This window comes from Phyllobates terribilis, unplaced genomic scaffold, assembly GCF_046119375.1.
Source record: "Phyllobates terribilis strain yellow unplaced genomic scaffold, ASM4611937v1 Scaffold_11__3_contigs__length_659146591, whole genome shotgun sequence".
Lineage (NCBI taxonomy): Eukaryota > Metazoa > Chordata > Amphibia > Anura > Dendrobatidae > Phyllobates > Phyllobates terribilis.
In genome coordinates, this window is record NW_027362771.1 from 130,400,181 (window position 1) to 130,513,693 (window position 113,513).

General features: G+C 42.8%; 1 protein-coding gene across 2 annotated transcripts; it reads right to left on the reverse strand.

The window, feature by feature from the left end:
* Window positions 1-825: 825 nt before the first annotated feature.
* On the reverse strand, window positions 826-85,699 carry LIN7A (lin-7 homolog A, crumbs cell polarity complex component). Of its 2 annotated transcripts, none has more exons than XM_073651600.1 (6): window positions 85,545-85,699; window positions 28,488-28,606; window positions 25,554-25,625; window positions 17,202-17,411; window positions 13,730-13,941; window positions 826-1,596 (listed from the first exon to the last, which is right to left on the reverse strand). In XM_073651600.1, the coding sequence occupies exons 1-6, from the start codon at window positions 85,579-85,581 to the stop codon at window positions 1,569-1,571; spliced, it is 678 nt and encodes a 225-aa protein (XP_073507701.1). In that variant the 5' UTR covers window positions 85,582-85,699; the 3' UTR covers window positions 826-1,568. The 2 variants fall into 2 exon arrangements, with proteins under 2 accessions (XP_073507701.1, XP_073507702.1); XM_073651601.1 differs by having other exon boundaries at window positions 828-1,596; window positions 13,726-13,941.
* Between the last annotated feature and the right edge of the window lie 27,814 nt (window positions 85,700-113,513).

Sequence of the window (113,513 nt, forward strand, 5' to 3'; positions counted from 1 at the left end):
TATGCCGTTCCTCATGCCGTATAAGTGATTAGGCAACTTTATTCTTTGGGTCGGCACGATTACAGCAATGCCAGATTTATATTGCTTTTTTCTGTTTGGCTGCTGTCACACACTAAAAAATGCCTGTTTTGCAAAACGAAATTTTTGCATCGGTATATTTTGAGAGCTATAATTTTTCTATAATTCTGTCGACAGAGTCATATTAGGACTTGTTTTTTGCAGGATGAGTTCACATTTTTATTGCTTTTATTCCGATTTTTGGGAGGCAGAATGGAAAAAAAACAGCAATTCAGGAAATGTTTTTGTGTTTTTTCTTAAGCCATTCACCATGAGTGATAAGGCAGCTTTATTCTTCGGGTCAGTACAATTACAGCGATACCACATTTACATAATTTTTTTTATGTTTTGGCGCATACAGGGAGGAGATGTGTCAGCTTCTGCTTTGAGCAGGAGCTTACAGGCCACCGTACCTGGGTGACCCCGTGGCCATCTGTCAGCCCGGGGTCACCATGGAGACTATTGCGAATGCATTATGCCAATCGGAGCAGAGCTCAAGCTTTCTCCCTCTGCTATGCTGATCGATGTCGCTGTCACTATTGACAGTGGCATCAGAGGGGTTAAATGACTGGGAGTTAGTCCACACAATCGCCATGTATGGCGGTTTGAGGGAACGCACCTCACGCAGCGCCGTACATGTACAGCAGATGTCGTGAAGGGGTTAAGTAAAGTCTTTCGCTGTGCCTACTTACCTGACTTTTATTAGATATTAGTCGCCCTTTCCTTTTTAAAAATGAACTTTCAAGACAAATTTCATTAAAAAATATTTAATTCTGACAATAGATGATTAATATAAACACTAGGCAGACATAAGTGTAACAAAGTATATAAAACAGGAAATTAAAAAAAACAACAACAAAACTTCTACAACACAGAGACAAATAATATCTGCCTCATGTACAATATGTTCATAAATGCTGCATACAATAATTATATGTAAAATACATGTTTCTTTTCTAAATTTGCAGCAGCTACAGTATCTAACATTGCTTAAACATACAAAACACAAAAGGAAATGCTGCTCTGCCTAATAACGCAAATCCGTATAAATGTGATACCTATTGTAAGGAAAAAATATTGAATTTTCTTACAAACAACAAGTCTTAAATTATACAATATACAGTACAGGATATTATTCTTGAGTGTATACAAGTGCTGATTCGTTAGTGCACTAAACTGATGCAGTTTGGTGTCCAGTGAACAATGAGGATTTCTAGACACAATCCCAGGCACTCAGGCCCAACTATACAAGTAAACTCATCAATACAGACTGATTCATCCTCCTTACACAATACTACTGTAAATTATATGGTTACAATAAATATTGGAGGGTAAGTCCAAAACAAAGAGGTTCTCCTAACTATCGAACACATCACCTTTATAGTAAAAGCTTTTAGATAGCTTAGCCAAAGGAATATATCGACCCATCGTGATGCTGGATGATGGGAACAAATTCTCTTCTGTTCCTTTAGAAAATGGACTCCTTGTGGAATTGCTTTATTGCCACTGATCTATCTGTGTTTCTTTCTGGAGAAAAACCTGCAGTGAAAGCAAAGAGCAAAACAACTGAGAGCAAATGAATACATTGTCGAGGTGGAGGACTATGCAGTGGACAAAATAGAGTTAGAATGTACAGGCTTATTGAGAAGATATGTTTTATTTATTTGAAAAGAAAATACTTTAATACAAAAAAAGAAACCTTTTTTTAAATAGATAGATAATTAAATAGATAGATAGATAGATAGATAGATAGATATGGGATGGATAGATAGATATGTAGATAGATACATAGATAGATGATAGATACTAGTGTTGAGCGAGCATGCTCAACACTGCTAAGTACTCACCCGAGCATCTCACTACTCGGGATGTTCGGCGAGCACCGAGCATTTCCGGGTTACTCGGGCGGGAGCTCGGGTCTCTGCCCTGCATGTTTGGCGCTCTTTACAGAGCCAATGAACATGCAGGGATTGCCAGCCAGTCACTTGAATGCCGCAGCCATGTTGGTTGTGGGCATTACAGTGATTGGCTGGCCGCACAGCGTCACCTCGAGTACTTAAAATCGGGCGCCGCCATCTTGGACACAGTCGCTCCGGATCAGACAGTGTAGGGAGAGTGCTGCTGAGCTAGGGAGAGATTTATACAGCGAAATAGGTAGTGTAGGGTCTCTAAAGCCTGCAAAATCAAACAAACAGTCCTTCTCAGGACTAATATCCATTCCAGATATCAAGCAGGCAGGCAGGCAGGCTGTATAGGAGACGCAGTGGTTATACCAGGGGTCTCAAACACGTGGCCCCTCCGGCTGCTTCTTGCGGCCCGCAGGCACAGACCCCGTAACTATTGTGGATCTCTCCAGCAGCTGCCGACATCAGCGCTGTAATGCAGTGTATTGCCACGCAGAGACCTGCTCTCAGCACAGCAATACCAGTGTCAGCCGCCGGCCTATCAGAGGCAAGCAGCTGACCTCTGCGTCCCAGCGCAGCGGCGTATGACGTCACTGCCATGCGCTGATGTCAGCTGCTGGCCTCTGATAGGCTGGCGGCTGACACTGGTATTGCTGTGCAGAGAGCCGGTCTCTGGGCGGCAATACTCTGCATTACAGCGCTGATGTCCGCGGCTGCTGGAGAGAGCCGCGATCGTTACGGGGTCTGTGCCTGCGGGCCACAGGTGCAGAAAGGACGCTGAGGGAACGGAGGACAGGTGAGAATCTTTTTTTTTTCTCTGTCATGTGAAATACAGCACAGGGGACCTGTTCTCAATATAGGGGGGGCACTGTGCACAGTATGGGGGGGACGGGGACCCTGAGCGCTGTATGGGGGGGACGGGGACCCTGAGTGCTGTATGGGGGGGACGGGGACCCTGAGCGCTGTATGGGGGACGGGGACCCTGAGCGCAGTATGGGGGAGGACGGGGACCCTGAGCGCAGTATGGGGGGGGGGACCCTGAGCGCAGTATAGGGGGGGCGGGAACCCTGAGCGCAGTATGGGGGGATGGGAATGGGGACCCTGAGCACAGTATGGTGGGATGGGGACCCTGAGTGCAGTATGGGGGGATGGGGATGGGGACCCTGAGCACAGTATGGGGGGACGGAGACACTGAGCGCAGTATGGGGGGACGGGGATGGGGACCCTGAGCGCAGTATGGGGGGGCGGGGACCCTGAGCGCAGTATGGGGGGACGGGGACCTTGAGCGCAGTATGGGGGGAAGGGGACCCTGAGCGTAGTATAGGGGGGATGGGGACCCTGTGCTCAGTATGGGGGGGACGGGGACACTGAGCACAGTATGGGGGGGACAGGGTCCCTGTGCGCAGTATGGGGGGGCGGGGACCCTGAGCGCAGTATGGGGGGACGGGGTCCCTGAGCGCAGTATGGGGGGACGGGGTCCCTGAGCGCAGTATGGGGGGGACGGGGACCCAGGGTCCACGACCAGGGTCAGCGGGTGTCACCACTGCTTCTTCCGCTGTTGTGTGTGTAAGAGAACCCCCTGTTGTGCATGCAAGGCAATCCCCTGTCCATACTGCATGCAAAGATGCCCCCTCCTCTCAGTCTTCACTTGTTATGGCAGTTTCTCAACAAACAGCATCAATGTCCACTTCCACGTCCTACAGCAGCGTTCAATTGTCCATATCCCAGACCTTTGAACGAAAGCGCAAATTCGCAGCCAATGCCCCACAGGCCACAGTCCTAAATACGCACATTTCACGACTGCTTGCGTTGGAAATGCTGCCTTTTAGGCTGGTGGAGACTAAATCCTTCCACAACCTTATGGCGGTGGCCGTCCCTCGATACTCGGCCCCCAGCCGGCACTATTTTGCCCGGTGTGCCATCCCCGCACTACACAAGCACGTGTCCCAAAACATCTGCCGTGCCCTCAACAACGCAGTTACTGGGAGAGTACACCTGGCAAAGGACACATGGACAAGTGCTTGTGGCCAGGGACGGTACATCTCCCCGACGGCACAAGGGGTAAACATAGTGGAAGCCGGGACCCAGTCGGACCTTGGGATGGAACACATCCTCCCTACACCGAGGATTGTGGGCCCTATGTCAGTCAGAGTTGCCCCCACAGTGTACAGCTCCTGCGCATCATCCTCATCCTCATGTTCAGCCTCCATCTCAGATATCACCACATCAGTTACAAGCTGGAAGCACTGCAGTACTGCCTCAGCCAAGCGGCAATAGGCTGTGCTGAAACTCATAAGCTTAGGTGATAAGCCTCACACTGCTTGTGAGTTGTGGAGAGCTGTGAAAGAGCAGGCAGATCTGTGGCTGAGACCGCTGAACCTACATCCAGGCATGGTCGTGTGTGACAATGGCCGTAACCTGGTGGCGGCTCTGAGGCGAGGCGAGATCACACACGTACCATGCCTGGCTCATGTGCTTAACCTCGTGGTTCAGCGATTTCTTAAATCGGACACCGAGTTTCCAGATCTGCTCGTCAAAGTACGCCGCCTGTCAGCTCATTTTCAGAAGTCGGCTACAGCTTCCGCCGCCCTTGCTGTGATGCAGCAGCGTTTGCAGCTTAAGGCACACCGACTGGTGTGTGATGTCCCCACACATTAGAACTCTACCCTCCACATGTTGCAAAGGATTTGTGAGCAGAAGAGAGCAGTTGTGGAGTACCAGCTGCAACAAGGCTGTCGATATTCAGGTCAGACTCCACACATAAGACCTCAGGAGTGGACCTGGATGTCTGACATATGTACCATCCTGACAAACTCTGAGGAGTCCACCAAGATGGTGAGTGGCGATGACGCCATCATTAGCGTCAGCATCCCACTTGTCTGTCTTTTGCAACCCTCTCTGCAGAGAATTAAACAGGAGGCATTGCAGCCAGAGTATTATGAGATGGATCAAGAAGCCGTAGCGGGAGATTACACACAGCCCAGCCTCATCTCATCCCAACATGCATTGGGGGACAATGAGGGAGAGGAGGAGGAGGAAGAACAGGAGCTGGTATCATGTGCTGTAGACGGTAGTACCTGTACAACTGTCATACCGTCGGTTCAGCGTGGGTGGCCTGAGGACAGGAGGGAGGAGGAGGAGGAGGAGAGCATGGTTAGTCGTCATCTTGGTGAGGACACGAAAGTCTTGCCCGTTACCAGTCTGGCACGCATGGCTGACTTTATGTTACACTGCCTTAATCGTGATGTTGGGTGATAGTCATTACTGGTTGTTGACACTTTTAGACCCCCACTACAAGGAGAACTTTCACTCTCTTATTCCTGAGGTGGAGAGGTCTACAAAATGGGGCAGTACCAGAACGCCCTTGCTGTAGAACTGTTAAAAAAATTCCCATCTGAACACGATAGCGGAAGAGGTCACAGTTCGTTGCCCAACCAAGGAGTACAGGCGAGAGAGACGCAACTCCAATCCAGCAGAGGCAGGGGAACACTGTCAACATTCTGGGACAGTTTTCTAAGACCCGCCCAGCTTACAGGCCCTGAGGCGCGGGGTACTCTCAGAAGGAGTGGAAAGTTTCAAAAGATGGTGAGGGAGTACCTTGCCAACTGTACCAGCGTCCTCCGTGATTCCTCTGTGCCTTTTAATTACTGGGTATCCAAGCTGGACACTTGGAATGAACTCGCTCTGTACGCCTTGGAGGTCCTGGCCTGCCCTGCCGCTAGTGTGTTATCGGAGCGTGTTTTTAGTGCCGTTGGGGGAATTATAACTGATAAGTGCACTCGCCTGGCAACTGACAATGCTGACAAGCTGACCCTTATCAAAATGAACAAGGGCTGGATTGCGCCAGACTTCTCATCACCACCAAATGACAGCAGAGTAACATAAACTCAAATCCACTATGTTATTTCGGGAGGTGTATTTCCATGCATCGCTTCACACCCACACATGGGTATACGCTTCCTAATTTTGGCTGTTTTTTGCTCTTCTCCTTATCCTCAGCCTCCACCACCACTATACCACCAGGGTGACCGTGTTCCATGTTGCCAGCATTGCAAGCTCCTCCGTCCTAATTTTTGGCAGCTTTTTCTTGGAAAGCTTTTGCAAAGGCAAAGACTATGGGAGACCCACTCCCCAATAATGGGAATAATGTTTTAATATGCTGTACTGCATGGCTCTTGTAAGGGGCATTGCAAGTTCCTCCGTCCTAATTTTTGGCAGCTTTTGCTTCAAAGGCATAGGCAAAGACTATGGGAGACCCACTCCCCAATAATGGGAATAATGTTTTTAATATGCTGTACTGCATGGCTCTTGTAAGGGGCATTGCAAGTTCCTCCGTCCTAATTTTTGGCAGCTTTTGCTTCGAAGGCATAGGCAAAGACTATGGGAGACCCAATCCCCAATAATGGGAATAATGTTTTTAATATGTTGTACTGCATGGCTCTTGTAAGGGGCATTAAAATCGTCTTGTTAAGCTACTGTGACCTCCACTTCTCTTCCAAGGGTCATTGATATTGTCTTTTTATTCCACTGTAACCTCCACCACTCTTCCAAGGGGCATTGATATTGTCTTTTTATTCCACTGGGACCTCCACGTCTCTTCCAAGGGGCATTAAAACCGTCTTGTTAAGCTACTGTGACCTCCACGTCTCTTCCAAGGGGCATTAAAACCGTCTTGTTAAACCTCTCTGAACTCCACAGCTCTTCCAAGGGGCATTGAAATGTTGTTTTTAATTACCTCTAACCTCCACGACTCTTCCAACGGGCATTGCATTTCCTCCTAATTTTAGTCAGCTTTTGCTTTTCAATGCATAGGCGAACACTAAGGGAGACCCACTCCCCAATAATGGGTAGAAGGTTTTTAGTACGCTGTAATCCACGTCTGTTTCAAGGGGCATTTCAGTTCCTCATAATTTTTAGAAAAACTTCCATTCACTGCTTAGGCCAACAGTGTACAGGAGACCCAGTTGCTATAAATGGAAAAAACGGTTTAGTTAAGGCCCTCTGACCTCCATGTCACTTCCAAGGGGCATTGGAGTGCCTTGAAATTTTTGGTAGGCATTGCACTCACTGTATGCCCTATAACTGTTTAGCTGAACCGCTCCTTTTGGTACAGAAACATATCCTACAAGACATGTGTGATTAACTGGCCTGATATTGATGTGAATGGTCCGTGTTCCTCCTGCTTTTTCTCCTTTGCCACCACCTCATCCATCATTCATCACCTGAAGCTTTGTTTTAACGGGAGTCATAGAACTGGGATAGTAGCAGGAAAACATCCAGCAATCCTTGGAGGAGGTAGGATATGCGCCAAAACGCAGACCACCTCAGGCCTAGCCGCTACTACATACATGCGCTTGCATTCCAAGGAACAGAAAGCTAAGGAGATGGATGGCCTCATGATCATGAATAATTTACTCATTGTGTAGGAGGCTGACCACTGCTGCTGTCTACCTTCTGAACTTTGTGTTGAAGCCTGATTGACCCAGGACCCGCAATCCTCTATGTCTGGAGGACGTGTTGCATCCCAGTGTCCAACTGTGTCCCGGCTTCCACAATATTAACCCAGTGTGAAGGTGTCAGTCAGATGGACCATCCCTGGCCACATTCACTTGTCCACGTGGTTGTGGTTAGGCTGTCCTTCCCACTAAATGCACTGGGGAGGGCACAGGTAATGTTTTGGTATGCGCGCTTGTGTATAAGGCGCACCGGGACAAATAGGGGCGGCTGGGGACCGTTTATGGACACCCGGCCGCCCCCAGGCGGCTGGGGACCGTGTGTGGGCACCCGGCCGCGGGGCGGTTGGGGACCGAGTATGGACACCCAGCCGCCCCCTGGCGGCTGGGGACCAAGCGTGAACACCCAGCCGCCGGGCGGCTGGGGACTGAGTATGGATACCAGGCCGCCGATGCAGCCATGACGTGGTGGCCAGATTCCGCCTCCACATGCCTAAAAGGCCCAATTTCAAGTGCAAGCAAGCAGTATGGTATTGCAGCCTGGGGGTGGGTGGGTGGCAGGCTGCATAGTTGCGCTTGCATTGCAAGGAATGGGGGAGGTACACCTGAACACTGCCCTGGGACAAGGACTTGAACGGGGATAGTTGCAAGTCTGCAATGACAGGTGCAGGGCGGGAGGCATCTTCGCATGTGCCATGAACAGGGGGTTGGCGTGCACACACTACAGCAGAATAGACTGTCCTTCCCACTAAATGCACTGGGGAGGGCACAGGTAATGTTTTGGTATGCGCGCTTGTGTATAAGGTGCACCGACACAAATGGGGGCTGCTGGGGACCGAGTGCGGACACCCGGCTGCCGGGCGGCTGGGGACTGAGTATGGATACCAGGCCGCCGACGCAGCCATGACATTGTGGCCAGCATCTGCCTCCACAAGCCTAAAAGGCCTCATTTCAAGTGAAAGCAAGCTAGCAGTATGGTATTGCAGCCTTGGGGTGTGTGGGTGTCAGGCTGCACACTTATGCTTGCATTCCAAGAAAACAAAGCAGATGCTAACTTCTATCATCATCATCATGCTCCTCACCTTGGCACTCTCAACTCCCCTGATGGAGAAGCCAGGGCCCACCGGAGGAGTCTGGTTGTCTGGTCGGCTCGTCCAATGCTGCCCTAAAGCAGGCCAGGCTAAGAAAAGTGAGGAGAAGGTTACCGGGACAAATAGTGGCGGCTGGGGACTGAGTATGGAGACCTCGCTGCCGAAGCAGCCATGAGGTAGTGGCCAGCTTCGGCCTCCTCCAAACTAAAAGGCCCCATTTCAAGTGCAAGCTAGCAGTATGGTAATGCAGCCTGGGGGTTGGTGGGTGGCAGGCTGCACACTTACTCTTGCATTCCAAGAAAACAAAGCAGATGCTAACTTCTATCATCATCATCATGCTCCTCACCTTGGCACTCTCAACTCCCCTGATGGAGAAGCCAGGACCCACCGGAGGAGTCTCTGGTTGTCTGGTGGGCTCGTCCAATGCTGCCCTAAAGTAGGCCAGGCTAAGAAAAGTGTGGGGAAGGTTCCCGGGACAAATAGTGGCGGCTAGGGACTGAGTATGGAGACCTCGCCGCCGACGCAGCCATGAGGTAGTGGCCAGCTTCGGCCTCCTCCAAACTAAAAGGCCCCATTTCAAGTGTAAGCTAGCAGTATAGTATTGCAGCCTGCAGGTGGGTGGGTGGTTGGCTGCATATTTGCGCTTGCATTGCAAGGAATGGGGGAGGTACAATTGAACACTGCCCTGGGACAAGGACTTGCACGGGGATAGTTGCAAGTCTGCATCTTCTGATGCAGCAAGGATCACTTCTGATGGGCACACTTTTAGGCAGTGACCTGGGTGTCAGAGATGCTTCCAGGGGTCTTCCCCATGCTGTTCCCATGTCTTTTCAGCACTGTATGCATGTGTCACACAGCACATGGCCAGATAAGGTTGTAAAATGTTAAAATGACATTTCTCGGTGAATGCATTTGTCACGGTGGAAAGCAAAAGTGCAAAAACGCATATAAAATGCTACGTGTGAACATAGCCCAAGGTGTGGAGGAGTATTTTTGTTTTTGGTTATTTAGGCTATGTGCCTACGATGCAGAAATGCTCCGGATGTTTCCTGAGCGTTTCTGCATCTCCCCTGGCAGAAAAAACACATGCGGATTGTACATGCGGATTGTACATGCGTTTTTCCTGCCAGGGACATGCGGATGTGAAGCGTTCTTCACATGCATTTCCCCATGCGGGTTGACAAGCGCTTTCCAAGCGATTTTAGCATCACTTGGAAAGTGGTTGCAGGTCCTTCAGTCCATCGCTAGCTGCCAGCATGGGAGGACGAGCGTATCGGGGGCCATCAGAAGGTAAGTATAACATTTATTTTTTATTTTATTCTTTTTTTCACAGGTTCTATGGTACCCGGGTCTGGAGGAGAGTCTCCTGTCCTCCACACCCGGGTACCATCCGCACATTGGAACGCATGGAATGCGCATCTACATATACAGTGATGTGGAATCCATGCGTTCCAATGCAAGTCAATGGCGGCGGAAACGCAGCGCTTCCGCAAAATAATTGGTAGTGCTGCGTTTTTTCCTGCAATGATAATCCGCAGCGGAAATTTCTGCAGCATGTGCACAGCACATGCGGATTATCATTGAGGAACATGGCAGGCCTTCTACCATGCGTTTTTTAAGCGTTTCTGCAGCGTTTTTGCCGCTGCGGAAACGCTTAAAAAATGCATTGTGGGCGCACAGCCTTATTTTACCTTATACACAAGTCTTTACCCTGGAAAGGATGTTCCTTAACATATTTCACAGGAAAACAGTTTCGTTTTTTGAAGGTTTTTTGTGAGACCGTAAAAGTGGCTTAATACCTCTGACTACATTGTTGACAGCAGTGACCTGGGGGTCAGAAATGCTTCCTGGGGCGATCCCCATGCTGTCCCCATGTCATTTGAGCACTGTCACTATCGTTTTGTGCACTTTTTAGGCTTTCTACAGACGGCCGGGGATGCCGCTGCAAAAATGCTCTGGTCTCCCATAGGCTAATATTCGGCTCGTTGCTCGGGTCAAGCACCCGAGTATCACGGTGAGCTCGGCCCGAGCTTCGAGCACCCGAGCATTTTAGTGCTCGCTCAACACTAATAGATACATAGATGGCAAAAAAGTGGACAGCACTCAATAGCAAATTCCATGCAAAAAACCCAGTATGTTTATTGGCCTATGTGATTAGGTGGTAAAGTTTCTGTTCAAGAGCAAATGAGTCTTTCTCAAGCTTGACAAATGCTCACTTGCTCTTGAGCCTAAACATTGCCACCTGTTCACATGGGCAAATAATTACACCAGTCTTTTTACATGGGATTTGCTATTGAGTGCCACCCACTTTTTTTGTTTTTTAATTTAACATAGGTTGGTGGATTGTAACCTGCAGGCAGGCACCTATAGTGGGGAAAATAAGTATTTGATACACTGCTAATTTTGCAAGTTTTCCCACTTACAAAGATTGGAGAGGTCTGTAATTTTTATCATAGGTACACTTCAGCTGTGAGAGACAGAATCTAAAAAAAATCCATAAAATCATATTGTATCATTTTTACATAATTAGATTGCATTTTCTTGCATGAAATAAATATTTGATCACCTATCAACTAGCAACAATTCTTGCTCTCACAGACCTGTTAGTTTTTCTTTAACAAGCCCTCCTACTCTGCACTCATTACCTGTATTAATTGCACCTGTTTGAACTCGTTACCTATATAATAGACACCTGTCCACACAGTCAATCAATCATACTGCAACCTTTCCACCATAAGCTGTCTAAGGACAGCTGGGACAAAATTGTAGACGTGCAAAAGGTTGGGATGGGCTACAGGACAATAGGCAAACAGCTTGTTGAGAAGGCAACAACTGTTGGCACAATTATTAGAAAATGGAAGAAATATAAGACGATAGTCAATCTTCCTTGGCCTGGGGCTCCATGCAAGATCTTGTCTCATAGCGTAAGGATGAATCTGAGAAAGGTCAGGAATCAGCCCAGAATTACACGGGAGGACCTAGTTAATGACCTGAAGAAAGCTGGGACCACAGTCTCAAACATTACCATTAGTAACACACTACACCATCATGGATTAAAATTCTGCAGGGCATGCAAGGTCCTCCTGCTCACGCCAGCACATGTCCAGGCCCGTTTGAAGTTCACCAATGACCATCTGGATGATCCAGTGGAGGCATGGGAGAAGGTCATGTGGTCAGATGAGACCAAAATAGAACTTTTTGGTATCAAGTCCACTCACTGTGTTTGGAGGAAGATGAAGGATGATTACAACTCCAAGAACACCATTCCAACCGTGAAGCATGGTGGGGGAAATATCATATTTTGGAGGTGCATTTCTGCAAAGTGGAAAGGATGACTGCACCGTATTGAAGGGAGGATGTAGTCATGTATTGCGAGATTTTGGCCAACAACCTCCTTACCTCAGTAAGAGCATTGAAGATGGGTTGTGACTGGGTTTTCCAGTTTGACAATTACCTGCAGCACATACCCAGGGCAATGAAAGAGTGGCTTCGTTAGAAACATTTCAAGGTTCTGGAGTGGCCTGGCCAGTCTCCAGACCTGAACCTAATAGAAAATCTTTGGAGGGAGCTGAAACTCAATGTTGCCCAGCAAAAACTCCGAAACCTGAAAGATCTGGAGAAGTGGGCCAAAATCCCTGTTGCAGTGTGTGCAAATTTGGTCAAGAACTAGAGGAAACATCTGACCTCTATAATTGCAAATAAAGGTTTCTGTACCAAATATTAAGTTTTGTTTTTCTATTGTATCAAATTAATTATGTAAACATCATACAATGTGATTTTCTTTTTTTTATTTTTAGACTCTGTCTCTCACAGTTGAAGTGTACCTATGATAAAAATGACAGACTTCTCCATTCTTTGTAGGTGGGAAAACTTTTGCACTGTTTATATAGGATAGATTAGATAGATAGTTTGATAGATATGGGATAGATAGAAAGATAGATAACAGATAGATACTGTAAGATAGATAGATATGAGATAGATGGATATGGGATACATAGAAAGATAGATAGATACATAGATAGATATGAGATGAATAGATAGATAGGTAGATAGATAGATAGATAGATAGATAGATAGATAGACAGATAGGTAGGATGGGGGACGTACAGTATATACTAGGAAGTGTTCCAGGATGGGAGACATATATACCAGGATGGGGGACATATATACCAGGATGGGAGACATATATACCAGGATGGGGGACATATATACCAGGATGGAAGACATATATACCAGAATGGGCTCAGGATCGGAGACATATAGTATATACCAGGATGTGGGACACGTATACCAGGATGTGCCCAGTACAGTGGACATATATACCAGGATGGGAGACATATATACCAGGAGGGGGCCTAGGATGGGGGACATATATACCGGATGGGCCCAGGATGGAGGACATGTATACCAGGATGGGCCAAGGATGGGGGACATACATATACATATACAGTATATATTATATGTACTTGAAAGGGGCCCAGTATGGGGGACACATACCCAAAAGGGGATCAGGATGGGGGGGCAACACATGTTTCCCTATAGGATTTAGAATGCTACATACATCTGACCAAAATGAAGGATGTGGGGCAGGTTGAAATTTTGCACTGGGGCTCATCGGTCTCTAGTTACCCCATTGTTTAAAGTGAACCTGACATGCTGTCCAAACCAAAAAAAGTTGTGTATTATTATGTTATGCAGTTGAGAAACACATAATAATGTAACAGTTAGGTCTGTAATCGTGAAGACTAATGCACTTGCAAGATAGTGAAGACCCTTGACGTGGGTTGTAGGCTTGCATAGTTTGGCCAAGATATCGACCAATACCTTATATTTATACTCTATTTTTCTGCATATTTTATATTTTTTACAGGATGCAGCCAGGCCCATCAATGGTGACCTTGTAAGCTAGGGTCCTGTCCCTGTGATGCTCTTATAGAGTGCCGGGCAGCCTGCATGATCTAATAGTATGGGCGTTTAATAGGCTGTTAGCTGGGCCCTGTGCTTTACATGTGTGTGACTTGCATCCTATTGCAAGCCTCATCTGTGTGCAATTCTTAATGGGCAATAATCCCCACTATTGCCTTTTTGATATGTTTTATACTTGAATTTTTGGGAATTTTTTGGGGAAGTTCCTTTTATTTTTTCTACCTATGCTTTTGATTTTATTTCAACGCACTACAATGTTCACAGATAAGAAGTGAAAGCAATGAAAACTCTCACCTACGACATATGGTTCTGTTGTGCCTGTTGTTGCTGTTGCTGCTGCTGCTGAATTAGTAACTGTTGTTGCTGCCTGCGTCTTGCGGTCCTCAGCTTCTCAAAACGAGCCTCCATTTCATCCAGCACCTTGGGCGTGTATCGCACTACAAGTTTAACAGTATCTTTTGCAGCTTTCAACAGCTCAACTGCTTTCTCATGATGTTCCCCTTCCACACTCTGCATTTATAGAAAAACAAGATGTAGCATCATTACTATATAATCTAATAATGGGAGGAAATAAGCTCTTCGGCCCAATAAGATATAAACAGGTGATATTATTCGTAACAGGGACATATACAGAACACTGAACCCCTTGTTGCAGCATTAGCCACTTACTGCACAGTTTGTCATAAAAGTTGGCAAAGGAAAGCGGTGAATATGGGACCTAACAAGTTCACTTAACTTCTAGTAACCCTCTAGAATGGTGAATACTTTAAAATAATGTTTTATTTCTCCAATTTAAAGGGAATTTGTCGCCAGGTTTTTGCCACCTAATCTGAGAGCAGCATAATGTAGAGGCAGTCCCTCATTACAGTGCAGTGTCACTTACCTGGCTGTTTGCTGTTGTTTCAATAAAAACACAATTTTATCATCAGGAGATTATGACTAGTTGACAAGCAAACTTTCTGCCATGTAATTCTCCATATTCATAAACAATGTGCAACCAACTCCCACCACTGATTGGCAGCTTTCTGCCTATGCACAGTGTACACAGAAAGCTGCCAATCAGTGGTGTGGGCGGGGTTATACAGAGCTCAGCATTCAGAGAACTGATAGATCTGCAGTAGATGAAACAGTGATTTTATCAAAACTGCAGCAAGCAGCCCAGTAAGCGATATATCAGGATCTCTGCCCCTATATCATGCTGCTTTCAGATGAGGTAGCAAAAACCTGCTGACAGTTTCCTTTTAATGTTTAATAAAAAATAATGTCACAACTCTGTGGTTATGGACTGCAATGTGATCTGATCCCTTAGTCATGTGTTACTTCTCTCCCTCTGCCCCCTTATCTTACTAACCCATACTGTAGGTACTAAAAGATGAGTCAGATGGAGTTTAATAGGATAATACTGTTGGGTTAGACTACATTGGGTGTATTTTTAGTCTTTAATCATGGCGATCGATAGGTCTTTATAGAAGCTGTAGCATATTTTTAATCAAAGGAAGTTTCCATCTCCACTTGACTTAAAACTTTAATTTCTATCACTTCGTATTAAACAGAGTCAGCATTTTAAATGATGCTGAGCTTTTCAAGCCTCATGAGTAATGAACAAAACTGTCATTCCGACTATAAGGCTTAAAATGCGTTAGCATCATTCAACATGCTGACTGTAGTGAATCTGTCAACTCCAATAGGCTACCAATGAAAGACTTAATGCAAGCCACTGGGCTTAACAGATCCCAAGGGCACAGTGGTATTCACTTCAGAGGCCCCCGTTTGTGTCCACGGAGTAGCAACTGGCCGGTGGAGTGGGTTGGGGGAAGCAGCGTCAGCTAGATGTGTCAGGACCAGACAATTGGGAACAATGGCAAAATTAGATACCAAACACATAATAATGGAAATAGCTGAGTTCAAGTCCAGGAGATCAGGTAGAAGAGTTGTCATACAACTCAGGGGTCAAATCCAAAGGGGCATCTAATGAGTTAAACAGCAGATAATACTTAAAATAGGAGTCTGGTCACAGCACAAAGGATCAATCCAGTATATGCAAACCTTGAGCTTCAAGTCAAAACAAAAACTGGCAAGAGATGGGTGGATCATTGGGATTTAAGTAGGGCACTGTGTGCCCAAACTAGTCACCGAACCTGTCCTGCCATTGGGCTGTAACACCAACTTTAATTTATTTAAAGCAATAAAAATAAAGTTTTAATTCAAATAATTGTGGAAAATTCCAGAAATATCTTGGTGTTCATACAGTATGTCTACTACTTCAACAAGTAGACATACTCTCCCTCTAGTATCCTGATGGCAATGCACAGGAGAAAGGGTTATTGCCATCTTACAAAGTTATCACATATCCACAGAATAGGGGCTAGCTTACTGATTGCTAGAGTTCTTACTGATGGAATCTCTTCTGAACCTAACCACCAATCTCTGAAATACCCAATTGACCCCAGTGGTAGCAGTGATCACAGGAACAATGTATGTGATGTCATAGCTGCAGGACCAGCAGGGATAACCAAAGAGGCACTGCTGGAGTACCAGGCGATTTAACTGGTAAATATATATTTTTTATTATTATTATTATTATTATTATTATATAACTGGAATCTTTTGGAATATTCCAGACAACTCCTATAAATACTACAAAAAAACAGATGGTTCAACAATTTCTGTCTGTGGTCAATTTATGACCAACATAAATTATATGACTGTAAGGAGATCATTATTCATAGGGTTCCTTTACTGACAATGCATGTACTGTAGATGCCAAGTACAACTTACATCATACTACTCTATTCTACATTCTCACAAAAATACACAATTCACAAATATGAGCTTATTCATACAGGGTAGTAATAGTGCAGCCGAGTGATGCACCAATACTACAAAACCACATCTAATTACATATGTTTTTGCTGTTTTTGAAAGTTTGAGATTGAAGTTGACGTTTTCAAAAACTATTATTGCAATTGTGGTAAAATCTTGTAAAATCCCAATGATTCGACTGGTGTTCCTCCATTACATTTGTTCTTAACTCAACCTGTCCTGATATGGGTGGCAAAAAAATAATAAAATAATACCATCGGATTAAAACATGACTTTGTGATACTTAGTCATGAAATGAATATTCTATTTGTGCCTCTGTGTGGCCACCCAGTGGTTGGTACATATGTTGCAGCCTGGAAATGGTTTTGACAGCATGTTGTGATACTCTACTTAATTTGTTTTGGGAGATATTAGAGTCCATCAAATGTGAGTAAAGGTAATGGTGGAGACATACGGTATGTACATCATATCCTGTATGTAGTATATATCTTTGAAGAGGTCTTAGATGATACCACCCGACTTACGACATTAAGACTGCCAATCGGCAATATTTACTAATTGGTGGTCCTTTAATAACCTGTTTACACAGACAAGCCATGCTGCCAGATGTGCACTGAACAATCTGTAATGAATCAGTTTGTACAGGCTGCCATTGTTCTCGGCAGCATGAGTCCTGTTTACACCAGTCAATGAGCTGCCGAGAACAATGATTATTTCACCCGATGACTGGGCGTTCTGCTCATTCATCAGGAGATCGGCAACCTGTTTACACAACAATATTATCGTGAAATGAACACTTGTTCACGATAATTGTGCAGTGTAAATGGACAATTAGATTTGCGCTACTCATCTACCCGATAACCTACTGAAACATAGCTGCTTAGTGTTAACATTGTTCTAGCAGATAAGACTGACTAGGTCAACAGATAGGGACATATTATCCATACCACTCCATTTACTGAAAGCAGCTGGTCTCCCCTTTTAAGTCCTCCTTGTCGCTCCGCCACACCTCCTGGAATAATGCGACTAATGTAAATTGGCGAATTCTGCTCTTTTCCTCCCATGACATTAAAGCCAAGGCCTTCATCAGTTTTAGGCAGCTCCACGACACGAGGGTGAGAATGGCCTTCACTGGCAGCAAATGCAGCAACCGTTGCCTATAATAAAAGTACATACGTTTCACATGAAGTCATAAAGAAAATGAATCATAAACATAATATTATTTATTATTATCCTGTCACCTTGACAAAAGATGCTTTCAGTGAACATGAGCACTGTTATAAGAAGTTAATCATGGTCGTGCCAATAGCAAGATGCAAGTAGAGAACAATATATGTTCATAAATAGAACAATACAACAAATTCACATATTGTATCTGAATAGATGTGAAAAACAGATTACAGTAAAAACTCTACGCTTTATCCAATATTCTGTATTTACATAATTATCGACATCTAGGCAAACATCCATTGTCTAATGGGAGAGAAAAGTCTTATCCTAACTTAGCATCTATCTAGAGAAATTAGCTGCTTTTTAGTTTGAAAAGATGGGAGCTTTGAGGGTGGCCACAGCAGGGGGCGCTGCAGGCTATATTAGAATATAATGGAGCAATGATTTAGTGTTGCTAGGGTCCATTATTAGGGTTTAAATAAGGCAACACAAGAGCTAATTAAATTCTCCAGCCTAAGTGCATTAGACCCGAATGTTCAAAATCTAAATATTAATTCTATTAATCCAGATGCAGCTGCAGCTTGGCTTTTAGGGAAATAAAGATACAGAATTAACTGTGCACGAGAAAAAGCTGTTTGCAGGGATCTTTCTTTAAGGTCCACTTACATTATGATTATTGTGAACGAGCGTTCCAAGTCTAAACGGACTGCCAATCACCCAACAAATGAACAGAGCACTCGTTGGTCGGGTGAAAGAACATTTGGTTTGCACTAAAGTTCATGTTTCTTGGCAGCATATTATCCTGTGGAAACTGGACCTGCTCTCCTGAGAACAATGGCAGCCAACGTGCACTGAGCAATGTACTACAGATCATTCAGTGCACATCTGAAGCGGGGTCTGCCTGTGTAACCAGGCTACTGCCGATCAGCGAACATGGCACCGGTCAGTGGTCATTTAATACGTAATGCAAATGGACCTTGAGAACACTTACAGTACAGACCAAAAGTTTGGACACACCTTCTCATTTAAAGAAATTTCTGTATTTTCATGACTATGAAAATTGTACATTCACACTGACGGCATCAAAACTATGAATTAACACATGTGGAATTATATACTTAACAAAAAAATGTGAAACAACTGAAAATATGTCTTATATTCTAGGTTCTTCAAAGTAGCCACCTTTTGCTTTGATGACTGCTTTGCACACTCTTGGCATTCTCTTGATGAGCTTCAAGAGGTAGTCACCGGAAATGGTCTTCCAACAATCTTGATGGAGTTCCCAGAGATGCTTAGCACTTGTTGGCCCTTTTGCCTTCACTCTATGGTCCAGCTCACCCCAAACCATCTCGATTCGGTTCAGGTCTGGTGACTGTGGAGGCCAGATCATCTGGCGTAGCACCCCATCACTCTCCTTCTTGGTCAAATAGTCCTTACACAGCCTGGAGGTGTGTTTGGGGTCATTGTCCTGTTGAAAAATAAATGATGGTCCAACTAAACGCAAACCGGAAGGAATAGCATGCTGCTGCAAGATGCTGTCGTAGCCATGCTCGTTCAGTATGGCTTCAATTTTGAATAAATCCCCAACAGTGTCACCAGCAAAGCACCCCCACACCATCACACCTCCTCCTCCATGCTTCACGGTGGGAACCAGGCATGTAGAGTCCATTCGTTCACCTTTTCTGCGTCGAACAAAGACATGGTGTTTGGAACCAAAGATCTCAAATTTGGACTCATCAGACCAAAGCACAGATTTCCACTGGTCTAATGTCCATTCCTTGTGTTCTTTAGCCCAAACAAGTCTCTTCTGCTTGTTGCCTGTCCTTAGCAGTGGTTTCCTAGCAGCTATTTTACCATGAAGGCCTGCTGCACAAAGTCTCCTCTTAACAGTTGTTGAAGAGATGTGTCTGCTGCTAGAACTCTGTGGCATTGACCTGGTCTCTAATCTGAGCTGCTGTTAACCTGCGATTTCTGAGGCTGGTGACTCGGATAAACTTATCCTCAGAAGCAGAGGTGACTCTTGGTCTTCCTTTCCTGGGGCGGTCCTCATGTGAGCCAGTTTCTTTGTAGCGCTTGATGGTTTTTGCAACTGCACTTGGGGACACTTTCAAAGTTTTCCCAATTTTTCGCACTGACTGACCTTCATTTCTTAAAGTAATGATGGCCACTCGTTTTTCTTTACTTAGAATTTGTATTATGGCAAGAAAAAAGCAGCTAACAGTCTATTGAGTAGGACTATCAGCTGTGTATCCACCAGACTTCTGCACAATACAAATGATGGTCCCAACCCAATTTATAAGGCAAGAAATCCCACTTATTAAACCTGACAGGGCACACCTGTGAAGTGAAAACCATTTCCGGTGACTACCTCTTGAAGCTCATCAAGAGAATGCCAAGAGTGTGCAAAGCAGTCATCAAAGCAAAAGGTGGCTACTTTGAAGAACCTAGAATATAAGACATATTTTCAGTTGTTTCACACTTTTTTGTCTAGTATATAATTCCACATGTGTTAATTCATAGTTTTGATGCCTTCAGTGTGAATGTACAATTTTCATAGTCATGAAAATACAGAAAAATCTTTAAATGAGAAGGTGTGTCCAAACCTTTGGTCTGTACTGTATACTGACTCTGTCCTGGTTGTGTTAGATCAGTACTGGGACACTCCCGTGCTGTGCAATATAAAGGGTTCTGATCAATTATATGAAGGTTTTATTACCTCGTCCTGATATGTATGTTTCATGGCTCATTCAGACGTCCGTGCAAATTGGTCTGAGATCGGACCACAATATATAGACTGGCCGCGGGTCTCCTGACTGGAGCATGAATGTTAGTACTTACTTGATCATTTGCATTGTTAACCCTTTCCTGGTATGACCAATTCTCATTCATTCTCATTAAATGTTTTCCTCCCTTTCTAAGAGTCATATCATTTTAACTTTTTCACTTGCATACCCATATGAGGGCTTACTTTTTTTAAGAGCCGAGTTGTAATTTTGAATTACACCATTCATTTTAATATGTAATGTACTAAAAAAAAAAAGCGAGGGATACAAGTGCAGTCAGAGCGATAAAAGCAAACTTGAATAGTTTTTTTTATATTATTTTAGTGGTTAGAAAGAATACAGTGGGTACGGAAAGTATTCAGACCCCTTTAAATTTTTCACTCTTTGTTTCATTGCAGCCATTTGGTAAATTCTAAAAAGTTCATTTTTTTTCTCTGTAAAGTACACTCTGCACCCCATCTTGACTGAAAAAAAACAAAAATGTAGAAATTTTTGCAAATTTATTAAAAAAGAAAAACCGAAATATCACATGGTCATAAGTATTGAGACCATTTGCTCAGTATTGAGTAGAAGCACCCTTTTGAGCTAGTACAGCCATGAGTCTTCTTGGGAATGATGCAACAAGATTTTCACACCTGGATTTGGGGATCCTCTGTCATTCTTCCCTGCAGATCCTGTCCAGTTCCGTCAGGTTGGATGGTGAACGTTGGTGGACAGCTATTTTCAGGTCACTCCAGAGATGCTCAATTGGGTTTAGGTCAGGGCTCTGGCTGGGCCAGTCAAGAATGGTCACAGAGTTGTTCTGAAGCCACTCCTTTGTTATTTTAACTGTGTGCTTAGGGTCATTGTCTTGTAGGAAGGTGAACCTTCGGCCAAGTCTGAGGTCCAGAACACTCTGGAAGAGGTTTTCATCCAGGATATCTCTGTACTTGGCCGCATCCATGTTTCCTTCAATTGCAACCAGTCGTCCTGTCCCTGCAGCTGAAAACCACCGCCATAGCATGATGCTGCCATCACCATGTTTCACTGTTGGGATTGTATTGGGCAGGTGATGACCAGTGCCTGGTTTTCTCTACATATACCGCTTGAATTATCACCAAAAAGTTCTATCTTCATCTCATCAGACCAGAGTATCTTATTTCTCATAGTCTTGGAGTCCTTCATGTGTTTTTGAGCAAACTCTATATGCGGGCGTTCAAATGTCTTGCACAGAGGAGAGGCTTCCGTCGGGCCACTCTGCCATAATGGCCCGACTAGTGGAGGGCTGCAGTGATAGTTGACTTTGTGGAACTTTCTCCTATGTCCCTACTGCATCTCTGGAGCTCAGACACAGTGATCTTGGGGTTCTTCTTTACCTCTCTCACCAAGGCTCTTCTCCCATGATTGCTCAGTTTGGCTGGACAGCCAGGTCTGGGAAGACTTCTGGTGGTCCCAAACTTTTTCTATTTAAGGATTATGGAGGCCACTGTGCTCTTAGGAACCTTCAGTAATGCAGAAATTCTTTTGTAACCTTGGCCAGATCTGTGCATTTCCACAACTCTGTCTCTGAGCTCCTTTGGCAGTTCCTTTGAGATCATGATTCTCATTTGGTCTGACATGCACTGTGAGCTGTGAGTTCTTATATAGACAGGTCTGTGCCTTTCCAAATCAAGTCCAATCAGTTTAATTAAACACAGCTGGACTCCAATGAAGGAGTAGAACCATCTCAAGGAGGATCACAGGGAAATGGACAGCATGTAACTTAAAAATGAGTGTCTGAGCAAAGGGTCTGAATACTTACGACCATGTGATATTTCAGTTTTTCTTTTTTAATAAATTTGCAAAAAAATCTACATTTGTTTTTTTTCAGTCATGATGAGGTGCAGAGTGTACTTTAATGAGATAAAAAAATGAACTTTTTAGAATTTACCAAATGGCTGCAATGAAACAAAGAGTGAACAATTTAAAGGGGTCTGAATACTTTCCGTACCAACTGTATCTTTTTTAATACTGAAAATTGTTTAAGTGAGCATTATTGGCAAAAAGAGATACTTTGCTGGATCTTTCATATGTTAAACTGTAAATGTTTTCCTAAGTCATTTATTTCCTGAGACAATATAGCTGAACAAGGTATCTCCATTTCCTAGTGGTGTTAGAAAAGTCACCCTTATTTTACATACATCAATTTAAATGCTGTAGAAAGATATAGTCTACTTTGAATAAGATCCCATGTGGTTATTATACACTGGGAACAAAGAAATGAGATGTAATGTATGTAAAATATTTTCATAACACTATTCCAATAAAAGCAACCAAATGCATATCCCATATCAATTTCCCTGTGAAAGAAAACTCAAGTGATCTTAATAGTATTTCACATAAAAAAACATTAGTGGGTGTGAAAAAAATATGAAAAATATTTATTAGGACAAAAAAATCCTCTTTAACTACACTTTTATACATTTGTATCACTTTGTACATTACTAAGTTTAGTACAAAAATTTTAGCCAATATTCTTGAAGGGGTTTCTAGTATTTTGCCAAAAATCAGTCACCCTTCGAATGCAGACTTCTGAATTATCACAGTGCGCGCACTGCAAGCTGTCAGGATTTTCTTGTGTCAGTAGCGAGAGCGGGCGGTCACATGACTGCAAGTATGCAATTTGCATACTTCCGGCCACATTCCTACTAGACGTGCTTGACCTCGTTCAATACAAAGGAAGTGAGCGAGGCCGCATATGTCTAGTCAGAATGTGGCTGTAAAAATGCAAATCGCATACTTGCGTTAACTTGACTGCCCACTCTCGCTGCCAAAACTGGAGAATCATGACACCGTGTGGCGTGCACACTGTGAGGATTCAGAAGTCTGAAGTAACATTGGGTAGCAAACAAAAGAATTAAATAATTAAATTAAACCTCCTACATAGCATTTGGTGGCAACAGGTTTTTCTATTTTCTAGTCATCACAATTTGTCTAAAATTCACATTAATCCTTCTTTTCTGTCTGACCTGATAATATCTGCACATAAATGTATATAAAGTGTCTACATATAGTACATGGGATATAAGCCCCTTCATAAATATGTATACATACAAAAATTGGACAGAGTAAATATAAAAGAGATGACATTTAAAAAGAGAGAATTGAAAAATGAATCACAAGATGGAATGGCGACATCCAGAAGGAAGGGTAACTAAATTATAAAATTCGTAAATAAAAATGATTCACATAGTAATTCACAATCATAAATGTAACATGATTATGAACAACTGTGATGTAAACTGCTCTTGTTGCAAAGCGCATGTAAAGTGCTCAATGCAAAATCAATATTAACTGTCACAGCAGGCACAGTAAAAATTATCATAAAGTGGCCAGTGCTATAGTTAGTGAACATCACAATGTGGAGATCAAAATAAGTGTCTACAAACCCATGACAGGTACTCAGATGGTCTCTTTGGGATAGCACCAGCTCCGACTTGCTTTTTGTGCTGAGTTTATACTGTCGGTTTGGGCTGGCAGACTCTCTTTAAAGAGAACCTGTCATCAGAATTTTATACCCCAAACTAATGAAATGTATGTAAAGGCACTTTAATGCTAATTAAATCCTTTCCTTGCTTGTAGAAATTAGTTTTTCTGTTTTAGAAATATCCATAATTAAAATTATATGCTAATGAGTTATAAGTGTAGTCTCCACCCACTGCACTTACAGCTCTCATCTTTTCTCCATATTACTCACCTCTGTCTGCCTCCTGTCTCTGATTGATGGGTCACTTATTTTTCAGCGATCTGTCAGTCAGAGAGAGGAGATAAGCAGCAGAGGGGGAAAAGCTGTAAGTGCAGGCGAGTTGTAAGTGCTGAAGAGCTGTAAGTGCAGGAGAGTTATAGGTGCAGGAGAGCTGTAAGTTCAGGAGAGCTATAAGTGCAGGAGAGTTATAGCTGCAGGAGAGCTGTAAGTTCAGGAGAGCTGTAAGTGCAGGGGAGTTATAGGTGCAGGAAAGCTGTAAGTGCAGGAGAGTTATAAGTGCAGGAGAGTTATAAGTGCAGAAGAGCTGTAAGTGCAGGAGAGTTATAGGTGCAGGAGAGTTATAGGTGCAGGAGAGCTGTAAGTGCAGGAGAGCATAAGAGCAGGAGAGCTGTAAGTGCAGGAGAGCTGTCAGCGCAGGAGAGTTATAGGTGCAGGAGAGCTGTAAGTGCAGGAGAGCTGTAAGAGCAGGAGAGCTATAAGTTCAGGAGAGCTGTAAGTGCAGGAGAGTTATAGGTGCAGGAAAGCTGTAAGTGCAGGCGAGTTATAAGTGCAGGAGAGTTATACGTGCAGGAGAGCTGTAAGTGCAGGAGAGTTATAGGTGCAGGAGAGTTATAGGTGCAGGAGAGCTGTAAGTACAGGAGAGCTGTAAGAGCAGGAGAGCTGTAAGTGCAGGAGAGTTATAGGTGCAGGAAAGCTGTAAGTGCAGGCGAGTTATAGGTGCAGGAGAATTATAGGTGCAGGAGAGTTATAGGTGCAGGAGAGCTGTAAGTGCAGGAGAGCTGTAAGTGCAGGAGAGCTGTAAGTGCAGGAGAGCTGTAAGTGCAGGAGAGTTATAGGTGCAGGAAAGCTGTAAGTGCAGGCGAGTTATAAGTGCAGGAGAGTTATAAGTGCAGGAGAGCTGTAAGTGCAGGAGAGTTATAGGTGCAGGAGAATTATAGGTGCAGGAGAGTTATAGGTGCAGGAGAGCTGTAAGTGCAGGAGAGCTGTAAGTGCAGGCGAGTTGTAAGTGCAGCACCCACCCACTGCATTAGCATATAATTTCAACTATGGATTTTTCCAAGACACTAAAACTGATTTCTACAAGAAAGGTAAGGATTTAATTAGCTTTAAAACAAGAAAGGTAAGAATTTAATTAGCTTTAAAGCACATTTACATATATCCAATTAGTTTGAGGTATAAAATCCTGAAGACAGATTCTCTTTGTAGAGTCTGTCAGCCCAAACCGACAGTATAAACTCACCACATAGCCTTCTAGGGAACATAGCCATTATAAAAAATCGCACCTTTAATGTTCTAATTGTTGCCTCATTCTGCAGTTCGACAACAATTAGAACATTAAAGGTGTGATTTTAAGTTTAATCAGAAAACACTAAGTGGGGTGCTTGGTGCACCCCTGGCATGGCCAAGAGGCTCAGTGCACTGTTCCACACCCTGGTTTTACATGTCCTGCCTCTCTTTTTGGGGATTGACACTGACTTGCCTGTGCTTCATCTGCAGTGCTCACTCCAGTCAAGACAGTGCTGTCTCTTATATAACAGTACAGAAAAAAGGATATTTCTTTTTAAGAAATAAATACTTGTCTGCCATGTGAATGGTAACGGAACAAGACATTGGGATCTTACCTTTGCAGTGGCTCGAGCCCGAAACTCGGGGCAGCCATTAATAGGAATGGTTTCATGCATATACTGGTAGACCTGAAAATGTGTATAAGATACAAAAGGAGCAGTATTAATAAAGTGATTGTATATATTAGACTTGCACAGAGCTATATGAATGATTTTCAGAATCTTATTAAAAATGGGTATTCTTTGATATGCCATCCCTTACGTTCAGGTGATGGCATATCACCAGTCTATGTTATCACTTACCAATCGTGGGTGTCTGACTGCCAGAACCACGTGTTCTCAGTAACTGTCAGGAGTCCCATAGGTTGGACTACAACCTATTATAATTTTCGGGCACATTCAATTGATACACCATACCATTATTAGGAAGCAATAGCCCTGTGTTATGTAACCATTTATTATAATCACATTAAATAATATACCGCAATGTTTTGTATTATATATAAAATGGAAGAACAGTGATAATTGTATTGCTAAAATATTGTAAAAAATGATAACTATTAGGATATTTAGAAACAATATAGCACGTCTGGTTCAGCTTGTTGACCAAGGAAACATAAGGCATCTCTGTGATTTAATGAATATCATCTTGCTTGGAAATGAGCTTTAATTTAGGCGATACTAAGGCACATATCCAGTTGGAAAGAATCTGTTTGGCTCCGATGGCAAATGAGCTTAAACTTGCCCAAACAAACCGCTTTGGCTCTTTAATTTCTGTGTCATTAATAATTTCACAGCTATTTGTGTCATAATATTATCCTTAATTAATACTGTAATATTTATATTATATGATAATTTACGATTTGGGCATATAAATTAACAATGTCTAATGTTTTTTCACATATAGCATTTTTTTATCATTCTATAGGATGGAAAAAAACAGCATTTTACAATAACAGAAAAATAAATAAGATTTCTAAAATCTTATTAACACGTTTCATTTTTTTCCTTGCATTTATTGACCTGGAATGTATTATTTTAAATACAGTACATCAATTCTACAGCATTTTTACTGGAGTATATCCACAATGATATCAGTGAGGCAGCGCAGCCTCAATACTTTTTAATGACGGTTTGCCATTGTGTTTTTTGCCAATTTTCAGCATTTTTAATTAAAAAATGAATGCAGCAAAGGAACTGCATGTTAACATACTCTAATTGTTCAGAAAGACACAGGCATTATTACAATAGGGTCACACGACCTTACGTTCTCTCATCTGAGAAAATCGGACCGATTATGCTAATCACACTCTGATCCTGATCAGAGTTTGATCAGAATGTGATCATAGTGTGATCCGATTCTCCGTCTTCTCCATTCTGTCAGTCCATGAAAATCAGACCACACTCGAATACCATCTCTGTGTGGTCCAATTTTTTTGACGGATCAATTGACTTGCATGGCTGAGTGCAATCTGATTTATGAATGTAAATTGTGCATGCTGCAATGTTTTCCTCAGTCAGAGGAAAAAATTAGGCATGTGCACGGCCCCATGGAATAACGTTGGCCCGATGTTTTGTCGAATCGCACTCTCACGGAAAATGCGATCATCTGCACAAGTCTTTAATGTGTTTTTTTTGTCTATGCGCCTTTGGGAAAAGTTCCCATGATGAGTATTGGGGGCATTTTTGATAATTCAGATTTTCTGCAGCATTTCTGCACCAGTTTTCTAAATTAGGTTACTTACGGTTTTTACACGCCTTTTTAACATAATTTTTCAGCTGCGTTTTTTTGTCTTTTTTTTCACGTGTCATGTTTTAAATAAAACTGCTGTGCTTTGAAAACTTCCAGGTACTTCGTTTTGATAAAACTTGATGGATAAAGTCATGTGCTGACTGAATGCACTTTTATTTCATTTACGCTGCGGAACCAAAGTAAACGCATATGCAATTTTTTTTACCTGTGGATTTTCCTCATTTCATTCAAGTCTATGGGGAAAATAACACGCATATTTACAGCAAGCGTAGATTGACATGCTATGGATTTCAAAAGCACAACACAGGTCAGTTTCCGCAGGGTTAAAAAAAAAAGCACAGTGGGCATGAGACTTATATACATCCATTAAAGGGAGCCTCTCTGGTCCCCCATGCCCTCCAACCCAGCAGCATTCACATACATATGACTAAATACGACTCTTCTGAACTTCCAGTCATGTGTAGTGCGCCTCTGAAGATGGGAAGCGTAAACCTGGCTACAGAGGAGCAGTGAGGTTGTCTAAATGAGCTGCGCGCATGTGCAAGATTTGCATGAGCTGGCAATGACGCCGCTCGTGCTACTTATGTTATCACGCTCACAGGCGCGTGATAGCATGGAAGAGGACTGACTCGTCTGGGTCAACTAACACCCCATCGACTAGCCCTCATTAGCATAGGAAAAGCGAGGTTATCAATGTTTGTTTTAAACATTAATTCAACTGAATAACATTATACAGGGCTGGTTAGGCCGGGAATTTAGTCACATGTTTGTGAATGCTGCTGGGTAGGAGGACATGGGGGACCTGACAAGTTCCCTTTAAGTTTTGCTGGTACAGTAAGACACGGCATTTTTTTTTTGCACAGCCAAAATATACAGCCTCAAAAATGCACCAAACACTCATCATGGGAACTTAGCCTTAAATTGCCCCCCACACACATACACACACACTCCTCAAAAAAAACCTGGGTGAATTAGCCGTAGCGCATTTTTACATATGGTAGATTTGTTGCAATTTTTCCATAAATCCGAATAAGGTTTGTAAAAAACGCAGGCACGTTCTGCAGAAAATAACCTGTCCAGAGGTACAGAATGGATTTTCTGTTGCAGACCAGTTATTCAAAATTAATCTTTACTTTTTCAACAGAGAAAAAAAAATCTAAAGTTTCAAAAATAATGAAAGGGAATGAATTTTCCAAAAAACAGCATTGTTTTTTTCACATACATGGCCCTTATCATACCTCCCTTATTGCAGTACAGAATTCACTTTGCAGAACTTTCTTCAGAGACTGTATCTTGTGAGCTGGCACCTCTCCTGAATTCTCTAACTTCTCCAACAATTGTATAGCTCTGGCAACATCTGAATAAGAAAGCCAAAAACAATTATTATGCATAGGCAAGCAAATACAAAGCCTTTCACAGCAGACTGCCTCAGAGGAAAGGCATTTACTACTGACAATGATTCCAGAATTATAAGCAATGAGTTCCAGTCAAGAATTGTACATTCCACTTTGTTTTCAAAATTTAAAGGCATTGTACAGATATGGCTTTTCAGACTTATCACATAAAATATTCATTTATTTGGCATATACTGGATTAAAATTCTACTTCTGAGAATAGCCAGAGATGAATGAGCCAAGTTCAACTCTAAGGTCTCATTCAGACATTTGTGAATCATGTACAGTAAATGTTCGCTCCTTGATTTTCAAACATAAAAAACAAACCCATTCACGTCTGGTGTTATTCACATGTCTGTGTTAGGAATTTAGAAGGGTTAAAAGTTTATTAGCAATTTCTCATTTTTCCAACACCATTTTTTTTAGGGACCACATCACATTTCTAGTGACTTTGAAGGGCCTATATGACAGAAAATACCCAAAAGTGACACCATTCTAAAAACTTCACCCCTCAAGGTGCTGAAAAACACATTCAAGAGGTTTATTAACCCTTCAGGTTCTTCACTGGAAAGAAAGAATGAACATTTTACTTTTCGTCACAAAAATTTTACTTTAGCCGCAATTTTTATATTTTTATAAGGGTGACATGAGAAAATGGACACCAACTTTCGTTGGGCAATTTCTCTGGTACACCGATACCCAATATTTGGGAGAAAACTACTATTTTGGCGCACGGCACGGCTCAGAAGGGAAGGAGTGCCTTTTGACTTTTTGAACGCAAAAATAGCTGGAATCTTGAGCGGATGCCATGTCACATTTTAAGAGCCCCTGATGTGCCTAAACAGTGGAAACCTCCCACAAGTGACCCCATTTTCAAAACTATTCCCCTCAAGGATTTTATCCAGGGGTATAGTGAGCATTTTGAACCCACAGATACGACGCAGAATTTGATAACATTAGGTCGTCATATTGAAAAAGTTAATTTTTTTCACAAAAATCTTGCTTTAGCCCCAAATTTCTCACTTTTGCAAGAGGTAACACCAAAAAGTGGAACTCACAGTTCGATAGCCACTTTCTTATGAGCGCAGTAATAGCCCATATGTAGTCAAAATGTTCTGTTTGGACAAACTGCCGGGCTCAGAATGGAAGGAGCAATATTTGAATTTTGGAACACAAATTGGCAGAAATAGATGGCAGGCGACATGTCACATTTGCAGGGCCCCTAAGGCGCCCAAACAGCAGAAACCCCATTTTGGAAACTACACCCCTCAAGGATTTTATCCATGGTTATAGTGAGGATTTCAAGCCCAAAGGTACTACACAGAATTTGATAACATTAGGTCGTCATATTGAATATGTCGTCATTAGTGTGGAGCGCAAGTGCTTGCTACTTTAGTTTGCATCGGGTGCTCGGATATGTGCCGAGTATCGCGGGTGCTCAAGTGACATACTCAAGTCCTGCATGTTTCGCGGCTGTTTTACACAAAAAAAACATGAGGGGATTGCATGTGTATGGCAGGCAAATCCTGCTTTTTTCTGGTTGTCGAACAGATGAGAAACATGTGGGGCAGAGACTCAAGCATGTCACTCGAGCACCCGCGATACTCGGCGCATACACGAGCACCCGATGCAAACTCGAGTAGCGAGCACTTGCGCTCAGCACTAGTGGTCATATTGTCATCATTTTTTTTTTTTTACTTTTGAAAACCCCTAAGCCTAACTCTATCCTCAACCCTAACCCTTAGCCCAACCCTAACCCTAAGCTCAACCCTAACTCTAAGCCCAACCCTAACCCTAACTGCAAAAAATGAAAGAAATAAAAAGTATAAAAAAAATTAATCTGAGTAAGGGGATGACACGGGGGGTGACATTACTAATTATTGGCTTTCGATCACTATAATAGGGTGTATCACAGTGATCAAAATGAACCAATAGGAAAAATACCTCTGATGTTGCCGGGTGCCGGGAGTCTCCACGGTATTAGAACTCTCAACCTAAAACATTACAGGCAGGAGCTAAAACAATTGAGCCACAGCGTCTGATGATGTCAGTGGAAGAATTTTATGCATTTGATCTGTATTTCAGGTTCTGACTCCACAGCAGATAATACTGATACATCTGTACATAGCAGTATATTTCTATGTCCCCATATTCTAGAGGGAGAATAAAAGAGATTTTTTTCTTCCTATAAAATTACTAAAAAATAATGAAAAACAATTACAATAATGTCAGTTTTAATGCGCTTTTTAAAAAAAATAATAAACATCACAAATCAGCAAATAACATGCGCATATTTGGTGTCCCTGTAATTGTAACAAAGAAAAACACAATAATCAGAGAAGATTGCTATTGCGTCGTGTGGTGCGGACACCTGCAGAAAACATGCTGGAAAAAAGTAGCATTTGCGCTAAGTGTGAACACGGCCTCAGCATTACATCTTTATTACATTTTTTATGGGTTTAATAGAGAAAAAATATCAATCACTCCATTTTTTTATGCCATTTACAGATTCCTGTAAAAAATATGATCACTGTGTTGTGCGGGACATCACGTCAAGTGAGGCGTGACTCAGCGCTGGTTTCCCCGCGCGTCACACCCAGCATCCACCGCGCGCTTTCCCAATGAATGGGGAGAGGCAAAGCGCGCGGTGGATGCTGGGTATGATGCGCGGAGATAACCCTGCCCACAACCCAGCAGCCACTGGGGAACGCAAAAGAGAGAGACCCCCGGCTGCAGCCTGGACTTGTCATGACGTCAGCGGATATCAGAGCCGACTGCAGCTTGGGGTCACGTGATGCCTGTGAGGGGCCAGTGATAGCACAGGCTTTAGGCCTGTCACTCAATACTACATACCTCATTCAGATATCGATGATTCACGCACATGTTCTATCTCTGGATTTCACGGATAGAACCCGCACCCATTATAATCAATGGAGCTGCTCACTTGTCATTGTTTTTTGTGAAACCTGTGTCCTCAAAAACAGGAGACATATGGGATTTTGATCTTATTCACGGATCAAAATTGTATATTCAAGTCTATTTGTCCGCTAAAAACTCAGACAGCACATGGATGACATCTTTGTTTCATCGAGTGCTGTTGGATTTTTCCTGTATAATGGTTAGGAGAAGCTTTGAATTTATTTTTTTGCATACAAGAAAAGCAAACTGATGGATGAAACTCACACACTTCTTGTACAATAAAAGTACAGTACATTTGAATGAGACCTAAAGGACTCTGTGGCTTCTGTTGGCCTTGATCAGGGCTCCAGAAGTGAAGACAACAGGAAAAGACCTGCAGGTTGCAATATTCTTCTGATCAAAAAATATCAGAACACCGGATGGAAATGTGTATGCCCCATTATTTTGCTTATGATAGGGCAACATGGCAGGGCTAGGGTCTTAAGTTCAAATTCCTCCAAGGACAGCATCTAAAAGGCGTTTGCATGTTTTCTCGTTTGCATTGATTTCCTCCCACACTTCAAAGGCATAGTCTGGTAGGGAATTTAGGTTGTGAGCCCCAATGGGGACAGCTATGATGATGTGATGTGCTAATTAATGGTACTATATAAGCAAGTAAAATAAATACATAGGCATATATGTTTACCCTAGAGAAACGTATTCTGAAAAATCTATTAGTCTGGGATAATTGGATCTTCTTATACAGAGCGTACATCTTTTAACATAATGAAGGGAATAACAGGCTACATACATGAACATTTCCACCACTTGTTCAGATCATATAAGGTTGTTGATATATGTTCACATAGAAGAAAATGATCATCCGACTCCTAACTTCATTATTACAGCCGATGGTATAGCCGCCCGTGTGTTCATGCTTTGAATATACAAATAGATTTACATGCTGTCATTTGAGCAAAGTGAAGTGAAGTCCATTATAATGGTTCAAGTTTTGGAAACCAATTTCCATTATTTTACATAAGCACACTGACAAATCCAGGACCACTGCCAGCGTTGTTAATAACTAGAAAATCCTTTTCCTGGGATGGATCCAAAAGCTGTGAATGACATTGGTGTTGGGCAGAGTATCACCAGTGTCATCTTCACACATTCCACATTTTTAGCAATTACGACCAGCTTCTGAAGGAAGGTCTGGAACATCACTGATCTCACCAAGCCTCTGTACTAGAAATAGCTTTACCAGTGCTAAGTGCCTAGAAACCTGTAAGAATTCATTTCCGAGAATATGGATTCCCTTATTAACATGAAGAACACTTCAAAGAGACACTCAAAATATACATTAGTCACTTTAGTGTTAATATAATTCCCTCCAGAAATATACTGTATATAGTGGAATTTAAAAATTTGTGAACCCTTCAGGGTTTTCTGCGTACTGTATATTTGATCTAAAACTACATTATATGCAGCAAATCAAGCCCCAACCATATTACTACTAGCATCGTGTTTCACAAATTGTATGAGGTTTTTATCCAGTGATTCAGTGTTATTCTTTCTCCAAACATAACCATTCTCATTTAAACCAAAATGTCCTGCTAGAAGCTGAACTCCCGAGTCTCAAGTCTTTTGCTGCCTCTAATAGCTTTTCCTGCAGCAATGCCCTGTATTTAGCTCCATCCATCTTCCCATAAACTCTGACCAGCTTCCCTGTCCCTGCTGAAGAAAGGTATGACCACAGCATGATGCTGCCATCACCATGTTTGACAGTGGGTATAGGGTTTTCAGGGTGATGTGCAGTGTTAGTGCAGTATTAGTTTTCAATCACACAATTTCAGCCTCTTGATGTGCAAAGCTGGTCGAGATATACCCCCAAAAACTTGCAGCAATAATTGCAGCGAACACACACACACACAGTGCTCAGCATAAATGAATACAACCCCTTTGAAAAGTAAGATTTTTCCCATAGGTGTTTTTAAAGATATATTGAACTTTAATACCAGCACATTAAGGAGTTATTGACCAAATCCTTGTTGAGCTGACATCTATCTCTCACATGTCCTCTCGAGTCCATAAGTCAATGAGTCTAGAATGCTTTTTTGTATCAAGAAGAGAGAAATAAGCCACAGCCTGACACAGCTAATTCTCAAAGCAACAAAGGATTAGCATGTCAAGATCTAATATCCCTTGAAGGATTGGGACAATGACTTAGATATTGATGGATTCAGCAGCCCGACAGATCAGCTTTTTGCAGGTCCCAAAATGGCTGGAAGTAAAATTTATATAAAGCCAAGACACCACAGCCCTGTACAGTGTGTGGTGGCCATTATCAGGTACTGCAGCTCAGCTACCAATATACCACTCAAGGCTATGTGCGCACGATCAGTATTTGAAGCAGAAATTTCTTGAGCGTTTCTGCATCTCCTTGGCAGGAAAAACGCTGCGGAAATTCCGGGAGGTTTTGACGCGTTTTAGACGCATTTTTTGATGCGTTTTTTGAAGCGTTTTTGTACATCAATAAATGCTTTTTGGAGCTAAATAAAGTTATTTGGTGGGACATTGCTTAAACCCTTGGATTACAGTCAGAACTGGGGAGAGTATATTGGTTAATTTAAATTATTAAAGAATGTGTCTGTTGTATTTCAAATAAAGGGTTTACTCTATGTCAGTGTGTTTATTTAACTCTTTACTTTAATTAGGTTTGGTCATGAAAAGGTCTCATTGACACCTTGTCATGACCAAACAAAAGAGCTAGGTGTCAGCTAATCCCATTCACCCAATCTTCTTTAGCATTTCTATTCATGTAATTCATGCGGCAGCTGTGAGCTGCTATTTTTAGCCTGGGAAGGTGCCATTTTCAAACATGGTCCCTGGCCATTATTAACAGCCCACAGCTGTTTTATTAGCTGCTATGTCCCCCCCGATCAGCACTCAGCAGCAATTGGGATGCAGCATATTTTTTCTGCGTCCAAAACACAGTGTTCTAATGCCGCACTTTTGTTGTTGGTACATGGGAATCCACCACATATAATGCCACTTCAATCAGTCAAAATCTGCAGCGGAGACTAGCGTGTCCGCTACAGAAATTGATATGCTGCGGGTGAGTTTGGGTACGTGGCCACGGTCAGGAACTGCTGCAGGTTTGACGCTGCGTGTTTATACAGCGTCAAACCCACAGCGTCCAGATGTTACAACATAGTGGATGGGATCTCTAGAAATCCAATGTCCACTATGTGTGCATCAGAGGCTGCGAATCATCCGTGGATACTGACATGCAGCGCGTCTTTCAGGACCACAGCATGTCAAATTCTCGTGCTGAGTTGCTAATCTCTGCAACAGAAATTTGACCACTAGAAAGTATTGAATGCGGTAAATCCGCATGGTTCAGTGAACACATGTGGATTTACCTGCACTCAATAGAATGCAATGTTTTGGATGCAGCAAAAATATGCGTCCAAAGCGCTGCTACGTCCGGATCGTGGGCACAGAGCCTAAAATTTAAAAAAAAATGGCGAGGGCTCAAGCGTCATTTGTATAACCAGCAGAGGCAAAGATGACCGTTGGGGGCTGATATTAGTAGCAAGGGAAGGGGCCATTAGCCAACAATGTTCCCTGGCTACTAATATCAGCCAACAGCTGATTGTTTAGCCTTTACTGGCTAGATTACAGGGGGACCCCAGAAAAGAATTGACGTGGGGTCCCCCTATAAAATCTAACCAGAAAAGGCTAAACTACACAGCTGAGGGCTGAAATTGATAGCCAGGGAAGGGGCAATGAATACTAGCCCCCTCCGCAGCTATTAATATCACCCCTCAGCAGTCCCAGAAATGGCACATCTATAAGATGTGCCAAATCTGGCACTTAGCCTCCGCTCTTCCCACTGCCCTGTAGTGGTGGCGAGTGGGGTAATGGGGTTGGGGTTCACGTCAGTCTTGTATTGGCAGCTGACGTGAAGCCCAGGTTAGTAATGGAGGGCGTCTATAAGACGCCCCCTTTACTAACTGCGTAGTAAAATGGTCGCCGCATTTTCAATAAAAACACGTCCAGAATAAAGTATTTTATTGAAATAAAAAGCACACGGTTTTGTACTGGGTCCGTGAAGCCATCCATCTTCTGAAAAAAAAGTTAAAAAAAACACAACCATATCCCTCACCTGTCCGCCATCTCGACGCAGTCCATGTACCGTCAACGATTGTGCTACAGCGATCCGGGTCACTTCTACAGCAGTGACATCAGCAATCACTGATGTCACTGCTGTAGAAAACAGCACTGTATACTGACAGGGGTGTAAAATCACCCCTGTCAGTATAAATGCTGCAGGAGGTCACTGGGGTTCATCAGCTGGAAGATCAGCTGATCAGCTCCGGTGAACTTACCACCATGGGAACGTTCTTCTGAATGTTCCCATGGTGAGGTCATGTGAGTGATTAGCTGATCACTCACGTGACCGCAGGTCCTGGAAGCACAGTATACTGCGGGGAGCGAGCGCGCTCCCTCCAGTATACCACCATCCGCTGAGTAGGCAACATCGCCGGGGACCAGGACGACACCCGGGTACGCCGGACAGGTGAGTATAAAGGAATTTTTTATTTTTACTTTTTTTTTTTCTTTTTTTTTTTTTACCGCGGGCATGCCGGCTCTGCTGAGGAGAACTACTGCCTCCCTCAGCAGCGCTGCTCTTGCTGTTATCAACGGGAGTGGCGGTCGGATGAGAGGAGTTGTAGTTCTCCTCTCCCGACCTGGGTACCACCCGTTTCCGCTGCGGATTCACAGCCATTGGCTTTAATTGAAACGCAACATATCCACAGGTATAAATATTCAATTCAAGTCAATGGGTGCGAATTTGCGCCGGAAACGCCCGCACAATGGTCATACTGCATTTTTTTCCGCAATGCTAATCCTGAGCGGAAATTTCCGCATCATATGCACAGCACATCAGGATTACCATTGTTATAGCTGGCAGACCTAATAAGAAGCGTTTTTGCAGCGTTTCCGCTGCAAAAAATGCATCAAAAACGCTTTGTGTGCACATAGCCTAGCAGTTGTAATCCAACAGCTTGCACAGCTACTCTTCCCAACCTCTCAATACACATGCACGCTCGACTGATACTTATAAGTGGTGCTCTGTAAGCACTGGTTTTTATATCTGCGTGGGTTGTATTGCTAGATGCCCTGAACTTAGACCTACGGCATAGATATAAAGGGGAATGATTAAAGAATCTTCTAAGTTCAACACAGGGATACTTTTTCTTTTAAAATAAATATTATTACAATAATAGGAGACCAGGGAGCTAAAGATGTTGATTGCATCAATGAAACCAGATGACACCTTCAAAATCATGCTCCTTACATGATTTAGTAATAATCTTTTTACACTGTTAAAAAAAATAAAGGGAACACTCAAATAACATATCCTAGATCTGAATGAATGAAATATTCTCATTGAATACTTTGTTCTGTACAAAGTTAAATGTGCTGACAACAAAATCACACAAAATTCATCAATGGAAATAAAATTTATTAACCAATGGAGGCCTGGATTTGGAGTCACCCCCAAAATTAAAGTGGAAAAACACACTACAGGCTGATCCAACTTTGATGTAATGTCCTTAAAACAAGTCAAAATGAGGCTCAGTATTGTGTGTGGCCTCCACGTGCCTGTATGACCTCCCTACAACGCCTGGGCATGCTCCTGATGAGGTTGCAGATGGTCTCCTGTGGGATCTCCTGGACAGTCTTTGATGCAACGTGACGTTGGTGGATGGAGCGAGACATGATGTCCCAGATGTGCTCAATCGGATTCAGGTCTGGGGAACGGGCGGGCCAGTCCATAACCTCAATGCCTTCATCTTGCAGGAACTGCTGACACACTCCAGCCACATGAGGTCTGGCATTGTCCTGCATTAGGAGGAACCAACCGCACCAGCATATGGTCTCAAAAGGGGTCTGAGGATCTCACCTCGGTAGCTATTGGCAGTCAGACTACCTCTGGCGAGCACATGGAGGGCTGCCACCCTACACCATTACTGACCCACTGCCAAACCGGTCATGCTGAAGGATGTTGCAGGCAGCAGATCGCTCTCCATGGCGTCTCCAGACTCTGTCACGTCTGTCACATGTGCTCTGTGTGAACCTGCTTTCATCTCTGAAGAGCACAGGGTGCCAGTGGCAACTTTGCCAATCCTGGTGTTCTGTGGCAAATGCTAAGCGTCCTGCACGGTGTTAGGCTGTGAGCACAACCCTCATCAGTGGATGTCAGGCCCTCATACCACCCTCATGGAGTCGGTTTCTAACCATTTGTGCAGACACATGCACATTTGTGGCCTGCTGGAGGTCATTTTGCAGGACTCTGGCAGTGCTCTTCCTGTTCCTCCTTGCACAAAGGCGGAGGCAGCGGTTCTGCTGCTAGGTTGTGGCCCTCCTACGGCCCCCTCCACGTCTCCTGGTGTACTGGCCTGTCTCCTGGTAGCACCTCTGTAACAGCCCTGGCGGCATGCTTGCATGGTGCACCACCTCCCACCATGCAAGACCGCAATCTTACCTGTCAGTCCATGCTGCACTCTTTGCTCCAGTACCTGCTGTGTCCATGTCTCTTGTTTGATTGCTTAGGGCATCGGCTTGGCTTTCTGCTTGCTTCTTATAGCTACTGTGTGCACAGTCCTAATGCGTCCCCAGCCTATTGCTGTGAGCCACTGGATACTTAAACCCCCTCCACCCAGTAGGAGGTGCCTGAGCAACACTTTCACTCAGTTTGTCTTTTGCAACTGAGTTGCAAGGTCCTGTCCTGTATCTAGTCTGTTCTGTCACCCTGGGGGCTGAGTACCCAGGGCCGCTACCTGTACCTCTGACCTTTAGTCTGTTCCCGCCACCCTGGGGGCTGAGTACCCAGGGCCGTTACCTGTATCTCTGACTTCTAGTCTGTTTCCGCCACCCTGGGGGCTGAGTTCCCAGGCTCGTTCCTGTATCTTGTTTCCGGTTCAGTTCCTGTCTGAACAGTGTCCTAGCCCGTTACTTGTTTCTCTCTATGTCCGTACCTTCCCTTTTCCTGCAGTGTCTGAACCTGCACCTAACTCCAACTCGTTGTCTCTGTACTTCTGTTTGTGAGTTTTATGTCCACTCGCTACTTCAGTGTAAGTACCTTGTGTGTATCTGGTTCTGCTTGTCCCCTTTCCCTGCCTCCGTATCTAATTCCTGTGTTCTAACCACCTTCCTGTATTTCCTGTCTGTTCCATGTGAACAGAGCCCTGTCCTTCACCTTCTGCTCTGTTCTGCTCTGCTTGTTCACCGCTCCGGCGGTTCCGCTCTTCCCGCTTGTTTACCACACCTGCGGTTCTGTTCTGCTCTGCTTGTTCACCGCTCCCGCGATTCTGCTCTGTTCCACTTGTTTTCCGCACCTGCGGTTCTGTTCTGCTCTGCTTGTTCACCGCTCCGGGGGTTCCGCTCTGCTCCGCTTGTTCACCGCACCTGCGGTTTTGCTCCGCTCTGCTTGTTCATCGCTCCTGCGGTATTGCTCCGCTCTGCTTGTTCATCGCTCCTGCGGTTTTGCTCCGCTCTGCTTGTTCCCCGCTCCTGCAGTTTTGCTCCGCTCTGCTTGTTCACCGCACCTGCGGTTTTGCTCCGCTCTGCTTGTTCACCGCTCCGGCGGTTTTGCTCTGCTATTCCACCGCACCTGCGGCTCTGTTCCTGTATCCCAGTCTGTACTGGTCCCTATCCAGCCTGTGTTCATACCTGTCAGTATCTGCCTGTCTGCATTCCAGCCATGCCTGTCAGCACCCGCCTGTCTGCATACCAGCCGTGCCTGCCAGTACCCACCTGCCGTCATACCAGCCGTGCCTGCCAGTACCCACCTGTCTGCATATCAGCTAACCTGCCTGTTCCTGCATTCCCGGGTGTGGGTCAACAGGGGTCTGACCTGGAGTAGCACCTGGTCCCTCTGCTTGGTTCACGGAGTTGACTGAGCCGCCGTGCGACCTTGGTCGGACCGGGCTGATACTTAGTTACGCCCCTCCAGGCACTCCTCGGTTCAAGGTCCAGTGGGATCACTAATCACGGTCATGCCAGTCAGTCCGGGCGCGAGCGTAACAATCTCCAGCCTCTGGACACTACACTGACAGACACAGCAAACCTTCTTGCCACAGCTCGCATTGATGTGCCATCCTGGATGAGCTGCACTACCTGAGCAACTTCTGTGGGTTGTAGAGTTTGTCTCATGCTACCACGAGTGTGAAAGCACAACCAACATTCAAAAGTGACCAAAACAGCCAGAAAGCATTGGTACAGAGATGTGGTCTGTGGTCCCCACCTGCAGAACCATTCCTTTATTGAGGGTGTCTTAATAATTGACAATAATTTCCATCTGTTGTCCATTCCATTTGCACAACAGCATGTGAAATTGATAGTCAATCAATGTTGCTTCCTAAGTGGACAGCTTGATTTCACATAAGTTTGATTCACTATGGAGTTATATTCTGTTGTTTAAGTGTTCCCTTTATTTTTTGAGCAGTGTATTTATATAGCGCCCACATATTCTGCAGCGCTTTACAATTCAGACAATTTAAAGACATTATCGGCACTATCCCCACTGGGGCTCACAGTCTACATTCCCTATCAGTATGTCTTTGGAGTCTGGGAGGAAACCGGAGAACCTGGAGGAAACCCACGCAAACACGGGGAGAACATACAAACTCCTTGCCGATATTGTGGTTGGTGGGATTTGAACCCAGGCCCCCAGCGCTGCAAGGCTGCAGTGTTGACCACTGAGCCACCGTGATTTTCAGTGTCCCTCTCAAATCTGTAGTATGCCATTACAGAAAATTTGTAGTCTAAGGGGTAGCATTTCTCCTAGAGGAGGGTGACATGCCAGCCCTGGTATGCCATTGTTAGGAGGCTTATAAGCCATGAAATGCTCCTCTGGGAAATTAAATATGCAAATTGCCTCTTCAGAGAGGAAGAGGACTTGAACTCTAGTGCTAACTATTGGAAGTAGCAAATCTAAAAGTCAATATTGACCCTTTAGCAAGCTTTGCCACATGACTTAGGATAAAAGTCAAACCAGAATCTCAATTGACAGACACTGTGTTTCAGGGTGTTGCCCTATATCAGTGCAAATTATGAGATCTGATTTGGCAGTATGAGAGGCTTCTGACTGGGGTCTAAGCACCTTATGGAGAGTGACATGCCAGGCCTGGCATGCCAGTATGATCAGGCTTATAAGCCATGCAATGCACCCTGAAACACTATGTCTTCAAATTGAGATTCTGGCTTGGCTTTTATCCTAAGTCATATGGTAATGCTTGTTAAAGCACACCGGTCAGCAGGATTGTGCTCAGTAAACTACATACACTGTCAGGTGGGCGACATTACATTGATTAATATGAGACCCTGGTTGATGAAATCTGTCCTGTGGTTCTTGTGTAATATTTACTTTCAGTTTGGAGATAATGATATGCCCGTGCTTCGGGGCGGCCTGTGTGTTGGGCTCTATCTGGTGCTCTGCTTACATATTCATCTGTATGCTCTTATGACAGCTCACTGATAGTTCACTGACCTGCCTCCTATTTTACATAATGCATCTAGTAGTGCAGGGCTAGGTAAAATAGGAGGCAAGTTAGTGAAGGATAAGTGAGCTGTCATAAGAGCATACAGATGGATAATTAAGCAGAGCACCAGAAAGAGTCTCTCCCCCCCACAGGCTGCCCCAGAACACAGGCATATCATTATCTCCAAACTGAAAGTAAAGATTACACAACAACCACAGGATAGATTTCATCAACCAAGGTATCATTTTAATCAGTGTAATGTCGCCCATCTGAGAGTGTATGTAGTTTACTGAGCACAATCCTGCTGACAGGTGTGCTTTAATGGGTCAATATTGACTTTTAGGATTGCTAATATTTCCTAGAGGAGCATTGCATGGTTTATAAGTCTACTGAGTCTGGCATGCCAGGCCTGGCATGTCATTCTCCATAAGGTGAAATGTTACTCCTTGGACCCCAGTCAGTAGCCTCTCATACAGCCAAATCAGATCTCATACTTTTCATTGACAAGGGGCAGCACCATGAAACACGTGTCTGAGATTCTGGTTTGACTTTTATCCTAAGTCATATAGCAAGGCTTGTTAAAGAGTCGATATTAACTTTTAGGATTGTTACTTGATTTTTTTAAAGACTTTACTGATCTCACAGCATGAGATCTGATCCCTTCCTTGCACTAAATACATGTTTCTTGAACAGAGCCATAATATGGCAAAATAAGTGCATAGGCACTATGAACTCCATTGTCACGCCACTCTGTTTTTGTCTCAAGTAGTTGTATGAAACGTTTTGCTAAAAATAATGACAATCACAAACTAGCTATAATACAAGTCATCTATAGTTCTATTGGAGCTTTATATTGGATGTCCACGACTTTTAGAACACTTATCTACCTTTTATTATTGTGATAATATGTTGCAGTAAACATATATACCCTCTAAAAACAATACTTTAATTTTATACTATTTAAAACACACCTATGCCCGTGTATATTAAGAAACAGAATATTTCTATAATTGTCAGAGATTTAATAATGGCACATCTCCCTAGGGAGGATAATTGCTCAAAGATTAGCAAGGACTTATATAGCCCTAATATACCTCTAATCTGATCCTGCCTGACGCGGAGGTTGGCACCCTAATAACGCTTTTGGCGCCCCCGATCATCGGCGGCTGTCCCTACCTGTCCCTGTTACACCCTACGGGGTGAACTAAACATGATATATAAAGGTGACTGCCTAGTCTAATACATAGATATTCCTAGTATACAAATGCTAAAAAAAAATTATTCATTTCCGGGAATGACAAAAGACAAACCGGATACTACATAGATGCCTTCCGGTTTAAATGCTGCCCAGACGCTTATGACGCGCATGCGCTCCCCTGTGCGCTCCACGGTGGACTTCTTAGGCATGATTGTCAGACATGCACGGTAACGCCAGTGGGACAGGGAAGCCTATGATAGAGCATAGAACTCCTTTCTATGGGGGTGTATGTCTCTCTATCCACATATCAATCAGGGGGATATTTAAACCTGGTCTCTGACACTCCATCTGTGTCAGCCATCAGCCTTCCTGCAATACACATCATGCAGCTTCATCATTCCTTGACATAGAATCCCGGTATCGACCTCCTGATGAACCTAATGATGGGGAAACGCGTCGAGGCATACTTTGAATGAAAGATAAGTCTATCTATTTACCTTTATCTATCTATGTATTTTTTATCATTTGTATATTAGGAATATCTATGTATTAGACTAGGCAGTCACCTAGTCGGCAGGTAGGGACAGCCGCCGATGATCGGGGGTGCCAAAAGCATTATTAGGGTGCCAACCTCCGCATCAGACAGGATCAGATTAGAGGTATATTAGGGCTATATAAGTCCTTGCTAATCGTTGAGCAATTATCCTCCTTAGGGAGATGTGCCATTATTAAATCTCTGACAATTATAGAAATATTCTGTTTCTTAATATACACAGGCATAGGTGTGTTTTAAATAGTATAAAATTTAAGTATTGTTTTTAGAGGGTATATATGTTTACTTCACCACAAACCTTCTCGGTATAAATTACATGTCAAATTTAATAATATGCTGCACCCTTTTTACATTGTGTAGTACTTGCTTGTCTATTTTTGTATGAAGTACATATGGTACTGTAGATAGACATTATATCCGTCATGAAGGCTTATAAAATATATGTGAGAAAGCTGAGATGTATTATGATAACAGGTTTGCATCAGTAATGGAAATCTACTGCTTAGGTATCTGATATGTGAGGACAAAGTCAGAAAAACTGAAGTCTAATAAAGTAGCTGCACAGCCAAATGATCCAAATGGGAATATGGGAATATATTTGTTGTATTCTGCTTTACAAAAATTAAAGTATTATTCAGAGCCTTGTCTTGAATGGAGCAAGGGTAGGTGCACATGCTTTACCTCCACTACATTCACTGTCTAGATAACCGATAGCTGTGCTAGGGTTCCAAAACTTAGCTCTTTGGGTTCCTGATGGTCCCAGCTGTTGGATTTCTGGCAATCAGTAAATTACACTCTATCCTGCTAAAAGGGGATAACTTTCTAATTTCATAATTACCCATTAAGTACAATTAACAGATTAAAATTGGTTTAATTGAATTGGCTATGTTTTAAATATTATGAAGTATACTCATGACATAGTGTTTTATTGATAAACATAAACAATGGAGAATTAAGAAGTAACAGTCTTTTTAAATTGTATTTCATAAATTTCATAAATAATTTATTGCATAAATAAATAGTGCACATGAAAATAAGAAACGTTTTAGTATATATTATAAAATAAATCTGCTTCTTTCTCCTCCTTCATTCATTCTCAAAATTCTCAATTCACAAGTAAAGCCCGTCTTCAGTTACAGATGTACCTTTCCTGAGATATGTGATGACAGTTGGCGTCCACAAAGTTCTATAGAGAACTGTAAGGGTATGTGCACACGATGCAGAAATGAAGCAGAAAATTTCTGCATCATTTCTGCATCTCCCTGGCAGAAAAAACGCATGCAGATTGTGCATGCGTTTTTCCTGCAGAATACATGCGGATCCACATGCAGATTCACATGCGTTTCCGCATGCAGATTGACAAGCGCTTTCCAGGCGATGTTAGCATCACCTGGAAAGTGCTTGATAACTAGGTCACACTGTATAAATCCATGCAAACAGCATGGATTTATACAGTGTGAACCGAGAGAGTGTATATACTTACCTCCGATGGCCCGCGCTGTCCTGCTCACTCCGTTCTCCCGGCTGCCGGCAACTTTGAATTGAAAGACCTGCCGACGTCAGCGTCACGTGACCCGTCACATGACTCTGACGTCACCGCAGGTCCTACAACTCACTGCAAGTGCCGGGAACCAAGCGGGAGCGCTGTGCGGGCCGACAGATGGTAAGAATACATTTATTTTTTATTTTATTCTTCTTTTTACAGCTTTTTCAATGGTACCTGGGTGTGGAGGAGACTCTCCTCTCCTCCACACCCGGGTACCATCCGCACATTAGAACGCACCAATTACGCAAGTACAAATGCTGTCTTGCGGAATTGGCGCGTTCTAATGCAAGTCAATGGCGGCGAAATCGCCGCGTTTCCGCAAAATTAATTGACATGCTGCGGATTTTTGACCGCAGCGTTAACGCTGCGGAAAAATCCGCATCATGGGCACAGCACATGCGGATTTCCATTGGGGAACATTGCTGCCCTTCTACCATGCGTTTTTCATGCGTTTCCGCGGCGTTTACGCAACTGCAAAAACGCCGCGGAAACGCATGAAATACGCATCGTGTGAACACAGCCTAACTGTTGTTTCAGGAGAACTTGTAGCAGAATGTCTGTGTCTGCCTCCAGCTCCTCCCTTCTCTTCCTCTTCCTTCCCCTCTATATAGAATTTTAAAAGCACCAACCACAATTCCCAGCTGACAGCTACTTTATCACTTCTGACTACCCCAGGTAGTCTTTTCTCCCTTGAAAACAAAAGGATCAGTCCTTTAAATTCTAACTATGAGAATCAGGAGTCAGCCAGTTCTGCTAAAAGCGGCAAGTTCAAACAACTTTCATTTAATGTGTTTGTCCTTTAAGAATAACTTAATAACTTGATTGGTGGGCACTCTTATCTAACAAAACATAGCTTTCAAGGGAACATGTCATGTTAAAAAAAAGCTATTAACCTGCAAATATGGGGTTAATCTGCAGGTTTATAGCATTCTGAAGCTGCCCGGCACGCGCACTGTGAGCCCCGCTGCCAGGAGGAAATTAACTTTATTCCTGTTGGCAGGCTCAGGCTTTCAGTCATAGGAGTGGGCCGCTGTGGCTTCAGTCACTGCTCAGTGCATAGTGAGCGGCGGCTGGAACAACATCCTGGCACTGTCAGTCAGTGGCGTGGCTTAGTTACAGCGGCCGCTCACTATGCGATGACTGAAGCTGCACCTCTACAACTGAAAGCTGAAGGCTGCCGGGAAGAATAAAGTTAATTTCCCCTCCCAGCAGCGAGGCTCTCAATACGGGTGCCGGGAAGCTTCAAAACGCTATTAAAGTGGTTGTCCAGTCTAAAACCATAAGTCTGCAGTCACTCTGTGTGACTGCAGACTTGTGAATCCTCACATCGCGCGCACTGTGTGCTGTCAGGCTTCTCCGATGCCAGTGCTGACTAGACTGTATCAGGCCTTGCTCTATACACTTGCAATGAGCGATGCCAGATATAGTCTAGTCGGCACATGACTGCATGGATGCAGTTTGCGTACTTGCGGTCATGCCCACTCCTCTCCGAGCACCGGAGAATCCTCACAGCGAATGGTGCGCGCGATGTGAGGATTCACAAGTCTTCAGTCACATAGAGTGACTGCAGACTTGCAGTTTTAGACTGGACAACCCCATTAACTTGTACAGGAATCCCATATTTGCAGGTTAATATTGTTTTTTACATGACAGGTTCCCTTTAAATAATGTATTTCTCATATTACTGTTATATACATGGCAACAGCTGTTTTAGCACAATGATATGAGAACTCATCGTTTCGCTCTCCCTGAGGCTTTGAGTGAAATCACACAGAAATATAACCAAGGTCAAATCAATAACAGACTCTTCAGAAAATAAACCCAGACTTCTGTACTTAGTACATCATAGTAGCAGTCAAGACACAACTCTTACACATTATACCGGTTAAATAAAAACCATGAAAAACTGAACCCTGTTTCTTGCTGAAATTAACAATACTAATGCTTTTGATCAGTTACCTGTGTATAAAAATGCTGGAAGATGTCTATGAATATTGGCATCAGCTATGGAATCTGTGTTATGCCATTGCTTCAACTGCCCTGGTGAAATCAAAACGGACTGTTATTTCTGTGGTTCTAATCAGTGTGTGGACCTAATCAGACGCCTGTGGCTGGGCTTCATAAAAGACTGTTAACTTTGTTATATACTGGCAATACTGAAGTCAAACGAACATCAGATTAAGTACCCTAGGGTGACTAAAAAATAATTTAAAAAAAATGAAAAAAACTCCCCCATAAAATGTCAAATCACTTCCTTTTCCCATCTCCAAAATTAAGGGAATTAAAAAAAAAATCAATACATTTAGTATCACTGGACCAGTAAATTTATAATTCTATAAAAACCTGGAAATAATTAACCCATTTGGTAAATGCCATAAAATGGAAAAAAAAAGTGCAATTTTTGCAGTTCTCGCATCCCATCAAAATGAAATAAAAAGAGAACAAAACATTGCATATACAGTCTCCAAAAATGATTTAAATAAAAACTACTGTTTGTCACACAAAAACAATCCCTCACACAGCTCTCAGACTATGGTGATACAAAACTTTTCTTTTTTTATTTTAAAGTTCTGAATTTTTTAAAATGCCTATAATAAAAAGGAAAAAAGGAAACAAATGTATTGCTGTAATTGTAAGGATCTAGAGAATAATTTTGCCAATTTAATATGTACCGCTTATTGAACTCCATAAAAACAAAACCCAAAAAGCAATGGCATAATTGCTTTTTTCTCAACACACTTTCTTTCCCATTTCTTCCTGTTGTTCAGTACATTATATGGTAAAGTGAACAGTGTCATTCAAAACAACAATTTTATTTCAGTGTTGCAGTGCATATTATCATACTCATTCCATGACATATTGGCTCTTCTCTGTGGCCTATACAACCCCTGGCAAAAATTGTGGAATCACCGGGCTCGGAGAATGTTCATTCAGTTGTTTAATATTGTTGAAAAAAAAGCAGATCACAGACATGGCACAAAACTAAAGTCATTTCAAATGGCAACTTTATGACTTTAAGAAACACTAAAGGAAATCAAGATAAAAAATGTGGTATTCAGTAAGGGTAATTATTTTCAGACCAAGCACAGGGAATAAATTATGAATGAATGAACATCCTCCGAGCCCGGTGATTCCATAATTTTTGCCAGGGGTTGTATACTGGTACATGCTTGCATGTTGTTTCCGATGGGTATCTTTTTTTTTTAGAAAATTGGTAATATTGTAAAGTTTATGTATTGCAGTCATTTATGTCTAGATATGGACCATTTGCAGACATATTTTTGGCTTTACTTCCATGTATTCTATTTGTTTGATCTTTCTTTTTATACTTGTGGTATTTAAAACTGTTAAAATGCCACAAGATTGAGGGGCTGTTCATGATCTAAATAAGCTTTTTGCAGGAAAATAGATCTAATAAACAATAAGTCACTACTCTCCTGTTGAATTCTTCTCCATCTCCAGCTTGGCCTCTCCAGTAATCCCCAACAGTCCCTTATTCTTCCCTGCAGTAGTGATGTGCCATACTAGACCACTGCAGTCAATCACTGGCCTCAGCAGCCTAATGCTGTACATGCATATCATCACTGCAGCCAATCACTGACCTTAGCAGCCTAATACTATACATATACATGATCACTACAGCCAATCACTTACCTTAACAGCCTAATACTGTACATGTACATGATCACTACAGCCAATCACTTACAGTTATATGAAAAAGTTTGGGCACCCCTATTAATCATAAGCTTATTGTTTTATAAAAATGGTTGTTTTTGCAACAGCGATTTCAGTTTGATATATGTAATAACTGTTGGACACAGTAATGTTTCTGCCTTGAAATGATGTTTATTGTACTAACAGAAAATGTGCAATCTGCATTCAAACAAAATTTGACAGGTGCATAAGTATGGGCACCCTTATCATTTTCTTGTTTTAAATACTCCTACCTACTTTTTACTGACTTACTAAAGCATTTTTTTGGGTTTTGTAACCTCATTGAGCTTTGAACTTCAGAGCCAGGTGTATGCAATCATGAGAAAAGCTACTTAAAGTGGCCACTTGCAAGTTGTTCTCCTGTTTGAATCTTCTCTGAAGAGTGGCATCATGGGCTACTCAAAACAACTGTCAAATGATCTGAAAACAAAGATTATTCAACATAGTTGTTCAGGGGAAGGATACAAAAAGCTGTCTCAGAGATTTAACCTGTCAGTTTCCACTGTGAGGAACATAGTAAGGAAATGGAAGAACACAGGGACAGTTCTTGTTAAGGCTAGAAGTGGCAGGCCAAGAAAAAACAACAGAAAGGCAGAGAAGAAGAATGGTGAGATCAGTCAAGGACAATCCTCAGACCACCTCCAGAGAGCTGCAGCATCAACTTGCTGCAAATGGTGTCACTGTGCATCGGTCAACTATACAACACACTTTGCACAAGGAGAAGCTGTATGGGAGAGTGATGCAAAAGAAGCCGTTTCTGCAAGCACGCCACAAACAGAGTCGGCTGAGGTATGCAAAAGCACATTTGGAGAAGCCAATTTCTTTTTGGAAGAAGGTCCTGTGGACTGATGAAACCAAAATTGAGTTGTTTGGTCATACAAAAAGGTGTTATGCATGGCGGCAAAAAAACACAGCATTCCAAGAAAAACAATTGCTACCCACAGTAAAATTTGGTGGAGGTTCCATCATGCTTTGGGACTGTGTGGCCAATGCCGGCACCGGGAATCTTGTTAAAGTTGAGGGACGCATGGATTCCACTCAGTATCAGCAGATTCTTGACAATAATGTTCAAGAATCAGTGATAAAGTTGAAGTTAAGCAGGGGATGGATCTTTCAGCAAGACAATGATCCAAAACACCGCTCCAAATCTACTCAGGCATTCATGCAGAGGAGCAATTACAATGTTCTGGAATGGCCATCCCAGTCCCCAGACCTGAATATCATTGAACATCTATGGGATCATTTGAAGAGGGCTGTCCATGCTCGGCGACCATCAAACTTAACTGAACTGGAATTGTTTTGTAAAGAGGAAAGGTCAAAAATACCTTCATCCAGGATCCAGGAACTCATTAAAAGCTACAGGAAGCGACTAGAGGCTGTTATTTTTGCAAAAGGAGGATCTACTAAATATTAATGTCACTTTTCTGGTGAGGTGCCCATACTTATGCACCTGTCAAATTTTGTTTGAATGCAGATTGCACATTTTCTGTTAGTACAATAAACCTCATTTCAAGGCAGAAACATTACTGTGTCCAACAGTTATTACATATATCAAACTGAAATAGCTGTTGCAAAAACACCAATTTTTATAAAACAATAAGCTTAAGATTAATAGGGGTGCCCAAACTTTTTCATATAACTGTACCTTATCAGCCTAATACTGTACATGTACATGATTACTACAGCCAATCACTGGCCTCAGCAGCCTACTACTGTACATGTACAAGATCATTGCAGCCAATCACTGACCTTAGTAGCCTAATACTGTTGACGTACATGATCACTGCAACCAATCACTGGCGTTATCAGTCTAATACTGTACATGCACATGATCACTGCAGCCAATCAATGTTCTTATCTGTGATGCTTACTTCCATGTATAGCATAAGCTACCAGTTGCGACTACTTCAGTGCGATGCATTCATATTCAGCATTTCATTATTTTAGAAATAGTAAACAGAGATTTTTGTGGGCAAACAGAGCAGTCAGATTGAACAGGTTAAGGCTACATTCACACATCTGTGAGATCCACATACAGTTTCACACATCCATGCGAAACTGACCTTTATTCTGAATTGACATCCTAGTTGCATCCATGTGAAAGCTGTGTTGCATTCAAATTTTTTCTCATGATTTTTTTTTTGCTGATGGAATGTCTTTTTTCCCAAGCCAATAAAAAACTCTTACAAGGTCAACTGTTTTTATCAGTAATTTATCAGTAATTGTATCTTGAATTTATCAGTAAGCGACAGATCCTTGAGACATGGATGCAAAACTCGGATCAGAATAGGACATGCTCTGAGTGTCATGGATCTCACACTTGGATCCATATTTTTCACGGATATATGTATAGGTCCATTAAACTCTATGAATCCGTATGCTGTTTGATAAAAGAATGCACAGCACATGGATGTATCACGTGGACGTGTAAATGTAGACCAATGCTGATTTTATGAATTCACTTGACAATTTTTTAGATAGCAGACAACCCCTTAACCACAATATCTGATTCAGCTTTCTGGCAAGTGACGTATCTATAATATAACGGGGGATGCCTCCCTCTGTCTGAAGCCTTTATAGACTGTGCATGAGTGTATACAATGAACGCATACCGCGATCTCCGGCGCCATACTTACCTACTTACCTGACCGCGAGGAGCATTGCTGCGGCGCCTCTCTTCGCCGGAGACCGGGGCAGGAGTGAGGCGTCGGATAGGCGCATGCGCATAGCGCTATCCGGCGCCATTTTACTGAAGACACATTTGCAGTGTCTTCAGCAAAATGGCGCCGGACAGCGTGGTGCTCTGGCGCAGTGCTCCTTCCCGGCCTTCGGCAGAACAGGATGCAGCAGCGCTGGAGCACAGAGAAGAAAGGTGAGTATAAGTGTTTATTTTTTTTGGATGTGTGTACAGCGTGAAAGAGATGCGGGGGCTACACATACCAGGATTGGGGTGAGGGGTACCACACATACCAGGATTGGGGTGAGGGGTACCACACATACCAGGATTGGGGGGATGAGGGATGCCACACATACCGGGATTGGGGGGATGAGGGGTGCCACGCATACCAGGATTGGGGGGATGAGGGGTGCCACGCATAGCGGGATTGGGGGGATGAGGGGTGCCACGCATACCGGGATTGGGGGGGTGAGGGGTGCCACGCATACCGGGATTCGGATGAGGGGGGCCACGCACACCGGGATTCGGATGAGGGGGCCATGCATACCAGGATGTGGAATACCATACATACCAGGATAGGGATGGGGTACCATGCATACCAGGATAGGGATGAGGGGTACCACACATACCAGGATTTGGGTGAGGGGTACCACACATACCAGGATTGGGGTGAGGGGTACCACACATACTAGGATTGGGGTGAGGGGTACCACACATACCAGGATTGGGGTGAGGGGTACCACGCATACCAGGATTGGGGTGAGGGGTAGCACGCATACCAGGATTGGGGTGATGGGGTACCACGCATACCAAGATTGGGGTTGAGGGGTGCCATGCATACAAGGATTGGGGGTTGAGGGGTGCCATGCATAACAGGATTGGGGGGGAGGGGTGCCATGCATACCAGGATTGGGGGTGAGGGGTGCCATGCATATCAGGATTGGGGGGTGAGGGGTGTCATGCATACCAGGATTGGGGGTGAGGGGTGTCATGCATACCAGGATTTGGGGTGAGGGGTGCCATGCATACCAGGATTGGGGGTGAGGGATGTCATGCATACCAGGATTGGGGGTGAGGGATGTCATGCATACCAGGATTGGGGGTGAGGAGTGTCATGCATACCAGGATAGGGATGAGGGAGCCATGCATACCAGGATAGGGATGAGGGAGCCATGCATACCAGGATAGGGATGAGGGGTGCCATGCATACCAGGATTGGGGGTGAGGGGTGCCACGCATACCAGAATTGGGGGTGAGGGGTGCCACGCATACCAGGATTGGGGGGATGAGAGGTGCCTCGCATACCAGAATTGGGGGTGAGGGGTGCCACGCATACCAGGATTGGGGGTGAGGGGTGCTATGCATACCAGGATGAGGATGAGGGGTGCCATGCATACCAGCATGGGAGACCATATACCAATAAAAATGCTCACCACCCGGGCGTAGAACTGGTTCAATAGCTAGTGATTAATATAACGGCTTATGCATTCCACCTTTGGACATTTGTAATTTAGCTACAGGTAAGGGTACAGCTGGAAGCCATCATTTATTACAGTTTGGATCATCATAGATCCTCATGTGATTAATACTGATGATGCCCTAATGCCATAGTCCTATGACTCTAAAATGTGAAGTGCTGGGGAATATGTTGGCGCTATAGAAATAAAAGTATTATTATTAGATGAGTGAAACATGTGCAATGGCATGAATTAAACTTTTTTTCCAAGAGGTAGATTTTAAAGGGTAGAATCTTTCCTTAGAACTTTTGGGCAATGTATTATGCCAGTTCAGATGGAACAAAAATATAAGACTATACAGTATATACAGTAGATCCTGCCTGCTCAGATCAGATGGTCAGACCATATATGTAGTTAAAAAAGCAATCCAATATACTGTTCTCTGCTTGCATGCTGAAGGACTTTGAAGCCGAAATAGGTTTCACCCTTTACAGTCCTCAGTGACCTATTTATAGGCAGATGGAGAATCAATCTCAAATGCACTGGATGAACTTGATTGTTTTAAGCCACTCTGCAGTTTTAAATCCCACAGGGGACGAGACACATGGGTGAATGCACACTCTGCAGAGAACACTGGAGAGAGTAGAATTGTGGTAGGATGCAGCTTGTAATACTGTAAAGGTGAATCCTACATAAAACGACTTCCATCCCCACCACATAATTTTGTTTGTTTATTTAGGTTTGGATAAAATACCATGAATGTCTGAATGTTTCACTTTTTTACAAGCACTTTTATGACATTTTTTTATTTTATTTTTGAGGTGTTTTTCCTAACATATCCAAAAGTGTGAAAAAGGTCACAAAAGAACATTTTGATTATTTTTTTATATCAACTATGAAACGTAAAAAAGAAACTAAGCCTCTTGCAAAGTCCATATCCTTAGACCGACGGCATCAGATTTCATGTATACAGGTCACTAAATGTTGGAAAATTGCAAGAAATATATTGCGGGAATATGTTTTAAAGCTTTCCATTTTTAGATTTAAAAGGTGATGTATTCTTATGCATTGTTTCCATTAATCCATCTATCCGGCTTTTTCCCTCTGGCATTTCACTGTAATGCCAGAAGGAAAAAAGCAGGATGGCTGGATAGCTTGAAACGAGGTCCAAGAATGCACCACCTATTAAATGATGCATGAACTGATCCCATAGTTTGCTATTGGAGTGTTCATTCTCTCCTAGTACATTACTTGTTATGCTAGATGCTTAAAGGGAACCTGTCATGTAAAAAAATGCTATTAACCTGTAGATATGGGGTTAATCTGTAGGTTAATAGTGTTCTGAAGCTGCCCGGCTCAGAAATGAAAGCCTAGCTAGCAGGAGAAATGAACTTTATTCCTCCCGGCAGCCTCGGCCTTTCAGTTATAGGGGTGGGCCAGCATGGCTTCAGTCACCACTCAGTGCATAGGGAGCAGCGACTGAACCACGACCCGGCAGTGACTGACAGTTGTCTCAGCATTAGAGCAGGCTGTCAGTCAGTGCTGGAGTGTGGTTGCAGCCACCATTCCCTATGCACTGAGTGGTGAGTGAATCCTCACCGGCCGCACCCTTTGTGACTGAAAACCCGAGTCAGTGCCGGGACATGGTTACAGCTGCTGACCGATGACTGAAGCCACACCCCTAGGACTGAAAGCCAGAGGATGCTGGGAGGAATAAAGTTAATTTCCTCCCGGCAGCAGGGCTGTCAGTGCGGGTACCAGGCAGCTTCAGAATGTCATTAACCTGCAGATGAACCCCATATCTGCAGGATAATAGCGTTTTTTACATGACAGGTCCCCTTTAAATGGACTTGATCATAAAAGGCTACATGTTGTGTTTTTCGGGTACATGCTTAGGAAAAGAAACTTGTAAAAAAAAAAAAATGCCTGATTACATCTGATGCCATTTTGACTCCAACTGGGGAGGTATTAAAAAAGAGCTCTGTGTGGCATAGCTATATAGAATCCAAGGCATAACCACCCTTTCTTAAGAATAAGAAATAAGCTGATACTGTAGATACAACTTCTCTAGCCCTAGTTCTCAGCTGTTACTCTTGGAGGAAGTTTTGCCTGAATTTCCCTTCAGTGGTGAGCGCAGGCTACACCTAGAATTGCATGCTGCCCATGGCTCATAGTGAAGGGTCTCAAACAGGGATACCCCCCAATAATGTGCGTATACTCTAATAGGTTCTATTGAAAGAACCCTTGAAGTTACAGTACAGACCAAAAGTTTGGACACACCTTCTCATTTAAAGATTTTTCTGTATTTTCATGACTTTGAAAATTGTACATTCACACTGAAGGCATCAAAACTATGAATTAACACATGTGGAATTATATAGTTAAGAAAAAAGTGTGAAACAACTGAAAATATGTCTTATATTCTAGGTTCTTCAAAGTAGCCACCTTTTGTTTTGATGACAGCTTTGCACACTCTTGGCATTCTCTTCATGAGTTTCAAGAGGTAGTCACTGGAAATGGTCTTCCAACAATCTTGAAGGAGTTCCTAGAGATGCTTAGCACTTGTTGGCCCTTGTGCCTTCACTCTGTGGTCCAGCTCACCCTAAACCATCTCGATTCGGTTCAGGTCTGGTGACTGTGGAGGCCAGGTCATCTGGCGTAGCACCCCATCACTCTCCTTCTTGGTCAAATAGCCCTTACACAGCCTGGAGGTGTGTTTGGGGTCATTGTCCTGTTGAAAAATAAATGATGGTCCAACTAAACGCAAACCGGATGGAATAGCATGCCGCTGCAAGATGCTGTGGTAGCCATGCTGGTTCAGTATGCCTTCAATTTTGAATAAATCCCCAACAGTGTCACCAGCAAAGCACCCCCACACCATCACACCTCCTCCTCCATGCTTCACGGTGGGAACCAGGCATGTAGAGTCCATCCGTTCACCTTTTCTGCGTCGCACAAAGACACGGTGTTTGGAACCAAAGATCTCAAATTTGGACTCATCAGACCAAAGCACAGATTTCCACTGGTCTAATGTCCATTCCTTGTGTTCTTTAGCCCAAACAACTCTCTTCTGCTTGTTGCCTGTCCTTAGCAGTGGTTTCCTAGCAGCTATTGTACCATGAAGGCCTGCTGCACAAAGTCTCCTCTTAACAGTTGTTGTAGAGATGTGTCTGCTGCTAGAAATCTGTGTGGCATTGACCTGCTCTCTAATCTGAGCTGCTGTTAACCTGCGATTTCTGAGGCTGGTGACTCAGATAAACTTATCCTCAGAAGCAGAGGTGACTCTTGGTCTTCCTTTCCTGGGGGGGTCCTCATGTGAGCCAGTTTCTTTGTAGCGCTTGATGGTTTTTGCAACTGCACTTGGGGACACTTTCAAAGTTTTCCCAATTTTTTGCACTGAATGACCTTCATTTCTTAAAGTAATGATGTCCACTCCCTTTTCTTTACTTAGCTGCTTTTTTCTTGCCATAATACAAATTCTAACACTATTCAGTAGGACTATCAGCTGTGTATCCACCAGACTTCTGCACAGCACAACTGATGGTCCCAACCCCATTTATAAGGCAAGAAATCCCACTTATTAAACCTGACAGGGCACACTTGTGAAGTGAAAACCATTTCTGGTGACTACCTCTTGAAGCTCATCAAGAGAATGCCAAGAGTGTGCAAAGCAATCATCATAGCAAAAGGTAGCTACTTTGAAGAACCTAGAATATAAGACATATTTTCAGTTGTTTCACACTTTTTTGCTAAGTATATAATTCCACATGTGTTAATTCATAGTTTTGATGCCTTCAGTGTGAATGTACAATTTTCATAGTCATGAAAATACAGAAAAATCTTTAAATGAGAAGGTGTGTCCAAACTGTTGGTCTGTACTGTACATTATTTGTATAATGTGAAACCAGAGTTTTTTCATATAATCCAGGAGTACACAGTAATGAAAATAAAGCATTGGGGCAAAAAGGGAGTACATAGAATAAAAAAATTTTAAGAAGTGTCTCCTTAAGTAAGATTAGGACATTTCTGTGGTTAAGGCCAGTAAAGAATTGCTGTCGTTTAACCTTGTTATGTAAAATTTATACTCAGTCAATAATAAGCGTATAAATTTCTATCAATATATCACTTTTAAACAGCAGGATGCTCAATCATGGCTATGATTTTACACCATTTACACCATTATAATTCTAGATGAACAATATTTTTATTGTGAAAGCAATTCAGCTTGGTATGTGATAACTGTGACTCAGATCTGATATGTCTTTCACAGTGAAAGTATTATTTCTAGTCTAAATTGAGAAATCCACAAAACAACAAGGTGCCAATTTCAACTATAGGTCAGTAATTTCATAGAAATATGTACAATGATGGAGCCATGGATTGTTACTACTTGTTTTAGGGAAGCTAATGAAAAGATACCTATGTCTGGAATTTCAGCTATATCACAAAAGTGAGTACACCCCTCACATTTTTGTAAATATTTTATTATATCTTTTCATGGGACAACACTGAACATAAATAACACTTTGATACAATGTAAAATAGTCAGTGTACAAGTTGCATAACAGTGTAAATTTGTTGCGCCCTCTAAATAACTCAACACACTGCCATTAATGTCTAAACTGCTGGCAACAAAAGTGAGTACACCCCTAAGTGAAAATTGCCAAATTGTGCTCAAGTGTGAATGGAGAGCAGGTGTGTTAAATTTGGTGCTATTGTTCTCACACTCTCTCATACTGGTCACTGGAAGTTCAACAAGGCACCTCGTGGCAAAGAACTCTCTAAGGATATGAAAAAAATAATTTTTGCTCTACATAAAGATGGCCTAGGCTATAGGAAGATTGCCAACACCCTGAAACTGAGCTGCAGCACGATGGGCAAGACTATACAGCGGTTTAACAAGACAGGTTCTACTCAAAACTGGCCTTGCCATGGCCAACCAAAGAGGTTGGGTGTACATCCTCAGCGTCATATTCAGAGATTGTCTTTTCAAAATATATATATGAGTGCCGCCAGCATTGCTGCAGAAGTTAAAGGGGTGGGGGAGTGAGCCTGCCAGTGCTCAGACCATACGCCACTGCATACTGCATCAAATTGGTCTGCATGGCTGTCATCCCAGAAGGAAGCCTCTTCTAAAGATGATGCACAAGAAAGCCTGCAAACAATTTGCTGAAGAAAAGAAGACTAAGGACATGGATTACTGGAACCATGTCCTGTGGTCTGATGAGACCAAGATAATCGTATTTGGTTCAGATGATGTCAAGCGTGTGTTGCGGCCACCAGGTGAGGAGTACAAAGACTAGTGTGTCTCGCCTACAGTCAAACATGTTGGTGGAAGTGTCATGGTTTGGGGCTGCATGAGTGCTGCCAGCTGTGAGGAGCTACAGTTCATTGAGGGAACCATGAATGCCATGTACTGTGACAAACTGAAGCAGAGCATGATCCCCTCCCTTCAGAAACTGTTCTGCAGGGCAGGATTCCAACATGATAATGACCCCAAACACATCTCCAAGACGACCACTGCCTTCCTAAAGAAACTGACGGTAAAGGTGCTGGGCTCACAATGCATGTCTCCAGACCTTAACCCTATTGAGCATCTGTGAGACATTCTCAAACGGAAGGTAGAGGAGTGCAAGGTCCCTAACATCCACCAGCTCCATGATGTCATCATGGACGAGTGGAAGAGGATTCCAGTGGCAACCTGTAAATAGTCAGTGTACAAGTTGCATAACAGTGTAAATTTGTTGCGCCCTCTAAATATCTCAACACACAGCCATTAATGTCTAAACTGCTGGCAACAAAAGTTAGTACACCCCTAAGTGAAAATTGCCAAATTGTGCTCAAGTGTGAATGGAGAGCAGGTGAGTTAAATTTGGTGCTATTGTTCTCACACTCTCTCATACTGGTCACTGGAAGTTCAACAAGGCACCTCGTGGCAAAGAACTCTCTAAGGATATGAAAAAAATAATTGTTGCTCTACATAAAGATGGCCTAGGCTATAGGAAGATTTCCAACACCCTGAAACTGAGCTGCAGCACGATGGGCAAGACTATACAGCGGTTTAACAACACAGGTGCTACTCAAAACTGGCCTTGCCATGGCCAACCAAAGAGGTTGGGTGTACATCCTCAGCGTTATATTCAGAGGTTGTCTTTTCAAAATATATGTATGAGTGCCGCCAGCATTGCTGCTGAAGTTAAAGGGGTGGGGGAGTGAGCTGTCATCCCAGAAGGAAACCTCTTCTAAAGATGATGCACAAGAAAGCCTGCAAACAATTTGCTGAAGAAAAGAAGACTAAGGACATGGATTACTGGAAACATGTCCTGTGGTCTGATGAGACCAAGATAAACGCATTTGGTTCAGATGATGTCAAGCGTGTGTTGCGGCCACCAGGTGAGGAGTACAAAGACAAGTGTGTCTCGCCTACAGTCAAACATGTTGGTGGAAGTGTCATGGTTTGGGGCTGCATGAGTGCTGCCAGCTGTGAGGAGCTACAGTTCATTGAGGGAACCATGAATGCCATGTACTGTGACAAACTGAAGCAGAGCATGATCCCCTCCCTTCAGAAACTGATCTGCAGGGCAGGATTCCAACATGATAACGAACCCAAACACATCTCCAAGACGACCACTGCCTTCCTAAAGAAACTGACGGTAAAGGTGCTGGGCTGGCCATGCATGTCTCCAGACCTTAACCCTATTGAGCATCTGTGAGACATTCTCAAGCGGAAGGTAGAGGAGTGCAAGGTCCCTAACATCCACCAGCTCCATGATGTCATCATGGAGGAGTGGAAGAGGATTCCAGTGGCAACCTGTAAAGCTCTAGTGAACATCATGCCCAAGAGAGTTAAGGCAGTGCTTGAAACTAATAGTGGCCACATAAAACGGGTATCACTCCACGACGGACGGGTGAGGAAGTTCCAATATTTATCGTCTATATTTATTTCATTAGTGCATGCTTGAATTCTTTCCCTGGTTTATACATCTACTCTGGGGGTTCTCAGGATTGAGTCAGTAGTCTAGTATATATACATATGGTATATGTTTTTTGTTCACTATATTGTCTGGGAATGACCTACTTTGTCCATCCAAGTATAGATTGGACGCTACGTACGGACATTGGGTCAACAGGATATATTAATCCCTGTTTGACCATTGCTCAGCACTGTTAACAGGAGATCTAGGTCACTTTTCCTATGCAGTCATTGTTACTGATCAGGGAACAAACCATTGCTGTCTCCTTTTGTCATATTTTAAATTTTTATTTTATCGGTTTATAATTAAAAGCTATGTTTTAATTGTCTAGTATACCCCTGCTGTATTCCCACATAAAATATTGGGCACAATTTGGCCATTTGTACTTAGTGTTGTGCTCACTTTTGTGGCCAGCGGTTTAGACATTAATTTACACTGTTATACAAGCTGTACACTGACAACTTTACATTGTATCAAAGTGTCATATCTTCACTGTTGTCACAAGAAAAGATATAATAAAATATTTACAGAAATGTGAGGAGTGCACTCACTTTTGTGATATAGTGTAAGAGGGGGTGTCAGATGTCTGCATCCATCTGGGTGGATCCCGGCTTACTCTCTGGTTCCCCAACAGAAAGTCTCTGTCAGAGATGTAATCAACAAACAGGATGTTATATTGAAGGATTTTGGAGGCTTCTACTGTAACTTGCAAAAATAAACTATTCAAAATCGAAACTATCAGTTTCGATTCCTCTCGATTCCCACACCACACACACCCATGTTCTCTCAGACTTATCACACACTACTTTGCTATTTCTCACCCTAGCAAAGGTGATTTTATTTGCACAAGAGGTCTGCTTCTGTGTGAACAATGTGGTGGTACATCACCCAACTTGATTCCTCAGATCTTTCCATCATTCCTTACAGGACTATTTTTCGTTCCTCATACCAGTGGCAAGCATGTTTTCCCTTTGTAGACCACTCACAATCGGTGGCTTGCAGAAAAACTCTGTGCTGTGGTCCACATTTAGGCTGAGTTCACACGATGCGTATTTAATGCGTTTCCGCGGTGTTTTTGCAGTTGCGGAAACGCATGAAAAACGCATGGTAGAAGGGAAGCAATGTTCCCCAATTGAAATCCGCATGTGCTGTGCCCATGATGCGGATTTTTCCGCAGCGTAAATGACGCGCCCCCTGGGCCAGTGCTGTAGTGCGGAGCGCGTGTGCGCGGGGAATACCCGGAGCCGGATCCGATGGGGGTAGTAGTCTTCGTGTGGCGGTGACCCGGTCCGTGCCCAGGGTGGTCAAACTAAGTGGCAGTTATTGGTATTAGTGTCCGACTACGCCACCCGTTGAATGCGGCTATGAAGCCGCCGCTGCAGGGCAGTCCGCTGAGGCCGGTGGTACGGATGTGCAGCGTGGATGGTATAACCCCCAACGGGAGGGGTATGGCCTCAGGGCAGAGGATGAGGTTGATGTTGGGAGTGATGGTGTGGATGTCCCAGCACTAATGGTGCGACAAGGAAGCACGGAGACGCGAGGGTACAGTTCAGGGTCTTTACTGATGGTACAAGGCAAATTCCCCCGGGAGTACTGGCTAGTAGTTGGGGCCTGGTTAGTCTGCGAGTAAGCCGGAGTTCCCCTGGCCAGGTGGAGTTGTAGGCCTTCCCGTTAGTCTGTACCCTTCCTGGCTACCCTGCTTTCGGCGGTTACAAGTAGCCCACGTCCCTGGGTATACCGTGTGGTGCTCACCCGTATGGCTGGTGACCTGTGGCCTCCTGTTAGCCTCCGCTCCGGGATGGCGGTGCTGGTCCCTTCGTTGTGACTGAGCCTCCGGGCTTTTATGGCCAGAGGACCTGGAATCCCCTGCCGGATGGATTCTGCTGCTGGGTATATCTTAGTCCCCACAGCCTCGGACTCCTGTGTCCGGTTTTTGTACCTTCTCCCAGGGCGAGCTCTGCACAGCTCCAGCCCCTGGCGCTTCTCCTTGGCTCCTACAGAGCTCCTGATGTCTATCTGTCCCTGTTTCTGCGTGTCCAGACCAGACTCCGTCTCTGTCTGGAACTCCTCTCTCTAACCCTGCCTCAGCCCCAGTTTATATAGGGGAAGTTCTTCCCCTCCCAGGACTGGGCAGGAGGTGTGGCATGCTTAGGATTCCTGCCCAGGAGACCTCCCACCTGCTCACAGACGTAATATTGCTATTACTGTGGAAACCAGACCCCTGGGGTGCCACATAAACGCTGCGGTCAAAAATCCGCAGCATGTCAATTAATTTTGCGGAAACGCTGCTCTTTTGCCGCCATTGACTTGCATTAGACCGCATGGAATCCGCATCACTGTATATGTTGATGCGCTTTTCATGCGGTCTAATGTGCGGATGGTACCCGGGTGTGGATGAGAGGACTCTCATCCAGACCCAGGTACCATTAAAAAAAAAAGAATAAAATAAAAAATATATATATTCTCACCTTCTGACGGCCCGCGCACCGCTCCTGCTTGGTTCGCGGCACTTCAGGGTTGAATGAAGAAGGACCTTCGCTGACGTCAGAGTCATGTGACGGGTCACGTGACGCTGACGTCGGAAGGTCCTAAAGTCTTCACTGCCGGCAGCCGGGACCGAGCGAAGCTGGACACCGGGGGCCATCAGAGGGTAAAGTATATATTTATTTTTTATTTTTTGACATTCACACGCTATATAAATCCATGCCGGTTGCATGGATTTATATAGTGTAAAGTTGACAAGCACTTTCCAAGTGATGCTAAAATCGCTTGGGAAGCGCTTATCAACCCGCATGCGGAAATGAAAGTGAAGACCACTTCATTTCCGCATGTCCCTGGCAGGAAACCGCATGTACAATCCGCATGCGTTTTTTCTTGCCAGAGAGATGCAGAAACGCTCAGGAAAAAATCCTGAGCATTTCTGCATCGTGTGCACATACCCTTAGTTGTACACACAAGCATCAATTTCTCACAGGTGACCAGTCTTCCACCACACCCAGGACAGCTGCAGAAAGCCTCCTGAACTCCCACCATTCATCCAAGGCTGTACCCTGCTCCTTCGAGTGTCCCTTTTCCCAAACTGCTTTTATAGACTAAATCCATCAGCTACACCATACATTCTGCTGGATCACCAGCACTATACATGGTACACCCACATGTGTACTAAGTCATCCCTGGCCTCCCACTTACTACACAGGTATACTACCATGGATAACCAGCCAGGAAACCTCCCTGCACATCAAACCCCAATTTCATGTCACGCTATAAGACTCATGTACACAGGAGATTGTAATAAATTAGAGCTTTACATTTAAATAAGTGAAGAAACACAGATATCATGCACCAAGATGGTGGGCATGTAAAACAACAGTGAAAATCAAGTGAGGGGGTTATCCGGCGCAATCTCTGGCATCAACATGGTAAGAGGGGTAACTGACAACTATTCCATCCCTCTTACAAGTATACTTGTGTATTTTGGGCTGCTCCTAACAATGCAATCCAGACTACATGAAGCAATTCTGGACTCCATAGCCAATCTGCATTTAAAGGGGATGGCCCAGACTACAGTTAGAAACTGCTTCTGCAGGGGATGGCCCAGACTGCAGAGTGAAACAGCTTTTATTGGAGACGGATCTGATTACAGTTAGAAACTATTCTATATGGGATGGCCCAGACTGCAGGATGAACTGCTTTTATAGGGGACAGCCCAGACTATAGTTGGAAACTATCCTATTCTGTTCGATTTTAACAGGGAATGGCCCAGACTGCAGAGTGAAACTGCTTTTATAGAGGATGGCCCAGACTACAGCAGGATACTCTTCTGGAGGGGATGGCACATACTGCAGAGTGAAGTTGCTTTTGTAGGGGGTGCTCTAGACTACACCAATGGCTACTTCTTCAAGCTCTCAATGATTTCACATATCACACTGTCTATAGATGTAACTGTCACAATTGCAATGGCCTAAAGCTTTTATACTGTGTCCTGTCTGTACTTACTTACTTATATAATATAGACGATACATAGCAAGATACCGTAATGCTTGATCAAGGTTTAATCTGAAAAACTTCTAAAACTACTCATGATATGGAGTAGATTAGATTAAGACAATATGAGTGCATGTTTGTGGCATAGTGGTGTAAAGTTTTATGTAATTTTGAACTACACTTTACAAAAACTATGAAGCACATAAAACAATATTCATGTATTTTTCTAATACAAATCCAATTACTTAACTACAATCACTGTGGATGATAATATAAAGTAGTCAAAAAATTGTGTGGAAAAAATGCAAAACATTCCAATGCATTATTGTGGCGCCCCTGAGGGTTCAGTCGCCACAGAGATACTGCACCTCACCCCGAGGTGTGGTGTCTCCCTTCTCTCAGGTAGGATGGGAGTGCTGCACGGAACCCCAACCACCTACATCCAACACAACACTGCTCCAGGCGAGCAGATGGTCAAGACGCAATGTAGTTTTCTGCTGAGCCCTGGCCCTGGCTGGAGTAGGGGGGGGGACCCAAGGATAGGGGGAACCAATAGTGGGTGCGGGTGGAGGAAACAGATACACGGAGCACATATACAGTGTTACGGATCCGGGTGGTGGAACCTCTGTGCCGCTGTGCAAGGAGGGACCCAGAGGGGCGTGACTAAGTATCAAATCAGACCGACCCTGGTCGTACGGCGGCTAACGACTTCGTGACCAGGGAGGGACCGAGCAGAGGGACCAGGTGCTACTCTGGGGATGACCTTGTAAGAGAGCAGGTGGCTCCCATGGGTCAGCAGACTGGGACTGACCTGTATAGCGGATGGACACAACAGGCAGGCAGAAGTCCCTGGATAGTTGACGGGTGGTCACGGCAAGTGACGGCAGGAGTCTCTAGGTGGTCACGTCAAGTGCTCCCAGGAGAGCGGGCCGGCAGGTAACAGGCAGGTAACAGGCAAGTGCTCCCAGGTGAGCGGACTGGCAGGCACGGCAGGTAACAGGCAGGTAACAGGCAAGTGCTCAAAGGTGAGCGGGCTGGCGGGCACGGCAGGTAACAGGCAGGTAACAGGCAAGTGCTCCCAGGTGAGCGGGCTGGCAGGTAACAGGCAGGTAACAGGCAGTTAACATGCAGGTAACAGGCTGGCGGGCAAGACTGGTAGTCAGGCTAGCAGCGGGACCTGAGGGCTGAAGCAGAGGTGAGAAACACTGTGCAACAACTTTTGCTCGGGCACCTCCATTTTGGAGGAGGTGCCTTATATATGGGAGGACCCTCGGCTATTGGCCGGGGACTCCTTAGGACGACGCGCGTGGCCCCTTTAAGAGAGAGGGAGCGCGCGCGCCCTAAGCACAGTGCCCGGGAAGCTGCGCGCGCCGGCAGCAGCAGGAAGAGGAGCTCAGGAGGACGCCGCGCGGGGAGCGGGGAGGTGAGAAGGATGGCGTCTCTGCCTGACGGGGGCAGAGACGTCGATGCTACATACAGTAAGTATATAATAGGAAGCCATATTAGGTCTAAGGGAGTTCTAGTGAGGGCTCTTCAGAGAAACAGTCCGGGAGCAGAGGCTCAGTCAGAGCTCTGCTCCACAAGTTAGGGCACAGGATAGAGGCCCCGGAGGGGAGCAGGCTCCATTCTACGTAAAGGATCCCAGGGGGTACAGCGCGTGCAGGACGGCACCCGTACGCCCCGCTCCTGCCAGGTGTCAGGATGGATCGGTTGCTACACTCAAAACCCCAGGGGGTCAGGTTGGTCTCGGATCCGACGTACAGGAAGGACTTCAGCATACCCGAGCGGGAATGAGAGTGGGCAGCGTAGGACAACGGTGAGAAGGACCGAGTGTGAAAAAGGTCAAGATAGGTACATATGAAAGTGGAGTTCTGCCAGGCATTCCTAAATTTGCTTGAGAAAGGATTAAACCCCTGTCCGGTGAACGCAGCGCGGCAAGGGAGGCCTTCACCTGCAAAGTGCATTTGTGAATTGCCTAAGAACTGTAAGTAAAACCTTGGACGACTGCATCGAACAGCCTCTGTCTGTTTCTTCACAGGCATCACTGATCCTCACCGCACTACAACGCCCAGCACACCATTCCACCATTCATCTATCTACACTGCCCTGAGGCCCGCTCCACCTGTGGGGAGCTGTACCATCTTTAGCTGCCTAGTCACCTGCCTCAGAGGACTGCTGCAGCGCTGGTGACCTTCACCAGACACCACAGGTGGCGTCACGAATTTCTCTGAACTTTATTAGTAATCGCTACCCCTTTTGTGTACTGTCCACCCTGGGCCAGCCACCGTGATCTATATACTGTCCTCAAACAGTAAGGCCCCCGGGGGCGCGACATTATCTTTTATAACTACTGTTTGCTCTTTCTTCCCAACAAGTAATAAAAAGTAAATTTAGTTTGAGATATTGGGATTTCTCAATATGAACATACAAAATGACTACTGAAGACACCATTACAAACATGAAGCGATCGAAACTCCAGAGTCCTTTAGTAGTCATCCAGATGAGCGTATAAATCGGACGAGCGCTATCAGATTTTTTATCAAACACCACACTGACCCATGTTATTCAATAGGGATATTCAGATGTACGATTTATTTCTTGGTCCAACTATCTGTGAGAAAAAAAAAATTGCAGCATGCACTACTTTCTTCCGAGTCTCGGATTGACTCACCTATTCAAGTCTATGGGTGCGTTAAAAAACAGATTCCACAAGAAACATCCGAGTGGCATCTGATTTTTACAGATAGATTTCTGTTGTAAAGCTAGGAAGCTGTATTTGATCATGTACATTTTTTAATGCTGTTGTATGAAAACGGATCACACATGGATGTCACACAGACGTAAATAAAGGACACATGGATGAAAATCAAATGTTCATTAGGAAAAAAATCATCCGAGTTTTCTGGATGAAACTCGGACGGTTTCTAATATTCTCATCTGCAGCTGCCCATATACTGGAAGAAGAGGAAAATAGTGGGCAACACAAAAATAGTATGTAATGGGTGAAGATTTAAGGTGCTACTAGCACTAACTGTGCAAGAAGGGGTGGTCAGATGAGAAAGGAATCTGGACAGAAAAAAGGTCCACACTCAAGCATGAAAACTGGTAAAAAATGGCTTTATTGAAAAACATAAGTGGTAGAGAGAATAAAAACAATTAAAAGCACAAAACAAAGTGACATGAGGCAGGGAAAAGACATGATAGTCCATGGAGATTTGTATACAAATAAATTGCTATATATACATACCTCCCATCACATATAACACTAGTGACTCTGTTACATATTCACCCCTCGGCCCAAAGCCAGGGGTTTGGGCACCTTCAGACACCAGACAGGGAATTCTAGAGTGCATCAACATTCCCATGTAACTTTTAGGGCCTATGCTCCACGTTGAAATTAAAGTCCCGGAGACATTAGAACCATCTAGTTACTAGGGCATTCTTACCCTTCTTTTCCCTCAACCACCTCAAAGGGGCATGGTCTGACACGAGCTTAAACTTACGGCCTAATAGGTAATATCTCAGTGTATCTACGGCCCATTTTATGGCTAAGCTCTGCCCATTTTATGGCTACCACTATCGTGTAGTTCTTCTCTCAGGAAGAGAGCTTCCGGTTCAGATATGGGATGTTCTTCCCCATTTATCTCTTGAGAGAGCACAGCTCCTAGACCAACTTCTGAAGCATCTGTCTGGACCACAAATTCCTTCTCAAAGTCTGGTGCGACCAGGACCGTCTGCTTGCACAGTGCAAGCTTCAGTTGTTGGAACGTCATCTCAATTTCATCCGTCCATTTCACCATTGTTGATCTGGTGCCTTTGAGGAGATCCGTAAGTGGTGCGACCATCAAGGCACAATTTGTGATAAACCGCTGGTAATTCCCAGAAACGCTCTCACTTGCTTCTTGGAGAGTGGTTGTGGCCAGTTCTGGATTGCCTCGACTTTATTGACTTGTGGCTTAATTTCACCTCTCCCAACGACATAGCCTAAGTACTTGGCCTGCTCCTTTCCAACGGAACATTTTTTCAGATGTATAGTAAACCCTGCCTTCCTCAGAGCATCCAGAATCGCCTGTACCTTCGGCAGATGACTAGCCCAGACCACAATGTTGTTAAGGTAGGCTGTGGGATACTTCTTATGTGAGGCTAGGATCAGATCCATGGCCCTCTGGAAGGTGGCTGGGGCCCCCTGCAGTCCGAAAGGCATTTGGGTGTATTGGAAACACCCATCAGGTGTTGAGAACGCTGTCTTCTCCTTGGCCCTGTGGGCCATGGGGGTCTGCCAGTAGCCCTTCGTCAGGTCGAGGGTGGTAATATACCTCGAAGGTCCAAGCCTCCCGATGAGCTCATTGATGCGGGGCATCGGTTATGCGTCACACTTGGATACCTCATTCAACCGGCGGTAGTCATTGCAAAACCTCCACTCCCCATTAGATTTTGGCAGAAGAACGATACAACTCGACCACCCACTAATTGACTCATCTATCACCCCGAGGTCTAACATCCTTTTCACCTCGGACGAGATCACCTCCCGGTGTGCTTCAGGAATCCTATAGGGCTTCAGGTTCACTCTGACATGCGGCTCTGTTAACACGTCATGCTCTACCACCGGCGTATGCCCTGGCAACTCGGAGAACAGGTCTCGATTCTGCTGGAGCAGTTCTCGACACTGTTGCTTCTGGGCCAGCGATAGAGTCTCCGCTATCTTGATATCTTCCCCTGTGCCTTCGGGAGCAGCTCCCAGGCAAGGAGCTCCCACGGGTTCCCGATCTCTCCACGGCTTGAGAAGGTTTACATGGTACACTTGGTGCAGCTTTCTTCGGCCAGGCTGGTGGACGTTGTAGTTCACTTCACCGAGTTTCTCCACCACCTCATATGGGCCTTGCCACTTGGCCAGGAGCGTACTTTTGACGGTGGGAATAAGAACCAGAACGCGATCCCCAGGCTGGAACAGTCTCAGCCTTGCCGACTGGTTATACACCCTCGCCTGGGCTTCCTGCGCCTGGAAGAGATGTTCCTTCACGATGGGCATCACTTTCGCCATTCTCTCCTGCAACTGGGCAACATGTTTGATGATGCTCCCGTGGGGCGTGACCTCGGCCTCTCCGGTTTCCTTGGCGATGTCTAGGAGACTTTTTGGATGCCGACCATACAGGAACTCGAACAGAGAGAAGCCAGTGGAGGCTTGAGGAACTTCTCTGATGGAGAAGAGGAGAAATGGAAGCATGTAGTCCCAGTCTCGCCCATCCTTTTCAATGACCTTCCTGAGCATCGCCTTGAAGGTCTTGTTAAAGCGTTCGACTAGGCCGTCTGTCTGTGGATGGTAAGCTGAGGTCCATATCTGGGTAATCTGAAGGACTTTACATAGCTCCTTCATCATTTTGCTCCTGAAGGGGCTTCCCTGGTCTGTCAAAATCTCTTTTGGAAGACCTGTCCGAGCAAAAATATGGACCAGCTCCCGGGCTATACTCTTACTTGACAAGTTCCTTAAGGGTACTGCTTTGGGGTACCGGGTCGGATAGTCCATGACCACAAGGATGCATTGGTGGCCGGCCTCAGGCTGATTTAACTAAGGGACCCATGAGGTCCATGGCAATCCTCTCTAAGGGAACCTCTATCACAGGTAGTGGAACTAAGGGACTACGGAAGTGGGAGGAGGGTGCGGTTAACTGGCAGGTGGGGCAGGACCTACAATAGTTTAGGATCTCCCGGTAACAACCTGGCCAATAAAACCTCCTCATTATTCACTCCTAGGTTTTCTCAACCCCCTCAATACACTAATAATTCCCTCCGTCGGTATGGCCCTGGATCTAACAGCTGTTCCACTATCTCTTCACCTCTTAGTTTGGTCACCTAGTATAATAACTTCCCCTGAACTGCAAAGTGTGGGTACCTGGTGTCTGGCCTGTGCTCTTGAGCAACCCCATTCCAAACAGTAACATTGTCCCACGCTCCCTTCAAGGTCAAGTCCCGAACTTGAGCTGACCCAAAGTTCTCCCCGGGCACCTCTAACTCAGAGAGGTCAGCCTCCTCAGTCACAGTCTCATCCTCGTCGCTGACAATGACACACAATGGGAACTCATCCACTTCAGATTTCAGCGGGGGTCTTTCCCTAGGGACCTGGCTTTTGTCCACGCAACTCAGTCTGGTTCCCTTGCCCCACAAGTCCCAGAACAAAGAAAAATCACACCCCAATATGACGGGATGTATTAGGTCCTTGACCACCCCGACCTCGTGGGATTGGGCACCACAGTCTGTTCCCACTGTCCCTCTGACCACCGGGTAGTTCTTAGAATCCCCATGTATGCAGCGGACGCCCACAGTTTTGGCAGGGATCAGCTGGTGGGGAAGGGTGGCATTAATTAAGGTTACTAAACTCACTGAGTCCAATAGTCCAAGCATCATCACTCCATTAATGGACACGGCACACACCTGCAGCCCCTCACCAGGTCGACCATCCACGCTACAGGCCGGATAGGCATAATAGGAGCAACGCCGGCCTAGACTGCAGTCCATTGGTTCAGGAGACATACGGCATCGGGCGGCTATGTGTCCAGGATTATGACACTGCCAACATACCACATCCCTCACAGCAGTCTTTGCCGGGCCCTCAGTGGGATTGGGACGACCCCCATTTGTGACTCTAGACTCCTTATGTGGTGAACCCGCCCCTCTTTGGGTACTGAAGTACGGAGAATTTACTATGTCCGGTTTCCCGAGGGATGTTTCGACCACTTGGTACCTCTCTACCAGGCCCACAAGGTCGTCCGCATTCCGAGGGTCACCCTGGGTACCCCAGATCTGCATCGGCGTGGGTAGGGAATGGATGAACCTGTCCATCACCATGCGCTCAACCATCTAGGCAGGAGAGGAAGACTCTGGCTGCAGCCACTTCTGGACTAGATGTTGCAAGTTAAACATCTGTGAGCGAGAAGGTTTGTCACCCGTATATGCCCAATGGTAGACCCTTTACGCTCATACTGACGTAGTCACTCCTGAGCATGCCAATATCTTTGTTTTTAATTTGGCATACTCCTGTGCATCCTGTAGGGCCAAGTCACAGTAGGCCTTTTGGGGTTCACCCATTAAATAGGGGGCCAGCACCTCCACCCATGGCTCTGGCAGCAGCTTTTCCCGCTCTGCTACCCTTTTGAAAACAGTCAGAAATGCCTCAACATTGTCCCCTGGGGTAATCTTTTGCATCGCATGCCTTACCGCCTTCCAGACGCAAGAGACATCACCTGGAGTTGGTGGAGGGGCGGTTTCTCTGGTGCGGATCTCCCCTGCTAGGAGATCCACCTGCCGTTGTTGTTGTTGGAGCTGTTGTATCAGAAGTTTATTTGTATCTGCTGCATTTAATGTTGCTCCCGGTGCTGTTGTTGTAGGCTCTGCTGGCTCTGCAAGTGTTGCTGGTGCTGCTGTTGTTGTATTTGGAGCAAGTGCTTAAGGAGCTTCTCCATGCTGCCGGGCATCTTTGGCTGGCTGGTGGCCTTTACCCAGGACATCCACCGGTCTCTGTGGCAGGTACACATGTTTCTGAAATCTTGCCGACATTCTCCATCAACTGTGGTAAGACGACTCATTCGACTGCTTTTAGAAGAAGACTCAGGAAACGGTTTCCTCTGCAGGTTTATTGTAACGACATAAAGTGCTGCAAGTTCAGCAAAATAAAAATGGCCTTTCTGGCATAAGAGAAAAAACAAAAGATAAACGATAGCGCAGTCCATATGTGTGTGTGGGGTTCGCCCGCACAGGTTATAGCACACCCTTCAGCTCCTCCTGAGCTGAAGCTTTCCAGTCTGGAGACTTGCCTCTCCAGACACACAACAACCGAAAAAGAAATAAAAAATGAGCATTTAATCTTGCTCAGCCACACCCTGAGGTAGAGGTAAGGTGAATGACTTCCCTCTCATCTCTATGTCATTCACACAAAACCACTCCCTTTAGGTGTTTTAACCCCCCAACACATAACATGCTGGAGGAAAGTTGTAGGTTCAGTTCGCGAAGGCTAGCAGCCGTGGCGAAACATACCTCCCCACACATAACAACAATGACTAGGTCACGCACCATATAAATGTTAATTTAAAGTGCAAGGTGTCAGATAATATATAAAATATGTCAAATATACCTAATAACTGATATAAATGGCTGCATGAAAAAGATACTACTAATCTTACAAAAATATGACTATACAGATACAACTAAGAAGGAAAATGTACAGTATATTTCGTATAAGACCCTAATACGGAATATACCTTGCCCTAGAGAGACACCATTCTATTAAGTAGTGATGAAAAAATAACAAGGAGACATACATACAAATAAGAGTATACATGATATGGAGCCCTAACCCAACACGTGTCGCTACAGGATGTAGCTTCGTCAGTGGTTTTTGTTTTTGCTGACACTCGGCCTGGAAAAAAATACAGACATGCGAACAGACCCATAAGACTATAATAGGTACGTGTTCCAGCCGTGAAAAACATGGGTAGAAAACATATGTGAAAAACGGACATCTGAATAATGTCTCAAATTAAATACTGGATATTATAATGTCACTGACGGTACACTATATAATTCAACTTGTTTCCATGTCTAGATTATACTGGTTCAAAGTCTGCAATAATACACTTGATCATTAAAAGGGTTGTCCACCGTTGGGTCGAGTGCAACACAGAGGCGATAGAAGGCAAACTTTAATAAAACCCAAATGCAAAATTAATTTTGATCCCCAAATACATGCAGTTAAGCATAAAAAAAAGTTCCCAAAGGCATACAACCCCTTTAAGAATTCACAAATGTACTTACCTAAATGCATTATATTCTGACACAAGCAGATTGTATTTATGTTTTACTGTTAGACTTGGCATAAAACAAAATTCCGAATTCTGTAATATGCAGCAGATGTACAGCATTTCTTAAAAAATATCATTTTAAGTGACACGTCGTGCTGAAAAATTACACACTATACATTCAAAACAAGACATTCATACCTAAATATGAAGCATTAATGGGAAATTGTTTAGTATTTTATTCAGCATACGTTTAGTAGAATAGCTGTAAACTACAGATGCCTTGTAAATTAAACATGGCGCTTCAGGTTTTTCCCATGGTTAGGAAGTTTGGTACCAATTAAGGCTATGAACTGTGATGTTTTCAGCAAGTTTAGTGGTGCAGCTAAATATTCTACTCACACAAGGTTTGCGGTATTTGTAGCTTAAGCAATAAGCAATTTTAGAATTAGTTTCATGCAAAAAGTATTTTGTCTCTTATATATGGCAAACATTCATGAATTTATGAAAGATTTCCTTGAAACTGTGCCATGGAAAAATCTACAGCAAAAATGGAAAATGTTATTTAAATAATTTCTCCAGATGCTTCGTCTGAAATTTCTACTTATTCTCCTTAAGGCCTCCTTCAATCACACTTTTTTTGCTCCGTTTTTTAAACTATTGTAAAAAATGCCATGTATTCCAAGAGTTTTTCAAGGCCTGTTTTAGGGTATGTTCACACAATGTCTTTTTCAAGCAGATTCCAACTGGAGCCCACCTGAAAAAGCACTACATAACCGCTACAAAGAACGAATAAAATGCACAACAATATAAAAACAACCTGTTGGGTATATGATCTTTTGCTACTTATTTTATCCACTTCAAAAATCATCAAGCGGTTAAAAAGAGTGACCTGACTAGGAATGAGCGGACCCGTGGATGCTCGGGTTCGTGTGAACTTTTGTCCAAAGTTCGGTGCAGGTACCAGAACTCTACCCGAACTTGAATCCGAACCCCATAGAAGTCTCTCGCTCTATCTCTCTCCCTCTCTTTCGTTCAGCACTAGGTGTTCGGTACGAAGCCGGAACTTTACAGTTCAGGTTTGCTCATCTCTAGACCTGACCATCCCACAGGAGGCTTCCTCTTACAAGCTGCCACTATTTTATTTATAGAATTGGAAAAAAAGACGCTGAGGCGAAGAGGCTTCAAAAGATGTCCAAAAAGATGTGTTTTTCAAGTGTCTCCGTCTTGAAAAACATGTCAGGTCCACCCACATCTTAAGACGTTATGTGCACATACAAGTACAAGTGTTTTGCAGTTGTTTCTTTCTTTGTAACATTTTGTACATGTGTTTTTCACTGCATTTTTTCAAATCTTATAGAAACGCCAGTCGTATGGGAAAAAAACATTTAGATCCGGATTAATTAAGGAATTTTCACCAATTACCAGTTGCCCACAAATTTTGCTAATTTTAGCAATTAGTTTTGGCCAGCTCTGCCAAAGTGGCGATGAGGCATGGCAAAGCCTGCCCATCAAATTCTTCCTAATTTGGGCTGTAAAAGTGGTGTAAATTATGCCAAAAATGTATCATAGTCTCTAGCTGGAGTAACATATTTGGTGGCGGTGCAAACCAACTGTCAGGCGTACCTAGTTTGTTCAGAGGCTTATGACTCGCCCCCTGGGCCGTGGGGCACTCGGATCCGGGCAGTAGGGGAGCGATGGGAGTAGTAGTGGCAACCCGGTTCCGTGGCTCAGGGTGGTCAGGCCAGTGGTAGTCCGTTATGTGCTGATGTTTATGTCCGACTACGCCACCCGTGGATTGCGGTTATTAGGAACCGCCGCTGCATGCCGACCGCTGGGGCTGATGAGGTGTGCAGCTAGGGTAGTGTGACTCCCCACGGGAAGAGTGCGGCCCCAGGGCAGTGTAGTGGATGTTGGGAGTGATGGTAGTGAGAGTCCCAGTGCTGATAGTGCTGGAGGAGCAAGGAGCACGCAGACAACAGGTTGCAGTCCAGGGTCTTTACTAGAACAGGTAAATTGACCCACAAACAGTCCCGGCTAGGAGGGGACCTGGATGTCTGAGAGCAACGGGGAAATTGGCCCTGGTCAGGGTGAGGGTGTAGGCCTACCGTGCTTTCTGCGCTCCTTCTGGCTATCTCCTCGTTATAGGGTAACAGCCCACGTTTCCGAGCTTTCCGTGTATTCTCGCCTGTATGGCCTGCGACGTGGGTTCCTTTCTGCTCCCAGCCTTGTACGGCTTTACTGGTCCCTTCGGTTGTGGCAGGGCCTCCAGGCTTCTTAGGCCAAGGAATATACAGTCCCTTGCGGACTGGTTATCTGCTGGAGGATGTAGAATCCTCCCAGCCTCAGACACCAAAGTCTGGTAAAGTCAGTCTCTTATCTGCCAAGACAGGCTTGCTTCGCCTCTTGTCTCTGGCTTGTGGCTCTCCTCCTGCCACACTTCCTCTTAGGTGCAGTGCAACTGTCTGTCCCTGCTCTGCTCTGGGACAAGTCTCAGTGCTGAGACAGGCCATCAAGTTCTCCCTAACCCTGCCCCCAGCACCAGCTTTTATAGGGGCAGCCAGCTCCCCCTACTGGCCTGAGACAGGAGGCATTGCATGCTAATGTTCCCCTGACTAGAGAACCTCCCCCTTGCTCTCAGACACAGCTTTAATTACACTTGTGGCATCCAGGCCAGGGTGACACACTTACGCCTCTTAACCCCATCCTGATCATTGATGTATACTTGCATCAAAGGTTGTGTCCCTGCCTTTAAGTGGGCTGACACGCCGAGGCCATATATTTCCCCCCCACTTGATGGCTGATTTAAAGGGAACCTGTCACCAAATTTGTCACATATCAGCTTAAAATATCAACTTATTCAACGTCTGCACAGCTTTTTTCAAATCCTTATGTAACCCCCTGACTCCCCCTGTATATCCCCGAAAAAACCTTTTTAATTTCTCCCACGCTGTATTCTAATTGGGTCCGTCCGGTCCAATGGGTGTGAATTCGGACTCCCCACTCCTCCCCCCAGCTGCTGCTCGTTGTCCTTGACATTGATGATGCCTCTTGCATATCCTCATCGCCATGAGAAACTGCAGGCAAAGCCAACAAACAGAAGTGCGTATGTGCACAGCAATGGCAGCAAAATCCTTCCGGTACTTGAGCCGGAAATACGTGTGCCAGCGCATGCACACTTCTGTTTTTCGCAGTTGGGCAAAGCATACTGTGCAGGCGCGGAACTCGATTTGTCTGCACAGGCGTAAGATTTCTTACAGCGATAAGGATGAAGTGAGAGACGTCATCAACGTCAAGGACGGCGTGCAGCAGGAGGGTGAAGAGTGGAGAGTCTAAAGCCACGCCCAAATTTGGTGACAGGTTTCCTTTAATCAGCCATCAAGTGCCTTTAACAGCCGGCTGGTAACCTGTTAAATCCCGCTTTCAAACACTGACAACGGATTTAACAATCGCCATCCAGAAGCGCATCAATAATTCCACTCATCAGTGCTGCTGTCACATCATCGGGGAGCAGCAATGAGTTGTCATGATGGCCGGGGGTCTGCTGATGACCCCCATGCCTGTCATTGTGAATCTCTTGTGAAAGCTGACCTGTGATTGTGATTTCTGCTCTACAGATCGTGATTTCTGCTATACATATACATATGTTCACACATCATGGGTTTTTCTGTAGCAAAACCTGATCTCTTGCCAGGAGGTTATTCTAGATGGTCTTCCTGGAATAAATACTTCTCCCCAGGCAGGAATAACCTCTCTACATAAATGTTATTATTTTTAGCCAGAAAGTATATAGATTTCTTTATTTCAATACATATAAATTGAAAACCTGTGAAGTTATAACTATGATTATAATATGGATAATCTTTCTTTTATTTCCCTTTCATCCCTCATTCCCTATTTACCTTTCCCTTCCCCCCTTTTTTTGTCCACCTTTTCCTTTCCTCCTTCCCCTCCGAATCTCTTTCCATGTTCTCTTCTTTGTTTCTTTTATGTTACAAGTTTGTTTTCTTGAGGTTGATGTAACAGTATATTACATTGTATTTTCCCTTTCCCCTATATTGTAAAAATCCCCAAACAAAAAGAATGTTAAATAAAAATATAAAAATATTCATCTGATCGGTAAATGGCGTAACAAGAAAAATAATCCAAACGCCAGAAGTTTTTTTGCCTGTCGCAACATTGCAATAAAATGCAATGATCAGAACATTGTATCTACCCTAAAATGGTATCAATAAAAAAGTCAGCTCAGGGAGCAAAAAATAAACCCTCACATAGCCCAGATCCCAAAAAATGAAAACGGTTTGGGTCTCGGAAGAAGGCAACATAAGCTAATTTTGTTTTCTTACAAATTTCTGATAAAAAAACTAAAAAACATATACATGTTGGGTATCTGCGTACTCGTACTGACCTGGAGAATCATATTGCCAGGGTCATTTTTACCAGATAGTGAACATGGTAAATAAAACAAACAAAAAGCAATTGTGGAATTGCACTTTTTTTGCAATTTCACCACACAGGAGTTTTTTTTTCTGTTTTTCAGAAAACTATATGGTAAAATCAAATATGTCATTCAAAAGTAAAACTTGTCCCTCAAAAAATAAGCCCTCATACCACTGTATTCATGGAAAAATAAAAAGGTTATGGCTCTTGGAAGAAGCGGAGGAAAAAATGAAAGCGCAAAAACAGAAAATTGAAAGGTCATGAAGGGGTTAATGAATTAGGCGCTTCTTACTACCTTATTCTTTTCATTAAAACTGGCGTGCAAAAGGCCAGCCTTAATGGCACAGACACAGGGGCCCCAGGGGCTGTCAGTGTGGTACCACACAATTGGGTAACAATGGGTAAGAGTTCTGATGTTTCTGTGTACGCATGGATGCTGGATTATTTTTGATGTTATTAATGCTGTAATTATAGGGATTACAGAACTAAGTACAAATGTAATATTTATATAGCTACTAGCAGCATAGATCGCCCTGTTATATCCTATCATCAACAGATAAGGAAGATTATATATGCATTTGCACTTCAATGAATTATGAATTGAAATAAAGTGCATTGTGAAAGTATTTGGCCCCCTTGAACTTTTCTACCTTTTGCCACATTTCTGGCTTCAAACATAAAGATATAAAATTCAAATTTTGGGGGGAAGAATCAACAACAAGTGGGACACAATCGTGAAGTGGAACAAAATTTATTGGATATTTTAAACTTTTTTAACAAATTATAAACTGAAAAGTGCGGCGTGCAATATTATTCGGCCCCTTTACTTTCACTGCAGCAGACTCACTCCAGAAGTTCAGTGAGGATCTGTGAATGATCCAACGTTGTCCTAAATGACTGGTAATGATAAATAGAATCCACCTGTGTGTAATCAAGTCTCCGTATAAATGCACCTGCTCTGTGATAGTCTCAGGGTTCTGTTTCAAGTGCAGAGAGCATCATGAAGACCAAGGAACACACCAGGCAGGTCCGAGATACTGTTGTGGCAAAGTTTAAAGCTGGATTTGGATACAAAAATATTTCCCAAGTTTTAAAAATCTCAAGGAGCACTGTGCAAGCGATCATATTGAAATGCAAGGAGTATCAGACCACTGCAAATCTGCCAAGACCCAGCCGTCCCTCTAAACTTTCATCTCGAACAAGGAGAAGACTGATCAGAGATGCAGCCAAAAGGCCCATGATCACTCTGGATGAACTGTAGAGGTGGGAGAGTCTGTCCATAGGACAACAATCAGTCGTACACTGCACATATCTGGCTTTTATGGAAGAGTGGCAAGAAGAAAGCCATTTCTCAAAGATATCCATAAAAAGTCTCGTTTGAAGTTTGCCATAAGCCACCTGGGAGACACACGAAACATGTGGAATAAGGTGCTCTGATCAGATGAAACCAAAATCGAACTTTTTGGCCACAATGCAAAATGATATGTTTGGCGTAAAAGCAACACAGCTCATCACCCTCAAAACACCATCCCCACTGTCAAACATGGTGGTGGCAGCATCATGGTTTAGGCCTGCTTTTCTTCAGCAGGGACAGGGAAGATGGTTAAAATTGATGGGAAGATGGACGTAGCCAGATACAGGACCATTCTGGAAGAAAACCTGTTGGGAGTATGCAAAAGACCTGAGACTGGGACAGAGATTTATCTTCCAACAAGACAATGATCCCAAACATAAAGCAAAATATGCAATGGAATGGTTCAAAAATAAACATATCCAGGTGTTAGAATGGCCAAGTCAAAGTCCAGACCTGAATCCAATCGAGAATCTGTGGAAAGAGGTGAAAACTGCTGTTCACAAACACCCTCTATCCAACCTCAATGAGCTCGAACTGTTTTGCAAGGAAGAATGGGCAAGAATTTCAGCCTCTCGATGTGCAAAACTGATAGAGACATACCCCAAGTGACTTGCAGCTGTAATCGCAGCAAAAGGTGGTGCTACAAAGTATTAACTCAAGGGGGCCGAATAATATTGCACGCCCCACTTTTCAGTTTTTAATTTGTTAAAAAAGTTTTAAATATCCAATAAATTTCGTTCCACTTCACTATTGTGTCCCACTTGTTGTTGATTCTTCCCCAAAAAAAATAGAATTTTATATCTTAATGTTTGAAGCCAGAAATGTGACAAAAGGTAGAAAAGTACAAGAAGGTCAAATACTTTCACAGGGCACTGTATTTACTCTCCCAGCCCTAGATACTGTACGTATGTGGTACACATGCCTTTGTACCCGAGTCTCTGTTCTAATTGATTTTGTATTGATACATGATTACTGAGCTATATAAATTCATGCCTGTTTGTATATTAAAGAAAGTTTTTTGAATTTTTAATGGACTCTGACTCCATGTTTCTAGTATTCATTCCATTACAGGAGTGTCCATGTAGATACATTAAGTAGGCCCCTTAACGAAGGCATTGGGTCTTCTACACACGTGGTCAAAATTGTTGGTACCCCTCATTTAATGAAGGAAAAACCTACAATGGTCACAGAAATTACTTGAATCTGACAAAAGTAATAATAAATTAAAAATCTATGGAAATTAACAAATGAAAGTCAGACATTGCTTTTCAACCCTGCTTCCACAGAACTTTTTAAAAAATTAAAGTCATGAAGGAATACCAACAATTTGTACCACGTGTGTATATACTTATTTAGTGAAATATGTTTTCTGTTTTGAAGATTCTGTTTAATTTTTTAAAAATTGTGCAACTTTTTGCACTAAAAAGGCATCAAAAATATAAATGACAAGAAAAGATTCATCATTGTAAAAAATGTGGTGCAAAGAACATTAATGAATGCCAAAAGCCAGAAAAAAACAGAAATTATGATCGGGGACAAAGGAAAGGGGTCTGTGAATTGGTAAAATCAGACAATCACTTTAATGTTACGCATTGGGTCCTGTGTGAAATTTGTGATAGAATACACCAATATAAGGCTTTTTAACTTGCATTTTGTTGGTTGAGGGGCAATAGTAAAATTTTGTTGTAGCTTTCTTTAAATCCATAGTATAAAGTAACAATTAATTTAGGATATTCTCCCAGCAAAATAAGTTCCACTAGGTGTGCAGTCTCTTAGAAACATTGGAGCTGCCCTGTTCTATTAGAGATAATTCTACAAAAGACCAAGGCTAAGATTCATTAAGAGTGATATTATGCATGCTAGTCTTAATGAAGGCACTGCTGGAGTAAGATGCTTCCAATACATTTAGGCCACGGCCCCACTATCAGTATTTGGTCAGTATTCGATCAGTATTTTTTTCTCAGGAGTGGGAGTCAAAACCAGGTGAGGAACAAACAGAGAAAATGTATAATAGAAACAAGTCATCAATTCTGCATTTATCACCCACTCCTGGTTTTGGCTCCCACTCCTGAGAAAAAATACTGACCGAATACTAATAGTGGGGCCGTGGACTAAGTCAGAGCCTAGAGTACATTTCTGGTGTAAACTGAAGTGGTGTAAATTTTGATGAATTTCCCAGGTGGGCTCCACCACCTTGAATGCAACCACCCAGAAATTCCAGAATAGTCCATAAAAATAGGACACTTTTTTGCCCTCTTCGTAACAAAAAAATTTAAGGCGCCCATGATTTTTTTTTGAAGCTGAAGAAACTTATACAAAGTATTTTGATTGTAATTATCATTCGTTTACAGTGAATGCAGCTAATGTCTTTATGTGAGAATTATGGGCTGAAGACATGTATCACTTATAACCAAAATGATTTATTATGGTTTTCCAGTGTGTCTCTAAAAACATATTGTCTATGTTTTTTCTGGACAGCTTACCAAAAATATCACAAAGTCAACTTGGAAACTCTGTTCTCCACGCTCCATCCCAGCTCTGCTGACTTTGGCAAAGCTGGCCAAAACTTGCGTAAAAATAACAAACTTCGCTACATTTTTGCACAACTTTTCATTCTGGAAACATTTTGCGACATTTCAAGAGGTTTTACTCCAGAAGTTGTGTAAACACCTAGACTAATCATACCCTCTATGCTTACCCAGACCTGATTTTCAGTCCCCCTATATATTATAAATACTGTCCATCTTCTATGAGAAGAATTCCCCTTAAGAGACCACTTTTTCATTGTACTATTAGGAGGTGAACTCAAAGAGGTTTTGCTGTACATCCATGTAGTATCTAATGACGGTATGCTTGTACATTGTTAGAAAGACCCAAATAATAAACAAAGTAATTATAGAAAGTATGTCAGCAATTTTGCAAACACAATAACTTCCATTGTATTATATTCCTGGCAGCCCATGGAAGACTAATTTGGCCCTTCAGTAGCAGTCTCCCAGTGAAAAGGGCTCATGATTACTATATCTGTAGATAACTATGTATGTCTATGGCATTTCTTTATGAAGACTAAGAATATCCATAATATAGTCACTCTAGAGTGGATGCCTTTCAAATACTTTAACATATGAAACAAATAGCAGATTGTAAGTCTGGTGACATTTCAAGATCAGGGGAGCATTTCAATTCTTTTAAGCTACAAGAACGAATCAACAAAATTTCACTTTGATGTAAGGCCAAATAAAAACTGTGTCAGCAGCACTCAACATTACAATGGACAGCAAATTGTTTAAAGACACAGTGAGGCAGGTTTCTGCATCTTTTATACAATTTATATCAGATTTACAAATATGTATCATTATTTTGTCTATTTAAATCAAAAATGTAAAAGACATTGCCCTGGTAACTCTTCACGGCTGGGTTAACGTATATCTGTTGCATCAGGGTGATGGCAAAACTGATGCAAAAAAATGCACCAGTCTCCATCAGCCTTTTTCCCCATTAACTCTCAGTCTGGACATGGATCACAATGTTGGGGCTCAATCAGACATCAGTATGCAAAAACTGGTCCAAGTTTAATCAGTGTTTTCTTAGTTTTTCAATGAGTGAGTTTTTACCAACAGTTTGGTCAAAGTTTCATCAGTTGTTCTCAAATAAAAAAAAATGATGAAGTTTTCTCAAGGTTCTTATAATAAACAGTCAGTGAAAAAAATCAGACAGCACTCAGATGGCATAAGTGTGCTGTCTGTTTTTCACGGCCTGATTGACAGGTGAAGCTTGAGAAACATTAGCTTTGGTGTTATATCTGAGAAAATCTGATGAAACTCTTACCAAACTCTAATGTTAAAACTGAAATTCTGAATAAACTGTGATGAAACTCTGATAAGAAGCACTGACAAAGCTCGGAACGATTTTCTGACTCGAGAAAATCACTGATGTTCGAATGAGCCCTAACGTGAAACATTGGGAACAGGCCACCAGACCAGTGACTGCACCTGTCCAGTGCAAAAACTGATGAGCTGGACAGGAGTGAACCATCCCATTGCTAGCAATGTGATCAACTTTTACATCAGAATCCATCTGGCATTATCATTAAATGCTGAATGGAATCAATGACACAGCGCCGGACATATGTGAACTCAGTCTGGCACACCTCATTAGACATTGGTACTATGTTTCTTCTGTGCTTAGCAGTCATGGTGTACCTGCTAATAAAGTAATTTTTTTAAAATTCTTGAATTATTTTTGTGTCCAGCGCCATTCTTTTCCTCCTCTCAGTAACTATAGTCATAGCAGCTGTTGTAGGACACAAAGGGTATGGGGGGCACTCAATTGCAAGAACATTGTACCTTTATGTAGAAAATAGCACATTGGTGGCTTTTTGTTATCTAGCACTAAGCACTACTATTTAGGTTTTTTGATACAGTGTCTTGACAAAGTATTCATAATCCATGAACTTTTCCACATTTTTATTAAATTGAGTCCACCTGTGTGTAATTTATTCTCAGTATAACTACAGCTGTTCTGTGAAGGCTTCAGAAGTTTGTTTGAGAACATTAGGGACTAAACAACATGATGAAAACCAAGTAATACACCAGACAGGTCAAGGATAAAGTTGGGGAGAAGAGTAAAGCAGGGTTAGGTTATAAAAAATAGCCCAAGCTCTGAACATCTCATGGAGCGCTGTTCAATCCATCATCCAAAAATGGAAGGAGTATGCCACAACTGCAAAAGACATGGCTGTCTACCTAAACTGACATCCCAAGCAAGGAGAGCACAAATTAGAGAAGCAGCTGAAAGGTCAATGGTCACTCTGGAGGAGCTGCAGAAATATACAGCTTAGGTGGGAGAATCTGTCCACCAGACAGTCTACTATAGTCATAGACTGGCCTTTATTGAAGAGTGGCAAGAAGAAAGCCATTTTTAAAAGCAAGCCATAAGAAGTCCCGTTTGCAGTTTGAAAAATGCCATGTAGGGTAATGTGGAAGAAGGTGCTCTGGTCAGATGAAACAAAAGTAGAAATTGTTGGGCTAAATGTAAAAAGCTATGTATGGTGGAAAACTAACACTGCACATCACCCTGTAAACACAATCCCCACAGTTAAACATGCATCATGCTGTGGGGATGCTTTTCTTCAGCAGGGGCAGGGACAGGGACATTGGTCAGGGTTGATGGGAACATGGATGGTGCTACATATAGGGCAATCCTGAAGGAAAACCTGTTAGAGGCTGCAAAAGACTTGAGATTGGGGCATAGGTTCACCTTCCAGCAGGACAACGCCCCTAAAAATTACTGCCAGAGCTACAATGGAATGGATTAGATCAAAGCATATTCATGTGTTTGGATAAGCCAGTCACAGTTCAGACCTAAATCCCATTGAGAATCTGTAGCAAGACTTGAAAATTGTTGTTCACAGATGCTCTCTATCCAATCTCACAGAGCTTGAGCTAGCTTGCAAAGAAGAATGTGCAAAAGCAGGTAAATATATACCCCAAAAGACTTGCAGAAGTAACTGCAGCGAAAGGTGGTCCTTCAAAGTATTGATTCAGGGGAGCTGAGTCAAATGCACATCATAATGCACTTCACAAATATTTTCTATTTTTGTTGATATGTCACATAAAATGCAAATAAAATAACATTTGTTGGTGAGTGTCATTAGGGGTTTTTCAGTTTCTGTCATTAGGGGTGAGGGCCCACCTATAACAAGAAGATGATGCAGAATTTATGAAGAGAAGCTGTGGCAAACTGAGGTTTTCGTCGAGGACTACAGGTATCTCATAAAGTATATTGCAGCATAATGCCACAAGTCAACAACATTGTCACATTATAGCATTCAGGAAATTTTGACATGATAAAAAAATGTGACCTCTGATCTCCTAATACATTCCTTCCTTCATGGTTACTCTGTAAAGACAAGTTAATATAGATGCCATTCATATGGCCCATGCTTTGATCAATAGATTTCCCTTCACGTGAACTTATAGAGGTAAAGTCATTGTTACGCAATGCATCATTTTGGCAGCACAAAGCAAGATGATTTGCTCAGTCAATTATTGACAATACTGTATAAAAGTCTATGAATCTTTATTGTGCACTTTACTGAAAACAGACAATAAAACTTGATTATGTAGAAAAGTTATTTTATCCTGTTGCCGTTCAGTTGGTAAAAAAATTCAATTGAGGACAGTGTACCCCACATACACTAAAAAAAATGAGTACTGCAATTATTTTTAAGATTTTTGCACTAATAGTTTATAGTATCATAGTCAGTAATCTTCTGGAAATGATGCTGATCGTTCTACCATCATGGCTCCTAGTCAATTAAGGTCACTGGTTCCCACTAAAAAAGTGAGTGCAGTAATTTTTTATGGTGTTTGTACAAATATTCAGTAGTCTTGTAGTATAATGATGCTGATGATATCATGTTCCAATCCACTCACTCTACCATCATGGCTTCCAACCACAATAGATTCATGACAGCTTCGACAGATTTGTTTTCAAAGAGGTCCAACAATGGATCCTATTTACACGTAATGAGGTTTCACATGTTTTCACACTCTCAAAAATACTGCAACCCCTTACAGAAATGGAAAAACGCTATTGTGAACAGTGCTCAAGGTGTCACAATTATATTATACTTCATTAACAATTAAAATCATACTTAAAATCTTCTACAGCACTTGAAATTTCTTTAAGAGAGGCTGATATCCAAGGACATTGTTCCTGGTGTGCCTGTGTTATAATTCCATTGGGGTCATGTATATAAGCATTTGATTCTGGGAATTAAGTGCAGTTACGAATACAAGTGTCACAATTATCATGTCAGGTATGGTTGATGTACAATATCTAAAGCAACAGATTAATATGTGGTATATAAGGGGTTAGAAATTTAGAGCATCAGGCAGATGTGCTAGATGTAAGAATAAGCCACATGTGTATTATAATATTTTGCAAACTATGAGCGCCTGACATATATATTGCATGTTGGGATGCAAATTTTTTAACATTTAAAAGCTTAATAGAAACAGAACATTACACCAAATTGGTTTTGACCAGAATTCTGAATTTCTCTTCTAGTTATGTATTGTTGTAGATTTGTGCTATCATGTGCATCCTGACATTTCGTTCCGCACTTGTTTACACTGCTTTTAATTAAGAGCTTTTCAGCCATAGTTTCCTTTAACGTCTGATTAAGACAATTGCACTTCCTCCCCGTCTCCTCCGCAGCCTATTCTCATATTATAGCCTTGTCTGTCTGCTCCGTCCTTGCGTTATCTCTTGCAGGTGCTTTGCCTTTACTGTCTGCTGTCCTTCAACATGTCACCGCTATGTCCCTTCAGAATAAAATGTTCACATCCCATCGTGTGCACATGAAAACTTCTATGTCCATGTGACTGACTGATGCCATCAAATATATACATTGACCTCCTCTCCATCTTCTCCAGGAACATTAATCTCAGGAGAAGTCTAAGGGTCAACGAACCCATGAGAACCTGAGATAACAATGGGCTTCTCGATTTCGGATGATAAGGTAATATCACCTAATATCTCTTAAGCAGTGCGATGCATCTTGTCCCCAGGCCAGCATGGAGTCCTTGTCACTGCACTCTAATATTCTAGCACACAGTAGATAAGGAAACATATTGTTCTGCACAATATTCTGCCAGGTTTCGCTGCTGTCAGAAAATCAGAGCATTTCTACGGAAGCTTCCTTAGACATCAATATCACACATGCACAGCATCAGCAGGTGCTCGTCTTGTCCTACCTCTGTCCAATGTGAGGGGCTGGACCACTGTCGCCATGTCTGTGGTCGGATGCAGAGTGACGCTCAGAGCCAAAGCAGCAGAACTGGAGGAGAAAGGGGGAGGGGGAGAGAAAGAGAGAGAGAGAGGGAGAGAGAGTAGCAGAGCTCTGAGAAACGTCAGCTCAAAGGATGCCGCTATTAACTTCCTAATGAGCAATAATTGTGAGAGGGAATAAAAAGATCAGATTGTAAGATTTTACAATGCTGGACCCTATTAAAAGAATAGTCATTCTCTCCCCGCGTCATTAAAGGGTTAAACCTGATAGACTGTACTTGGCGGGTTAATTGATTCATATTTCAGATAAGTGTATTTTTAAATCTTGTAATGTTCCCGTGGTAACCATAACATGGAAGAACTCATCTTCAGCAATATAGTTAGCTGGAATTCTAGCTCTCGTCGGGATTCTTTTTCTTCACACGTTTAGTTGTAATTTGTTTATATTTTATTTTGTCACATCATTTCCATTGTTGTCACTAACAAATAATAGTCCGACTTATCAAAAGAGCCAACATATATAAGAGGTGCCGTTTGCATAGGCGGATTATGTGCAGCAATTTCTGTAAAATCCTCAAAAGTCTCATTGCATGTGACCTGATTGTGTCATAAACACTTAAAGGCAATGTGTTACACAATATCCGTGGCTGGCGAGGGTTCGGTGTTAATGAGATTCTGCAATATAGGCACACATATGAAAGATAACCTGCATGGCTGCAGGAGGAGCTCATTGAAATGCACCCTGCATACAGCTGCAGACATGCAGCATGCATCTAGGTAGACTCAGCTATTCTACAGGACGGTCACTTTCTTCAGTGTGTTTAGAGCAAGGAAACTAAAAGTATATTGCACTTGGCTGATAATATGATGCAACATAAAGGATTTTATTTCTACCTGTATGTGTAGGTGCAGGCGACTGTGTACTCTCTCATCCGAGAGAAACTGGTCATTTATGTAAATCGCACTCTGATCAGAGTGTGGTCAGAGTGTGGAAAGAGTGTGGCCAGAGTGTGGTCAGAGTGTGGTCAGGGTGTGGTCAGAGTGTGGCCAGAGTGTGGCCAGAGTGTGATCAGAGTGTGGTCAGAGTGTGGCCAGAGTGTGGTCAGAGTGTGGTCAGAATGTGGTCAGAGTGTGGCCAGAGTGTGGTCAGAGTGTGATCAGAGTGTGGCAAGAGTGTGGTCAGAGTGTGATCAGAGTGTGGCCAGAGTGTGGTCAGAGTGTGGCCAGAGTGTAGCCAGAGTGTGGCCAGAGTGTGGTAAGAGTGTGGTCAGAGTGTGGCCAGAGTGTGGTCAGAGTGTGGTCAGAGTGTGGCCAGAGTGTAGCCAGAGTGTGATCAGAGTGTGGCCAGAGTGTGGCCAGAGTGTGGTCAGAGTGTGGCCAGAGTGTGGCCAGAGTGTGGTCAGAGTGTGATCAGAGTGTGATCAGAGTGTGGCCAGAGTGTGGCCAGAGTGTGGCCAGAGTGTGGCCAGAGTGCGGCCAGAGTGCGGTCAGAGTGTGGTCAGAGTGTGGCCAGAGTGTGGCCAGAGTGTGGTCAGAGTGTGGCCAGAGTGTGGCCAGAGTGCGGCCAGAGTGTGGTCAGAGTGTGATCAGAGTGTGATCAGAGTGTGGTCAGAGTGTGATCAGAGTAAGATCATAGTGTGATCTGATTCTCTTGAATGAGGAGATGACGGAGAAAATAATTTCTCCCTCTTTTCTATTCTGTCAGTCAATGGAAATCGGACTGTCTCCGATGTAATCCGAGTGCAGTCCTATGGTTTACACATACGCCCTTATATACATGGCCAAGCGATCCGAATGTCGGATAAAGCTTGGGCATGCAGCGATTTTTTTCGAGTTTGAGCAGAGATTCATCAGTTTTTCTCAGATGAAAAAAAGATGAAGTTTTTATGAAACCTTATCATAACAAATAGTCTGGGGAAAACGGACACCACACAGATGGCATCTGAGTACTGAGGTTTTTATTGTATATACTTTAATTGGTGATATTGACTCGAGACTCGGATCAAAATTGAACGTCTTTGTAATTTTGTGCCTACCACGGAAAATACACAGACATGTGAAGAGATTCATAGTCTATAATGGGTATGAGTTCTAGCCATGAAAAATTGAGATCTGAATGAGCGCTAATGCTGCAAACATACATGCAGTTTTAATTTTAGCTAAAACAAAATGTGGATCCACCAAGAAGAAGTAATTTAGTTGCAATGTTTAGAAAAAAGTTATCTAAAACAAACACATTCTTCATATTTTACATTCTTTTAAAATTCACTCCTGGTTAATGCTCAAAAAACTGCCACAAAATCATTCAAAAGGCTTCCTTTACCAATCTAACAGACCAGTAGTTGTATGTAACATAGTAATGTAAGTTGAATAAAGACCTAGGTCCATCAAGTTCACCCACTCTCCCCCAATTGTACTCCCTACACTAACCATGCACTAACTTACTAACTTACTGGGACTAGGCCTCCCAAATGCATTATTACCATTTTTATTATTGCTGCACTATCACAATTAAAAATGTACCTGTTTATAATTTTTTTAGTTAGTTTTATCTTTTGTATTACTCTTGTGATTTTAATAATGGTATTACTAAAATCCCTATGCCTAAATCTGTTGATCCAAAAGAAGGCAAAAACCCCAGGACACATTCAGTCAATTTGCGTCACGGGGAAAAATTCCTTCTTGACCCCGAGAAAAGGCGATCAGTCCTAGAACCCTGGATGAAACCTAATTATGATACTATTTATGTAATTACTATTACCGTACTAAATATACTACTATAGGTGTAACATTTTGTCTAATTTAACTGTAACCCACAATGTTATGTGTATCAAGGAAGTCATCCAGCCCCTTTTTGAAAGCTGTTATAGTGTTGGCCATTACTACCTCTTGGGGTCGGGCATTCCACAGTCTGACTGCTCTGACTGTAAATAACCCTTTCCTGTTTAGGTGCCGGAATCGCCTTTCTTCCACCCATAATGAGTGCCCTCTCATCCTTAGTATGGTCTTTGGAATGAATAAGTCATGTGCTAGTCCTTTGTACTGACCACACATATATTTTTGCATGTAAATGAGATCCCCTATCAGGCGTTGTTTTTCTAAGCTAAACAAGTTCAACTGTTTTTTTAACCTCTCATCATATGAGAGGCCTTCCATCCCATGTAATAATCTAGTTGCCCACCTTTGAACTGACTCTAACTCCTGAATATCCTTTTTAAAATATGGAGCCCAAAACTGGATCCCATATTCCAGATGTGATTTATAAAGGGGCAACAGTACTTTGGGATCACAGGACTTTATTTCTCTTTTTATACATCCTAAAATCTTGTTTGCTTTTGCGGCTGCTGCTTGACATTGAGTACTGCTGCTCAGCTTACTTGTAACCAGATTACCCAAGTCCTTCTCCTGTTCTATATTCCCGAGTATACTCCCATTTAATGTATATGCAGCAATAGGATTACTCCGTCCTTGGTGCATTACTCTACATTTATCTACATTAGACCTCATCTGCCAAGCTTTTGCCCATTCAGCCATCTTATCCAGATCGTTCTGCAATATCGTAATGTCAAGATCAGATTTTAATATCCTACCTAGTTTGGTGTCATCAGCAAAGACTGACACTTTACTCTCAATCCAATCCCCAAGGTCATTAATAAAGAGGTTAGAAAGAATCGGTCCTAGCACAGATCCCTGCGGTACCCCACTGCTGACTATATCCCATTTAGAGAACGTACCATTTATGATGACTCTTTGTTTCCTATCATTTAGCCAATTCCTTACCCAACTACATATAGTTCCCCTTGCTTCTGTAGCTTCAGTATAAGGCTGCTATGTGGTACAGTATCAAATGCCTTTGCAAAGTCCAGATAAATTACATCAGCCGCATTACGAACATCCAGATTTGCACTTACCTCCTCATAGAAACCCAACACGTTGGTTAGACATGACCTATTCTTCATGAATCCATGCTGATTATCGTTTATTATATTATTCTCTGTGATATAACTCTGCAGGTCATCTCTTATGATGCCCTCAAAAACTTTGCACACTACTGATGTAAGACTTACTGGACGATAGTTTCCTGGATCCACCTTCTTACCTTTCTTAAATATCGGTACCACATCGGCAATCCTTCAATCCTGTGGCACCACCCCTGTTACCAGAGAGTTCAAGAATATGAGATACAGCGGTTTGTCAATTACTGAGCTCAGTATACGTGGATGAATACAATTTGGGCCAGGGGATTTGTCAATATTTAATTTGCTCAGACGCAGGCATACTTCTTTTTGTGTTAAACTAATTATATCAGGTGGTGAAATTTGATTTTTGCCCTGTTGAAAGATCCCTGGAACAGACGGTTTGTTGGCGAACATGGATGAAAAGTGCATGGTTAATATCTCAGCTTTTTCTTTGCCTTCTAAAATTATCTTGTTGTTATCGTCTTTTAAGGGGCCAATACCATCTGTTTTTTCTTTTTGGCTTTAATGTATTTATAAAAATTTGGGGGATTTATTTTAATGTTGCTGACGATTTGTTTCTCTGTAGATAACTTTGCTAGCTTGATTTCTTTTTTACATTTGTTTTTTAGGTCTTTATACTCCTGAAATGCTATTTCAGTATCCTAGACCTTCAAGATTTTGAATGCCCTTTGTTTTTGTCTTATTAAACTTTATACTGTCTTATTTATCCATAATTGTTTCTTTTTATTCCTGGACATTTTATTACCAGAGGGTATAAATTTTCTACAGGATTGTAGTAGTATTTCCTTAAACATGCCCCATTTATGTTCAGTATCCCCAGTTACCATGACGTGGTCCCAGTCAACATGATTAAGCTCTTACCTTAATTTGTTGAAATCCGCTTTCCTAAAGTTCCAGGTTTTTGCATTTCCTTTTTGAAATGTTTAATTGAATATTACATTGAAACTTACCATATTATGGTCGCGGTTTCCCAAATGCTCCCGGACCTGTAGATCTGAAATTGTATCTGGTCTATTTGACAGAACCAGATCCAGCAGATTATCTCCCCTGGTTGGTTCATCTACCAGCTGAGAGAGGTAATTGTCCTGAACTGTGGATAAGAACTTGCAGATTGTAGCACAAATGGAAGATTCTATGTCTCATTGAATATTTGGATAGTTAAAATCCCCCATAATAAGGACTCTATTATTATTTGCTGCCTTTTTAATTTGTTGCAGCATTTCATCCTCTACCAGTTCAGCTATATTAGGAGGCTTGTAACAAACTCCAATTAAAAGCTTTCCATTATGGATATCCCCATGTACATTAACCCAGACTGACTCTATATTGTAGCAGCTTCCCCCAACGTTGTCATTGAGAACCGGTTTTAAGTTGGATCTTATGAAAATACACACCCCTCCACCTTTTATGTCTTTCCTGTCCTATCTAAATGTAGTATATCCTTTTATGTTTGTCACCCAGTCATGGTTTTCATCCAGCCAGGTTTCCGTAATGCCTACCACATCATATTCTGTGACCGACATAAGAGTCTCCAGTTCATTCATTTTGTTAGCGAGACTTCTTGCATTTGCCAGCAGACTTTTAATACTATTAGCACATTTGTTACTCCTACTCAGCTCCCTACTTTCCTTGGGTATCCCAACCCCCCCTACATCCTCAATAACCCCTGCTGTCTCACTCTCTCTGTCTACTCTATCTATCCCCTTATTAGCACGAATACCCTCCCCCCAGATCCTAGTTTAAAAGCTCCTCCATCCGTCTGACCATTGTTTCCCCCTGCACCCTCCCCATTGAGTTTCAGCCCGTCCCTACCGTAGAGCCTGTAGACGACAGCGAAGTCGGCCCAGTTCTCTATGAACCCAAACCCCTCCTTCCTGTACCAATTTCTAAGCCACTTATTTATCTCACTAAGCTCCTGCTGTCTTTCTAGTGATGCACGTGGCACCGGCAGTATTTCTGAAAACACCACTTTGGAGGTCCTGGCCTTCAGCTTCTCTCCTAGTTCCCTGTAATCATTTTAAAGGACCTTCCACCTTATTTTCTACCTATCAGCATTCCATCCTTTGGTTGAAGCATGTGTCCTCCCAATTAAAGCCTCCACACAACTAGATAAGTCAGTCAAACTCATTTATTTTGGCAGGATTGGATGACCTTCTAATGTGTATGGGGTCCTCACGATTGTCACCTGACAGATTTTGTCAGGGGACATAAGGATCAGACAGTTGGAATTCAAAGATCCATTTTTTTGGCAGGGAGATATGCTACTGCCACATGTTTCTGGCATTAGCTCTCTCTTAGAGAAAACAGGAACACCCAATCGAGCGTTCCTGTCTATGGATGAGTTAAGAGAGATAGCTGATAGTCGAACGATCATTATGCTGACCGCTACCTAATGTGTATGGCCACCTTCATCACTGGTTTGCGAGACATCTTCAATAATGTCTTGTTCAACAGGTAACAATGTGTATTAATGTCTGTATCCACACCAGTTAGGTCTTTTAGAAGTCTTGACTCTGTGCTCATGATCATTCTCTCAGTAACAATGTAATGTGTATGGCCACCTTTAGTCCTGGACTGTGATCCATTTTTAATAACATCATATGGTTTCACAGGTGAACACTCCTACGGCTGTTCTCTTCTAGGCTTCTACAGTTTGTGTATAATTGCCTATATCCACAAAAGTTAGGTCTGTTAGGAGGTTAGACTCTGTGCTCATGATCATTCTGCCAACAGCTTTTTAATGTGTATAGAACTTTTAGCCTTGGACTGTGAGCCATCTTCCATAATAATTTTGGAGTTTACAGGTAAGTAGTTCTGGGGCAGGAAGTTTTGTAATTTGATTGACAGTTGCAGAATGGATGACATCAGATAGGACAATGGCCGCAATGCTGAGTCATGGGATGTTGTATCTAATAAATAATTTCAATGTAACCGTAAGAAGAAACAAGTAGTATTTCAGTTACACCATAAACATCCTCTCGTTACCTCATCCAGTCAATATATTTCAACAGAATAAACAGGTTAATCATATTGAAAACTTTAAAGTAGTGGCTAGAAAAACATGGCTGATGTCTTGGAAAGCAGCATCTTTCTTGTCCATTGATTGATTGTGTCTGGAAATGCAAAGAATCATTCAAAATTCAGTTTTGAGTAAAAAAAATAAATATATACAGTACCAGTCAAGAGGTTGGACAACTATTGGTGCAATGGTTTTCCTTGTTCTTATTAGAATGTGCATATTGTAGATTCAGTCTGAAGCCCGCAAAACCATGAAGATGTGAGGGGTACAGGGTGGTAGTAGTGGCGAGGGACCGCAGTTGCTGTGCATTTATATTCTTACCCTGTCCTCCTACAAATAAAAGATAATGTCTGGTTTGTCCTGTGCTTACCATGTTGTGTAAAAAACTTACAGTTTTCTGTTCCTTCTCCATCTTCTTTAGGAGTCCAGAAGTTGAATGCAAACAATTACTTGCACACTCTGTTCTTTTTACATAAAAAACTATTTTACTCAACATCTTTTGCTCAGTTCTTATCACAGATACAGCAGTCACAGTTTCAATAGCAGATACAATACAGCGCATGTTCTGTTGCTCATCCAGAGCTCTCCCTGCATTCCCTGTTACCTCAGGCTCTGCAATGCCTTCCTCTTCCAATACAGTTTTCATGCTTCCTGAGCCACTATTCTGCTGGTTCAGCATCCCACTGAACAAAGTGGCAGATGTCCACATACTGTATATACTACCCTTTAGTGTGCTCCTTGTACGCCCTAAGCCTCTACGCTTAGTCTGCTTCTCCTGTGTCCTCTCTTCTCGCTGCATGTCTTCCTGACCTTCAGCCCACAGGCCCTGAACTTCTCCTCAGTCTTCCTCCAGCACATACTTAAACGTTACCACTAACTACGACATCTCTGACAGAACTGATTCCTGACAGGAATAACCGTTGCTCCCCTCTGGCCCAAACTCCTCCCTTTTTTTTAATTGGACCAATCAGCAACCGTCTCCGCTGGGCAAACTTCTCCCTTCACCAATGTGCTGCCACCATAAGGTGTGTTTTTCAGAAGCAGTGTTTATACACAGTTCATACAGTGTTGAACCCTATTCCACTACTGTTCTAAATCAGAATATGGCAAGAACCACGCCACTGAGTAATGAGAAATGAAAGTTCAACATTATTTTAAGACATGAAATTCATTCAAACTGGAAAATTGCTAAAACCTTGAAAGTATCCTGAAGTAAAGTCATGAAAACTATCAATCACCATGATGAAACTGGCTCTCATGAGGACTGATCCAGGAAAAAAAGAACAAGAATTACCTCTGCTGCAGATGATAAGTTCATCAGAGTTACCAACTCCAGAAAATGCAAATCAATAATACTTAAGATATTGTTCTCATAAATGATACACAGGCAAATAGAAGACACATCTCAACATCAACTGTCCAGAGGGGAGTGCAAGATGAAGACCTTAGGGCTGAATTACTGCAAGAAAGTCACTACTGACAATATGATGCTTGTCTTGGCCAAGCAAGCACTGGACATTAGAGCAGTGGAAATTTGTACAATGATTTGGTGAGTCAAATTTTGAGCTTATTGGTACCAACCTCCGTGTCTTTGTGAGATGCAAAAAAGGGTAAGCAGATGTTTTCCACATGTGTGGTGCCCACTGTGAAGCATGGAGGTGGAGGTGTGATGGTGTGGGGAGGCTTTACTAGTGACACTGTTGGTGATTTATTCAAAATTTTAAGTGCACGTACCCAGTATGGCTCCCATAATATTCTGCAAAGACATGTTATCCCATCTGGTGTGCACTTAGTAGGACCATCATTTGTGTTGCAACAGGACAGAGACCCAAAACACACCGGCAGGATATGTAACGGCTATGTGACACAGAAGGAGAGGGATGGAGTGATGCATCAGATGACATGACCTCCACAATCACCCAATCTCAAACCAATTGAGATGGTTTGGAATGAGTTGGCCAACAGAGTGAAGGCAAAGCAGTCAACAAGTGCAATGCATCTTTGGGGATGCCTTCAAGACTCTTTGAAAGCCATTCCAGGTGAATTCCTGATGAATCTGCTTCAGAGAATGACAAGTGTGTGCAAAGCTGGCCTCAGAAAAAAGGGGAGGGGGATATTTTGAGGAATATAAGGCTTGAAGAAGCACACCCATCAAAATTGTTATCCTCTTAATATATTGCACTCATCATATTATATAGCACTGTGTACTTACAATTGATCATTTTGCCTTACTACCAAGTGAATTCTTCTCTTTTCCATTAGGTCTATGACATCACATGATCAAAAACAGACTACCTAAATCCTTCTCTATGCAGAAAAAAGATGTCTCAAGCATCAAAGTCAGGGACCCGACATATGACATAAATTTGACATAACTGTACGTCATATGTAGGGAAGGGGTTAATAGTATATACATTTTGATGGTAGTGCTTCTCTAAAGGGAACCTGTCACATGAAAAAAACTCTAATAACCTGCAGATACGGGGTTGTTCTGCAGGTTAATAGCGTTCTGATCCTGCCCAACACCCGCACTTTGAGCCTCGCTACCGGGAGGAAATGAAATGTATTTCTCCCTGCAGTGTTCGTCATTCAGTCATGGAGGTGACGCTGGCATGCGTTCAGTAACCATTCTGTGTGTCAGGATTTTTGTGGTCCTACAGTTTGACCACTAGTGGCTGTTATTGTTTACCTTTATATTGTGCTGCAATTCCACTTCTTACCACTGGAGGCTGCTGCTGTGTCCTGTAATTGACCTTTACTAAGATGGCAGATCCTTATCCTGTGGAATCCATCTTGTTTCCCGTTTGGGCATACTTAAAGCCACATGATCCCTCACTCATTGCTTGCTTGAGTATTGTGTCTAGCCGTTTAGTCTAGTTCAGTCTCCAGCTCCTTGTTCTGAGAATTATCTTACCCAAACTGTTCCCACTTCTCTAAGGATTGTTGCTACAACTCCTACTGCTACTTGCAAGAACTTCTGCTTCTGCCGGCTGTTTCTTGCTCATGCTCCTCCGGTCTCTGGATGCCAACAATGCTACACCAGTATATCGTAACACTATGTATAGAGAGCAACTGTAACCGTGCCCCTGGCACTGACTGACAACTCGCTCAGCACTAGGGCAGGCTGTCAGTCAGTGCGGGAGGGCGGTTATAGCCACTGCTCTGAGTATAGCCGAGACCTCGGTGGCGAGATCTCAATCTGCGCATGTGTCACCTCTAGAGGGCCATTTTCCTGGAGTCCACTGCATTGTAAAGCATGGAAAGTGCGTGGGCTCCCGGCTTTCACACAATGTCAGCGGAGCCCCCACACCGCCGAACACCGCATCCTACCAGCCTGGGCCATGTAGCATTGCCCCACTCCTACGTCCGCCAAACACCACCTCCTACCAGCCTGGTGCCTGTAGCATCTAATGCATTCGCCGCCGCCACCAGCTTACTGCAGCAGCGACCCTGCCATCTGGGACCCCGCTTCAGCGCCGCCGCCACCCCCCAGGTAAGCTACCGTAAAACCAGATCATAACATGCCCCACCATTTTATTAAAAATAACTTTTTCCTATTTTCCTCCCCAAAATTTGGGGTGCGTCTTATAATCCACAAAATACGGTAGATACAGTACATTGTGCTCACATGTTGTTAACATGACAGGATTATGCAATATATTATAGTTATTTAGAGCAAAGTCTCTCAACGTTTCTAACCCATATACACATTTCTCAGATGAATTAAATCAAAGTACCCTCTAGGCTATAATCATACACCGCACTACTCATTATATACACATATGGATGACAGTACAAATGCCTAGCGACATAGCCTACACCTTCGGGGTTTCACATATTACAGATTGACAACCTTGGATCTAGGTTTGTTAATAAATATTTATGCTAAATGAAGCATTACGATGAAAACATGTCAGCAGTACAATATGACTAATATTGCCTTAAAGCATTGTAGTGTAGTGTACCTTTTTTGCCTTGAACTATAGGCTGACCACTTAGGCACGCACATGGTTGTGTAGGATATAATTGAAATGATTGGAGCTTGTTCATTATTTTAAATATGCTTCTACTAAGATCTTCTTGTCTCTGCAGAATGGAGAACAGGTTCTGGTGATCATACCAGCCTGAACAGCTAGTTGCTGTCATTCATCAGAATTCATCATCCATGTGGATGTTGTTTAAAAGTATTCCATTAAACTTCAGAGAATGATGCCATCAAAATTTCTGCCAACAGCTGTCCTAAAGAGAAGACGGGAGCCAGAGGGGACAACTAGGATCTAGTACAAGAAAGTGAAGGAAAGTTACTCATTAATGTATACTAATAAATGGAGTATCTAGCCCATAGCAATATATTTGGTGGATTGTTTATACAATTTATAATTTAATGTTAGATGCCCGGCTTGGAGCCACCACAGATACAATGAGAAAAATGGAATGATATGATGAAGCGGAGAATCATGTGTATTTTATTAAATATGACACTATGACATTTGCAAAATATTTAATTTTTGAACAAACAATTGTACCGTATTAACAAAAAGCACAGTTTAATGAGCAAATAAACAGTTTGACATACTGGTCTTTTATTGAGGAACAAAGGGTCATATTACTATGTAGTAAGAATGAAAGATGGAGACAAGGTATATTGAGTGTAGACGAAGGTATAAATATAGATGATACTCTACTACTCTAAGTAAAGAGATGTCAATCCCACAGTCATTTCAGGAGTCATGGTCCAGATCCAGGGCTTGTACTGTAGAATTTTTATCTGTAGTTAAAAGATAAGTGATACAACGAATATCAATAATATGGTTGTGATTCCTCATTTCATATATAGCTGCATTAGTCAGCGCTTTTACACAGGCAATAATTGTAAATGAGGGTTCATAAGTACACTCATGCTGGTTATCGGACAGGTTAAACATGCTGTCAATTACTCAAATATGCAGAAGATTTGTCATCATTGCTTGCAGCTCATTGCCCAAGTAAGTAGAGGATGTGCTGTGAAAAAGGACGATTTTCCCTCCAAAAATACTAATTATTAAAGGGGGAACTCTCCTACACCTTTTATTGAGGTCCAATATTAACTATTACCGTCAAACTTGACTATTAGTAATTATTATCCACTTAGTTATACCTTAATGTTATCTGTTCCTTATACTATGTACTAACTGAGACAAAACCGTGTACTAATAAAGAATATTTATACTGATAGAGAATTTAGATTGTGAGCCCCAATGGGGACAGTGCCTGTAATGTCTGTAAAGCGCTGTGGAATTAATGGCGCTATGTAAGTGAGTAAAATAAATAAATAAGTAAATATTTATGACACACACATACCGTATTTTTCGGACTATAAGACGCACAGGACCATAAGACGCACCTAGGTTTTAGAGGAGGAAAATAAAAAAAAAATTTAAGCAAAAAATGTGCTCACGATGGGGGAGGGGGTCTTCTGCTGACACTGGTATAGGGGTAATATCCCCTAATTCTGACAATATCCCCTATCCTGGTATATATGCCCCCCCCCTTCCTTTTATGCGTGGTCCCCAATCCCATCCTGGTATGCCTGGCATCCCTCCATACTGGTATGCATGGCACCCCTCATCCCTATCCTGGTATGCATGGCACCCCTCATCCCTATCATGGTATGCATGGCCCCCTCATCCCTGTCCTGGTATGCATGGCACCTCTCATCCCTGTCCTGGTATGTATGGCACCTCTCATCCCTGTCCTGGTATGCATGGCACCCCTCATCCCTATACTGATATGCATGGCAACCCTAATCCCTATCCTGGTATGCATGGCACCCCTAATCCCTATCCTGGTATGCATGGCACCACTCATCCTTATCCTGGCATGTATGGCCCCCTCATCTTTATCCTGTTATGTATGGCCCCCTCATCTTTATCTTGTTATGTATGGCCCCCTCATCTTTATCTTGTTATGTATGGCCCCCTCATCCTTACCCAGGTATGTATGGTCCCCTCATCCTTACCCTGGTATGTATGGCCCCCTCATCCTTACCCTGGTATGTATGACCCCCTCATCCTTACTCTGGTATGTATGGTCCCCCTAATCCCCATCAGGCTGCACATAAAAAAAGATAAACACTCCTACTCACCTTACTTCTCTCTCCTTCAGCGCTGCATCCTGTCTGCCCGCACTGATCTCTCCATGTGAGTCGCGCATGTCGTCACTGCTATGCGCGGCTCACATGGAGAGATCAGCTGCTGGAAGTGACTGCTCCCCACGCCGGGACTGTGTGCATGGGGAGCAGTGACTTCACTCTCCTTCATAGCCGGCACACAGCGTAGCCACAGCGCGGCTCCTGCTGCTGCCGGGCTATCTCACATGCCCGCTTATTAAAGGGCATGAATATTCACCCCTCCCCACGCCCATGGGCGTGGAGAGAGGTTGAATATTCATGTCCTTTAACAGCGGGCACAGGCAATTCCGGCAGCAGCAGGTGCCGCAGCGTGGCTACACTGTGTGCTGCTATTAAGGAGCATGAATATTCAGTGCTCCCCACGCCCAGCAGTGAATGTTAATTTTCTTTAGCAGCGGGGACAGAGTAGGCTGCAGCAGGCGGCTGCTGCCTCCTGTGCCCCGCTCCTCCACCGCTACAGCTCCCCCCACACCCCACATACACACCCCCCAACATTCGGACTATAAGACGCACCCCCCATTTTCCTCCAAAATTTTGGAGGAAAAAAGTGCGTCTTATAGTCCGAAAAATACAGTAAGTCTACAGTCCATTACATGCAAATATTTTTATAGTCAAGCCGACGACTATAAATATATATATATATATACATACATGTATTGATGCTACAACACTAACACAGTAATATCACAACAGTACCACACATTCAACCCACAATTACCTAGTAATATATTTTCCACCCACGTTACATCCAATAAGCAGCCCTCCCATCTACCACTACACTATCTCTATAGAGAATTTTATGAGTGCAACTTTACTTTCAATCATAAAATGCACTTTTTCAATATTAGGATTATACAACCATTCTGACATGGATTTTCAAATATCTCAATTACGTCTGAAGGAAGTGAGGGTGAAGTGGCGCATCAGCTGCTGCTGATTGGCTGCTGGGCTCTCATGACATAATGTCATGCGAGCCCTGGTAGACCCGGTGTTGACATCAATGGAACGGCGCCAGGCTGTTATTATTTTAAGTGGGGGATTATGGTGATTGAGAAGGGGTTGTTCGAGTAGTGGACAACCCTTATAATTATCTCTGTTACAAAACTTTGCCCACAAAATGTGGTTGACCCATTCAATGTTAAAGCTAATTCTGATCTTAAACTAATACTCCTCAATACTCATGAGAAACTGTTCTCTATTTTTTAGCTTGTACATAATGATTTATCTAAATGGACTATAACAACAAATAAATACTTTCCAAAGTGTTCATGTGAGTGAATACTTGCCAACCTGTCTTACTTATATGTTCATTGGCAAGGGTTCAAGATGTAATTATAAACTCCCATCAGACTGAGTGACTGATGAAGTAGTCCAATGCTAACCACTAGTGACAGCACATACTTTCCGGAACTATTACCTGCAGACACATGCTGTTCTGTATAGTTTTCCTAATAACACAGATAGTTTTGCTCACACATATAATGTATTCAGTTACTGCCTTTTAATGTGTTATGTAGGAGAAAGCTTTATAGCACATATTTGTCTTAGATTTTTTATCAGACTTTTGTTATTTCCTTATTTGATGATCAGAATGGCTTAGCATGCTGTGGTTTACTATCAAACTAAAACACAGAAACTTTAAAGGGAACCTGTCATGTGAAAAAACGCAATTAAACTGCAGATATGGGGATAATCTGCAGGTTAATAGGGTTCTAACGCCATGCAGCCACCACACTGAAAGCCCCGCAGCCTCGGGCATTCAGTCGTAGAGCCGAGGTAGGTGTGGCTTCATGTCACCTATCAGTACATAGTGAGCAGCGGCTGCAACCACACTCTGGCACTGACTGACAGCCGGCTCTGTATTGATGCACTGCTGAGCGGGCTGTCAGTCAGTGCCTCCATGACAAGCCAGAGGCTGCAGGGAAAAAGTTAATTTCCTCCTGGCATCCAGGCTTTCAATGCAGCAGCGACCACATGGTGTCGCAACGCTGTTAACTTGCAGATTAACCCCATATCTGCAGGTTAATAGTATTTGTTCACATGAGAGGTTTCCTTTAAGAATTTATTATAAGTATATGTGAGTAAAAGTCAGAACACGGTAATGCTGTAATTCAAATATCTGTGCTTTTCACATTATAAAATAAATTATAAAACCATTTCAGCACCAAATGCAAAGAAGCCATTAACTATATTTGTGAAATTGATCCTACAAAAGGCTTCTTAATACAAGAGAAATGTGGTTATCTATCAAACAAATTTTTTTCTTAAGGTGTTGGCTGTCGACTACGGCAGGACAAAGACTGCTGCTGATGATAGCATGTGACCCACATTTGCTGTGTAAAGGAAAATTTACCTGCACGAGTTTTGTTGTAGAAATTTATGAAGAAATGTTTTACTTCAGTATGTGTAAGCCAAAACCGGGAGAGGGTGATAAATACAGAAGTGGTGATGTGTTTCTATTATACTTTATTGTTCCACTCCTGATTTTGGCTTACAAATGCTGAACATGTGACCATAGCCTTATAGTGAGACTTTTCCTTCTAATGGACATGTTTTGGGAATAGGTTTCTATGCTATACAATTAGATTGTGTGGACTATCAATAGGGATATCCAGCACCGGCGTTAAGGGGAAACAACTGGGCAATTGCCCAGGGCCCCCACTACCTTGGGAGACTCCAGCGTCTACATCAGGAACTACACTGATAATAGCATTAAAACAATTAAAAAAAATTAAAAATACACATATTTGGTATCACTGCATTCGTAAAAGGTCCAATATATCAAAATATGAAATAAATTAATCCGATCGTTAAATGGCGTAACGAGAAAAAAATCAAAAACGCCAGAATTATGTCTTTTTGGCTGCTGTAACATTGCAATAAAAGGCAATACGAGTCGATCAAAACATCCTATCTACCCCAAAATGGTATCAATAAAAACATCAATTCAAGTTGCAAAAAATAAGCCCTCACATATCCCTATACCTGTGGGTATATCGAAAGGAGACAGAAAACTGCAATAACAAAGGAGAGATCACAAAAACATGTTTACAGTAATACAATGAGAGCGTTCTGCTATAAACTCTCGCTATTTGCCTTTCACCTCAAGAAAACATCAATAAAAGCACAGAACTGTATAGATCATCAATCCTCCCATTCGGATGTGTTTCTGTGCTTAGAGGCGTAAAAGTGGAGTTACCATTGCCCTACATTGGTTTCACGGTGCTCATTACTGATCTTGTAGTAGCTGCTGATTAGTGGTGCAATATATCTACAAAGTACAGTCTGTACAGGCAATAAAAGGTGAATGCCAAGCTGTGTAAAGGCTAATCCAGTGAAAATGATGTTTTGATTATACATGTATCTGGAAATCTGACAACACATTCAAAGCAAGAAGTTGCAATTTCATGGGAGAAAGGTTCCAAGTAGGCCGGAAATGAGGAGAAGAGTCAAGAGGGCGGTTCACTGCTGACTTCTCTATGGCTGACTCTGCCTAATTGACAGGTTGTTCCCTATTTGTGTATATATAAAGAGATCTGTCAGTCTGCGAAGAAGAAGGCGGCGGGGAGCCACTTCTATGACTCCTCTCCCAATTCGCTACTCATTTTTAAGTGGTCACTGCCATTTCAATAAACTTATCTCCATTTGACTACCTGTGCTAAAGAGCAAATTTGTAAATCATTTTATTGATAGAAAATGTAGCCTTGCCTGTAAAAATGTGCCAAAGTGCCAAGCAGTAGGCTTCTCCCTCCTCTGTAACTTAGTGTACACTGCTGGTTGTTAGGTGAAATCTGTCCTTACAGCGGAGATGAGACAGATCACAGGAAGTGGGGCGAAGGGGTTATTATCTGCTATCTGTGACCTACAGTTTAAAAAGCCAGGGGATCGTCCTTTATTAGCAGCTCATCCATAGTGCTCCTGTCCTCCATCTCTATAGAAGTTTTGCTCTGCAAACTGCTGCTGCATACTGTGCCTGTCACTTTCACGCAGCGCTGCAGCCAATCAGTGAGCTCAGTGTCAGAGCCCAGCTATTGGCTGCAGTGTTCTCAAATTGATGGTGGTACTGCAGATAAGTACAGACACTGGGAATAGCGAAGATCTGGACATGGAGGAGGGTGAAATTTTTTTTTAAACAAACTGCAGCCAGGGGGAGAGGGGTTTACCAAAATTGGAAAACCCCTGTAAATCTCCTCCCTTTCCCAATTCAAAATTAAAATAATTTAAAAAAATAAACATTTTTAGTATTCTCGCATCCCTGCTATGAAAATATAATATTATTTCATTTAAACTGAAAACTGTAAAGAAAAAAGTATCAAAATGCCAGAATTACCATTTTTTAGAGGTCATTGCACATACCAAAAAAAATGTTGGAAAAATTGATAAAAATATAGTATGCAAGCCAAAATATAATCCTTTAAAAATTTAAATTGTCCAGGACGGGAAGGGTTTAACACACATACACATTTATGGTGTCTTATTTGGGTAAATTTCTGCAGTTCATTTTTTTAACATCGGTAAAATAAAAGTTCAAAGCGAGATATCAGATGCAAGATATTTGGTAGATGTATGCCATAAGGAGACACTAGTGGAATACACCTGGTCCATAGAAGTCTATACAGTGCATATAGTATACTGGGGTGACTTGATCCTTTAAGACAGATGATACCATAGCTCATATGTAAAGCTTGCTATGAGTGTAATGTTAGCAAACCAATGTAAAGTAGCTTGCTCAGCTTTGAATATGTAAATCCTTTACAGACACATGAAAGAACATTCAGCAAGCCTGTTCAATTTTACGAATATGCCGGCTGCGGTGATCTGAAAGTGCTAAATTTTTCATGACCCATTAATGAAATCCTATAGAACATTAAAAAGCTCCCTTACTTGATAGAAATCTCTGAATGATTTGCAACCAAGTGTAAAGGCTGAAGGATAGCTGAGGGCTATATACTGTATGCTGGCTTTTACAGGCTTGGCTCTGCCATTTATTGTTTTATGAGTTGCTCTGTGCGCATAGTGTTCTGGAAATACCTATTAATAAGCCTCAGTTCTTTTTCTTTGGGTTCTGTACTGACTTTGTGTTATGCAAACACTAGGCTGCCGCTATATTAAACATTTCCCGGCGAGCACTATTTTACACTATGTAGCCTACCACTACTTGCTTTAAATTAACATAGTGTAATTATGTACCATCAGTCCTACAGATTGGTGTATGTGACAGCACAGATAAATTCAGAACTGACACACACATACACTCCTCAACATTGAAATTGCAGCTTCAAAAAGGAAAAGACGTGGAATTATGGAAATCACAGCAGCGATAGACATGTTAATGATATGCAAATGATGAAAAAATGGAAACAACATTTTCAAAACATCTCAATTTATTCAGAATGAGCACCACACACACAGAAATTCCCACACTTACTTATCTTGCTATGCTATCAATGGTTGTCTGAAGAATGAACTCTGAGTTCACTTGCGCTCACAAATCATCACGATCCACTGCTGGCAGCTCCCTTTGCAATTGCTGACCTGTGATGTCCCAGATGTGTTCGATAGAAGACAGATCCTGAGATGCTGCAGGTGATGGCAGCACATTCATGCCACAAAGACTGCTCACAGTAGTACAAGTAACATGCTGCCTGGTGTTGTAGAGTAAAAAACGGTTCTTGGCACACTTATGTTCACTCGTGAAGGCCTCTTCATGGCTTTTCCTACAAGTTACCTTAATATATGGCTATTATTGCATTCAAGACAAAAGCGGGACTCATCGCTCAAGAGGATAGACCTCCATTACAACCGCCATTGCCATCTTACTCTGTACCATGACAGCTTTTGAGAGCAGTGGTATGAGGTCAATGGAAATCCTGTAGCTGCACATCTGGATTGTCACCCTATGTTGTGCAAATGCCTTCTTATAGTTTGTAGAGAGACTAACACTTTAAACTTGGTAGGTGACATCTAATTTCACTTGCGGTATAGAATGGATCACTATACGCCATTGTTAGACTCTTCCAAGCCCAAGTCGGCAATGCCATGAAGAGACCTTCATGAAGGAATGTCACACCGGTCCTAGGTCTCCGGACTTGTCTCCCATTGAGCATATTTAGGACATCATTAGTCGGAAATTGCAAAGGGAGCTGACTGGATTTTGTTCATTTCTGTGCCAAAGTGCATTCAGTGTGGCAGAACATTCCTTAGACAACTATTGGGGTATGTGCACACGATCAGTATTCGCTGTGGATTGGACCCAATAGCAATCCGCAGCGGCCAGATGTTACAGCATAGTGGATGAGATTTATACAATTGTGGAATGGATGTGTATATCAGTTGGGCTCCTGCAGGTGATTGCACCAGTACAGAAGCAGTACTGGGCGATCAGAATGCATGGATATATAGAGCACAAACTGACATTCTCATAACGAAATGTATGTCAAATAGCATTAACCCCTTCACAACATATGACATATATTCACGTCATATGACGTGCCCCTGACTTTGATGCAGGCTCAAGCACAGCTATGTATAGCACAAGTGATGGGACAACCGCAGCTTCAAGTCCCCTAAGGGGACTAATGAATGAAGTAAAAAAAAATCACAAAAGTTCAAATGCCCCCCTTTTGCCTCATTGAAAATAAAACAATTAAAAAAAAAATACACATATTTGGTATCGCTGCAACCGGAAATGTCCGATCTATCAAAGTATAAAGTAATTTAATCCAATCGGTAAACAGCATAGCGAGAGAAAAAATTGAAAGTCCAGAATTATGTTTTTTTGGTCGCCGAAACATTGCAATAAAAGACAATCAAAACATCGTATCTACCCCAAAATGATATCAGTTAAAATGTCAGCTGATGACAAAAAAATAAGCCCTAAAAAAAAAACATATCCCGAAAAATGATAAAGCTAAAGGTCTCGGAAAATGGCGACAAACGCAAACAATGTTTTTCTTACACATTTGCTAATTTTTTTCACCACTTAAATAAAAAAAAACGATACATGTTTGGTACCTGCATATTTGTACTGACCTGGAGAATCATATTGCCAGGTCAGTTTTACCACATAGCGAACATAGTAAATAAAAAAAAAAAAAAAAACAATTGTGGAATTGCACTTGTTTTGCAATTTCACCATATTTGGAATTTTATCCCTTACACTATATGGAAAATCAATGGTGTCCTTCAAAAGTACAACTTGTCTTACAAAAAACAAGCCCTCATATGGCCATATGGATGGAGAAATAAAAAAGTTATGGCTCTTGGAAGAAGGGGAGGAAAAAAAAAAAAAGAAAGAAAAATGGCCCAAGGGTGAAGTAGTTAAGGGGTTAAAATGAAGGTCGCTCCACCGGAAACCAAACAGACCCCATTAATTAGACAACGGGGTCATATAATGGCAGAAAAAATGTTACTCCAAGGCAGAAATGGTAACAATAATTACTGATACATGCAACTGGCCTTTATTCTACAAGACACAAGCGCACTATTCCAACAGTATGATGTCACGGATGACAATCGCCTTGTGTGAACGTAGTCTTTGTGCAGGAGTCTTTTTCATTTATCTATACTACATGACCAGGCTCTTTTTTAGGGGAAAGGAAGGGGGCACATGATGAAGTAAATACAAACTATGCACATACTTTTCAACTGAACCAGGTTTTTTGTTTGTTTTTTTTAAGAAAAAACGTGCAGTATTGTCTGTTATAACAGCTATGAAGTTAACAGTGAGGCAAGAAAGTTTTGGCGTCAAGTAGCTGCATGTAAAGCAGTTGTGATGAAAGGCCATGACATTGTTTCCAACTGGTGCACTGTAATAAATGAACGATATCAGCATAATAAAAGTTTACAAGTTGTGGTGTATGGTTGATCCAATTTGCATCTCTTTAAAATGCACAAAGAAAAGATGTAAGCGAAAATATGGATAAATTCATAAACTGTCGCATTAACCACACCGCCGAAGTGCTTATCTATGAATACAAATATGGTATATAATAAAAGGCTGCAGAGACCAGCGGGATTATTTTATGAATTTTGAGATGGCTGTATTGGTGAGATCATTTTTATAAATACAAAGCTGCCTTTATGGGTTGAGTCCAAGTGTGCAATAAAAGTATTAAAGCAACAGAGAACAGATGGCATGAGATTTGAGGAGTGGTAAAAACCTGACACAAAATTCATCCTTTAGAGAAAGCTTATACGGTTCTGATCTTTTGGATGTAATTTTGATCTAGTGGTATTACAATCTGATGTAAGGTTGCCCTACATTGGCCTAATCCTTTATTTTCATATACATTTTCGCGCTATATCTATCTACACCATAGCCAGTGATGTAATAGCAACCAAGAGACTAAAAGAAACTACTACGGAAACTATAAAAAGTAAATGTAACTACAGTAAACTTTAAGTTATGTTTTAGGAATTAGGTCAGACTAATTGCCTTTATATGGAGAAGAATGAAATTCTTGCACAATCCCACAACCCTGCATTGTGCATCTTAATCGTCATAGCACATAGAACATTATCAGTTGTATTTGCTACCCTGGCATGTCACTCTCCATAAGGAGAAACATTTCCTATTAAACTCCAGTCAAAAGCCTCTCACACAGCCAAATCAGATTTCATACTTTGCACTGAGGAGGGGAAACACCCAGAAACATGTGTCTGCAAATTGAGATTCTGGTTTGACATTTATACTAAATCATGTGGCAAGGCTGGTTAAATGGTTGATATTGATTTTTAGGATTGTTACTTACAATAGGTGGCACTAGAGTTCAAGTACTCCTCCCCTCTGAAGAGAGAGGCAATTTGCATATTTAATTTCCCAGAGAAGCATTGCACGGCCTATAAGCCTCCTTACCACGGCATGTCAGGCACGTCACTCTCTATAAGGAGCAATGTTACCCATTAGATCCGAGTGAGAAGCCTCTTATGCAGCCAAATCAGATCTCATACTTTGTACTGAGGAGGAGAAACACCCAGAAACATGTCTGCAAATTGAAATTCTGGTTTGGCTTTTATACTAAGTCATATAGCAAGGCTTGGTAAAGTGTCAATATTGACTTTTAGGATTGCTACTTCCAATAGATGGCACTGGAGTTCAAGTCCTCTTTTTCTCTGAAGAGACAATTTGCATATTTAATTTCCCAGAGGAGTATTGCACGGCCTATAAGCCCCCTTACTATGGCATGTCAGGCATGTCACTCTCCATAAGGATCCAGTTGGATGAACACATAGGTGGGCTGCGCAGCAGGAGTAAATCAATTGTTCAGAAATTATGATAAGAAAAAGGGTTTTGATTCACAACATGTTTCTGGCATCTATATTAAGTGAAAAAAAAACAAATTTGCAAAACATGACAACAGATGTTTTTTTAGAGACCCCAAATGGATGCCAGTTACATAGGGAACCCCCACAGGAACACTTAAACCAATATGGAAATTGGGAGGGGGAGGGAAGTTGAACTGGCAATTCCAAAGTTAGAAAAAGAATGATCATAAAATGTTAATAGATGAATAGACGACAAATGAGCGTAACCAGCACTCTCCCACTCTCCCACCATAAGGTATCACCCTATTGTGCACTTTGTTTCCCAATTCTAGATTTACAGATTTACACACTCTCAAGAGAAAATTCTCAACTTTTTTTTTTTTAAAGAAAGCATCTACCTTCAGATCATATGAGTGAAATCTAGGGTACATGACAACCGTGATTGTGCAATACCCATTATGAGATTTGCATGTCCTCCCCATTTATATAAGACATATTAACACCAAGTCATTGCTGCTTTGTTCATGTGGGAATCCTGTAGCTGAGACATTGGATGAATGTAAAATAAAATACATTTAAAAATCAATCTGTTAAAATCTTTTTTAAATATAAGGTAACAGGGCTGGAGAGCTTTAAATTCTACAGTATTCTCTTTTTCTGAAGATTCGTCATCAGACTGTGGATTTTAGTTTAGTAGATTTCTCAATCTTTGAATCAAATATTGGCACTGAGAGAATATTAAAAAGATGAAAAAAATAGTATTTTTTTTTGTGTGTCATCCACTCCGCAGTGTAAAATATGACGTTTTGGGTTTTTAAGCCTTCATCACATACACGAATATTAGATAGGGGAGACTGAAAAGAAGTGTACGAAGAGGCGCAAGAAGCTGCACGTTTTTATATGCAGTTTTTTTGCAAATTTTTCCCGCTCATTAGTATGGGTGAAATCTGCAGTGAGAAGGCTGAAAGAATTGACGTTCTGCAGATTTAAGTATGCAAGGAAAAAATAAGCAACTTGTGTGTGAGACTTCAGGATTCTCACTCACTTTGCTGGTACTAGGAAATCCTGCAGATTTTGGGACAAAATCGAGTGGATAAAACGTTACAAAAAAAGCAAAGTGTGCACTGCCCTAATAGGTTAAAAAATATCCTATTGCTGGCCATACACAGAAGATACAGGTGCATCTCACTAAATTAGAATGTCATCAAAAAGTCAAATTTATTTCAGTTCTTCAATACAAAAAGTGAAACTCCTATATTATATAGAGTCATTACAAACATAGTGATCTATTTCAAGTGTTTATTTCTGTTGATGATTATAGCTTACAGTTGATGATTATAGCTAATGAAAACGCAAAAGTCATTATCTCAGTAAATTAAAATAATTAACAAAAAACACCTGCAAAGGCTTAAGTGTTTAAAAAGATCCCTTAGTCTGCTTCAGTAGGCTCCACAATCATGGGGAAGACTGCTGACTTGACAGATGTCCAGAAGGCAGTCATTGACACACTCCACAAGGTCCCAGAGTTCCAATTTTCATTTAGAAATCAAGGTCCCAGAGGCTGGAGGAAGAGTAGAGAGACACTCAATCGAAGCTGCTTGAGGTCTAGTGTGAAGTTTCTACAATTAGTGATGGTTTGGGGAGCCATGTCATCTGCTGGCATAGGTCCACTGTGTTTTATCAAGACCAAAGTCAGTGCAGCCATCTACCAGGAAATTTTGGAGCCCTTCATGCTTCCCTCTGCCGACAAGCTTTTAGGAGATGGAAATTTCATTCTCCAGCAGGACTTGGCACCTGTCCACACTACCAAAAGTACCAATACCTGGTTTACAAACAACAGTATCACTGTGCTTGATTGGCCAGCAAACTCGCCTGACCTTAACCCCATAGAGGATCTATGGGATATTGTCAAGAGGAAGATGAGAGACACCAGACCCAACAATGCAGACGAGCTGAAGGCTGCTATCAAAGCAACCTGGGCTTCCATAACACCTCAGCAGTGCCACAGGCTGATCGCCTCCATGCCACGCCGCATTGATGCAGTAATTGATGCAAAAGGAGCCCCGACCAAGTATTGAGTGCTTTTACTGAACATACATTTCAGTAGGCCAACATTTTGGATTTTAAAAACATTTTTCAAGCTGTTGTTATAAAGTATTCTAATTTACTGAGATAATGACTTTTGTGTTTTCATTGGCTGTAAGCCATAATCATCAACATTAACAGAAATAAACACTTGAAATAGATCACTCTGTAATGACTCTATATAATATATGAGTTTCACTTTTTATATTGAAGAACTGAAATAAATTAACTTTTTGATGATATTCTAATTTAGTGAGATGCACCTGTAGCTGTTACAACTCTCCTGTTAGTTTTTTTTTAGTTTGCTGGTCACATGACCATTTTGCCTATTTAATCCGGCTCCGCCCTCCTGGCTTTGCTGGACTTCATTTGTATTTACTACTGTTGAGCTAGCTTGTTGCTCTGTTGCCGTTCTCTGTTAGTTTTGCTAGGTCTTCTGACCCCTATGCCTTTTAGTTGTGTGTTTGTCTTTGACTGCTACTATTTCTGATAGGAGGTGTCCAACTTTTCCCAGTCCCTAGATCTTGTAGGGATCCCTCCCTCACATCTATAGGTCTGCGTTCAGACTAGCCGAGGACTTTAGCGGGTCTGATCGCAGGATCAGGTTCCCCGTTACATCGTAGGGATCTAGTTTAGTTCTATTGTAGGGACAGATCTCCTCTCTTTCCTTAGTCTTTGTAGCAGATCATAACAGTAAGTCCAGCCTTAAAAAAAAAAAAAAGTTCTCTAAGGAAAGACCTCCAGTTTTCCATCATGGTCTCGGTGCAAGATTTGGCTCAACGCTTGCAGGGACTCTCTCTGGAGGTGACCAAGCTCCAACAACACGTGAGTAGCTGTTCTGGAGCGCATTTTGTGGAACCTAAGGTACGTCTGCCTGATTTATTTTTTGGCGAACAACAAGATTTTTTTTCTTTTAAAAATGCTTGTCTATTATATTTTCGTTTGAGACCCGGATCCTCTGGTGATGAATCACAGCGCATAGGGATCATAATGTCACTTTTGCGCAAAGATCCTCAGGGATTGGCCTTCTCTCTCCAACCTAGTGATCCGTGCTTTAGATCAGTGGATAGTTTTTTTTCTGCTTTGGGTTTGTTGTACGATGATCCTGATCGTGTCTCATCTGCTGAGTCTGAATTAAGACGTTTGAGGCAGGGATCAGGTAATGTGGAAAAATATTGTTCTCACTTCCGTCGGTGGTCTGCCCAGGTGGGGTGGAACGATTCTGCTTTGAAAAGCTTGTTTCTTGCAGGGCTATGTGAAAGGGTAAAGGATTTACTGATTGCTTATCCCACACCTGGAAACTTGCAGGAGGCAATGCAATTAGCTATACGGGTAGACAGGAGACTGCGTGAAAGGGTTAATGAGAGCAAATCCTCTGCTATGTCAGCTTCGAGTCCTGAGAGGTTCTGTGCTGACAATGGAGAGCCGATGGAAATTGGGGCGATGGCACCCAGCTCTCAGGAAAAAGACCGCCGACTTTCTGAAGGCTTGTGTTTCTATTGCGGAAATTCTGGTCATTTTATTAAGAGCTGTGTGCTTCGTAAGAAGAAAGAAAAAAAAATGGTCAGTCATGCTCGTATTGCCTGTTTAAATTCTAAGGGAGTATTCCTATCTGCCACTACTGCTGCTCAGGATGAATTAATTGAATTTCGGGTATTTGTGGATTGTGGATCTACTCTGAATGTGATTGATGGGGGATTCTTGGAAAAACTTAGATTAGAACCTAAAACTTTGTCATCCCCTATTGCTGTGGTTTCTGTCTATGGCTCTCCCTTGAAGAGTGTTACTCACAAGGTCTGTGAATTTCCCCTCACTATTAATGGTATTCATCAAGAGAATTTGGATTTGGTGGTATTGGATAATTTGCCTTCTCCAGTAATATTGGGGTTACCCTGGTTAAAATTGCACAATCCTGTACTGGATTGGTCTACCAATGAAATTAAGTCCTGGAGCCCTAAGTGTTATGACAAGTGTTGTAACGGGCGCATTGCTGCTGTGGATAGAGGGGAATTGCCTGTACCTATTCAGGATTTTTGGAGAGTTTTTTCTGAGGAGGAGTCGCAGGTTTTGCCTCCCCATAGAGACTATGATTGTACCATTGAATTTGTCCCTGGCGCGACTCTTCCTAAGAGTCGTTTATTTAATCTTACTATTCCTGAAAGAATGGCTTTGGAAGAATACATATAGACAAGCTTGGCCGCCGGTCACATTAGGCCTTCCAAGTCTCCTGTGGCTGTTGGATTTTTTTTTGTAAAAAAAAAAGATGGCGGTTTACGTCCTTGTCTGGACTTTCGTGAGATTAATAAAATTACTGTACGCAATCCTTACCCACTGCCATTGATTCCTGATTTATTTAACCAGTTAGTGGGGGCCAAGTGGTTCTCTAAAATTGATCTCCGGGGGGCATACAATTTGTTGCGCATGAAGGAGGGTGATGAATGGAAGACTGCTTTTAACACTCCTGTGGGTCATTTTGAGAATCTGGTTATGCCTTTTGGTCTCACCAATGCTCCAGCATTTTTTCAGAATCTTATTAATGATATCCTTAGACCTTTAATCGGCAAAAATGTGGTTGTGTATTTGGATGACATTTTGATTTATTCGCCGGATCTGGAGTCTCATTGGCGGAGCGTACGTGAGGTATTACAGTTATTAATGGACAATTTGCTTTTTGCTAAGCTGGAGAAATGTGAGTTCGCTGTACAGAGAATTAGTTTTTTGGGCTACATTATCTCCAGTGAAGGTTTTGAGATGGACCCGGTTAAAGTTCAAGCTGTGCAGGAATGGCCTAGGCCTATTGGTTTGAAATCGATACAGAGGTTTTTGGGTTTCGCCAATTATTACAGAAAATTCATAAAAAAATTTTCTATTATTGTCAAACCGCTGACCGATCTCACCAGGAAAGGTGCTAATGCGGTTCAGTGGACTTCTGAGGCCATTGAAGCTTTTGTGTTTCTAAAGGAGAGGTTCACCTCTGCTCCCATCCTTATGCAGCCTGATGTGACTAAGCCGTTTTTGGTTGAGGTTGATGCTTCTTCGGTGGGGGTTGGTGCGGTGTTGTCTCAGGAAAACAAGGATGGAGTACATCCCTGTGCCTTTTTTTCAAAAAAATTTTCCGAGACTGAACTTAATTACGATATTGGTAATCGGGAATTGCTGGCGATTAAACTCGCATTTGAACACTGGCGTCATCTCTTGGAAGGTGCTGAATTTCCCATTCAGGTTTTCACTGAGCATAAAAATCTGATCTATCTTGATGCTGCCAAGCGCTTGAATGCCCGTCAGGCTAGGTGGGCACTTTTTTTCTCACGGTTTAATTTTTCCGTTACTTACATCCCGGGTACCAAGAATGTTAAAGCGGATGCTTTGTCTCGCAACTTTTCTCCCATGGTCGGTCTTGAGGAGGAAGAGGAGA

Excerpts from the sequence above, each read along its gene's own strand:
- LIN7A (XM_073651600.1), bottom strand. The coding sequence starts at position 85,581 with ATGGCGACAGTGGTCCAGCCCCTCACATTGGACAGAG. Across the intron at positions 28,607-85,544 it reads GCCCCTCACATTGGACAGAG|ATGTTGCCAGAGCTATACAA; the intron begins GTAGGACAAGAC and ends TTTCTTATTCAG. Across the intron at positions 17,412-25,553 it reads GGGCTCGAGCCACTGCAAAG|GCAACGGTTGCTGCATTTGC; the intron begins GTAAGATCCCAA and ends CTTTTATTATAG.